Here is a 138205-nt window from a genome sequence, read left to right on the forward strand (position 1 = left end):
CCTCCATGTGCTCACCAGAGGTAGCCTGACTGCCATTAGGTACCGAGATGAGATCCTCCGACCCCTTGTGAGACCATATGCTGGTGCGGTTGGCCCTGGGTTCCTCCTAATGCACGACAATGCTAGACCTCATGTGGCTGAAGAAAGAAAAAGAAAGATAAATAGATAAATGGGGATGGTAGATACCAGAGAGAGACAGAGACCCAGGAATAACCACTAAGGATCAACCCTAACCAAGACCCCTCAAATACAAAGTTTGTGCTTTAGGAAGAAGGGAGTCGAACCTCCTTCCCTCCTTCTCCCCACCAGTTGATCTCAATCCTTTAATCCAGGGATCTCCAAACTAGGCAACCTAAAACCTGTGCATTTCCACTCCCATCTATGCTGGTTGGGGAATTTTGGGAGTTGAAGTCCACAAACCTTCAAGTTGGCAAGGTTGGACACACACACACACACACACACACACACACACTTATTTCATTGAATCAAGGGAGCTCCTCCCCCCGACTCACATTTATTTTACTGAATAAATGTGTGAGTTTTAAAAGGGCCTCGGATTCCTGGTGGCTTTTTGCCACCATAATAAATTAACCCAGTTTTCCTACCACACGGTTTTATTCAGGGTCCCAGAAACATTTCCCTACGTTTCTTTTGAAAATACGAGCCATCTGACCAGCCAAGTTTCTTTCTTTATAAAATTATGAGCAGTTTGACACCCACCACGCAGGGACCCCGCTGGCATCCACAACTGGGCACAACTGCCAGAGGATGCAAAACTTTGCAACCAGATTATTTTCTTTCCTCTCCGTCTCTTTCCCCCCCCCAAAAAAAAAACAGACCATAGAGCTGCTGAGGTCATAAAAGTTCCCAATGGACTCGGTCTGCTCGTTTCAATTTCTATTCCTCCCTTTATTAGCTTTATAAACAAGTCAAGGTGGCAAACATAAGCAGCGCTTCTTCCTCCTCCTCTTTTCCCCACAACAACAACAACAACCCTGTGAGGTGGGCTGGGCTGAGAGAGAGAGAGAGGGAGACGGACTGGCCCAAAGTCACCCAGTGGGCTTTTTTTTGCTTAAGGTGCAACTAGAACTCAGCCTCTCCTGTTTCTCATAGCTAAGGAAGGACTAGAACCCTCAGCCTCCTGGTTTCTAGCCTTCATCACTAGGCCAAACTGGGTCTAATGTTGGGTTTGCCTGTGCAAAAAGCCCCTTCCCGTCTTCCGTTGCAAGGCTGGGAGGGGCCCTTGGTCCTGCAGTGGGTCCTCCCAGTCCCCATCAGCCCTGGGGACAGTGGGAGGGACTGGCAAGGGCCTCTCAAGCCCCCGGCCCCACCCTGTCAGAGGGGGGCTTCCCCCCCTGGGCTGAAGACAAGAAGGACCCTGGAGCTTCCCCTGAACTGCTCTGGGCCGGACCCAGAGGTGGGATTCAGCCGGTTCTGGAGAACCCATAGTGGAAATTTGGGGTAGTTCGGAGAACCGGCCAATCCCACCTCTGACTGCCCCCACCCCAATCTCTTCTCCGCCTCCCATCGAGTCCCAGCTGATCGTCTGGGTCTCCTTTGGCTGCCCTTCCCAGGAGAACGGAGCTGGAAAGCAGGTTAGTGGGGTGGGGAGGGGAGGGGGATTTGGCAGTAGATCCTTCCCCTGCCACGCCCACCAAGCCACGCCCACAGAACCGGTAGTCATTTTTTAAAAATCCCACCACTGGTCGGAACCCCTCCCCTTCATGCTGCATCCCCCCTGCTCTTCGTTAGCGTGGGAATCTGGGGGGGTCCCCAGCAGCCCCGAGAAAGGCCAGCACGGCTGGGAAGGAAGGTGGAGTCCCTCCGCTCTGCCTTTTTTTCGCCCTGGCCTTCCTGGGTTTTGTCCTTGAAAACGCTTCCCTTTCTGAAGAACGGAGGAAGCTTCTTGGCCGAGGAGGGAAAGGTCTTCAGGGAAAAGTCCAAGAAAGCCCCCCGGTTGCCTCTTCCCTCGCTCGGCAAAGACCCTCCCTCCGCTCAGGGGGGGGCAGCGGCTGCGGGAGGGGGAGCCCCCTTTGCCCCGCGATGGGCGAGCGGCAGCACCGGGGCCAAGGAGGCGGGCAGGCCCAGCGGGCGCTCCCAGGCAGCGCCGGGCCCCGTTTGGCTGCGGGAGGGGGAGGCCTCTGAGCGGCACTTTGCGGTGGAGAAATTCACCTGTTGCACCAGAAAAGGCAGCCGGGGAAGGGCCGGGCAGCAGGGCTGGGCTCCTCCCGGCAGGCATTTAATCACAATAATTACAAAGGCAAGAAAGTGTTTACTGAGAAAGCAACAAATTCCCGGCTCTTCGGATGTCGTCGCGCTGCTGGCCCAGACAGCCGCCCGCCCGCCCGCATGGGGGTCCTTTGAGGGCTTCAGCTCTAGGGCTCGGCTCTCTAGAGGGAGGGGGGTCTGCTTGCAACTCCCGTGCACTCAGAAGCCCCCTTCCCAGGAAGGGATGGAGGGAGGGGAGGGAGGGATGAGAGAAGGAAGGAAGGAAGGAAGAAGGAAGGAAAGGAAGAAGGGAAGAATGGTGGAAGGAAGGAAGGAGGGAGGCAGGGATGAGAAGGAAGGAAGGGAAAGGGGCAAAGAGGAGATGGATGGATGGATGGATGGATGGAAGGAAGGAAGGAAGGAAGGAAGGTAGAAAGGAATGAAGGAAGGAAAAAAGGAAGAATGGTGGAAGGAAGGAAGGAAGGAAGGAAAGAAAGAAGGAAGAATGGTGGAAGGAAGGAAGGATGGAGGGATGAGAAGGAAGGAAGGGAAAGGGGCAAAGAGGAGATGGATGGATGGAAGGAAGGAAGGAAGGAAGGAAGTAGAAAGGAATGAAGGAAAGAAAAAGGAAGAATGGTGGAAGGAAGGAAGGAGGGAGGCAGGGATGAGAAGGAAGGAAAGGAAAGGGGCAAAGAGGAGATGGATGGATGGATGGATGGATGGATGGAAGGAAGGAAGGAAGGAAGGAAGGAAGGAAGGAAGGAAGGAAGAAAGAATGGTGGAAGGAAGGAAGGAAGGAAGGAAAGAAAGAAGGAAGAATGGTGGAAGGAAGGAAGGATGGAGGGATGAGAAGGAAGGAAGGGAAAGGGGCAAAGAGGAGATGGATGGATGGAAAGAAGGAAGGAAGTAGAAAGGAATGAAGGAAAGAAAAGAAGAATGGTGGAAGGAAGGAAGGAGGGAGGGATGAGAAGGAAGGAAGGGAAAGGGGCAAAGAGATGGATGGATGGAAGGAAGGAAGGAAGGAAAGAAAGAAAAAGAAAGAAGGAAGAATGGTGGAAGGAAGGAAGGAAGGAGGGAGGGATGAGAAGGAAGGAAGGGAAAGGGGCAAAGAGGAGATGGATGGAAAGAAGGAAGGAGAAGGGGAAAAGAAGGGAGGGAAGGAGAGAAAGAGGAGAAGGGAGGGAGGACTCCCCCTGGGCCCTGATGCACAGGGCGAGGCTGAAAGGACCCGAGTGACTGGCTGACTCCGGAGTGCCCTGCCCTTGGTGCTTCCGGTCCGCCCTCCTTCTCCCCTCCCTCAGGCAAAGCCTCTGAAGGATTAATTTTCATTCATTAAGGAGAGCCGGATTTCTCAGGAGGGGGGGAGGGGGGGAGGGAGGAGGGGTGGGGTCGCCTCTCCTTTTCTTGGGCTGATTCCACCGGCAGAGCCGCCCACGGAAAACTCCCTCTGTGCAGCAGGCAGGATGGCGGTCGAGGAGGGGGCTCCCATTCAACCCAAAGGCCCCGGAGGAGGAGATGCCCTCGCCCGGGAAGGAAAGCCCCCTACTCTGCGGGTCCCATGTATTCATCACGGAGGGGGAGGTAGACTGCCCTGGCAGCTGGAGGTTCCACACCTCCCGTTCACCACTTAGAGCAGGGGTGTCCCACCTTGGCCCCTTGAAGACTGGTGGACTTCCAACTCCCAGAATTCCTCAGCCATTTTTGCTATCCGAGGAATTCTGGGAATTGAAGTCCACCAGTCTTAAGGGGGCCAAGGTGGGAGACCCCTGATTCTTAGAAGAAAGACATCAACCAAAGGGAGGCTCCCAACTTGTGGGAATGCGGCATCCAGAGTCTTTGCAGGGTCTGATGAGGGGCCACGGCTCGCCCCAGCTCCAAGCAGGCAAGCATCCTTGTCTGGCCCCACAAGCCAGCATTGTCCAGGATCAACAATCATAGTGTCAAGACAACTTTTCACGAACGACAACTGGCAGGCGAGGTAGAAGCAGAAATGATTTGGGGGGGGGCATGACTGCCCCGTGACCCTCCCCCCACCCTATTTGCCTCCACCCCAGGCATCTCCTTCAATGCTGGAAAGAAATGTGGGGGGGCATCCAGCTGGGGCACCCCTCCGTCCCTCCCCCCAGCTCCAACCACTTTGGGGGTCTTATTGTCAGCTGCAGCCTTTTCCGGCTCCACAGTCGCCTTCCTGAAAGGGAGCCATTGGGCTGCAGAAAGTGGAACTCACCGCCACAGGATCGAGCAATGCTGCTGCCTTTCCAGCTCATAAAGACTTCTGGAAGTGGCCTAAGAGGGCATCTAGTCCAGCCCTCTTCCTGGCCGATGCCAGTTGGGCAGCCTCTAGCAAAAGGCAGAAAATCTGCCCGTTGGTCACTCAGAGATGCCGAGGATCGAGCGGAAGGGAAGAGAATCCCACCCAAGACTGATGCACCAGTGAAAGGAGTTCACCAAGGAGAGTTCGCCCCGTCCCCTCTCTCCCCTGCACAAGAGAGGGGACCACAAGGGCATCAGGAGGGTCCTCCTGCCCAGCTAGACCCCTTCCTCTGGGGGGACCTTGGAAGCATTTGATCTCCGTGCCCCCCTCCCCAAATGTCAGGGTTCCCACCTGGGCAAGGACTGGCCAGATAGTCCTAGCCGATGGGGACTGCAGCCGAGGAATCAAAAGGCGCTGGCTCCTGGGGAGGAAAGCTATGGCAAAGCTAGGTAGCCTACTCAGAAGCAGAGACGTCCCCCTGCCAATCAAAGTGCGTAGAGCCAACTCTATGGTTTTCCCACTTGCAATGCATGGCCGTGAAAGTGGGACCCACAAGGAAGGCTGAGCACCAAAAAATGGAGGCCTTTGAACTCTGGGGCTGGAGGAGAATCGGCTCCTGCGCGTGTCCCTTGGCCTGCAAGGCCATCCAACCGGTCCGTCCTAGAGGAGATCCACCCTGACTGCCCCTTAGAAGGGCAGATCCTGAAGAGGACATTCAAAGACTTTGGCCACCTCATGAGAAGGAAGAAGGACTCGCTGGAGAAGAGCCGAATGCTGGGAACGATGGAGGGTGAGAAGAGAAGAAGAAGAAGGGGACGACGGCAGAGAAGGAGGCGGCTGGATGGAGTCCCTGAAGCAGCCGGCCTGAGCTTGAAGGGACTCCAGGGGACAGTAGAGGACAGGAAGGCCTGGAGGAACGTGGTCCATGGGGTCACGATGGGTCGGACACGACTTCACAATGAACAGCAACAAGGTGTCCTTAGTGGAGCATAATTTAAGTATAAGCCAGCCGTGTGGTACAGCAGCCAAGAAAGCCAACAGAATCCTAGGCTGCATAAACGGGGGGGACAGAATCAAGATCAGGTGAAGTCTTAAGACTGCTTTACAAGGCCTTGGTAAGGCCACACCTGGAATTTGGCATCCAGCTTTGGTTGCCATGTTGCAAAAAAGAGGTTGAGACTCTGGAAAGAAGGCAGAGAAGAGCAACCAAGAGGATTCTAGGAGACTGGAGGCCAAGACATACGAGGGACGGTTGCAGGAATCTCTAATTTATTAAAAAGAAGGGCCGGGGGTGACATGATGGCATCTTCCAGTATTTGAGGGGCTGCCCCAAAGAAGAGGGAGTCCAGCTATTCTCCAAAGCACCTGAAGGAAGAAGATGAAGTAACAGATGGAAACTAATCAAGGAGAGAAGCAACCAAGAACTAAGGAGAAGTTTACTGACAGCGAGAACAGTTAACCAGTGGAACGACTTGCCACCAGAAGTTGTGGGAGACTGGACAGCCAACTGTCTGGAATGGTGCAGTGTATCCTGCCTGAGCAGGTGGTTGGACTAGAAGACCTCCAAGGTCCCTCTGTGTCTCTGTTATTCTGAGCTGGGGGCCCCCTGAGAGGCCGGGTGCCCTGGGAACCACAACCACGGCTGCCTCTGGTGGCCCACCTGGCTTCAAAACACAGGCGGTGACCAGGCTATGCCCGAAAGTCAAAGGCACCAGCAGGTGGGAGTCTCTACGACCCCCCCCCCAGGGCCCCAGCCCCCCTTGAGGTCCATGGACTCTTACCTGGCACCAGTGACCCTTGTCCATGAGTAGTTCAGGTTGCTGTGTATAAATAACACGGAATAAACTTGTATAGGAGTTCCCTTCTTACAACAATTCATTCAGCACTGAACAAAAGGGACTTATGACCAGGTTTCACTCTTATGACCGTTGCAGCCGCCCTGTGATCAAATTCAGACGCTCGGCAACTGACTCGTACTTACGATGGCCACAGGGTCCTGCGGGGGGGGAGGGGTCATGCCATCCCCTTTTGCGATCTCCTGACAAGCAAAGTCAACGAGGAAGCCAGGTTCACTTAACAACCGTGTGACTCGCTTAGCAACTGCAGGGATTCACTTAACAACTGCAACAAAAAAGGATTGTAACCTGGGTGGGAAAATTCACTTAGCCACTATCTCGCTCAGCAATGGGAATTTTGGGCTCCGTTGTGGTCGTAAGTCAAGGATCAGCTGGGGTCCTCTTGAACTCTGCCCTGGCTCCTGATTTCTTGCATGTGACACGATAACAGATAACAGATAACAGATCATCAGAGTTGGAAGGGATCTTGTAGGTCATCTAGTCCAACCCCCATCCAAGCAGGAGATCCTACACCATTTCTGACCGATGGCAGTCCAGTCTCTTCTTGAAAGCCTCCAGGGATGAAGCTCCCACAACTTCCAAAGGCAACTTCTGTTCCGTTGGTTGTCCTCCCTGTCAGAAAATTCCTCCTTATTTCCAGGTTGAATCTCTCCCTGATCAGTTTCCATCCATTATTATTCCTTGTCTGGCCTTCGGGTGCCTTGGAGAATAGCTTGACCCCCCTCCTCCTCTCTATGGCAGCCCCTCAAATATTGGAAGGCTGCTCTCCTGCCTCCCCTGGTCCTTCTCTTCCCCAGACTAGCCAGGCCCAGTTCCTGCAACTGTTCTTCGTATGTTTTGGTCTCCAGCCCCCAAATCATCCTGGTTGCTCTTCCCTGTACTTTTTCTAAAGTCTCAACATCTTTTTTATAGTGTGGTGACCAAAACTGGATGCAGGACTCTAGGTGTGGCCTTACTCAGGCTTTATAGAGTGGTACCTCCCTTGATCTCGATTGTATCCCTCTGTTAATACAATTTAGGATTGCATTAGCTTTTTTGGCGGCGGCTGCACACGGCTGGCTCCTATTTCACTGGTTGTCCACTGAGACTCCAAGATCCCTCTCACAATTACTGCCCTGGTGATTTGTTTTCATCAAGATCAGACAGGTGTTCTCTTACTGTTTTTTCTTGCTTATTTTAACTTTTATTTCTGGTCTGTCTTTTACAGTTATGTTTTTGGTGGGTTGAGCTATAGTTTCTTTTTGCGTGAAGACGGATGCAAAGAATGAGTTATGCAGTTCTGCTTTCTCTCTGTTGCCTGTTGCTTCCCTGCCATCTTCTCTCTTTAGTGGACCAACTGTTTCCTTGATTTTTTTTCTTGTGATTTATATGTTGGAAGAAACTTTTTTTATTATCTTTGACTTTTGTTGCAAGTCTTTGTTCATTCTGAGCCTTTGCTATCCTGACTTTATCTTTGCAGATTCTGGCTACCTGCTGATATTCTGCCTTAGTTGTACGTCCTTCTTTCCATTTTTTGTACTTGTCCTTTTTTTCTTTCAATTTTCCAGAGAGATCTTTGTGCAGCCATGCTGGTTTCTTCTTGGATTTCTTTTTCTTTTTTAATTTTTATTGGTTTTTAAGACGAACATAGACAAACAAAACATAAAAACATCAAGCCATCTTCCATATATATACACATACAGTGTGCCAGTTGGTTTACAAATTGTTTTGTGCTTCCATTTCATAGTCTTCAATTACAATTACATTGTATATAATCTCGTATTTTCAATCATTAAATACATTAATGTCATTGTTAATCGATCATTTGACTATACTTTTATTCATTCATGTTTCACGAAATAATCATATTTTACTTAATTTGTTTTATGACAGTTCATATTATCATCTCAAATCTATCCTACAATCATTTTGTAGATATAATAAGAAAAGAATACATCTTTATATATTTATTATTTTCTAAGAATCTACATATTTCATTACCATGTTTTATTGTCTAACCATTGGTAGAATAGATCCCAAATTTTATAAAATTCTTTATCTGATTTCAAATGTCAATCTACTCATTTCAGCACATTCCAATATTTTCTTAATGATTTCCTCCTGTGATGGTATTTTCTCATTTTTCCAGTTTTTAGCAAATACAATCCTAGCCGCTGTTAATACATTTACAATCAGGTATTTCAAGTCTTTACTATATATTTCAGGTAAAATTCCCAATAAAAATATCTCTGGTTTCAAACCTATATGTTTTTTTGTCATTTTTTCCAACCATGTGTGGATTTTAGTCCAATATTTTTTAGCATCCACACATGTCCACCACATATGGTAATATGAGCCAGGTGTCTGATGACATTTCCAACATTTTTCAGATTTGTTCTTGAACATTCTTGCTATTCTTGTCGGGGGGGAAAATGCCACCTGTAAAACATCTTATACAAATTTTCTTTATATGCTGTTGACATTGTCATTTTATAATTTTGAGACCACAATTTTTGCCATTTCTCTAGATCAATCCCATATCCAAAATTCTTCCCCCAAGCGATCATAGTTTCTTTAACTTGTTCTTCTTCTAGTTTAATTTCTAATAAATATCCATACAATTTTTAAATCACCTTTTAATCAGTACCTGTCAAAATCTTATCTAAGTCAGTCAGTTTATCGTAGAAACCTTCTGTTTTAGAATCTTTATCATGCCTTGAATGTATTTGCGCATATGAAAACCAATTCATCTTTATACCTTGTTCCTTTAGTTTTTGTATAGATTTAAGTTCACCCTTTTCATTCAATATTTCACCATATCTAACTGTTTGTTCCTTTTTATATATTACAGGATAAGAAAATGCTTCAATAGTCGATAGCCAGACTGGAATTTTCAAATAACATTGTCTTTTAGTCTTCTCCCAATTCTCTCCTTGGATTTCTTGTTTTTCTTTCTCAGTGGTATTGTGCTGGTCTGGGCTTCTATGATCATACTTTTTAGAGTTTCCCAATATTCCCCTTTAGGATTTTCATCCATGGAATCTTCTTAAAAACCTCCATTGATATGAAGCATCCACAACTTCTGGTGGCAAGCTGTTCCATTGGTGAATTTTCCTCCCTGTTGGAAAATTTGTCCTTAGTTCCAGGTTGCTCCTCTCCTTGATGAGAGTTACTTCTTGTCCTGCCTTTGGGTGCTTTGGAGAAGAGGTGGACCCCCCCCTCCTCTTTGTGGCAGCCCCTCAAGTATTGGAAGGCTGCTATCCCATCACCTGGGTCCTTCTCTTTGTTAGACTAGGCAGGGCAGAGACGAGGCACAGGGGGCGGCTCCCCTGGAAGCAAACCCTTTTCCTGCCAATTCGGGCCGGTGCTCCAGCCCCATTTTCTGGGGTCTTTCGGCCATTTTTTTTCCTGACCTGCTTTTCTGCTTAACCAAGAACGTGGAGCCCCCCCCCCTCTCCCCCCAGACAGGGAAAGTCCTTGCCCCATAACAGGAAGGGATGGAATTTCTGATTCCCATTCCACTCAGGGCTGCGTCTACCTAAGCCGTCCTCCTGGCCCATCCCTGCCTCCCACCCTTCTTTCCGCCCTGAACGTTCTCCTCCGAGGCTCTTCACCGAAATAATCAGATCCAGTCTAACTTAGTAAGCTTGCGTTTATTTATTTTTTCTGCCAACTTGTGTCTTTCTTTTCGGCACTTAATTCCACCACAACTGCCTTTGTGTCTGTGCCAACAAGCTGGTATACTTGGTTTTCATCCTGTTAATTTCTACCTGGCCTCCTGGGTACCAACCAATCCCTCTGATGTGGAGACAGGGCAGGTAAATCAAGGAGCTGGGAGGGGGGAGGAGGAAGAGGAAGAGGCAGACAACCAGAGGCTGAGGGCAGCTCTGGGGCTCCGGTTGCCAATCCTGCCAGGAAGGTGCCAATGTTCAACCACACAGAAATTCCCATGGGGAAAGCCTTCTTGGCAGCTAGGCCAGCCCTGAATCTCCCCCATCAACCAGCTAAATAGGAGCCAGCCGTGTGCGGCAGCAGCCGCCAAAAAAGCCAATGCAATCCTAAACTGCATCAACAGAGGGATACAATCAAGATCAAGGGAGGGACTAATCCCACTCTATAAAGCTTTAGTAAAGCCACACCTAGAGAACTGCATCCAGTTTTGGTCACCACACTATAAAAAAAGATGTTGAGACTCTAGAAAAAGTACAGAGAAGAGCAACCAGGATGATGAGGGGACTGGAGACTAAAACATATGAAGAATGGTTGCAGGAACTGGGCTTGGCTAGTCTAGGGAAGAGAAGGACCAGGGGAGACAGGAGAGCATCTTCCAATATTTGAGGGAGGGGCTGCCCCAGAGAGGAGGAAGGGGGGTCAAGCTATTCTCCAAGGCCAGATAAGGAATAATGGGTGGAAACTGACCCAGGAGAGATTCAACCTGGAAATAAGGAGGAATTTCCTTGACAGTGAAAACGATCAACCGATGGAACCGAAGTTGCCTTTGGAAGTTGTGGGAGCTTCATCCCTGGAGGCTTCCAAGACTAAGACTGGACTGCCATCGGTCAGAAATGGTGTAGAAGGGTCTCCTGTTTGGGTGAGGAGTTGGACTAGATGACCTCCAAGGCCCCTTCCAACTCTGTGAATCTTATCTACCTGGACAAAGCACTGGGTTTGATCTGATCTCCTCCCTCTGCTCCTGTTCAGGGGCCCTTCATTTTCAAATGATTTTTTTTTCGAGTCACGTTCCTGCCCAGCCAGGCCTCCGAGGATCTTCTAATTGCAAAATGTCTTTTTTTTAATGTCTTAAATTATCAGTTGTAACAAACCTTGAGGACTAGAACCACGCTTTTGTAGAAGGTTAAAATTCCAAGCCCTGGAAGCATCAGCAGTGAGAAAACGCTGGCATCCTGGAGGGCCTGGCTGGGTTTAGCCTGAACCAGCAATTATGAACTTACACACACACACACAAAAAGACAGCAGCTCAGCTTTTTTGGGAAGCAGAAAATCACCTCCTGGTGCTTGCTTTTTTTCCTCCCTCCCAGACTGCCTTTCATCTTTCCTTACAATCCTGGGAGTTTCCGGAGGCCCCTTCCAAACCCCAAACTAGACTTTAGAGATGGGGTGAAAGTGGGGGTCCCCCTGCATGCAGAGAGGTGGGAGCCGCAGCCAGGAGACTTTTAGGCTAACGTATTTGGAAGGGACCCTGTAGGTCATCCAGTCCAACCCCCTGCCCAAGCAGGAGACCCTACACCATTGCTGACTTGGGGGGCCCTCCATGGCCAGGGCCCCACCTGACCCCTTTCCTGGCCAGGAGGCACCGAAGGTGGGAACCTACATCTTGGTCATCTTTTGGATGGTACTAATGACGGGGGTGGGGTGCTGCCCTTGGAGACTGTTTGGAAGCGGCAGCCTGCTTGTCCGCTGGTCGGGGTCTCTAACCTTGGCCGCTTTAAAACCGGTGGACTCCAACTCCCAGAGTTCCCCAGTCTTAAAGGGACCGAGGTGGGAGACCCCTGGTTGAGTGAAAGACCCCCTGCTCCGTGAAGCTGCCCAAGCTGCTGGTGGGCTTCAAGGACCCCCTGAGGGGTTGGGGAGGACCCCAAGGGCTTATCCTGCTAGGCCCCCTCCCCAGGTAGAATCTGCCTGTGAAGTTCAGCCCGGAAAAGATGCATGGGGGGGGTCCCAACCCAGGAGAGACCTGCACTTCAGCGATGACAGCTCAATGCCAGGCAGTTCCGCCTCCCCCGAAACAGGGGAGAAAGCCCCCCCCTCCCCTTCAAATTTTCGGAATTGGGGGCCATAGCCCTGTTTTGCAGGACTTTGGAGCCTTTGACTGGGGGGGGGGCGCAGGAGCCAAGGATCCCTCTGGGGGCTAGAATGCTCTTCTAAGCCCCCTCCAGCCTGGCAAGCCAGCGGGCACACAGGTTAGTCCTCGACTTATGACACTTCATTTAGCGACCATTCGAAGTTACAACAGCCCTGGATAAAAATGACTCAGGGCCGTTTTTCACACTTACGACCGTTGTCGCATCAGATGCTTGGCCACTGACTCACATTTATGACAGTCGCGTATGTCCTGGGGTCACGCGATTCCTCTTTGGCGACCTTCTGACAAGCCGAGTCAAGCCGGATTCACTTAAGAACCAGGCTGCTCATTCATCAACTGCAGCGATTCGCTTAAGAACGGTTGGAAGAAAGGTGATAGAATGCAGCGGAACTTGCTTACAGAGCTGTCAGTCTTGGAGAGCGGCCAAAATTTGGGGCTCAATTGTGGCCATAAGTTGAGGACTCCCTGTGCAAAGTGCTGAAAGAAATCAGGGGCTCCATCCAAGGCCGTTGGTCAGAAATGGTGTAGGGTCTACCACTTGGGGGGGGGAGTTGGACTAGATGACCTACAAGGTCCCTTCCAACTCTGATTATTTGTTAATCTCTTAATCTGTATTATTGAGGCCTGACCACCACCATCACCCCCTTTTTTTTTTTGGCTCCGACCAGGAAATCCAAATTCTGGCCAAATCCTCCCCGCCATCCCGGCGCCCCTCCGAGTTCCGCTGCTCCCAAGTCCCGGGGGTTGCGGCGACCGCTGCCGCTGCGCGCTGCCTCTTTCCCCTTCGCGGGCGCGGGATGGCCCGAGGCGCGGCGGAGCGGCGGAGCTCCTCATTAGGGCTGCCCTGCCCCGCCAGGTGCCTCCCCGCCTCCCGGAATGGGAAGCGCAGCCAGCGCCCGCACTGCGCCCGCACTGCGCGCCGCGCCGAGCCTCCGTCCGCTGCCCGGCCCCGCGCGGCCCCTCCGCACCGGGACCCCCGTCCTCCCGCGGCCACGGCAGGTAGGCGAGAAAGGGGCTCGCAGGGCAGGAGGAGGCGGGCGGCGGCGGGGGGGGGCAGCGCCTTTCCCCGACCGGGAGGCGGAGGGCGCAGCGCAGGAACTCCCGCGGGGAGCGGCCAGCCCTGAGCAGCAGCACCGCCGCTCTCCCGGGAAGGAACCGTCCCGCAGGCTGTGCGCGGTGCGTAGGCAGCCCGCAGGCAGGCAGGCAGGCAGAGGGCGGCGAGGTGGAAGCGGGAAGCGGAGTGCCCGGTTCCGCCAGCAGCGCAGGCGAAGGTCTTGCCGGCAGCGGGCTAAGGCGGGGGTCCGCCGGGAGCGGGGAAGCGGTTGCAGCCCCCGCCTTCCCTCCCTGGCCTTTGGCCCCCGACCGGCCCGAGGGAGCGGCGAGATGCGGGGCCACCTCTTGGGTTGCAGCGCGCCAGAAGCCCCCCCGTGCAGCCGCGGGAGTGGGGATCTTTCCGGAGGGGCCGCCCCGGAGACCCCTTCTCCTTTGAGCCGGCTTCGGCGGCGCTCGCGGCTGAAACGTCCCCGGCGGCAGCGCCTGGAGCGCGCCCGGGTTGGACTCTGCGCGCCGCGATTGGTCCGTTTCCGCGCTGCGCTGCCCGGCTTTCCGCGGAGATCTAGGCACGGGCTGGGCCGGGGGAGCCCCAAAGGGGTGTGTTGGGGTGTGTGTGTGTGTTGTGTCCGCAGCCTCCCCCTTTGCTGGGCTGCTTTGCTCGGAGTGGGGAGAGGGCAGACTTCCCCACTCGGAGCGCTGCGCGGCTCCTGTCCCAAACCAACGCAAAGCCGAGGAAATGGCCTGAACCAAGTTGGGCAGAAACGCTGATCGAGAAGGAAGCAAAAGCGGAAGGATTTGTGAAGCTGGCAGGCTGGACTGCAGTCGGTCAGAAATGGTGTAGTAGGTAGAATCTCCCGCTTGGGCAGAGGGTTGGACTAGATGACCTACAGGCTCCCTTCCCACTCTGTTCATCTGTTCAATCTGGTCAGGCCTGCAAGCCCCTTGTCCGGCCAGGCCAAACCGCCAGAGCTGGAGTCCTTAGGTGTGGCAGGGCCACACCTGTTTGGTCCTCTGGAGTGGGGGGGGGAGGGGAGCAGCCATGGGGTCAGCAGCAGAGAAGCCCACCTGTGCACAGTTCAGAGGGCCTGGGGGGGGGGCTGCATGCGTGCTTGGGTCTGGTCTACCTGGAGAAAGAGCAGCCAGTCCCTGGTCCCCCCAAGGGAACCCCGCCCCCCCTGCTTCCTCTCCCTGCTCCAAACTCTGGTCCGGTCAGTGAACGAAGGAGGGCCAGCAGTTTTATGGCGCTGTTTTGCTTCCAGGAGTCGTGGCTGCTCGAACACTGGAGGTCTCTAAGAAAGCGAGCAGACGGCCTTTTGTCTGGAGGGGTAGAGGGCGGTGCCCCCCTCCCCTCCCCCACCTTTTGGGCCCTGGGAGAAGGGCTTTCCCACCGACAGGAGGGCCCGTGGTTTTGCATGTTGCCTGCACCGCGTGGATGGGGCTTGTTTGCGTGGCCCGGTTGCCTGCTGGCATGCCGTGGACTACTAGGGGGTCCCCACCCCGGATGCAGGGTAAGCGTGCCCAACCTCGGGAACTGGAAGGCTGGTGGACTTCAACTCCCAGGAGTTGGAAGGAGGAACCTGTTCTCCCAGGAGCAGTGCCAGCCTTTCCTTCCAGGGCACAAGGCTCCCTTCGCTGCCCGTGAGAACCGGGGAGGTTCAGTTAGGCGGGCAGAGCTCGGCTGCCCCAGGAGATGCCAGGACTGGAGCTCCGGAGGCTGCCCACAGAGAACAGCCACCCCTGCCCCCCTCCCCACTTTAAAGCAGGGGCCTCCAACCTTAGCAACTTTAAGACTGGTGGACTTCAGGAGTTGAATTCCGAGAGTCTTAAAGTCTTAAAGGTTGGACACTGGGAGTCTCCTGCTCCAGCTGGGGACTGGACTAGAAGACCTTCCGAGGTCCCTTCCAACTCTGTTATTCTATTCTTTGGAACCCGGGCAGAGTCCATGTCAAGATATAAGAGGCTCCTTGGAGGGGAAAAGTTGAAAGTGGGTCACAACTTGTGAAAATGAAGTCAGCCGGAGCTGTAAACCAATCCCTTGCCTCAGGTCGCTGGCAAAATGCCCTGCCAGAATTCAAGGGCCGGAGCCTCCTTCGGAGGAGGGAAGCTGATAGGGGAGAAACCACGGCTGCACCCCTTCCTAGAGAGCCAGTCGCCTTCCTCCATGGGTTCCCCCCCCCGGGTTATTCCAGGTAGTCCTTGAATTGCACCCCAAATTCCTTTTCTTAAAAATAAATGTGATTAATTTTCTATTGATTACATTCCTTAGTGCTTCATAACCACTGTGTTGCCTGGATATTTGATTGGCTTAACCATAAAACTTCTGTTACTAAATGAGGCAGTTGTTAAGTGAGCTTTGCTCCATTTTATGACCTTTCTTGCCGCCATTGTTCAGTGAATCCCTGAACTTGTTCAGTTAGCCACACGGTTGCTAAGCGAATCCAACTCCCCCCTTGACTTGGTTCGTCCAAAGGTCGCAAAAGGGGACCAGGGGACCCCTGGGGTGCTGTGACCGTCATCAATCTGAGCAGGGGTGGGATTCAATCATTGGACCTCCGGTTCTCTGCCCTCCCGATTTCTCCCAACAGCAACCCCTTCACCAAACTCCTAAGAAGGCTAACAACCGGTTCTGGGGAACCGGTGAGAACCGGCTGGATCCCACCCCTGCATAGGAGTCGGTTGCCAAGGGAACTTTTGGATCACGGGGTTGCTGTCATGGTGGTTAGTGTGGGGGAAATGGTCACGTCCCTCTTTTCAGTGCCGCGGGGATTTGGAATCGTCCCTAAATGAACGGCTGTATGTCCAGGACCAACCTGTAGCGTGACAGCTTCCTCTGACCCATCCCACAGCTGCTGCCCTCTCAAAGGGTTCGATGGGCTGGGGAAGATGGGTGTGGAGGTCCTCCCACACCTGGAGGGGGGCAGGTCAGGAAAAGAAGACTCGAATGGGGAGGCGAGCGCCATCCTTTAGGCCAGGGGTCTCCAACCGGGGCCACTTGAAGACTTGGGGATTTAAAGCGGGCTGAGGAATTCTGGGAGTTGGAGTCCACCAGTCTTAAAGTGGCCACGTTGGAGACCCCTGCTTTAGAAAACTGGGTTTTCCTGCAGGGGGGACGGAATAGACACCCCCCACCAGGTCCAGGCTTCTGAAGTGGGGTGGGAGATGCCTCCCGGCTCTGCTGACCCATCCAGGCCAAGAGAGGAACTGCTCCGGTCCTCTCCTGTGGAAGGCTTCGTGGAGGGGAGCTGGGGGCCCAGGCCAGGGCTTGGGCCCTTCTCAGGTGGGGCAGCCAGAGCACAGGTGTGTCTCTGTGGCCTCAGCCCTCTTCTCTAGGCCGGTGCCTGCTGGGCATTGGGCGGAGGAGGGCCTGCCGGTGGGACCGGGGAGGGGCTGGGTCCAGGCAGCACTTGGGGGGCCCTTGTGCAAATCCAGCTCCCCCCCCACGCCAGACACGCAGAAGCCCAGGGGCAGCAGAGTCTGGGAGATGATGCGATAGCCGTGCCTCCCCGGAAGAGCTGCCCAGTTCCCGCTGCTTTCGGACTTCAGGTGGGATCTCTGCAGGCTTCGCCCTTCCGGGCCTGTTTGGACTGGACGGTGGCCTTCAGGGAGGAGTTTCCCGGGCGCTGGACTGGAACAGCAGCCCCCCCTACCCCCACCCCCCACAGCCCAGGATCCACTCCCGAGTAAGAGAAAAGGGGTGCAAAACCTCAGCAGAGCCACAGCCTCCAGTCCCTGTCATCTCCCTGCACCCATGACTCAGACGAACGGGGTGGGGGGAAGGAGGAAGAGGAGGAGGAGAGGAGGAGGAAGGAGGAGGAGGAGGAGCGAGGAGGAGGAGGAGGAGGAAGAGGAGAAGGAAGAGAGGGGAGAGAAGGAGAAGAGGAGGAGGAGGAGGACGACGACTGTGGGGTCCTCAGTGCTCTTTGATCTTGGTGGTTTTCTTGCAGACATTTCATGACCCAACTAGGGAACGCCATCCATGCTAGATGGGAGGGAGTTTTGCAGGGAGGACTGTGGGGTCCTTGGTGCTCTCAGCCTGGCTATTTTCTTGCAGACATTTCATGACCCAAACCAGGTAACCAGGTCATCAGTGTTAGAAAGGAGGGGGGTTTGTGGCGAGGAGGAGGAGGAGGAGGCCCTGCTGAGGCTGGCACGTCCTTCCTCGGGGAAGGAGAGGAAGGGCAGGAGGGGCCACAAGGTTCCCGTGTCCACAAAATCTGTGGCACAGACGAAAACCAGGTTGCTGGCTTTGCAATTCCTACCCCATCTTTCCCAGCCTCTCCTTACGATGCCCCAAAACAGACCTCGGTTTTCCCAGCTTCCACCAAGCCTTCCTGGGCCTTTCTGAGGGAGGGAGGGAGCCCTTCCGCTCCCGTGCCTCAACTTACCCAAAGGGATCCTGGTTGGAAACGAAGGGAAAGGGCTGGATAGAATGGTCCCCTCCTGGAAAATAGGTGGCGCCCTGAGACTTCTAGTCCGCTCCGCGGGGCCTTCCACCCTCTCTAAGCCCTTTGACAGCGTTAGAGCCTCTTGCCCCCAACTCTCTGGGCCCCCCTCCCCCCCTGGGCTCTAGGGCAGGCCTGGCTTTGCGGGGGCAAAGAGGGGGCTGGGGGGACCGTGCCCTCGGCCCTGCCCGGTTCTCTTGGCGTGCTGGTTTCTCTGGGTGCCACTCAGCCTGCTTGCTCGGAGGGTCTGCAGGGCAGCTCCTGCCCAGGCCTGGGAGGGAGGGCCAAGAGAAAGGCAGGTGCCCCACGGACAGAAAGGCTCAGGAAGCCCCACAGGGGGAGGCACGAATCCCACCCTCCCGTTGCCATTGCAGCTCTGTGGCGGTTCAGGCTTCCTGCCCTCCTGCTGCCAATCAGTGCCAGTCCCTCAGGCCTGCTGAGGCAGGCCCTGGCAGCAGCGCCCTCTGCCCTGCGTGAGGGGCAGGCAGGAGTTGGAAGGAGGAACCTGTTCTCCCAGGAGCAGTGCCAGCCTTTCCTTCCAGGGCACAAGGCTCCGTTGGCTGCCCGTGAGAACCGGGGAGGTTCAGTTAGGCGGGCAGAGCTCGGCTGCCCCAGGAGATGCCAGGACTGGAGCTCCGGATGCTGCACACAGAGAACAGCCCCCCCGCCCCCCATACTTGCTGGCTGGGGAATTCTGGGAGGTGAAGTCCGCAAGTCTGGCTGAAACTACTAGAAAGGTCCGATCAGCACAATTGTGACCGAAAGGTGGATTTGGCCAGAGTAAAAGCACCCTCCATCATTTCTGATGCTCCCAAACCCCAAACCTTGACTGAGGGTCAACTCCCCTGCAGCTTGGAGGGTCCACACAGGTGTCCCATGGCCAAGAAAACACCCTGGGCCAGGGCCAGCTCCCAGGTGAGGCTGATGACAGTGGCTGCGGCAGGTCTTCCCGTCGGTCAAAAGAGAAGAAAAGAAAGGTTTTGAAGCCAGCAGCCGGTCTCTGGAGGGAGGGAGGGAGGCGGCCTTGGCCTCCTCACCCCTCCAGGCTCCGGCCATCCCCCCCATTCATCCCCAGGAGAAACTGAGGCCGGGAAGGACCCTGACAGGCATAACAGGAGAATCCCTCCCCCCAGCGAGCTCTCCAGGGCAATTCCACTCTGGCCTCTCCTGGACAACAGTGTCCAGTGTCCTAAGCAGGACCCAAGAGAGCAGAACCGGCTCCGAGAAGGTCAACGAGGAGGATCATGGCAGACAAGAGTTCCAATATTTGAGAAGAGGAGGGGGGGGTCGAGCTCTTCTCCAAAGCCCCCGAAGAAGGCAGGACGAGAAGCAACGGATGGAAAGTGACCAAGGAGAGGAGCAACCTGGAACGAAGGAGGACAGGGAGGACAATTAAGCAGGGGAACTGCTGGCCACCAGAAGTCGTGGGGGCTCCAACCCTGGAAGTTTTAAGGAAGAGACCGGACAGCCGTTTGTCTGGAACAAACGGAGTTGGTGAAGGGGTCTCCAACCTTGAGAACTTTGAAGCCTTGTGGATTTTAGCCCCCAGAATTCCCCAGCTAGTCAGCCATGCTGGCTGGGGAATTCTGGGAATTGAAGTCCCCAAGTCTTCATGTCCCAAGGCTGGTCGCCTCTGGTGTGGAGTCTCCTGTTCAAGGGGGGGACTGGACAGGAAGACCCCCCCCCAAGGCCCCTTCCAACTCAGGGGTCCTGATTCTACGGCGCCTCTTTCTAGGCCGCTCCAAAGCAGAGGAGGGAGGCTCCATTCAGCCCCGAGGCAACTTGGCCCTGGACCACAGGGACCCCCACCCCGAGAGCCCCCTGCCCCAGGAGGGACCCCCAGCCCTGGGGACCCGACCGGGGAGGCTTCAGCTTCCGTGGGCCGAGCTCCCTTCCCTCCTGGAAAGGGGTTTCTCTGGGTCAGATGCTCTGTGGGGAGAGGTGAGATGCGGCCGGAGGGGAGCGGGCGCCATGCACCACTGAAAAGCACCACCGCCGGGGTCTGTTTTGTGCAACTGAACCGTTTGCATGACAAGCGCACGCTGGCCGTGACCCCGCTGGGACGGACCCCTTCCTCTGGCCGGCTGCCAACCTCCCTGTGGCCGGGTCTTGTTCCTTGCTAATGGTGCGTGCCGGACCGGCACTTTGCGCGTTTGTCTTCTTGCACCTGCGGAACCAGGTATGCAAGAGGAGAAGGGAGGGGCCCCTCCCAAGCAGGGTTTGTTTCAGGAGCTTTGGGGGATGCAAGGACATGTCTTGTCTTCCATGTCTTGTCCTCTGCCCTTGGGGTGTCCGGGAAGCCTCGGCCGCAATCGGAGGCCATGGCCACCATTGGACCAGCTTGTTCGGTCACTAAGTCATCTCCAAGTCCTGGTGACCCCCATGGACCTCCGGCCGGGCTCCCTTGGCCTCCCCTGTCGCCGGAAGTTTGCCCAAAGCCCTGGTTTCGTGACACTGTCCAGCCATGGATGGAAGCGCATCAAGGAGAGAAGGACCCGGGACTTTCCCTGACATGGAGGACTATTAACTAGTGGAACTGCTGGCCACTAGAAGTTGTGGGAGCTTCATCACTGGAGGCTTTTAAGTAGAGACTGGATGGCCATGTGTCTGAAATGGGATAAGGTCTCTTTGCTTGAGCAGGGGTTGGACTAGAGGACCTCTAAGGTCTTGTCTTCTCTTTCTCTTCTTTCTTTCCCTTCCCTTCTTTTCTTCTCCTCTCCTCTTATTGTTCTATTCTATTCTATTCTATTCTATTCTATTCTATTCTATTCTATTCTATTCTATTCTATTCTATTCTATTCTATTCCATTCCATTCCATTCCATTCCATTCCATTCCATTCCAATCTCATCCTCTGTCGTCGCCTTCTTATTTCGCCTTCCCTCTTTCCCAGCATCCGAGGAGCCCCCAACTCTTCTCAGTTGGTAGCCGAAGCGTTTCAGCTTCAGGATCTGTCCCTCCGAAGGGCAATCAGGGTTGGTTTCCTTTGGGATCAACTGGATCTCTTTGCAGTCCGAGGGATGCTGAAGAGTTCAAAAGCATCCATTCTTCAGCGCTCAGACTTCCCCTCTTCTGGTCCAATTCTGGTCCAATTATCACAGCTGCAGGTCCTTCCTGGCAAAACCGTATCTTTGACTCTATGAGCCCATTTTATCCCAGCCCGAAAGAGGGAAGAGGGTGGCTATAATTGGGCATCGGGGCTCGAATTCAGGAGGAAGGAGCCAGTTTGTACACTTAAGAAAACAGTGGCTGGCACCCCCAAGGACCCAGCTGCTTCCTCCCCATGGACACCCCCGGGCTACGGTTTGTCCCTGGCTGGCTGAGACCTCTCCTTCTCTCCCCCTCCTGGTCTGCTGCTGTGGCCCACCAGACCCCGGACTCTGGGCCCCTCCCTCGTTTTTCTGGCACCTCCAGGAAGGAGGGGGTCCCTGGGGTGGGTGCTGTGAGACAGAGATGGGGAGTAGAAGGGGGGCTCCAGGGCAGAGATGCTCCCGCGGCGGGGGGGGCGGCAGTCAGAAAGACCAACACAGGAGGGGCAAGACTTTGGGGCTTCCTCTTCCTCTGAAGCAGCCCCCAACCCACCCCCTGCTCCTGCCAGTCTCAGCAGCCTTTTTGCCCACGGCCAGGCCTGGTGACATGTGGGGAGGGGGTGAGAGTAGCCCTCCCCTCCCCACTGCAGATCTGGGAAGGCTTTTCGGTTCTCTTTGGCCAAACGGGGGTGGGGGGAGGGCTTCGGTCTCTGATCCGTGGGAGGATGGATCCAGAGAGGCTTTCAGCTTAGCCACTGCCCCCCACCCCACCCCACCCAGTCAGGGTCCTGTGGGGTGATTGGGGCACCATGAAGTAGTCACGTGGGGTCAGATAACAGATAATCACAGTTGCAAGGGACCTTGGAGGTCATCTAGTCCCCCCCACCCCCACCCAAGCAGGAGACCCTACACCAATTCTGACAGATGGCAGTCCAATCTCTTCTTGAAAGTCTCAAGTGATGGGTCCTTGGTCCTTGGACTAGCACTGATGACGTTCCCTAGTTGGGTCATGAAATGTCTGCAAGGAAACCACCAAATTCAGAGATCACCCAGGACCCCACAGTTGTTGTCGTTCTCCTCCCTCTCCTCCTCCCTCCTCCTCCCCCTCCTCCTCCTCTCTCCTCCTCCTCCTCCTCCTCCTCCTCCTCCTCCCTCCTAGCACTGATGACGTTACCTAGTTGGGTTATGAAATGTTTGCAAGGAAACGGCCAAGCTCAGATAGCACCAAGGATCCCTCATCTCAACCCTGAGCTGCAAATATTCTCCTTTATAAGTAAGTCGTATTTTTACTCAAACCCGGCTGGAAGGCCCAACTCATCCTTTCGTGGTACTGGGTGCTTTGGGTTACCTGGTTGGAGTGGGAGAGGGAGAGAAGTTTTCTGCACATGCTCAAAGGCTCCCCGTCCTCCCTACCCTCAAGCCTGGACATGGGGCTGCAAGGCTCAGCCTTCCTAGCTGGGCACCCCCCCCACACACACGCACTGCATGCCCCCCCCCCCCTGAATCAGCCATCCGGGTTTTCTACCTACTCAGCTCCTTTGCCCATAAAAGTTCCCAAATCCGCCCCACAGATCAAATGAAGGTAATTACAAAGCTCCTTGTGGGCGAATCCCAGTGGGAGGGAAGGAGTGGCCACGGGTGGGGCTCCCAGAGAAGGCAGCCGAGGCCCCACGCCCAACCCTGAAACAAGCCAGCAACAGAAACCATCTGGGCGGGTCAGCTACACACCTTCCCCCCTGCGCACGGAGGGACATGGCATCAGCGCAGCAGCAGCCACGGCAGCGCAGGAAAACAACGGCGGGCACGACACCCATGGCGGCCGCGGGGCAGAGGCCATCCTGGCTGGAGACCCCCTCGGGGTAGCCCTGGACCAGGCCTGGCAGGGGTCTCTCTCGGCCCTATTGACTGGGAGGCGGAAGGCGCTGGGCTTACGGTGGGCTCACCATAGATTGGTGAGTAGGAACAAACCTTTATCTCTCTCTCTCTGTATGGAACCCAAACCTGACCCACTGACCTCCCCCCACTCAGCCACACTCAAGAGCCCCCAGGAGCCCCTCCCCCTGCAAACAAGCAAGACCCAATCGCCCCTAACCCAATTGGGCAGAGGTCTCCAAACTTGGCCACTTTAAGACTTGTGGACCTCAACTCCCAGAATTCTCCAGCCAGCTCTGCTGGCTGGAGAATTCTGGGAGTTGAGGTCCACAAGTCTTAAAGTGGCCAAGTTTGGGGGGCCCTGCAATAGGGCAAGCTGAGACCCCCACTAGATCTGTGCGGGGCTGCCCCAAACACCTCCCTTGTCCGGAAGGTGCTTTTTCAAAAAAGAAGAAACTGGAGTTTCCTGGCATTTTTTTCTTCCTCCTTTGAAAACAGTTCACTTCTCAATCAATCAGGGTGGAGCTGGAAGGGACCTTGGAGGTCTTCTAGCCTGACCCCCCTGCTCAGGCATGAGAACCCATATCATTTCAGACAAATGGCCGTGCAACCTCTTCTTGAAATCCTCCAGTGTTGGAGCCTCCACAGCTTCTGGATGCAACTCCATTCCACTGGTTTGTCGTTCTCCCTGTCAGAAAATTCCTCCTTAGTTCTAGGTTGCTTCTCTCTTAACAGAGTTGGAAGGGACCTTGGAGGTCTTCTAGTCCAGCCCCCTTGTTCAAGCAGGAAACCTTAATATCCTTTCAGACAAATGGCTGTCCAGTCTCTTTCTTGAAAACCTCCACTGATGGAGCAACCACAACGTCTGGTAGCAAGTAGTTCCACTGGTTAATTGTCCTCACTTGTTAGGAAATTCCTTCTTAGTTCCAGGTTGCTCCACTCCTTGAGGAATTTCCACCCGCTGCTTCTTGTCCTGCCTTCTTCAGGGGCTTTGGAAAATAAGTTGACACCCCACTCTTCCTTGTGGCAGCCCCTCAAAAATCTGGAATACTTCTCATCCGCGAAGCTTCTTTGGTTCTTCTTGGGCAGAGCTCTCCAAACTTAGCAACTTTAAGACTCGTGGACTTCAACTGCTTGAACCCCTGTTCTTGGGTGAGAAACAAAAGAGTTTTAAGGAAAAACCAAGGAATCCAGTTGGCTTTGGGACAACCATGACCTGGATGGTTGAGCATCTGCCTAAACCTTCCCTTCCCTCCCACACCTGAAGGCCACTTCTGGGCCAGGGATGCTTTGGCAGAGGTGGGCACTTTGACAGTGGGTGCCGCATTACAGCCTCCCCCCCTTGTTTGCCCACCACAGTTAGGCGTTTCTTAGGATTACCCGCTGGGCGTTACAGGGTGGGGGAGATCCTCCTGTCCCGGTGGCTTTGCAAGGACCCTCCTTTGGTCCCACTGATCTCGGGGGGAAGGGGGGTTTGGGGGAGGGGTAACCAGAGAGGCAAAAGATGCACCTGGAAGGGTGGAGATCCAGGGTCTTCTGTTCGGTTATGACTAAAAAAACTGAGTTGATTCTGTCCTGATTCTCTGGTATTTGGGGGCTGTTTAAATGTAGAATGAAGCCTAATTAATCAGTGGAACGGCTTCCCTCTGGACATTGGGGGGGGGCCCTCATTGGAGGTTGGACAGGCCTTTGTCCAGAATGGGATAAGGATGTCCATCCAACCATGGGAATTTTAAGGCTTGGGGACTTCAACTCCCAGAATTCCCCAGCCGGCAGACAGGCGTCTCCCGCCTTGGCCACTTGGTCTGCTGGCTGGGGAATGGTGGGAATTGAAGTCCCCAAGTCTTAAGGTGGCCAAGACCCCTGGGATAGACTGAGTAAAGGTAACCTTAGGGAACTTTAACACTTCTGGACTTCAACTCCCAGAATTCCTCCTCCAGCAGCGTGTCTGGGCGTTGCAGTCGCTCTCGTTTGAAAGGCCCAAGGGTGAGCACCCCTGATAATAGGCTCTCCTGCTGGAGTGGGGGTCAGACTAGAAGACCTCCAAGGTCCCTTCCCACTCTGTTATTCTGTGTGATGCTCCCTGCCTGCCTCCTCCTTGCCCATATCCCCCTCCCCAAAATAAACCTGCTCAAAAGCTGGCCTGGCCATCTCCAGCTGGGCCCTCCAGATGTTGGCTCTTAGTGGGGGGAAGACGGGGGGGCAGGGAGAAGAGTTTGGGTGGTTTTTCTCCCAGGCCTGGCCAGCGTCCTCTGTGCTGCTCCCATGGCAGGGGAGGCGTGGGGGGGGGTCAGAGCAGCTGTCCGGCGGAGACCTCAGAGAAAGTGCAACAGCTGGGCAGAGGTTTTCCCTGAGGTAGGCAGATCTGGGGGCCAGATAGGGCCCAGGCGTGGCCCTGCCGTCCTGGGCAGCAGCGTCAACCCTCTTCTGCAGAAGACCAGGGCGTGGGCCAGGCCGCCTGCAGGACCCACCCTCCCTTGCAAAGCCCGTCCTTGGCTCGGGGCATCTCCCCAGGAAGAGTTGAAGGGTGAGCAGCCCCGGTTCCAGAGAACCATCCCAGGGGTGAATCAGAAGGCGAGGCCCACCCACTCACTGCCTGCGTTTTAGCAAAACAACACCTGGACAGAAATCTCTCCCCCACACACACACACAGTGCCCTCTTCAACTGTTGGAGGGGAAGTCCAAGATTGGACAGCCCTGGAGTAAGGTCTGCTGCTCGGGCAGGAGGTTGGGCTAGAAGACCTCTAGGGGTCCCTTCCAAATCTTGGGAGGGGGAGGGACCAAGGATAAAAGAGTGGCCGACGTGCCACAACGTTGGTGGTGAATGCTCCAACACTGGGAGGTTTTAAGAAAGAGGTTAATAACGATTAACAAAGTTGGAAGGGACCTTGGAGGTCATCTAGTTCAATCCCTCATTCCCCCCACACACACCATTTTTGACCGATTGGACACCCATTTGTCTGGAATGGGCTGGGGGTTGGACTAGAAGACCTCTAAGGTCCCAACTGTTACTCTGTTATATTCTGCCAGACACAGGAGCTCTGGGGGTAGAAGTGCCCACGTCTTAAAGGGGCCAAGGTTGGAGACCCCTGCTCTAGGGTGTCTATGGAAACGCTCGACCCTCCAGCTGATGGTTTGTCCCAAAGGTGCTTTTCATTTCTTTCCCCAAAAGGCAGCTGGACTTTCTTGTTTATTTTTTCCTCAAAAACGTTTCCCTTCTCGTCCAAGAAGCTTCTTCAGTTCTGACTGAATGGTGGGGAACAGAAGGATTTATATTTGTTTTGATAAGAAGTCAAATGTCTTCAGGGGAGTCCAGGTGTCTTTTGAAAAAGCATCTTTGGGGCTCCCCACGATGACCTTTACTGCCCTTCTCTGACATGGACCCGGGCAGAAGCCCCCCCCCCCACTTAAAAGGGTGGGTGGGTGAAGGCTAAAGAATGGCCAACCCCCAGGGCAAGGGTGGTCCCGGCCATTTTCCCTCCTGCACAACTGTTACTGCACTTTTGTGTGGACAGCTTGCCCTCAAGTTACAACCACACTTGAGTGCAAAATGTAGGTTGCTTAACTGAGAAATGTATTAAGTGAATGCAGCTTGCTCCACATTTACAGGGCACAGGGGCGTGTGAGTGCCACTAACAGGCACACGAGGGTCCCCTTTTACGTGCCCCCTCCTTTGCACCAGGCCCCGAAGCGAGCTCTGCGCAGCCTGCAATGAAGACCCGGGTCAGCAAACGGCCCCTCGGCCACATTCACACAACCTGCTATGCTTGACCAGCATCCGGGTCTTATTCCTTGGCCTTTCATGGCTTCAGGGGCTGCAGCTCCAGCACCCCAAATTTGTTTCAGAACTTAATTCAGGAGTTTGTTGGGTGATTGATGCCATTCTCTACCAGGGCTCATGATTACCACTACAGGAAGCAACCAGAATAACAGAATAACAGAGTTGGAAGGGAGCCTTTAGGTCATCTAGTCCCTCCCCCCAAGCGGGAGACCCTTCTACACCATTTCTGACCAATGGCAGTCCAGTCTCTTCTTGGAAGCCTCCAGGGATGAAGCTCCCACAACTTCCGAAGTGGGTTGATTGTTCTCACTGTCAGAAAGTTTCTCCTTATTTCCAGGTTGAATCTCTCCTTGGTCAGTTTCCACCCATTGTTCCTTGTCTGGCCTTCAGATGCTTTGGAAAATAGCTTGACCCCCCTTCCTCCTCTCTGGGGCAGCCCCTCCCTCCAATACTGGAAGGCTGCTCTCCTGTCTCCCCTGGTCCTTCTCTTCCCTAGACCAGCCAGGCCCAGTTCCTGCAACCGTCCATCGCATGTTTCAGCCTCCAGTCCCCTCATCCTCCTGGTTGCTCTTCTCTGCACTTTTTTTCTAGAGTCTCAACCTCTTTTTTATAGCGTGGTGACCAAAACTGGACTCAGGACTCTAGGTGTGGCCTTACTCAGGCTTTGTAGAGTACCTAACCTGCCCAGCTGGCACCCTTCAATCTGGAGGGCATCAGCGACAGTCACGACCCAACCCCCTTTTCCCTCCTTGGCAGTTCCCAGCTGCTGCAGAGCCTTGGGTGGGTGGGTGGGTGGGTGGGTGGGTGGGTGGTCCATGTATGATCGCCCTTTTCTTCTGTGACAAGCTGGGCCTTCCGTGGGGCCATCCTCGCCCTCAGGGGACCTGGGCCCGTAGACCCTGCTGGCATTTCTCTCCAGGCGGCCCCTCGTGGTGGGGAAGGCAGGAAAGAGGCCCCCTCCTCAGCCAGGCCAGCAAAGGGCTCCTGGGTGGGATTCAAATGTTTGGACTACCGGTTCTGTGGGCCTGGCTTGGGGAGCGATACTGTCAAGGGTCCGGTCAGAGGTGGGATTTGCTGTTCTCCAAATGACTCCAATGTTCCGCTACCGGTTCTCCAGAACTGGTTAGAACCTGCTGAATCCCCCCCCCCTCTGCTAGGGGTCCTGGGTGGACATTTGCAGCCCCAGATAGGAAGCCCACAAGACCCCCACCATCTGGGTTGGGCTAAAGAGATTCAGGGGGTCAGGCAAAGGGATTGTCGTATTGTAGGAGGGTTGTGTTAGCCTGTGGTAGCCAAAGATCCAAAGGCAGCCCCTTCATAAAAGAGAGACCCCCCCCCTTTTGTGAGTGTGGCTGCAAAGGGGCTACACAACTTCTGATTTTGCAGCCACAGTCACAATAAGGCCACAACCTCGGGGTCTGTTTAGGGGATCCCCCCCTCCTTCTGTCCCCTCTCTGAGCCACGGGTGGGAGACGGGATGGTTTCCTGGGTGGGGAGGGGCTGGAAGGGGGAAGCGCGGGCCAAGCGGGGCCCCGCCGTTCTCCGGAGCGCACAGCGCAGGGAGCCCGGACGGCTCGGGAGGCTGCAGGGCACCGCCCGCCCTTGCCAGGGAGGGCAGCCCCGAGGCAGGCAGCGAGAATGGCGCGCTCCTGCAGCCCCGAAGGCCGGGCGAGCGAGCGAGCGAGCGAGCAACCCGGGCGGCGGGTTCTTTGCGGTCGAGGCCAGGCGCCAGAAAAGGCCGGTCCCCGCCCGCCAAGCCACGCTGAGCCCGGGAGAAGGGCGGCAGACCTCGCCTGCCGGGGCCGCCATGGTCGCGCTCCAGGGGCCCCTGGGAGCCCAACGCCCGGGAAGCCGCCCCTCCTCCGGGCTGGGAAGGGGAAGGGGAAGCGGGGTCCCCTCTGAACCCTCGGACGAGGCTCGCCTAAGCCAGCCCGGCGCCCTTTCCCAGGTGCTGCGGAGGGGGGCAAGGGCATCTAGACAGGGTCTCCCACCCTTGGCCACTTGAAGCCTGTCGGAGCAACTGGGGTTGAAGTCCACCAGGCTTCAAGCTGCAAAGTTGGAGACCCCTGGTCAGGTCTCTGGGGGAGGGGGCCAGACCCGGCCCGGCTCGGCGCAAGGAGCCGCATTGAAGCCCCGGGAAGCGGAGGGGCGACTTTGCTCCAGCCCGCCGCCAGCAGCGCCGGGGGTCTCCACCTGCCTGGCCAGCGGCCGGCCCGTCCCCCCGCCCTCTCCGATCCCGCCTGCCTCCGGCCACCGCAGATCAAAGGAAGGGCTGGACTTCGGCGCGGGACCCGCTCAGCTTTTGAAATGTCATTTTATTTATGACCTAATTGCGCCGCCGAATCTGAACTGTCAAGCGAGACCCGCCGGCGCCTCCCTTTCTAGGGCTTGGGGCTCCCGCTCCCCCCACCCACCCACCCCCGGCCCCTCCCCGATGCCCAGAGCAGGACCCCATTCGGGAAGGGCGGGGGGTCTCCTCTGACTGCAACGCGGTTTCTGCAGGTGCGCTCGCGTCTTATCTCCTTCCCCGACAGGTAGAGGGGAAGCCCCAGAAATCAACCGATCGCCCGCTCTCTTTGATCGCTTCCCTCCCCCCCCCCCGCCCCCTTTCGCAGACAGGTGTCCCTTGGCCGGGTTCCTGGGGCTGGATGAGGCCCGATCTCCTCTTTCTTCCGCCCAGCTGGTCTACCAGGTGAGCTCGGCTCCCTGCAACTGCCTGCCTTGAGAAAACGGGGGGCGGGGGCGGGCGGGGGGCGCTTGTCATCCCCGCCAGCCTTGTCGGCAGGCCCTGGATCCAGAGGCTGCTCCCTGCCGCCCCCCCCCCCCCCGCCGACAAGTGGAAGCGTGTGCGCACCGCCGGCAGGTCCAGCAGGCAGCTGCGCGCAGCCCTCGCCGGCTTGGAATGCGCCCCCTCCCCCCCGGCTCGCTTTCGGGGGCTTCGCGCGGGATTTCCTCCCTTTTAAACTCCAAAGGCGGCGGCGGGGGGGGGCATTTGGCCCCAATTTCACTCGGGGAACCAGGGGAGCCGCAGCGAGGAGGGAGCGTCAGGAGTGTTCCGCGTCTCCTCCGCGCTGCCCCTCGGACACTAGATAGATTCAGATTCACAGAGTTGGAAGGGACCTTGTAGGTCATCTAGTCCACACCCCCCCCTTGCGGAGGGCTCGCGCTGCCCCCTCGGAACACACCCTCTCCAAGAGAACACCTGTCTCCGCGCTTCTCTTCCCGGCCCCCATTTCTCCAGGTGTTTCAGGAGGGGCAGGTGGGGGGAATCCCGGCCCAGGTGAAGGCTGGAATGCCCCCTTGGGGGTGGGGGGTGGGAGGTGGGGCTTCCATAGGGGGCTTCTTTCACCTTTCTGCCCTAGAGCCGTTTCTCAACCGTGGCAACTTATAAGATGTGTGATGGACTTCAACTCCCAGAATCCCCCAGCCAGCAAGCCCTGCCTAGGGCAGAATTAGAACTCAGAGTCTCTCCGTTGTTGCCTTCTGACCCCCTCCCTGGGACACCCCCATCGCTGCCTGTCCTCTCCAGACCCCCTTTCCCCCTGCTGCCCTCTGGGGCACTCAGCCCTGTCCACGAGGGGGGGTGAATTGAGGGAGGGGGCGTCTCTTTGATTTTATTGATGTACATGTCATGTTTCTAGAGCAGGGGGTCTCCAACCTCCACTTTACGATTTGGGGACTCCAACTCCCAGAATCCCTCAGCTTGGAAGTTAGAGTCCCCAAATCTTACAGTGGCGAAGGTTGGAGACCCCCAGTCTGCTGGCTGGGGAATTCTGGGAGTTGAAGTCCCCAAGTCTGAAAGGGGCCCAGGTGGGAGTCCCCTGCTCTAGCCCCTCCCTCATCCCCCTCAAGGAGGGGCTCTGGGCTGTGGCTTTGCCAGAGATGGCAGAGATTGCGCCCAGCCGGCGGAGCTGAGCCTAGTGGTCAGAGCCTTGCTCGGAATCCAGGGGTGGCCTCTTCCAAAGCCCCTTTTTCCCTCTTTGCCGCCCAGATCCGACCTCCTCCCTCCATGCCATTCTGGGTTTTTCTCCTGCCACAGATCCCCAGCTGAGTTCGGCCATGGTTTCCTTGTTCCAGGATCAAGCCAGGATCACGTTTCCTTCTCTGGATCCCCTGGAGAGCAACCCAGGTGGTGACCGAATGCAGGCCTGTGAAGAGTCAGCCTCTCCTGCCCGGCAGGTAAGGGTCGCTCCTTGGCCACCTTTCCAGGGAGCCCAGGGGAACCCCCTCCCCAAGAAGCTGACCCCCCCCCCCGTCCTTCACCTGAGCTGGGGAAGGGGAGGGGGCTGCTATGGTTGGGGAGGGGTTTGGGCAGTATCTTCCCCTGGCTAAGTTGAAATACCTCCCTCCCCCCCCGCAAGGTTCCCCCCAGCTGCCCCCCCCACCAAGACTGGGAAACTAGGAGGGGGTCTCTCTTGTGCCCTCCTCTTCTGCAGCCCCATGGCGGAAGGGAGACTCCCAGGCAACGGGGTCAGCAGAGGTGGGGACAGCTGGATTGTGTCTTGGTCAACAAGCAGAAGCCCCCCGTTTCTAAAGAGAACTGGCCGCCTGAGGAGGAGCAATGGAGGTGGGCTCCTGCTCAGCTGGGGGTCTCTCAGGAGCTCCCTGCCTGCCTGCAAGTCCCACAAATTCACCTGGGACCCTTCGGAAGGGGGGGGGTTTCCACCAAAGGACAGCCTGCTTCTCCTTGGGGTTATGTTAAAAATAGAATAGAATAGAATAGAATAGAATAGAATAGAACAGAAAATAGAAAATAGAAAATAGAAAATAGAAAATAGAAAATAGAATAGAATAGTGAATAGAATAGAATAGAAAATAGAATAGAATAGAATAGAATAGAATAGAATAGAATAGAATAGAATAGAATAGAATAGAATAGAATAGAATAGAAGAATAGAATAGAATACAGAAGGAATAGAATAGAATAGAATAGAATAGAATAGAATAGAATAGAATAGAATAGAATAGAATAGAATAGAATAGAATAGAATAGAATAGAATAGAATAGAAAATGAATTGAATAGAATAGAACAGAACAGAACAGAACAGAATAGAAAATTCTTTCTTGGCCAAGTGTTATTTTACACACAAGGAATTTGTCTTTGGTGCAAAGGCTCTCAATGTGAATAAAAGAAAAGAGAAAAACATGTTTTTAAGAAGAGATTGACAGCCATTAGTCTGAAATGGCACAAAGTCACCTGCTTGAGCCGGGGGTTGGACTAGAAGACCTCCAAGGTCCCTTCCCTCTCTATTCTATTCTATTCTGTCCTATCCGATCCTATTCCGGAGATCTCCAAACTTGGCACTTTAAGACTTCAACTCCCAAGTCCACAAGTGTCAAAGTTGCCAAGTCTGGGGACCCCTCATCTCTTCTTCTCTTCTTCCATTCTATTCCATATTTCCTCTTCTCTTCTCTTCTCTTCTCTTCTCTTCTCTTCTCTTCTCTTCTCTTCATTTTCTCTCCCATCGTACTCCTCCTCCATTCTGTCTCCTCTCCTCTTCCTCCCCACAGGAGCACCCAGCCTTCCACCGCCAGCGCCCCGAGGGACACGGCCGGCCGGACAGAAACCCCCCGGGATCCCCGCCCAGCTCCGACGCCTCTCTGCCCTGCCCCGAGCGGCTCTTCGCCCGCTTCCCAGCCGAGAAATTCCGGCGCTCGGCCTACGAGGAGGGCGGCCCCCGCGGCGGCCCCCGCTTCGCCAAGGGCGCCCTGCGGACCCCCTTCCACCCGTACCAGCGGCAGGGGCCGGAGGAGCCCTTCCCCGCCGCTGCCCAGGAGGGCTTGGAGGAGACCAGGCAGGCGGCCCAGGGCTTCCCCCCACCGCTGCCCCACCTGGGCCCCGAACCGGCCTGGAGCAGCAACGGCATGCAGTACGGCCGCCTGGGGCAGGAGCCCCACATCCCGCGGGCCCTGGTGAGTCCTCTGCAGCTCCAGCTGAAAGACAGCGCTGGGGATTTACACCTAGTCAGAGGGGGGAAGGGGCCTTGGAGGTCATCTAGTCCAACCCTCCCCCAACAGGAGACCCTACACCATTTCTGACAGGGTGGGCTTGGTTCTGAGCAGCCTCGCCAGCCTGCAGCTCAACCTCCGGCTCCCCCAGCCAGGGTCTGTCTCCACACCCACCTCCACCCTCCAGAGTAGGTGGCTCCCACCTTGGCCACTTTAAGACCGGTGGACTTCAACTCCCAGAATGCCTCAGCCAGCTTTACTTGTGGACTTCAACTCCCAGAATGCCTCAGGCAGCTGGCCAAGGAATTCTGGGAGTTGTAGTCCACCGGTCTTAAGGTGGCCAAGGTGGGAGACCCCTGCTCCAGAAGACCTCTGCCCCCTCCCCCCAATTGCTGAACCTGAGAGGCTGCAGACATTTCGGACGGAGACGTTTTCGATTCTCTCTAGGAAGTTCCTTCCATGAACTCAAGAATCCCAGGGTTGGGAGGGGCCTCAGAGGCCTTCTAGTCTGACCCCCCCGCCCCCCCCGCCCAAGGCAGGCGTCCTCGTTCCCTCGAAGTTTTGTTCCCATTCCTGGAGCGTTAACATGACATTTCCTCAATGTTTTATTCTCACTCCCATTTTTAGGTTTCCTAGCCAGGCAGGGGGTTGGACTAGATGGCCTCCAAGGCGCCTCCCAACTCTGTTCTCCTATTATCCTCTACACATCCTCGACTTACAGCCGTTCATTTTCGAAGTTGCAGCGGCATTGAAAGAAATTTGACGTGTGGCCCGTTTTTCACACTTACGGCCGTGGCAGCAGCATCCCCCAAGCTCAGGGGGGATCAACGTTCAGACGCTTGACCGCTGACTCGTACTTATGACAGGCGCAGTGTCCCTTTTGCGACCTCCTGACGAGCAAAAGTCAAGGGTGGGGGGGGACACCAGATTCACTTAATGACCGTGTTACTAACTGAGGAACTGCAGCGAGAAAGGTTGTAGAACAGAGCAGCGCTCACTTAACAACTGTCTCATTTAGCGATGGAAAGTTGAAAGGGGATCACATGACCCCGGGACATTGCAACGGTCATAAATACGAGCTGGTTGCCAAGAGTCCTCATTTTTTATCCAGTGGCCGTGGGGGCGGGAATACTCTGCAACGGTCATAAGTGTGGAAAACGGTCCTGAGTCCCTTTTTTTCAGTGCCGTTGTAACTTCGAATGGACACTCAATGAATGGTTGTAAGTCGAGGACTTCTAGTAAGATTATGCTCAGGGTGTCAGGCAGCCCTCCAAGGAAGGGTGGGTGGGCACCGATCCCTCCATGCCCCCCTTCTGGGTTGAAGGACCCTTGGAGCCAGACGGAACAGATGGGCTGGCAGCGGTGGAGGATGGAGGATGGAGTCTAAAACATGTTCCATAGCCCAGAGGTCTGGGCTGGGCATCCATTCCCTCAGCTCTCTGACCAATGTAGGTGCATCCGAATATTCTCTGCGCATTGGTCAGAAATGGTGTAAGGTCTCCTGCTTGGGCCGAGGGACGGGGGGCTGGACTAGATGACCTCCAAGGTCCCTTCCAACCCTGTTCATCTGTCAAATCTGGGCTAAAACTTTGAAGAAAGGGACCAGAGTGACATCTGTCAGAAATTGTGTACGGTCTCCTGGGGGGGAGGGGGCGTGTTGGACTAGATGACCTCCAAGGTCCCTTCCAATTAACCACTGTGATTTCTGTCCTTCCCCCAGGAAGCGGATGCCAGGCTGAAGACGGGCCCCCTGGAGGAGCAGCCCTTCTGCTGCCAGCCTCACGGGCTGCCGGAGTTCTGTCCCTCTCACCCCTTCCACCAGGTAAGGGCCCACTTGGGGGTCCAGGAAAAGCCTTGGGGGTGTCCCCCCCCATGCCCAGTGCCTCCCCAGCCAACTCAGAGAGGCCTGGTCATGGTGGGAATTCAGGTGAGAGAGAATCACCCAGCTGGAAGGGAGCACGGAGGTCTTCTAGTCCAACCCTGCTCAGACAGGTGAGCGTCTATCTGAATGCCCAACCTCGGCCCCTTTAAGACTGGTGGACTTCAACTCCCAGAATTCCCCAGCCAGCAGACCAGGGGTCTCCCACCTTGGGAATTTTTTTTGCTGGCTGGGGAATTCTGGGAGTTGAAGTCCACCAGTCTTAACGTTACCAAGGTTGGACACCCCTGGTCTAGGGTCTCCTGACTAGGCAGGGGGTTGGACTAGAAGACCTCCAAGGTCCCTTCCAACTCTGTGATTCTTTCATTTATGCCCTTCTGCCTCCTCTAATGACCAAAATGCTCCCACCTGGCCCTTTAGAAAGACAGGGAGGGAAGGCCTCGCCGGCTGTGGATTCTGGGAACCGCAGCACCAACCGGCCCAGAGGGCTGCTAAGGGACAGCCACGGGTCCCCTTTGACTTAAAACCCCTCAGTAAGCAAACTGTTGTAAGTGACAGAAGCACAGTCCTCACACTTACGACCACCTCAGCATTTCCTCCATGTCACGTGACCCAAATCCAGGCCTTTGCCCACAAGCCCCTATTTAGGACCGTTGCAAGTCACGCGGTCACCTGTTTCGGGACCTTCCCGGCCGGCTTCCAACAAGCAGTGGGGGGAGCTGGATCCACTTAATGATCCCATGACGCGCTTAACGACTGGGGCAATTTGCTTAATAGCTGTCGTCCCCCCCCAAAAAAGGTTGTAAAATGAGGAGCAAGTCCCTTAGCAACCGTCTCACTTTAGCACCTGTCTCGCTTAGCGATGGAAATTCCCCTCCCAATGGTGGTCACAAGCTGAGGACCCACCTGCATAGGAGACCAGGAGGCTGCGGGGCGAACACCCTGAAGGGAAACGGGGGTCCTTGGCAGAGTTGGAGAACCCAAGGTGGGCTTCCCACAGCTAAATCTTTGGGTTCCTTACCCCTAAAAAGGCTGGTGACTGTTTGGCCGTAAAAATCAGACCGAGAAAGCAAGCCCAGCTGCATTTCTCCTTTTCTTCTTCTCCTTCTTCCAGTATCTCGCCAGCGGTGCCCTTCCGCTCCCCTTCCTCTCGGCCCCCCACCACCCGTACCAGAGGATGGGGCCCCCAGGCCCCCAGCAGCCGCCCCCACTGCCCCTCTTTCCAAAGCCCATCTACTCTTACAGGTAAGTCCTCCCCAGCATTCGCACCCGCCTCCTCTCGGCCGCTCCAGGGAATTTGGCTCCCAACTGGGCGGAGCCTCTTTAGGGAGGTCTCTTCCGTTCCCACGATAGGATGGGGTAAAAGGGCGGGGCCAAATTGGAGGCATGTCTGCCACGGGCGACAACGGGGATGTACACCCACTGACACCTGAGAGGAAGAAAGAGGACGGCCCACCACCGAGGCTGAAGGACGGGCCGTGGCTCTCCGGGGCAGAGGCCCACCCGATCGGGGCTGCAGTTTTGGTTGGAAAGGGGGAGGGGGAGGTGCACGAGGATCCGGTTTTGCCAAGAAAAAAAAAAACCTCTTTATCAGCAGCCGGTAGGTTTGGGGGAGAGAGGCGGCTGAGTCTGCAGGCAGGAAGGTGGGCTTGCATGGCATTACCAGCTTGGTCTGTCTAGTGCAGGGGTGTCCAACCTTGGCCACTTTAAGACTTGTGGACTTCAACTCCCAGAATTCCTCAGCCAGCGAAGCTGGCTGAGAATTCTGGGAGTTGAAGTCCACAAGTCTTAAAGTGGCCAAGGTTGGACACCCCTGGTCTAGTGGTTCGGGCACCATACCGGCTGGGTGACTCCACTCCTCCTGCCTCAGCGCTCTGACCTTCTACCGCTGCACCAGAGAGAGTATCTTAACTTCCTGCACACCTGTGTAGGGTTTGCCTGTTGCACAGGGACAGACAGGATGTCACTCCAGAGGGTTAAGGTCATTGCCCCTCAGAGGATCCTGGGTTGCCCTCTCCCCTCTTTGGAAGAGCTTCATAGCTCCCGCTGCCTTAAGAAAGTTCAAAACATCCTCAAAGATCCATCTCATCCTGGGAATCCTTTTTTTTGAACTATGACCATCCGGCAGATGGTACAGGAGAATAATCAAAACAAGGACAAGCAGGCTGAAAAACAGCTTCCATCCCAGGGCAGGAGCTCTGTTGGATTCTACCCTAGAGGTCAATATAATGGCAACATCAGGAGTTTTCAATTCAATTGTACAGAATGCGAAGGAGGCGTGTTTGTGTTTATTTTCATGGTCATAAATTGTACATGGAAGATGGGGTTTGATTTCGTTGTATGAAGTGCAAGGACAATCAAGTAAGCTAAACTGGGGGGGGGGAGCTGCTTCCCAGTGAGGCCCCCCTCCCCGGTGCCCAGGGCACGGAGGCCGGCTCTGCCCAGGGTCCCCTCCCTCCCCACCTGGCTTGGCCATGCTTTTCCGGATGGCCACGGGGTCCTTCCGCTTCCACTTCTGCAGCTCCTCCTGCATCTTGTCCACCTTGGCTGGGTTGAGGGCCCACAGGCAGCCCTTCCGGGAGGAGCTGCCCGCCTTGTTCTCCACTTTCTCGAAGCATTTGTTCAGAGACAGGTTGTGCCGGACCGAGTTCTTCCAGCCGTCGGGAGCCGTCTAAGAGCCATGACGGTGAACCTATGGCCCATGTGCCAGAGGTGGCACCCAGAGCCCTCCCTGTGGGCATGTGTGCCATTGCCAGCTGCTCTTTGGGTTTCCAGCACACGGATGTGAACCGGCTAGCTGGTCATTGTGCATACCAGAGCTCCAGGAACCCGAAAACCAGTTGGCTGATGCGCACATGAGCACCGGCCAGCTGGTCTTTGGATTTCCGGCACTCCGGTGCATGTGCACACATTCCAGTTTGGGCACTTGGTGCTGAAAAGGTTCGCCATCACTGGTCTAGTGCAGAAGTCTTCAGCCTTGGCAAGTTTAAGACTTGTGGGCTTCAACTCCCAGAATTCCTGAGCTGACATGACTGGAGGAGGAATTCTGGGAGTTGAAGTCCACAAGTCTTAAAGCCATCAAGTTTGAAGATGCCTGGAATAGATAGAGAAAGAGAGGTAGAATAGATAGATAGAAAGAGAGAGAGAGATATAGAATAGATAGATGGATGGATGGATGGATGGATGGATGGATGGATGGATGGATGGATGGATAGATAGATAGATAGATGATAGATAGATAGATAGATAGATAGATAGATAGATAGATAGATGATAGATAGATAGATAGATAGATAGATAGATAGATAGATAGAATAGGTGATGGATGGATAGGTAGGTAAGTCGGTAGGTAGGTAGATAGGGAGAGAGAGAGAGAGAGAGATAGAGAAAGAGAGAGGATAGATAGATAGATTAGGTAGATAGATAGATAGATAGATAGATAGATAGATAGATAGATAGATAGATGATAGATAGATAGATAGATAGATAGATAGATAGATAGATAGATAGATAGATAGATGATAGATAGATAGATAGATAGATAGATAGATAGATAGATAGATAGATAATATAGATGATGGATGGATAGCTAGGTAAGTCAGTAGGTAGGTAGATAGGGAGAGAGAGAGAGAGAGAGACAGAGAGAGAATAGATAGAGAAAGAGAGAGATAGGATAGATAGATAGATAGATAGATAGATAGATAGATAGATAGATAGATAGATAGATGATAGGTAGGTAGGTAGATAGATAGATAGATAGATAGATAGATAGATAGATAGATGATAGATAGATAGATAGATAGATATAGATAGATAGATAGATAGATAGATAGATAGATAGATAGATAGATAATATAGATGATGGATGGATAGCTAGGTAAGTCAGTAGGTAGGTAGATAGGGAGAGAGAGAGAGAGAGAGAGAGAGAGATAGATAGATAGAAGAGAGAGATAGGATAGATAGATAGATAGATAGATAGATAGATAGATAGATAGATAGATAGATAGATGATAGATAGATAGGTAGGTAGATAGATAGATAGATAGATAGATAGATAGATAGATATAGATAGATAGATAGATAGATAGATAGATAGATAGATAGATTAGATCGAGGTCTTTAAGACTTGTGGACTTCAACTCCCAGAATTGACATGACTGGAGGAAGAATTCTGGGAGTTGAAGTCCACAAGTCTTCAAGCTGCCAAGGTTGAAGACCCCTGGGTTAAGTAGTGAAGGCACCAGGCTGGGAATCAGGTGGCTGTGAGTTCTAGTCCTGCCTTAGGTGTGAAAGCCAGCTAATTGGGAGTGCAGAGGTGTGCAAAATCAGTAAATAAAGCCAGCAGCCAGTGTGTCGTTCTGCAAGATGACTGGCTTTGCCTACCTCTGCGATCCCATGGGAACCTCTCTTTGACTGGGACTTTTCGTAAGGAAGAAGCTGGCTGAGGAAACGTTGCAAAGTCCCTCAAAGGAGTTGGGGCTGTGGCCTCCCAAGAAACCCTGGTCAGAAGAAGAATTTGGGGTTCCAACTCGAGTCGGGGTTGCACAAGAACAAGTCAAAATGGAATCCAGACAGCTGTGAGGAAAAGATATTTATTTCTTTATTCCACAAAGGAAAGAGGTTTGCAGCTGAGGGTAGCTAGTCAGACAAGGGGCCAGAAAGGGCTGCTTTATAGGGGGGCTTGTCCTTGGTGGGGGTCTTGAGGGGTGCAGATGTGTGTGCGAGCTGGTTCCAGAGTGATGCTTGAGGGACAAAGGTGTATGTAGATGTTGACTCCCAAGAAAGGGTGGATTAAATCGAGAGATGTAGATTGAGTCTCTACATCTGAACGGTGGTCATAATTAATATTTACATTGTGTTAATTGAGTTATGTGTGCTTGCTTGTGTGTGTTTACAATCTTCTATATATATATAAAAGTGGAATATCACTCACGCATCATCACAAAATCTCCAGCACTGTAAAGCCTACAAACTTGAAATTTGGCCCGTAGGTTCCTTTTGGCTTCTAGGGGCTCCCTAAGAAAGGATTTTTCCAAAGGACCCTCAGAGCGTTTAGAGTATTTCCTATATTATTATTATTATGATTAACACGCTCTGATGCTAAGGAGTTCTACTCCCCCTCCCCACCTGGAAAGAAATCTCTTCCAAATGCAAAACACAAGCAGAGGAAAGGACTGTCAGTTTCAGAGCAGCTTTAGTGTACTAAACAGTACACTAAACAGTTGAGCTAAGCCACGCCCAGGTTCCTTGCTGTCTCCTCCTTGCTCACACAGCAAATACTGTTTCAGTTTCCAAACAGCCCCCAACTCACACACTGGCAGGATGCTAGCCAGAGGAATACCGATGGATGCTGGTAGGCAAAAGCAGAATTTCCACACACCCCTTATTTTCCTCCCCCAAAACTAAGCCCGGCCACATAGTTTCGTAGCAAAGCACAGGGACAGGGCGTGTTTGGAATAAGCGTGTAACCAGTTTTTATGTTTGGTGCCCAACAGGTCTTCTCCGCCATGCTAGAGTCCCTCACCTCCCTGGTCCTTTCCCCTATCGTTCTCTCCCCCCCACCCCACCACAATCCATGTAGCAAAGCAAGGGAGACGCCCCACGCTAACCATGGCTTGTTCGCTCTCCTCCAACAGCATCCTCATATTTATGGCTCTCAAGAACAGCAAAACCGGAAGTCTGCCTGTCAGCGAGATTTACAACTTCATGACCGAACACTTCCCTTATTTCAAGGTGAGTCACGGTCACCTTGTCCCGGGCTTGGGAACAGCGGGCAATTCAGTGGTGAGAAAAAGCCAAATGCACAGGTGGTCCGGGTAAGGTGAGAGCCCTGGCTGGATCCCTTCAATCCCTTCAAGGAAGCCGACGCAACCCTAGGCTGCATCAAGAGCAGGACTGGATGGAGATCACGCTGGAGTCTTAAGGCCACTTTGCAAAAGGCCAATCCTTGGAATATTACATCCATCAGTATTTCTGTTGCTGGCTGGGGGATTTTGGGAGTTGAAGTCCACAAGCCTTCAAGGGGCCGAGTTTGGAGGCCTCTGCCCCAGACAGACAGCTTAGCAAACAGCTAAACTGACCCCTTTTCCACCCTCCTCCCTTCACCCAGCCCAGCCCCAGCACTGGGGAAGGACGGGGAGCCCCCAGTGGGAGGGGAAGCAAAGTGAAGGGAACCCCCTCCCCCCAATGCCCTCCCTCCCCCCCCTCATTAAACTCCCAAAGACTGCAGGGAGGGAAAACAGCAATTGTGAGTTTGGGACCAGGTGTGTTTTTCGGCTGCCAGGTGCCCCTCTGGCACTCTTCCTGCACGACACACACGCGTGTTTTAAGCGTGTCTCCAGGGCGCAGAGGCCGCCTCGAGCTGGCCTGCTGTTTCCCCTTCCAAAATCGCAGCCAGGCTAGCAGGGCCGCGAGTGGCTCCCCGAGAGCAGCGCCGAGGGGTGGAGGCGCAATTAATTCTTTGGCGCGAGATGCAAAGACGCCCCGCCGGGAGGGAAACACCCCAATGACACAACACACTCCTCCCGGGCTGCCTGGCCTCCCTCGCAAGGGGGGCGGTGACACAAGAGGCTGCTTGGCTCACTCCTACGTCCGTCCGGCAACCTCTTTGAAGAGCCCAGCCCTGTTTTCCAGAATGGGGGTGCGGAGGGGCCTTGCGCAAGGCGGGAGGCGGCCCAAAGGTTTCGCCGTTGCTCAGAGGGCGGAGGGAGCGATGGGAAGGCACAGCCGTTGTCAGCCTTAAGATGCATGGACTTCAACTCCCAGAATGCCCCAGACAACGTACTGGCTGGGGGATTCTGGGAGCGGAAGCCCTCTCCTCTTAAAGAAGGCTGGCTGGGGGATTCTGGGAGTGGAAGCCCTCCCCTCTTAAAGCAGGCTGCCTGGGGATTCTGGGAGTGGAAGTCCTCCCTCTTAAAGCAGGCTGGCTGGGGGATTCTGGGAGTGGAAGCCCTCCTCTTAAAGCAGGCTGCCTGGGGGATTCTGGGAGTGGAAGTCCTCCCCTTTTAAAGCAGGCTGGCTGGGGGATTCTGGGAGTGGAAGCCCTCCCTCTTAAAGCAGGCTGGCTGGGGGATTCTGGGAGTGGAAGCCCTCCCTCTTAAAGCAGGCTGGTTGGGGGATTCTGGGAGCGGAAGTCCTCCCTCTTAAAGCAGGCTGGCTGGGGATTCTGGGAGCGGAAGCCCTCCCTCTTAAAGCAGGCTGGTTGGGGGATTCTGGGAGCGGAAGTCCCCCCTCTTAAAGCAGGCTGGCTAGGGGATTCTGGGAGTGGAAGCCCTCCTCTTAAAGCATGCTGGCTGGGGGATTCTGGGAGTGGAAGCCCTCCCTCTTAAAGCAGGCTGCCTGGGGATTCTGGGAGTGGAAGTCCTCCCCTTTTAAAGCAGGCTGGCTGGGGGATTCTGGGAGTGGAAGCCCTCCCCTCTTAAAGCAGGCTGGCTGGGGGATTCTGGGAGTGGAAGCCCTCCCCTCTTAAAGCAGGCTGGTTGGGGGATTCTGGGAGTGGAAGTCCACCCCTCTTAAAGCAGGCTGCCTGGGGGATTCTGGGAGCGGAAGTCCTCCCCTCTTAAAGCAGGCTGGCTGGGGGATTCTGGGAGCGGAAGCCCTCCCCTCTTAAAGCAGGCTGGTTGGGGGATTCTGGGAGCGGAAGTCCTCCCCTCTTAAAGCAGGCTGGCTAGGGGATTCTGGGAGTGGAAGCCCTCCCTCTTAAAGCATGCTGGCTGGGGATTCTGGGAGTGGAAGCCCTCCCTCTTAAAGCAGGCTGCCTGGGGGATTCTGGGAGCGGAAGTCCTCCCTCTTAAAGCAGGCTGCCTGGGGGATTCTGGGAGCGGAAGTCCATCCCTCTTAAAGCAGGCTGCCTGGGGGATTCTGGGAGCGGAAGTCCTCCTCTTAAAGCAGGCTGCCTGGGGGATTCTGGGAGCGGAAGTCCTCCCTCTTAAAGCAGGCTGCCTGGGGGATTCTGGGAGCGGAAGTCCTCCCTCTTAAAGCAGGCTGGCTGAGGGATTCTGGGAGTGGAAGCCCTCCTCTCTTAAAGCAGGCTGGTTGGGGGATTCTGGGAGTGGAAGTCCACCCCTCTTAAAGCAGGCTGGTTGGGGATTCTGGGGAGGAAGTCCACCCCTCTTAAAGCAGGCTGGCTGAGGGATTCTGGGAGTGGAAGTCCTCCCTTTTAAAGCAGGCTGGCTGGGGATTCTGGGAGTGGAAGCCCTCCTCTTAAAGCAGGCTGGTTGGGGATTCTGGGAGTGGAAGTCCACCCCTCTTAAAGCAGGCTGGCTGAGGGATTCTGGGAGTGGAAGCCCTCCCCTCTTAAAGCAGGCTGCCTGGGGGATTCTGGGAGTGGAAGCCCACCCTCTTAAAGCAGGCTGGCTAGGGGATTCTGGGAGAGGAAGCCCACCCCTCTTCAAGCAGGCTGGCTGGGGGATTCTGGGAGTGGAAGCCCTCCCTCTTAAAGCAGGCTGGCTGGGGATTCTGGGAGTGGAAGTCCACCCCTCTTAAAGCAGGCTGGCTGGGGATTCTGGGAGCGGAAGTCCACCCCTCTTAAAGCAGGCTGCCTGGGGGATTCCGGGAGTGGAAGCCCTCCTCTTAAAGCAGGCTGGCTGGGGATTCTGGGAGTGGAAGCCCTTCCCTCTTAAAGCAGGCTGGCTGGGGGATTCTGGGAGTGGAAGTCCTCCCCTCTTAAAGCAGGCTGGCTGGGGATTCTGGGAGTGGAAGTCCTCCCCTCTTAAAGCAGGCTGGCTGGGGATTCTGGGAGTGGAAGTCCATCCCTCTTAAAGTAGGCTGGCTGGGGATTCTGGGAGTGGAAGTCCATCCCTCTTAAATCATGGGTCAACGGGAGGGTCTTTCTCCCTTCGGAGGACGGGCAGAAGGAATCTCTACCCCCAACGTGAATCTCACCCAGGCTCCGCTCTCCTTCCACCCAGAAAAGGAGGAAGGGGCTGCAGGCAGACTCAAGCCCCCTCCCCCAGTGGAGGGATTCAACACTTTTTATTACAGGGTCTGTGGGTGTGGCTTGGTGGGCGTGGCAGGGGAAGGATATACTGCCAAATCCCCCTTCCCTCCCCACCCCACTAACCTGCTTTCCAGCTCCGTTCTCCTGGGCAGGGCAACCCAAGGAGACCCAGCCGATCAGCTGGGACTCGATGGGAGGCGGAGAAGAGATTGGGGTTTGTGGGCCCGGTCAGAGGTGAAATTGGCCGGTTCTCCGAACTACTCAAAATGTCCGCTCCTGGATCTCCAGAACCGGTCAGAACCTGCTGAATACCACGTCTGACCCCTGACCTCCCCTCCCCATGACGGGATACGTCCCTGGATTTTCCTCAGCTGTGCTGGAGGAGGAGGAGGAGGCTTCGAATCCTAGAAGGCAACCCCCCCATTCCCAGCCCATTTTCCTGCTCCTAGGGTTTCCTGGTGGTCTCCCGTCCCATTGCCAGCAGCTCAGGCCCTGCTAAGCCTTCCGGAGGGACCTGCTCCGCTCTTACCCCTCCGGGGCCTTAAGGGAGGACCGTTCGGGCAGGCTGCCTCTCTGAACGCGGGCCAGGGGCCCCACCCTGCGTGGAAAAAATCCCCAAATCCCCTGGGAACCTCTGAAGGGCCCCGTGGCGGCCCCTCCCTTCCCAAGGAAGAGACTCCCCATTATCCGGCTGAGCCGTAATCCGGCCCTGGAATAGAGAGACGGCTCCTCGACTGGCACCGGAAGGGGGCAGGAAGGGGGCTGGCTCCCCCTGGCACAGGGGTTGGGGCCCTCTAGCAGAAAGAGCCTGGGCCCCTTTAAGACTTCAACTCCCAGAATTCCCCAGCCAGCAAGGTAACACGGTCGTTAAGTGAATCTAGCATTCCCCCCCCCTTTACTGGTTTTCACACTTAACGGCTGTTGTAGCATCTCCACTGACACGTGATGAGACGCTGGGCAACCGACTCACATTTACGACGGTCGTAGTGTCCCAGGGTCACCTCGTGATCCCCTTTTGCGATCTGCCTGATGAGCAAAGTCAATGGGGAAGCCAGATTCGCTTAAGGACCGCGGTACCCATTTAACAACTGCAATGATTCATTTAACAACTGTGGCAAGGAAGGTCGCAAAGCGGGGCAAAGTTGACTGAACAAATGTCTCGCTTAGCAACAGATATCGGGGGCTCGATTGTGGTTGTAAGCCGGGGACTACAGTACAATGCAACACAACAAACACAACACAATAACCCAATATACTACAATACAGTGGAATTATGAGATAATTATTATGATTAACGTATAGTATAATAAAAAAAGCCAATCCCAAATTTGGGGAAAACTCCTCAGTGGGGCCAAAGTCTCCCCGGGTCACATGACCCCTGTTTCACTTAACGACTTGCAGCAATTCACTTTTTTTCTTTTGTAAATTTTTTATTTTATTTTTTTACCAACAGTCCATCTCCCATTTAAGTCTCCAAACCTGCCCACTTTAAGACTGGAGGAATTCAACTCCCAGACCTCTCTAGCCAGCAGAGCATAGGGACCTTGGAGGTCAACTAGTCCAACCCACTGCTTAAGCAGGAGATCCTGTGCCAGGAGGGTCCAACTTTGGGACTTGAAGACTGGTGGACTTCCACTCCCAGAATCCCCCAGGCAGCAGAGCCAAAGTTGCAAGCCAGACCTCTTCCTGCTTGTCCTCCTGAGTCCATCCATCCGGATGACCAGGGTCCTGGGGCCGGCGGGGGCCGGGCTCCTGCCTGCTTCCTCTTCCTAGCATCCCCTCTCTCTCTCTCTTTTTTTTTTTTGGCTTGCAGACCAGGTTGTCTGTCGGGTGACTCACTCGCAGCCTGTGGGGTGGTGCTTCCTCGCCAGCTGGCCGGAGGGGAGGGAAGGCAGGGCCTTTGCGACTCCCATGCAGCGGGAAGAAAGCGCATTTTCAGAGGGCGCGGCCATTGTTGTGCAGGAAAGGTGTAATTAGCACACCTTTCCCAGCAAGAAAAGGAAAACACACACACACACTCACTCACCGCCTCCTGTTTGGGCCCTGGAGGCAGAAGGCGCTTGATCCCATCTTTCTGGAGCTGTTGGCAGGCGGAAGGCAAAGAGCTTGGAAAATCGGTTTCCTTACCTGTCCAACCGTCAGGAGGCAGCGGGAGAAGCAGGGCAGCTCCCTGTCCCCAGGGGAGGCCCCAGCATCGCCCCTGGAAAGTGGGTCCTGGGTGATCACAGATCATCAGAGTTGGAAGGGACCTTGGAGGTCATCTAGTCCAAGCGGAAGACCCGACACCATTTCTGACCAATAGGCAGTCCAGTCTCTTTTGGAAAGAAGGTGAAAGGAGGTGTCGGTCTGTGCTCCATTCAAAATCCAAGAAAGAAATACTTAGACTCCATAGATTAGAGGAAAGATATCTTTTACTGAAATTTGAAGTGGAAGCTACAGGTTGAATTCTGAATCTAAGGAATTAGGCGCACAGATCACATATGCAAAGGGATGGAATTGTTCCCACCCCCCCCAAAGTTCAAAAGATTCTTCCAATCAAAAGTTCTGAATATGATCATGTGGGCATCTTCAGGTGGTGATGAGGCCTCTGTCCATTGACCTTGACATAGTTTGATAAAGATTCGCAGTTGCGCAAAAGAAAGAAAGCTAAGCAAGGAAATAGAAACTTAAGAGCAGGAATTTATACTCCCCCCCTCAACTCCTCATTTTTTCAACACAAGAATGTAACACCTCCTGCTCTCTTCCCAGACACACACACACACACACCTCCCCCCACCCCCCCCCCCCTTACTCATGGCAGCCGAAAGATGCAAAGCAATAGAAAAGATCTTGGAGGCTGACAGGAGGCCCCGGAGCTGCGTCAGGACCTGGACACCGGCATCCCCACCCTGGCTGGGTCTGGAAGGCCTGCCGCTGCCCCAGGGAGCCTGGCCCCCAACCCTCAGGGCCACGAGGCCGAGAGACCCCCGTCCACTTCTCCAGCCCTGACGGGAGAGACGATTGGTAGCTCAGGGTTGAAATGAGGGGAGCTGGGTGGTTTGTTTCCAGGCGTTGAATGGCCTAACGAGGTAGCATTATCAGGGCTAGAAGGGAGTGGGGTTTGCAGAAGGGAAGGAGGGAGGGAGGAGGAGGAGGAGAAGGAGGCGGAGAGGGACTGTGGGGTCCTTGGTGCTCTCTGAGCCTGGTGATTTTCTTGCAGACGTTTCAGGACCCAACTAGGGAACATCACCAGTGCCAGAGGCAGAAGGGGGTTTGCTCTCTGTTTACCTGCAAGCGATTTGCCCCACTGGTGGGCGTATTGTCGGTGGTTCCTTGAGGAGGCTGTTGTTTATGGTTAACCTGTTTGTCTGAATCGGCAGTTCCTTGTTTGGGACTTTTGTTTACTTCTGGAGGGTTGGTCTACCTCAGGCAAATCTCGGTTTTCATCTCTGTTTATCTGGGAGCCGATCGCAGGTGAGGAGGTGTTCTGGTCCTTTCGGTTTCCTCTCGGTTTCCTCGGAACGGCGTGCAAATGCCGTTTATCTCCATCTGTGCCTGTGGATGGCTGGTTTTGTCTGAGGTCCAGGCTTCCAGGAATTCTCCTGCCGACTCGGCTCGACCCGAGGCAGTCGCTATTTCCCAGTTGAAACTGTGGTGAAATCTGTCCGTGTGTTGTGAAATGAAGGAATTCTCATCGTGTCTTCAGACTCGTCGTTGGTGCGCAGGAGCGTGGTTTATAACAGACTAACAAGAGAGTGGGAAGGGGCCTTGGAGGTCCTCTAGTCCAACCCTTTGCTCAAGCAGGAGACTCAAAGGCCTGTCCAACCTCCAATGCTTTACGCCGGATGTTGTAGAGGCCTCCTATTTTTTCCCTCCTGGAAGTTCCTTTTGGTTTAGGTAGGACAGAGGCCTCCAAACTTGGCCCCTTTAAGGCCTGTGGACTTCAACTCCCAGAATTCCTCAGCCAGCTCTGCTGAGTCTACCAGTCTGAAAGTGGCCGAGTTTGGGGACCCCTGAGGATGTTCTGGGGGGCTTTTGTTGCGGTGTCGTCGGTCTGTTGGTTCTGGCGCAGCTCCTCTTGTGGAGCACCTTTCTCAACACAACTTGCTGTCTGTTGTGGCCTTTGCTCTCTTCTTGATCTCCCTGGGAATCCTCCACTTTTTCACAGAATCGTAGAGGTGGAGCAGATCCTAGAGGTCATCTAGTCCAGCCCCCTCCCCCCCCCCTCAGATAGGACCCACCTTTTCGTACGCTGTCACCGTGTCTGCCCATGAGTGGCCGCTAGTTGGGTTTTTCAGAGCCGGGGTTTCGGCCTCTGTGGCTTTTAAGGCTCCCTTGTCCTCTGACTCACTAGCAGGTCCTGTCCTGCAACTTTCTATCTTGCCATCTGATGACTTTCCATCTCAGAATTCCGCAATTCTGCTTTATTCCTTGTTATGGTGAGATAAGAAAAAAAACCCCACAGGGACAATCTGTGTCAGCAACAATGACAGCCTCAGCATCGTTGGTTCTACCTGGGCAAGGATTTCCGTGCCCCAAACGATGCGGGCAGGTGTATCTTTGGGAGTAGCAGAAGGTGAGGTGCACCTGTTGTTTTTGGGAGCCTCCTGGAAGGGAGTCAAGAACAGGAGGGGGAGGGGGAGGGGGAGGAAGGCCGTGGGGGGGTCCTTGGTGGTCTCCGAGTTTGGTAGCTTTCTTGCAAACATCTCACGACCCAACTGGGAACATCTGCGCAATATTGAGTAATGAAAAGCCTGCAAGAAAGAAGCACCTAGGACTCCACAGTCCCCCCCCTCCCCCCCTTCCTCTTCTCCCCTCTCCTCCTCCTCCTCTCTGAACGCCCCCCTTCCAGCACTGATGATGTTCCCTAGCTGGGTCACGAAACGTCTGCAACAAAACCACCCAGCTCAGAGAGCATCAAGGCCTCCATAGTCCCTTTCCTCCTCCTCCTCCTCCTCCTCCTCCTCCTCCTCCTCCTCCTCCTCCTCAACCACCCTCCCTTCCAGCACTGATGATGTTCCCTAGCTGGGTCACGAAACGCTCCGCATAACAAAACCATGTTCCCTAGCTGGGTCACAGCCCCACAAAACCCCAGCAGAGTCCCACCCCCACAGATATCCTCTTCCATTGGAATTCCCCTCTAGCTGTGGGGAAGCCTTGTGTGGCTCTTCCTCCCGAGGGCCCCTCCAAGCAGGACCCACAACAGTGGAAGAACTGGGAGCGCTTGTGTGTGAAAACGGAGCAGCAGCACACGGGGAAAGGGCATCTCAGCTCCGACAATCGCACGACACAGACCTCTCTGGCCGGCTGCCTTCTCTGCCCCCATCGCCCTTTCTCCTGCCCCGTTTCCCCCCCCCCACGACTGAGGGGATTTTAAGAGACCCCACCACCACCCCGCCACCAGAGTAGGCTCTGCACACCTCGGCCCCTTCCTGTGTGGGGCGCTGCGTGGTCACCTGATGGGGGGCTGGCTTTATTTGTCCAGTTTATTTGGCTTTTATAGGAACTTTGCTATTCTACACCTTGACAGAGTGAGAATCTCAGAGACACAAAGACAGACAAATTCCCACAACAAAAGTTTGGATGGTAAAAGAGAGTGAGCAGACATAACAGATCATCAGAGTTGGAAGGGACCTTGTAGGTCATCTAGTCCAACCCCCTGCCCAAGCAGGAGACCCTAAACCAGGGATCCCCAACCTTTCGACGCCGCGGCCCGGTTCCGGCGTCAGCTGGGCATGCGGTTCCGGCGTCAGCTGGGTGCCGCCATCTTTTTTGCGAAAAATCACTTCGGTGGCGTCACGGAAGTGATTTTTCATCAAAAATGGCGGCGCAGCGCCCGGTGAGCTTTTCGGGTAGAAATGGCTTTCTACCCGAAAAGCTCACGAGCGCTGGCGCCGCCATCTTTTTGACGAAAAATTGCTTTTTACCAAAAAGATGGCGGCGCCAGCAACCAGCGGCCCGGTAAGGCTTGTTCCGGCCCGGTACCGGTCCGCGGACCGCGGTTGGGGACCCCTGCCCTAAACCATTTCTGACAGACGGCAGTCCAGTCTCTTCTTGAAAGCCTCCAGGGATGAAGCTCCCACAACTTCCGAAGTCTCCATGGGTTGACTGCTCTCACTGTCAGAACATTCCTCCCTATTTCCAGGTTGAATCTCTCCTTGTTCAGTTTCCATCCATTGTTCCTTCTCTGGCCTTCGGGTGCTTTGATGGTGATATTGACTGTTTTAATTAAAGAACATAATTTATCTAGGTTTGTTTTTGCTTGCAAACGAATTCTGGACTTTTGCTCGAAAATTGAAAACAAGGAAAAGGAGAGTGTAACAAGCCCAAAGTCACCCAGCTGGATTTCATACCTAATTTGGAACTAGAACTCACCGTCTCCTGGTGACTGGCCCAAAGCCACCCAGTGGGCTTTCACACCCAAGGCTGGACTAGAACTCGCAGCCACCTGACACCCAGCCTGGGGCCTTCACTACTTAACGGCTGGACCGTTTTTTCCTCCAGTTGCCGCTGTCTGAATGGTGTGGTTCTGCTTTCTTGCTCTTAGACGGCTCCCGACGGGTGGAAGAACTCGGTCCGGCACAACCTGTCTCTGAACAAATGCTTCGAGAAAGTGGAGAACAAGGCGGGCAGCTCCTCCCGGAAGGGCTGCCTGTGGGCCCTCAACCCAGCCAAGGTGGACAAGATGCAGGAGGAGCTGCAGAAGTGGAAGCGGAAGGACCCCGTGGCCATCCGGAAAAGCATGGCCAAGCCAGGTGGGGAGGGAGGGGACCCTGGGCAGAGCCGGGCACCGGGGGGGCTCGCTGGGAAGCAGCTCCCCCCCCCCAGAGCGTCAAGGCAGGAGGGGTTGGGGGGACTTAGGCTCCGCCCTTTAGCAGCCCTGGTTTGGCAGGAGGGGGGGGTGTCTCCCTTTTGGATGAGGTTGGGAAGGCAAAAGAAACAGGTTTTCCCCCCATTAATTTTTATGACTTCATTTGCCCAGAATGGCTGGACCAATTTTCATTCCCAGGGCACAAGATTTATAGTTGTATAACAATGGTCCAAGCTAAATGGGAAGCAGGGGGTGCAGCCAGGTGGAACCCCAAAATAATCCCAATTTTCCGAGAATGCCTCCTGCATAGTCAATCCGGAGTTAATTTGGGAGAGGTCGCATGACAATAGCCAAAGAGGGAATTAAATTGGCAAAGCCAATCAGGGAGCTAATTTGGCAATGTAACTAAACCTAGGAATTAGTCAACGCAACAAAGCAGAAAGAGAATTCAACCAACAGGTAACCCAATATTCTCTATGGCAGGGACTCCAACTTTGGCCACTTTAAGACTTGTGGACTTCAACTCCCAGAATTCATCAGCCAGCTCCACAAGTCTTAAAGTGGCCAAGGTTGAAGACCCTTGCTCTATGGAGATTCTGGTTCTCCCCAAAAGGCAGTTGGACTTCTTGAAGACTTTCTTTTTACCTTGAAGTCATTTTGCTTCTCACCAAAAGAAGCTTCTTCAGTTCTTCTTCGGTTCATTCTCCACCCTTCACTCAGAACCGAGGAAGCCTTCTTGGATGAGAAGCGAAACCTCTTCAAGGGGAAAAAAACCTCAAGAAAATCCAAACTGCCCTTTGTAAAAACCACCTTTGAGCAAGCCAACATTGTTTGAATTGTCAGTTAAGATTCAAGAGCTGGAGGTGTTGCGCTGCGGAAGTATAGATGGCAGTTCTAGGGCCCATCTGCAAAACGCAGCCTGGGTGGGGCCAAGTCAGTCCTTGGGCTGTGTACTTTTTAAAACCCTTGGAAGAAAACCCCTTAGGGTGACCAGAAGCCTTTTAGCATCAAAGAAAGACCAGTGGAGAAAAGTAGATGGTGCGGGAGGCTGAATGACCCCAATTCCAGACAGGGTCACGCAGAGCTTCACCCCCTCCCCAGGTGTGTCATGCCCCCTCCCCTTGGAGTCTGAATCTGAGGGGGGAGACGAACAGCTGACAGGGAGTGGGAGAGTGGGAGAGAAGGGCAAAGTCCAGCTGGGCAGAGTAGGGGATGGAGTTTAAAGAAGAGGCAGTTATGAGGGACGTTTGCCAGGAACAAACGCTGAATTCACCAAGCGTTGTGAGTTTTAGCCTGCATTCCTGACCTTCCTCCTGTCTGTGTGAATTATCGCCGTGCTTCTCTGTGCTTCTCTTGCCCGGCTGGGATGATTGGACTCATTCTCTTGCCCTGCTGGACTGCTTGATTGCAGCCATTCTGCTTACAGCGTTTGGACTGCAGTCAGAGGCTGTTGCAGGTTCGTGGGAGAGTTTTTCTCCAGGCCGGAGAGTAACCGGGACGTTGGGGGGCAAAATTGGAGCAAATAAAGGGACTCATGCCTATTTTCTGGCTGTGTTGCCTTCTTGATGCATCCCATGTCACCACAGGGCACTTCTGAGGGGTCTCGGGCACAGGAGCAGGAGGCTTTGAGGGGGCAGAAGGGGGGGAAATCCACCCTGAAAAGTCTTCTTTGGTGCTGACGCTTCCTTTTCATTTTTTTTTAGAAGAACTGGAGATTCTGATCGGGGACAAGTCAGAGAAGCGCCTGTCCTGCAGTCCAGCTGGCGTCGGGGGTCCCTCCGACTCCGGACAGATGCCGCTCCAGCCACTGCCTCTCTGTGAGCCTCCATCCCCTTGCTGCCCCCTCCCCACCACAGGGAGCGGGTGGGGGGGGAGCACCCCAACCTTCCTCCAAGTGAATGGGGAGCGAAGGAGCGGCCCCATCCATCCTTTGGGGCAGGGAGGGGTGGGGAGCAGAGGAGCCGGCCCAGCCACCGTCTGGGGAAGTGGGAGAGCAGGGAGCAAAGGTGTGGGGGGAGTCAGGGAGGGCCCCCCATCTTCTTCCCTCCCACCCCTCCTGCCTCACCCAACGCTGGACACTCACCACGTTCTCCCCACTCCCTGCAGATGCCCAGAATGGGCAGGGGCTCTGCCCTCCCCTCTGCCGGCCCAGAGCCCCCGGGATGTGGGGTGAAGATGCTGGCAGCCTCCAGGCCTGACCTGCTGCTTCTGGATGGCGACCTCAGCATGGATGTAGACGCCTTGAACCCCTCCATCACCGGGTTCGACCTCCAAGGTACCCCTTCCTCTGGATCAGGGTCCCCAAACCTGGCCAACTTTAAGATTGGTGGACTTCAATTCCCAGAATTCTCCAGCCAACTGGCTGGAGAATTCTGGGAGTTGAAGTCCAACAGTCTTAAAGTGGCCAAGGTGGGAGACCCCCGGTCTGCTGGCTGGAGAATTCTGGGAGTTGAAGTCCAACAGTCTTAAAGTGGCCAAGGTGGGAGACCCCGGTCTGCTGGCTGGAGAATTCTGGGAGTTGAAGTCCACCAGTCTTAAAGTGGCCAAGGTGGGAGACCCCCAGTCTGCTGGCTGGAGAATTCTGGGAGTTGAAGTCCACCAGTCTTAAAGTGTCCAAGGTGGGAGACCCCCGGTCTGCTGGCTGGAGAATTCTGGGAGTTGAAGTCCACCAGTCTTAAAGTGGCCAAGGTGGGAGACCCCCGGTCTGCTGGCTGAGGAATTCTGGGAGTTGAAGTCCACCAGTCTTAAAGTGCCCAAGGTTGGAGACCCCCGGTCTGCTGGCTGAGGAATTCTGGGAGTTGAAGTCCACCAGTCTTGAAGTGGACAAGTTTGGAGCCACCTGCTCTGGTTGGACCCCTTTTGGGGGAGCAGCTGAAAAAAGGGGCAAGCAGAGACAGCCTTTCTCTCAGCCGCTCCCCCAAAATGGCTTTTGGAAGGAGGTGGGGTCATGTGCCATCCGGTCAGCCCTGGCAAGGGCAGCCACGGGGACGGTGGCTCTTTTGATGGCTGGCACAGATGCAGGTGGGCCCAGGCACGGTTTAGCTCTCTTGGGGGTGGGGTGGGGGTGTTCGCAAATGCCCTTCAAGCCGAGGGCACTGCCAACTCTCCCCTTTCTCTCCATACAGGCAGTCCTCGACTTACGACCACAATTCAGGCCCGAAATGCGTGGTTAAGAGGATATTATTGCCCCGTTTGGTCCCCGTTCCTGGCAGGGGCTCTTAAACGAATCCCTGCCATCGTTCAGTTAGTCCCATGGCCGTTAAGTGAATCTGGCTTCCCCCCACCCCTTGACTTTGCTGGTCAAACAGTCGCAAAGGGGGTTAACGTGACACCCCCCCCAGGACACTGCGACATAAATACGAGTCAGTGGCCGAGCAGCGGCCGTAAGTTGTAATCTTGAACGGTCACTAAATCATCCCCACCCTCTTTTAACGACCCCATAATCCCCTGCGGGGTGGAGTCTGGGCAAATGAATGGAGCAGAGTGTTTGAATGGCCGGATGCCCTTCCTGTCCCCAGGGCGGAGGTTTTTTTTCTCAGCAGATAATATTCCCCTTGTGCCCAGAGAGAGAAATAGCTGCTTCTACCCAGGATCGAACTCACAGCCTCCTGATTGGGAGGGGAGAGCTCCACCTCTAGGCCATCGCACACTTCTGTGAATGGTCACTAAATGAATGGTTATAAGTCGAGGATTACCTGTGCTGTATGCTCCTCCCCCACCGCCCACTGACCCCTTTCTGGCTTTCCTTTGGGGGGGGAGAGGAAAATGGTCCCCCACCCCTTGCGCGCCCCCCGCCCCACCTGGTCTCTTGTCAACCTCCCCGCAGGGACCCTCTGGGAGGCGCTGAAGGATGACAGCCTGGCGACGGAGCCCCTGGGCCTCATCTCGGCCTCCCCGACCGCTGCCCAGCCGGACTTCCTGGCCCCCTGCCCAGCGGATGCCAACCACGGCGGGGAGAAGCTCCCCCAGCACCACAACTTACCGGATGTTCAACTGACCACGCTCTACTCCGCCTTCCTGGAACTGGACACAGGACCGGCCCCCACCTACCTGAACCCTTCGGGCTCCAAGCCCATCGCTCTGGTTTAGACCCCAAGCCAGACCGGGGGAGGGGCTGTGGCAGAGCTTGGCTTGAAATCCCTTGGGCAAATTCCCTGGCTTCCCAGCCCCACAGGGAGCCCCCACCCCCCACCCCCGAGATCCTCCAACTGTACCTAAGTGCCTCTTGAAATGCCATCCTGTACCTGCTCAGGATGCCAGGGGCCAAGGGATGGCTTGCCACAAGCCAGGATGGTCAGAAAGCACGTTGGCCGAGACTCCAGACGAAACCTGGGCATTTTACAGCTCTCCGGCCCTTTGGCTCTGCCTGTCCGGCCACTGGGATTGCTTTCATTTTGAAGACACATGCTATTTCCCCCCACCCCCACCCACCCCATTTATGTATGTGCAGGTATAGATGCCTACACAGCCTTCAGCCTCCCCAGAGTCCCAGGTTCTCATGTGGCACCCTGGGCAAATGAATTGGCACCCCATCTTCCAGACAAAGGATTGAGGCCACCAGGGGCGCCGTTTGCGAAACGATGTTCAAATTATGCTCCGAATGGCTTTCTGGACACATGCTCCAAACAGCCCAGGCAAGGGAGGAAGGAGAGGCTGCCTTACCCAGGTGGTGCCAGGGCTGAAGAAGACCCAACACAACTCACTTGGCCAAGCCTAACGCCGTAGCCGCACAAAAGTGGCCCCCAAAGGCAGACCCCTCCCAGGAGAAGATTCTGTGTGTTTGTCGAAAGCAATGTTGTAAAATCTTCTTAACTGTACGGATAAGGAATGTAGCACTTTGGACCAAAGTCTTCCCCCTCTGGGCCATTTTAATCTTGCAAAGACAAAAGTAGGTTTGATTTGAAGGGGGCGAAGAAAGGGGCAAAATCTTTGGGAAAACCTTCGGATGAATTTTATTCATGCAAGTTGCATCTCCAAGGTGTGTTTACACCAGAGGTGGCCAACTTGGGCCTCTTGAAGACCTGTGGACTTCAACTCCCAGAATTCCCCAGCCAGCGCATGCTGGCTGAGGGATTCTGGGAGTTGAAGTCCACAAGCCTTCCAAGTGTCCCAGGTTGGACACACTCACCCCCATCCGCTCCACACCTGAGTGATGCTTGATTGATGTACAGCAATTTCAGTTTTCCACCTTTAATGAAACCCTGCAAAGGTTTCACTCACCTCACGGCTTTTTCCCCCACTTCCCAGCACTCTGGATTTTTGTCGAAAACTCCGCACAATAAATTCTCTTATTTGCACCGTTCATTTGAAAGGGAAGGCTGCCCTCTAGTGGAGCTGCTGACTGGTGAGGCTGGGAATGTCAGTGTGGTTGTTCCTTTGGCGCCATCTAGTGGCCTCTGGGTAAATGAGGCAGAGTTAGACTCTAGAATAATAGAGTTGGAAGGTACCTTAGAGGTCTTCTAGTCCAACCCCCTGGTCAAGCGGGAGACCCTACACACCATTCCAGACGAATGGCTGCTCCATCTCTTCTAAAAAGCCTCCGGGGATGGGGCCCCCCCCCCCCACAACTTCTGGAGGGAAGAGGAGGAAGAGGGAAGAAAATGAAAAAAGGAAGGAAAGAGAGAGAGAAAGAAAGAAACTGGAAGTTAGGAAGGAAGAAAAAGAGATGGCAAAGAAAGAAAGAGAAAGAAAGAAACAGAAAGACAAGAAGGAAGGAGAAAGGAATGAAAGGAAGGAAGTGGAAGGGAGTTAGGAAGAAAGGAAGAAAAAGACAAAAGAAAAAGAAAAGAAAAAGTGGAAGGAAGTTAGGAAGAAAGGAAGAAAAAGACAAAAGAAAGAAAAAGAAAAGAAAAAGTGGAAGTTAGGAAGAAAAAGACAAAAGAAAGAAAAAGAAAAGAAAAAGTGGAAGTTAGGAAGAAAAAGAGAACAAAGAAAAAGAAGGAAGGAAGGAAGGAAGGAAAAGACAGAAAAGAAAGAAAAGGAAAAAAGAAAGTGGAAGGAAGTTAGGAAGGAAGGAAGAAAAAAAAGAGAGAGAAATGCTATTCGCTCTGAAATTCTTTCTGGGTGCATCCAGGGGGGCCTCATGGCCCAAGCAAAGGTGCCCCACTCCAGACCCATAAGCCACAGCCAAGACAGAGGTGGTGGTCAGTGGCAGAGAACAGCTGATGGGGTGACACTCTGGGGGGGCACCCACCCATTTCCTTCTATAAAACCAACTCCAAGCACAGGGTACCTGCTTGACATGCTCCTTTTTATTACAGCTTTAAATATATATATATTTTCATCTTTTCTGTAAGAAAATGGTCCTCGCCCAAGGAAAACACGTCTCTTTTTTCGTTCCTGAGAGAGGAAATAGGATCCGTGTATTATCCCCGCTTGTGCTTTTAAATAACTAGTCAAGAGGGGCAGGCTTTGAATCGCCATCAGGGGTTTTTTTGGGGGGGGGAGGGGGGCGTCCCAGGCTGGGGAAGGGGCTCAAACTCCCATACAGATGGCAACCTACAATGGCTTTTAAACGTTTTTTCAGGTCGTGGAAGCCCTGATCAAGAGGCAAAAAAACATCCCAGGAAGTTGTAGTTTTGAGAAAGAAAATCTTTTTAAAAATTATTAAATAATGGTAAAGTAATTTTTATTTTAATTTAGGATCATCTGCTAAAGTTCCAAGGGTCTTCCATCTTGACTTGTTTTAAGACTTGTGGACTTCAACTCCCAGAATTCCTGAGGTAACATGACTGGAGGAGGAGGAGGAGGAATTCTGGGAGTTGAAGTCCGCAAGTCTTCAAGCGGTCAAGTTTGGAGACCCCTGTGCTAAACGATGCGTTGCGGGGAGATTTGGTGGGTGCTTGTGCTGGAAATGCACAGCGACATGCTTTAAATACAGGGGTCTTCAAACTTGGCAGCTTTAAGACTTGTGGACTTCAACTCCCAGAATTCCTCCACCAGTCACGTCAGCTCAGGAATTCTGGGAGTTGAAGTCCACAAGTCTTAAAGTTGCCAAGTTTGAAGTCCCTTGCTTTAAAAGTAGTGCTTTTAAACCGTGGGAACTTGAAGAGGTGTGGACTGCAACTCCCAGAATTCCTGAGGTAACATGACCGGAGGAGGAGGAATTCTGGGAGTTGAAGTCCACAAGTCTTAAAACAGTCAAGTTTGGAGCCCCTTGTGCTAAACGATGCGTTGCGGGGAGATTTGGTGGGTGCTTGTGCTGGAAATGCACAGCGACGTGCTTTAAAACAGGGGTCTTCAAACTTGGCAGCTTTAAGACTTGTGGACTTCAACTCCCAGAATTCCTCCACCAGTCACGTCAGCTCAGGAATTCTGGGAGTTGAAGTCCACAAGTCTTAAAGTTGCCAAGTTTGAAGACCCTTGCTTTAAAAGTAGTGCTTTTAAACCGTGGGAACTTGAAGAGGTGTGGACTGTAACTCCCAGAATTCCTGAGGTAACATGACTGGAGGAGGAGGAATTCTGGGAGTTGAAGTCCACAAGTCTTAAAACAGTCAAGTTTGGAGCCCCTTGTGCTAAACGATGCGTTGCGGGGAGATTTGGTGGGTGCTTGTGCTGGAAATGCACAGCGACGTGCTTTAAAACAGGGGTCTTCAAACTTGGCAGCTTTAAGACTTGTGGACTTCAACTCCCAGAATTCCTCCACCAGTCACGTCAGCTCAGGAATTCTGGGAGTTGAAGTCCACAAGTCTTAAAGTTGCCAAGTTTGAAGACCCTTGCTTTAAAAGTAGTGCTTTTAAACCGTGGGAACTTGAAGAGGTGTGGACTGTAACTCCCAGAATTCCCCAGCCAGCTATGCTGGCTGGGGAATTCTGGGAGTTACAGTCCACACCTCTTCAAGTTCCCACGGTTTAAAAGCACTACACTCTCTTTTTAGCCTGTTTCCTCCATGGTCTCTAGCCTCTGTCCTTGGGGCCAGCCCCCCTTGGCAGATGCCACCCCCCCCAATCACCCACCCCCTGGGACCCCCGCCGGCACATCCGCTGTTTCTCACAGAGCTGCATTTGCTGACTCCCAAGACAAGATCCGACGTTTTCAGTTCCCGTTTCCAAGTCAAGAGGCCCCAATTCGGCTAGCCAACACAACCAGGAGCAAAAAGGCCCAGCATCCACAGCCGGATAATGGGGAGTTTTGTTCCCTGGCGGGCGGACAGCAAAATAAAACAGGGACAGTCTAGCAGGCCATAAAGGAGAATATTTATATCGCTCAGGTGAATTGAGGGGCCCTTGGTGCTCTCCCGTCTCTCGCAGGCGTTTCATGACCCAACTAGGTCACATCATCAGTGCAAGTGGGACAAATGTGTGCCGCGGAGGGTTAAAAACAGACTGGAGGGCTGCTTTTCTTATTTTGTCTGTTCGAACTTGCAAGGCGATGCTTTGTTCATGCAGGTAGAAAGCTTTCCCCATTTACTCAGGAGTGGGAGGGCAGCCAAGGTCGCCATGCCCGCCTGGTCTTGGTGTATTTTTGGCTCTCCCGTCTTGCACACACACACACACACACCCCATAAGGAAGGTGGCTGCCCATCAACTTTAATCCTGATTTAATTATCCTCCCTGGCTGGATTATCTGGGCATCCAGCTGGCGAAGGCGGCTGCCTGCTTTGGGGGTGGCCCAAATGGAGCTGCCCGGTGTCCCAGAAGCCCGCGGTGGCCCCCTGACCAGCAGGGCCGAGAGTGGGAGGGGGACATGGGTCCTCCTAAATCAGCAGTGCCCCTCTGTTTGGGGGGGGGGCTCCTCAGCTTCCCAGTGGAGGGTCCAGAGCTCTGCAACCAACACATAGCAATGCCCATCAAGTGCGTGTGGGCGCACCCAAATCTAAGAAGAGATTGGACAGCCATTCTGAGCAGGGGGCTGGACTAGAAGACCTCCGAGATCCCTAGCCACTCTTATTATTCTATATAGCTTTGCTGGCTGAGGAATTCTGGGAGTTGGTCCACCAGTCTTAAAGTGGCCGGGAGGGGGGGGAGGCCTCTGGGATAAGGTGAGGTCTTCCGTCTCTCTCTCTCTCCCCGAAGGTTATTTTTAGGAAGCTGGCAAGCGAGGCTCTCGGGCCGGCTAGCTGGGAGCAGTGAGGCTGGGCCTGGCACCTGCCTGGGCGACCCACAACCGCAGGCAGCCCGAGGCGGCTATTTTTAGTCCCTGCCAGAGCCTCTTAGCTGCCCGAGGGAAGGGAACGAAATGTGCCGGCCATAAATTCCTCCCAGCTCAGCCTGGGATAAAGAATTGCGCTACCTGCTCCGCCATCTCTGCAGGTGCAAACGTTGCAGAAATAAACTGGGAGGTTTTTTTCTTCTTTTGCAAGCCTTCTTTCTTTCCTTCCCTCCTTCCCTTTCCTTCTTTCCTTCCTTCCTTTCCTTCTTTCCTTCCTTCCTTCCTTCCCATCCTTCCTTTCCTTCTTTCTTTCCTTCCTTCCTTCCCATCCTTCCTTCCTTTCCTTCCTTCCCTTCCTTCTTTCCTTCCCTTTCCTTCCTTCTTTCCTTCCTTCCCTTTCCTTCTTCTTTCCTTCCCTCCTTCCCATCCTTCCTTCCTTCTTTCCTTCCTTCCCTCCTTCCCATCCTTCCCTTCCTTCCTATCCTTCCTTTCCTTCTTTCTTTCCTTCCTTCCTTCCCTTTCCTTCCTTCTTCCTTCCTTCCCTTTCCTTCTTCTTTCCTTCCTTCCTTCCCATCCTTCCTTCCTTCCCTCCTTCCCATCCTTCCCTTTCCTTCCTATCCTTCCTTTCCTTCTTTCCTTCCTTCCCATCCTTCCTTTTCTTCCTTCCCTTCCTTCCCTTCTTCTTTCCTTTCCTCCTTCCCATCCTTCCTTTTCTTTCCTTCCTTCCTTCCCATCCTTCCTTCCTTCCCATCGTTCCTTCCTTCCTTCCCTTCTTCTTTCCTTCCCCATCCTTCCTTCCCTTCCTTCCTTTTCCTTCTTTCCTTCCTTCCCTCCTTCCTTCCTTCCTAGAACTGATAGTGTTGCCCAGTTGGGTAATGAAACATCTGCAAAAAAGCAGCCAAGCTCAGAGAGCAGGACCCCAGACTCTTCCTCCTCCTCCCACTAATTTTTTCCTCTCCCCCCCTCAACCATTTCTGCCCATTTGCCTTGCCTGGCGGGGGGGGGCAGAACGAGGCCTCCCCAGGACCCCAGAGTGGCTGGCGGTGCAGCAACTGATCCTGGAACTGGGCAGAATCAGAGACCTGGGCCTTAGCAACAGCCAGGGAGGAAGGGTTTTTTGGGGGGTTGGTGTTGATCTGCATCTACTAGGACCACCTGCAAAGGTGTTTTCCCTGATGGGGGAGGGGCTGTGGGGGGCGTCAGTGAGCAGTCAAAGGGCAGAATGAGCTGCAAGGAAAGGATTCCTCGTGCGTCAGTTTGCACACTGCGGGGTGTTTTTTTTTTGCGGGGGGAGGCACTCCAGATTTAATCCTATTCAGAATAAAACATGGACATTTACAATTAAAGTCTTGATTTGATAAAGTTGGCCGAACTTTCAGAGCGAGGCCCGACCAATAAAGCCCCCTTATATCCTTATCTTTCCAGCCTCTGCTTTTGGGGCCAAAGCGCATCAGGTCCCTCCCAGGCGGGGTGGGGGAACATGCCAGCTTTCAGAACTCAGTGGCACCATTTTCTCCCCCCCCTTTTTTTTATTCCCACGCCCTGCAGCACCCACGGCTGCTGCCCAGTGAAGAGGGACGCTGACCCCACCTCCAAAGGCACCTGAAGGTCAAACCTTCTGCAGAAACGCACCTGAAGGCTGCAACTGGCCTGGTTTTTAGTTTCAGAGACCTGCACCTCCCAGGTGACCCTGAGGACGCAGACAAAAAGACCTCCAGGCGGCCTCAAGGACCCTCTCAAAGGATGCAAATGACCAGCGGCCTGCAAGGAATAGAAATCCTTCCCTTCCCCACCATTCGGTCAGAGCTGAAGAAGCTCCTTGGAGGAGAAGTGAAACGTCTTCAAGGAAAAGAATAGAAAGTCTTGGGGGAAAAAGCCCCCTTGGGATGGTTTCAGAGATGTTTTGCTGCCCATGCGGGCAGCTTGGTGGGTAGCCACATCGTTGTTAAGGGTGGACCAACTCCTGCCACGCCAACCTCTGGGGGGTCCTTCCCCCCAAACGCTTTGCAAGATGCGCACGAAGGCCCCCAACCACCCAGGCAAAGACCTCAGAAGGTTGTCCGGAGGTCTACATCAGGGGTGTCAACCTTGGTAACGTTAAGCCTGGAGGACTTCAACTCCCAGAATTCCCCAGCCAGCTTTGCTGGCTGGGGAATTCTGGGAGTTGAAGTCCTCCAGGCTTAACGTTACCAAGGTTGACACCCCTGGTCGAAAGGTTAGTTGAGTTGCAGCTATTCAATCTACAGGCCACCTTTAGACATTTTCATGTGATTTTGATTCAGAATCAGAATAGAGCTGGAAAGGAGCTCAGAGGCCATCTAGTCCAGCCCCTGACCAGACAGGAGAACCTATAAGCACTTCAGACAAGGGACTGTCCAGTTTCTTCTTAAAAGCCTCCAGTGATGGAGCCCCCACAATTTCTGAAGGCAAAAGCCCACTGGGAGTTGCTCTCAGGGTCCGAAAGTTTCTCCTGAATTCCAGGTTGCTTCTCAACTTGATTAGTTTCCATCCATTAGTTTCCATCTATTGCCCTTCCTTCCTTCCTTCCTTCCTTCCTTCCTTCCTTCCTTCCTTTTCCTTCCTTCCTTCCTTCCTTCCTTCCTTCCTTCCTTCCTTCCTTCCTTCCTTCCTTCATCATAGAATCCCGGGTTGCCCCTTAGAGATCTTCTAGTCCAACCCCTACTCCAAGCAGGAGACTCTAAACCAGGGGTTGCCAACCAGTTGCCTGGAGAGCCCTGGTGGTCCGTGAGAAAATTTTGCTGGTCCGCAGAGAAATGTCCCCCCCAAAGCAATTGATCCAGGCTGCGCAGGAACACAAGGCTTGGATCGCTTGCGTTGCGGGCAACATGAGGTAGTGAGGGGAGGAGGGAAGGGCAGAGGGGGAGAACTTGCCCCACTCTCCCCCCCGCACCTGGCCTGGTCAGCAGCTGCTTCTTTCCGCTTCTTTTTTCGTCTGCTTTTGGCTGCACGAAGGAAAGCAGCCAAAGTCTTTCTTTCTCTCCCCCAAACTCTGCCAGAAATGAGTCTTTGGGACCCTGCAAGGCCTCCTGCTCCAAGAGGCTGTGCCGGCAAAGACTCATTTCTGGCGGAGTTTGGGGAGAGAAAGAAAGACTTCTGCGGCTTCTGCTGCTTTCCTTGCATGAAGCCAAAAGTCTCTCTCTCTCTTCCTCTCCCCTAAGAATGGAGCTGGAGACGGTATCCTGCAATCCCAAATAAAGAAGCATCGATTGGTAGGGATTTCCCTGCAGACTTTTGGGGGGATTTTCCCAGGGTCTCTGGTCCATGGGGTTTAACATTTATGAGTTTCGTGGTTCCTGAGGTCCAAAAGGTTCTGGAGACCCCTGCTCTAAACTGGCCATGCCTAATTCCTGCAACCAATTCTTCGTAGGTTTTGGTCATGGCCATTTCCAAACGGGACTTAAGAATTCCAGGTGACCCACAACCAGCTGTAACTTTAAGTCGGACTCAGCATTCCCCCAAATATTGACACACACACAGACACCCCCGCAAGAGGCTACCTGCATCCCACAGCCCTGATCTTTGGGGTGGGCTCCCTTTGCCCAACTGAGGGTTTCTTAGTGCCCGCCCGCCCCAAGAAAGTGGCAGCTTCTCAGCTTGCGCCACACATGCCCCAAGGAGCCCATCCCCCTCTCGCCCCCCCTCCCCCTTCCCCCCCCTGCCTAAGAAGGAGGCTCAGCTTTGACGGGTGATGCAACACAACCACACGGCGGGTCTGCAGGGGACGGAGAGAAAGTCACCCCCTTGGATGGCACCCATCGAAGCTGGGCGTGGTTTCCACGCCTGTTGTGTTCGATCGCATGGCGGGGGGGACTGGGGGTGTGCGGACTTTTCAAATCACACCTGGGAAACTTTTCCAGAAGAGATTGGGCTGTCATCTGTCAGAAATGGAGTAGGGTCTCCTCCTTGGGCGGGGGGTTGGACTAGATGACCTCCAAGGTCCCTTCCAACTCTTGATTATCAAAATCAAATCAAACACATCGAACACAACCCACTCCCCAAAGGAACGCAGGGGGGCACAAACGGAAGCCCCCCCAAAGCTGCCCTGGCAAAGCAGTCCTTTCAGTAACCCCTCCCCTGCCCACTTTGGAAGACCCTTCCCCAAATGCGAGAGAAGAGAAGAGGGGCTTAGGGAAAAGACCCCCCCAGCCCTCCCCAGGAATTAGGGGAAGCAGAGCCTGCTCTTTCCGAAGAGGGTTGCCCACCGAGCAATTTTGGGGGTCCCTAGAGGTTTGGAGGGGGGGAGGAAAAGTCCAATGACAATTGTTGGAGAAAGCAGGTTTTCTATTCACTCCCCCCTTCACATCAAACCTGGTTCCAGAGCCCTTTTGCAACAGCGGGATCCCCCTCCCCTTGTCCCACCGAGACGGCAAAGGGGAGGGTCCCACCAGGAGAGACCCTCCCGACAGAGTCTTTGGCAGCCCTCCCCCTCCCTCGGTCACCCCTGGGAGAAGGACCGAGCCCCAAACGGCGAGCCAAAGAAATGGGTCTGGGGTCTTGGCCCAAGGATGTTGGGATCTGGGAATGAGGGGGGGACCTGGGGGTCGGAGTTCCCACAATTCCTGCTGATCTTCAGCACCCCATTCTTGAGTGGGGGGAGGGGAGTAGAGTTCCCACCCAAACGAGCCCCCCAAGCAAGAGGGGGACTTCCTCGAACAATAGGGAGGGGGAGACCCTCAACTGCCCGGCAGCTGCGGAGGGAGGGGCGCTGCCTCCAGAGTCCGGGGGGGGGGACATCCTAGGGGGGAGTCGAGGGGAAAAAGCTTCAGCTAGTCGGTCCCAGAGGCCGGTTCTGCCGAGTCCAGTCTGGCTGCCACCTGGCAAGTCGAGGCTCCCGGACCCCCATCGGGAGGGGGAGTGGGGGGGGGGCTGCGCCACATCAGGCCCCCCCGCTGTAGGAGTAGTCGGCCTTGTTGTGCATCACCAGCTTGTTGTCCACAAAGTAGAAACTGTCCGACTGCGTCTCGTAGGGGTGCCGGACCATCTCCTGGACTGGGGGAGAGAAGCGGGCGGGGGGTCAGCTTGACCGGAGGCAGCCCGAACCCAAAGCACGCCAGGACCTGGCCCCCCTCCCTCCCCTGCCCCTCCCCCGCTCACTGAGGTCCTCGGAGAGCTGGGGGAACTCGTAGATGTGCTCGCAGGTGTTCTTGGAGGAGGGGATGCAGAAGCCGAACTGGAAGTCGAAGCTTTTGAGCAGCTGGTCCCGGAAGTAGTGCCTCTCGATCATGCGGAAGTGGCTGATGGGCTTCTCCCCCACGGTGAACTCCACCCTGCGGAGGGAGGGAAGGAAGGAAGGAGAGGAAGGAGGGAGCGTGGGTGTGAGGAAAAGAGGGGGAGTGGAGGGGAAGCAAAGAGGGAGGAAAAGAGGGAGGAGGGAGGGAAGAAAAGAGAGGGAGGGGAAGCAGGAGGAGGAAAAGAGGGAGGGAGGGAAGGGAGGAAGGAAGGAGAGGGAGCGTGGGTGTGAGGAAAAGAGGGGGAGTGGAGGGGAAGCAGGGAGGAGGAAAAGAGGAGGAGGGAGGGAGGGAAGAAAAGAGAGGGAGGGGAAGCAGGGAGGGAGGGAGGGAGGGAGGGAGGGGGGAGGGGAGAAGAATAGAGAGAGGGAGAAAAGAAGAGACGGGCTCTCATTCCCAGCACCAACCAAGCCGGGATTAACTCCCACCGTTGCCCCTAGTTTGCACATCCCCTCCAGATCCTACAGTTTGCAATCCCTGGCAGGGATTGGCTCCACGGCAGCACTCGCATTCAGAGCCGGGGTTGGGCCCTGCCTGGAATGGGGGCTGGGGGCAGGTCTACAGAGGGAAATTCTCATCCGTCCTTCCGAAACGTTGCCAGGCAGCCCAACCCCTCCCCCGGCCCAGAATCCCCCTGAGCGCGAAAGAGGGCCAACCCATGGCGAGTGCACAGATCCCACCTGGGAATGATGGGAACTGTAGTCCAGGACTCCTGGAAGGCACCGTGGCCCAGAAAGTGGGGGGTTGCCCCACCCCTGGAGGTTTTTCAGGGAGAGACTGGAGGCAGCCATTCGTCTGGACCGGTCTGGGGTTGGGCTAGATGACCTCGGAGGGCTCCTTCCAAGGGTGCAGGGGCAGGTGGGATAAAGCCAAACCCTCCCTTTCCACCCAGCACTTACGTGGCTCCCACTTGCCGCAACCGCAGGAACGCCGGGGTGAACTGGTAGCGCACGAAGCGCCCGGCGTTGGGGTCGCCCTCCTTCTTCCCGCCACGCTCCCGTTCTGGCAGGAGGCAAGAAGAGACGAAGGCCGGTTGCCCCGTGGCTGGAGGGGGCCCCCACCCTGCGCGCCCCCCTTTTGGAAGGCCATCCTGGCACGGGCCTCGCCCAGCCGATCTGCACCCACCCAACACACACACACACACACCGCCTGCAAAGGGATGCCCTGGCATGGCGGGACTGGCACGGCTTCTTGGTGGCACCGGAGACGGAGCCCAGCAGGGTGGAATGAGGGTCTAAGCCAGGGCAGTGCGACCATGGGCACTGGGCAACTCCTCCCATTCTCCCTCCTTTCTCTCTTTCCTTCCTCTCTCTCTCTCCCTCCCTCCTTTCCTCTCTCCCTCCCCTTCTTTCCTTCTTTCTTTTTGTCCTCTTGCCCCCTCCTTCCTTCCCACCCTCCCCCCTTCTTCCTTCCTTCCCTTCCTCCATTCCCCTCCACTCCTCCCTCTCTCCCATCTTCTTTCCTCCCTCCCTCTCCTTCTTTCCTCCCATCCACCTCTTATCCTTCCTCTCTTCCTCACCTTCCTGCCCTCCTCTCCTTCCTTCCTTCTTTCCTTCCTTCCTCCCTCCCTCCCTGCCCTGGCCTAAGAGACCCACAGCCCCGATGGGGCATGGAAGAGCCCCCCATTAACCAGGATCAGCCGCTCTGGCTACCAATGTTGGGGTCCCAGGGGCAAAACTTTTTTCCCATCTGTCCTATTTGACCCACTCAACATTTATTGCTTGAAGGAAAAACCAGCAAGGAAAAATAACCCTCCTTTTCCCACCCAAAATACATCCAAGGCCACTGTCTCTGCCACAATCCTCCCCATGTGGCCAGCACAGGTCATCCTCCACTTGCAACCATTCGCTTAGTGGCTGTTTGAGACCGTTTTTCACACTGAATGACCATCGCAGCCTCCCCAGGGATTGAAATTCGGACTTACGACGGTGGCCAGGTCACAGGGTCCGTCTTTTGGCGACTTTCTCACAAGCCAAATCAACGGGAGAAGCCAGACTCACTTAACAACCCTGTTAACCAATTGGTTCGCTTAACAACGCTGGCAAGAAATGGTGCAGCCATGGGGCAAAACTCATTTAACAACCGCCTCGCACAGCAATGGAAACTGCGAGCTCCGTGGTGGTCGTAAGTCGAGGACTCCCTGTAATCCCTCTCACTCCGGGGTCTCCCACCTCGGTCCCTTGAAGACTTGGGGACCTGAACTCCCAGAATTCCCCAGCCAGCAGACCAGAAATAACAGGCCTGGCGGAGGGAGGAAAAGGGCCACCTCCCAAAGTGGGTGAAGGGAGGGGCGCAGGAAGGGGAGGGGGCCTTCCTGCCCGCTGCCGTCTCACCTGAAGCCGGGGGCTTGGTGATCTCAAAAAGCACCGTGCCGGATTCCATATCCCGGATCTTAAACCGGGTGAAATCGATCTTGAAGACGTTCTCCTCCGGGGTGCACAGGTAATCTGTAGGAGGGGGGAAAAGCGCCAGTCAGAATGACAACGGCACGGAAAAGGAATGACTTACGACCGGGTCCTCGTACTTAGGACGGTTACAGCATCCTCGCAGCAAAATCCGGGCGCTTGGCAACCAGCAGGCATTGACAAGGATGGTCGCCTTTTACACCTGGGCAGGAGAAGCCAAAGGGAGAAGCCCAGGTGAGGCGAGACCCGGCTCAAAAACAGGGACTGGGACCTCGGAGTCCTAGTGGACGATCCGTTGAACATAAGCCAGCGATACGCAGCCACCGCCAAAAAAAGCTAATAAAATCCTGGGTTGTATAAACAGAGGCAGAGGATCAAGATCCCATGAAGTGTTAGGACCTCTTTAGAAAGCCTTAGGAAGGCCACACCTGGAATCCTGCAAGCAATTTTGGCCACCTCCTTACAAAAAAAGATGTTGAGACTTTGGAAAAAGCGCAGAGAAGAGCAACAACTAAGAGGATCGAAGGCCTGGAGACTAAAACGTATGAAGGACGGTTGCAGGATTTGGGCTTGGCCAGTCTAGAGAAAAGGAAGACTGGGGGGAACGTGACATGATAGCAGCCTTCCAGTATTGGAGGGGCTGCCCCAAAGAAGATTTGGGGGTCAAATTATTCTCCAAAGCACCTGAGGGTAAGACAAGAAGCAACGGATGGAAACTCATTAAGGGGAGAAGCAACCTGGAATTTAGGAGGAATTTCCTGAATGTAAGGACAATCAACCAGGGGAACTACTTGCCACCAGAAGTCGTGGGTGCTCCATCACTGGAGATTTTAAAGAAGAGACTGGACCATCACTCACTTGAAATAGCATAGGTTCTCCTGCTTGAGCAGGGGGCTGGACTAGAAGACCTCCAAGGCCCCTTCCAGCTTTAGGATACTATGTGCCATGAGATTAGCTTCCCCTGGGCTAAAAGAGATTCTCTGGCCATAAAGTCCGCCCTGCTGCTCCTCTTACTAGCCAAGATCAGTTCAGAAAACCAGAGTGAATCCAGCTCAACTTGGGCTGCTTGGAGGGAGAGCCAAGCTGGGCCCAGACGGAGCTGAACTCTCGGGGTTTGCAATCCGATTCCCACAAGACTGTCCCAGGGGGGCTTGGGGGGCTCCCTGAGAGCCCCCCCCAAGCGAGGGGAGTCGGACGGACCAACTTCGGGCCAGAGGAAGCCAGACGATCGATCGGTCCATGGGGGCAAAGCGGCAGGAAGGCATATGCCAACACCCTGAGTGCCCGTGTCTGCGGGGGGATGTCAGAAGAGGGGCTGGTGCTGCCTCCCCCGGCTGCCCACTCTGGAGGGGCTGGGACACGACAACCCCCAAATCCCCGCCCGGTTGACACACACACCGAGCCCACCTGGTTATGGCTCCCTCTGGCTGGGCCTGCCTGCCAACTGGCTGCCGATGCCCACCCACTGCCATGGCAACCATCTTCCCCTCCCTTGGCCGCAGGGTTGCCATAGCAACCCTGGGGAGCAATGCCCAGAGGTGCCAGAGAGCTGGTGAGGGGCCCGAGCAGCCCCCCACGAAGAGCTTAGCCTCTTCCTGGCACCCCAGGAAATCCTGCGCTCTCCCCCAGGAGCCCCCAGCGGCCCTGCCACGCGTGAGCCCCCCGCTCTTCCAGCTGAGGCTGAACCCAGGGAAGGAGCCGCGCGGGCTGTTGAGGGAGGGGCTTCCACGGGGCAGCTGTGGCTCCTCCCCGAAGCCCCCAGGGGCAGATTCCCCAATGGGAGTTCCATGGTGCACAGCTGGAGGAGGAGGAGGAGGAGCGCCTCCAGACCGCAGACCTGGCAGGCACAGGGGTCGCCCAGGCTGGGCAGGCTCTCCATGGAAGTCAGGTGGGAAGAAAGAGGGAAGGGCCTCAGCAGGAAAGGGGGGGCTGAGCTTTTGGGGGCTGGGAGGGAGGGAGGGAGGGAGGACAAGATGGGGAGGCTCTCGCTCCGGCTGGGCAACAGATCGCCAGGGAGGCTCTCATCGTCTCCCCGACCTGATGGAAGGAGATAATTGATCGAAAATCCCCCATCGACAGATCATCCCCGAACAAAACCACCTTGTCAAGCCGCCTCCAGAGATCGCCCGATCCCGAGACGGAGGGCCAGATCCCGGAGCGCTGGAGCTCCTAATTCCCCTACAAGCGCTGGCTTCCCGTGAGCAGCCCAGAGCCCATCGGAGCGCCTAAGCCCCGATCCCCAATCCAATGGCAGAGCGCCTTCCCCGGAGCCCGACTGGGGTGGCATTCAACTGTGGTAACAACTGGTTCTGTGGGCGTGGCTAGGTGGGCGTGGTCATGTGACTGGGTGGGTGTGGCTTTTTACAACCCCCCCACGTTTTTGGGCCTCCTGGGGGAAGCAGTAAGACAGCGAGGATCGCGGCACAGCTGATTGTTGGAACAGCTGATCATCCTCTCCTTCCTCCTCTCCTTCCTTCCTTCCTTCCTTCCTCCCTCCTCTCCTTCCTCCCTCCTCCTCTCCTTCCTTCCTTCCTTCCTCCTGGGCAAACAGTAAGAGAGCGAGGGATCCCGGCACAGCTGATTGTTGGAACAGCTGATCATCCCTCCTTCCTTCCTTCCTTCTCTCCTTCCTTCCTTCCTTCCTTCCTTCCTTCCTTCCTTCCTTCCTTCCTTCCTCCCTCCCTCCCTTCTCTCCTTCCTCCCTCCTCCTCTCCTTCCTTCCTTCCTTCCTCCTGGGCGAAACAGTAAGAGAGCAAGGGATCCCGGCACACTGATTGTTGGAACAGCTGATCATCCTCTCCTTCCTTCCTTCCTTTCTCCTTCCTTCCTTCCTTCCTTCCTTCCTTCCTTCCTTCCTTCCTTCCTTCCTCCCTCCCTCCCTTCTCTCCTTCCTCCCCTCCTCCTCTCCTTCCTTCCTTCCTTCCTCCTGGGCGAAACAGTAGAGAGCAAGGGATCCCGGCACAGCTGATTGTTGGAACAGCTGATCATCCTCTCCTTCCTCCTCTCCTTCCTTCCTTCCTTCCTTCTCTCCTTCCTTCCTCTTCCTCTCCTTCCTTCCTTCCTTCCTCCTCTCCTTCCTTCTTTCCTTCTCTCCTTCCTTCCTCTTCCTCTCCTTCCTTCCTTCCTTCCTCCTCTCCTTCCTTCCTCCTCTCCCTCCTTCCTCCTCCTCTCCTTCCTTCCTCTTCCTTTCCTTCCTTCCTTCCTTCCTTCCTTCCTCCTGGGCGAAGCAGTAAGAGAGCAAGGGATCCTGGCACAGCTGATCGTTGGAACAGCTGATCATTGGGAGGGAGAGAAAAAGAAATACCTTAAGGACGGACTGGGGAGGAGGGGCGGGGTGGGCGGAGACCTGTATCATGAATTAGATAATGGTTTATCAATTAACTGATTGGTGTAACAATTAATTAGTTAATTAACTACTGATTACTGATGTATTGATTAGTATAATTCATTGGTGGTTATTTATACTGTATCATTGATTGCCTAGTTGATTTATGTTGATTGTCTCGTACATCTATAGATTAGTTTAATTGATCAGAGTGACCTTAATTACTGATTTGTTCACTGATTAATTAGCAACATTATTATTAATTAATTGATTGCCTATCTTATTGAATAATTGTTATTGATTAGTGTAGCATTGATTACCAACAAATAAGAGAGTGATGAATCCATACCAGCAAATAACAGATTAATTCAACATTGAACACCAACAAATAAGAAGAACTCAACTACACATCTCCTAAACAAATCCACCAGGCCAGCCAAAGACCCCAAACCCTCCACTACCAAACACCAACAAAAGAAAGACATCGCTACCAATGGCTACCCAAACGACCCCTGCATGTGCTTTAAATGTTCTGAAACCATCACTGAAAAGGAGGATATCATTAAATGCTGCCACCTGTGTGACAACTACGCCCACCTCACCTGCTTAAAATTAATCTAACGCACAGCCCATCTCCATCAGCTACCTATGAGGAGGGGAGGGAGGAAGGAAAGGGGGGAGGGGAGGGGAGGGAAGAGGGGAGAGGAGAGAGGAAGGAACATGAGGAGGGGAGGGGAGGGAGGAGGGAAAGGAGGAAGAGGGCAGGGGAGGGAGGAAGGGAAGAAGATCAGGTGGGAGGAAGGAAGGAGGGGGAGGGGAGGGATGAAGAGGGGAGGGGAGGAAAGAAGGAAGAAAGGAGGGGAGGGAGGAAGAAGGGAAGGGGAGGGAGGAAGGAAGTATGGGAGGGAGGCAGGATGGGAGGAATGGAGAAGAGGGAGGGTTAGGACCCTCCCATCTCCCCCCAGGCTTCCAATGCCCCCAGTGTAGACCCCTGGGGTTGCTTCCTTACAAACCAAGGATCCGCCTGGATCCCCAGCCTGGATCCCTTGGTGCCCCCCAGCCCCCTCCTCCCTACCAGCCCAACCTCCTGCGAGGGGCTGCAGGAACAAAGGCTGCCAGGGGGCCATGAGTGACTCCCACCCCTCTGCTAAGGGGCAGGGTTTGGCTGAGCCCCTTTTGATCCAGACACTTGCTGGGGGGCCAGCCCAGGTGCCTCCCCCCCCAATAATTCTGAAGACCATTTGAGGATCTAAGGGACCCATGAGGTCACTTAGTCCACCTTCAAGTTTAAGCAGCTTAGGGGTTTGCCACCGTGGCCCCTTTAAGACTTGTGGACTTCAACTCCTGGGGAATTCTGGGAGTTAAAGTCCACAAGTCTTCAAGAAGCCAAGGATGGGGAATCCTGGCTTAGGGGAATTTGGACACACGCATCCAGCCAAGGGGAGCCCGCCTGCCCTCAAGATCTGATGTCCTGCCTGTGTGGACGCAGAGAGAGTCAGAGCCACCCCGATCTCCTTTGGTGTGAGACCCTCTGAGCTCTTCAGAGGGCGTCCATCTCGTCTTGGTACCCTTTCCCCACGCTCCCCTCTCTCTTTTCCGCACTGTGTCCCTGATTATCCTGGATCCGTCCACCCTTCTCCTCCGGGCATAGGATTTGGGGAGGGGGTCTATCCAAAGAAAAACGGAGTAGAGGCACAACTTTGGTCTGCGGACATTGGACACCCGTGGGGGGTCTCCAAACGTGGCCCCTTTAAGACTTGGGGACTTCAACTCCCACAATTCCCTAGGGCCAATGCCACAGCTCTGAAACGCTTCCTTCAGGACCTTACAGTCTTTTATTTTTATTTATTTAGTTGCATTCCATCTCTATTATTTCAATAATCATTTATAAAAGGTGGCAAAAACACACATAATACTCCTTCTTCCTCCTATTTTCCCACGACAACAACCCTGTGAGGTAGGTTGGGCTGAAAGTGAGGGATTGGCCCAAAGTCACCCAGCCGGCTTTTGTGGCTGAGGCGGGACTAGAACTCCCAGCCTCCTGGTGATTGGCCCAAAGTCACCCAGCCGGCTTTCGTGGCTGAGGCGGGACTAGAACTCCCAGCCTCCTGGTGATTGGCCCAAAGTCACCCAGCCGGCTTTCGTGGCTGAGGCGGGACTAGAACTCCCAGCCTCCTGGTGATTGGCCCAAAGTCACCCAGCCGGCTTTCGTGGCTGAGGCGGGACTAGAACTCCCAGCCTCCTGGTGATTGGCCCAAAGTCACCCAGCCGGCTTTCGTGGCTGAGGCGGGACTAGAACTCCCAGCCTCCTGGTGATTGGCCCAAAGTCACCCAGCCGGCTTTCGTGGCTGAGGCGGGACTAGAACTCAGGGTCTCTTACTTTCTAGCCTTAATCACTACTAGATGAAACTCTCTTTATCGTTACGGTCCTTCCAAGAGCCTCCCAATAGCCAAAGCACCAAAAAAGAACGTTGGCCGGAACTGGGAATGTCTCGTCGGATGGAAAGAAGGACCAGGGGAGACAGGAGAGCATCTTCCAGCATCTGAGGGGCTGCCCCAGAGGAGAGGCAGTCAAGCTCTTCTCCAAGGCACCTGAAGGCAGGACAAGAAGCAACAGATGGAAACTGACCAAGGAGAGAAGCAACCTGGAATTGAGGAGAAACTTCCAAACAGGGAGGACAATTAACCAGTGGAACTGCTGGCCACCAGAAATCGTGGGGGCTCCATCACTGGAGGCTTTTAAGAAGGGACTGGACAGCCACTTGTCTGGAATGGTATCGGTTCTCCTGCTTGAGCAGGGGGGGCTGGACTAGAAGACCTCCAGGGTCCCTTCCAAGCCAGTTATTCTTAACAGAAGCTCCCTTGCCCAGGCAGAGGGTGTGTGCCTGGTGCCAATTTGCACAGCCTGCCTCCCCCTTCGTCGTCTCCCTGACACCTGCCAATCACCGGCTGGGTTACAAGCACGAGAGGCAGGGACACCTCCAGCCCGGCTGGTTGCGAAATCTCCTCCCAGCAGCCTCCCACCAACCGCCTCCCTATGCTGCAGCTGCGATTCATTTCCTTTTGCCGAAGCCACAACCTCTCGTGGCCAAACGAAATCTCAATGCCATTCGGAACACAGACAGAGTCGGAAGGGACCTTGGAGGTCTTCTAGACCAGCCCCTTGGTTCAAGCCATAGTCCTAATAGAAGGGGTGTCCAACTTTGGAACTCTAAGCCTTGTGGACTTGTGAACTCCCAGAAATGTCTGTCTAGGCTCTTAAAAACCTCCAGTGACGGAGCACTGGATATTCTCTGACAGAATATAGAATAACTGAGTTGGGAGGAACCTTATAGGTCATCTAGTCCAGGGGTCGTCAACCTTTTGGACCTCAGGGACTGCCAAACTCATCATTTTATATCCTGCAGACCACTAATATGAATTTTGACTGATGGGGGCTGCAAGAAAATAGTCTGCAGGAAAATCCCCCACCCCGTTTTTCTACCGATCGATCGTTCTTTATTTGGGATCGCAGGATACCGTCTCCAGCTCCGTTCTCGGAGAGAGAAAGAGAGAAAGAGAGAGAGAGAGACTTTTAGCTTCGTGCAAGGAAAGCAGCAGAAGCCGCAGAAGTCTTTCTTTCTCTCCCCCAAACTCCGCCAGGAATGAGCCTTTGCCGGCACAGCTTCTTGGAGCAGGAGGCCTTGCAGGGTCCCAAAGACTCATTTCTAACAGAGTTTGGGGGAGAGAAAGGAAGACTTTCGCTGCTTTCCTTGCGTGCAGCCAAAAGCAGACGAAGAAAGAAGCGGAAAGAAGCAGCCCGGTGGCCAGGCCAGGCACGGTGGGGCAAGTTCTCCCCCTCCGCCCTTTCCCCCTCCCCTCACTCCCTCGTGTTGTTCGCAATGTAAGCGACGCAAGCCTTGTGTTCCCGTGGGCCATGTGGGCAGCACAGCCTGGATTAATTGCTTTGGGGGGGGGGACATTTCTCTGCAGACCCCCCAAATTTTCTTGTGGGCCACAGTGGTCCCCAGCCCACCGGTTGGCAACCACTGTTCTAATCTAACCCACTGCTGGAGCTGGAGAGCCTCTACCAGACGTGTCCAATTCTGGGAACTTTTAAGACTTGTGGACTTCAACTCCCAGAATTCCCCATCCAGCACAGTACAGCTGCCTGGGGAATTCTGGGAGTTGAAGTCCACAAGTCTTAAAGTTCCAAAGTTGGACATCCTTACTCTTATTCCAGTCCGAAAAGTTCCAAATTCAGTTGTATGAATAGGATCGCCATTGCGAGGGGCAACTCTGCGCCCCAGGCCAAAATGGTAATATTTTTTAAAAAAATTAATTTTAATTCAGTCACAATTTCAGCCATTTGCCCGCCTTCGGCTCTTTCCTCTGTTCCAACCAGCAGCCGAGAAGTTGTGCAAAACCAGGAAATGTCTCACAGCTATTTCTGCTTCCGAGGGTGACGTCATTTCCAGACAGAACCAGACCGAAAGGGGCTTTGTTCTGAACAAATACATTTCATAGTTTAAAGAAATTAAATAGAGTAACAAGTGGAAAGTCCTTAAAGAGAGGCCCAACCTGGAATTAAGGAGAAACTTCCAGACAGTGAGAACAATTAACCAGTGGAACTACTTGCCTCCAGAAGTTGTGGATGCTCTAACACTGGAGGTTCTTAAGAAGAGACTGGCGTGGACAATCACCCGTCTGAATAGGGCTGGCATAGGGTCTCCTGCTTCAGCAGTGGGGTTGGACTAGAGGACCTCCAAGGTCCCTTGCACCAATGTTCTATTATTAATGTGCACAACAGAATAATCTCGAAACCACCGCAAAGGCAGGCAAGTTGTGCCCCACCGAAAACTGGCAGGAAAAAGAGCATACAATAAGGAGACAGACCAGCTTAGAACCGAGTTTTACAGATTAACAGAGTGGGAAGGGACCTGGTAGGTCATCTAGCCCAACCCACCGCCACCCAAGCAGGAGACTCTACACCATTTCTAACCGATGGCCGTCAAGTCTCTTCTGGAAAGCCTCCAGGGATGAAGCTCCCACAACTTCTCTTCCGTGGGTTGATTGCTCAGAAAATTCCTCCTTATTTCCAGGTTGAATCTCTCCTTGTTCAGTTTCCATCCATTCTTCCTTGTCTGGCCTCCGGGTGCCTTGGAAAATAGCTTGACCCCGCCCCCCTCCTCGCTCCTCCACTGGCACCTCTTGGCAGCTGCCGGCTCCAGAAGATGCCCCCCCTCCCCAGGCCCTGCTCAGTGACCCCCCACCTCCACCTCAGGAAGACAGGATTACGTCCCACCTCCAAGGGATTTGGGCAAGATAAGTTCATTAGCCAAGGACAAGAGAGCTCCAAATAGACAGCTGATCTGTCAAGGAAAAACGGCCGGGCGGGGTGACCGGAGCCGCCTCAGGGCCCCCAGCCCTTCCAGAAAGTCAGGGGGCAGCCACTGTGGTTGCCCACCTACCGACCCAGGAAACCAGGCCACGCACTAGCTAAGTTCAGCCATGCCCGAAAATATGCACCACCAACAAACAATATTTGCAATTCACACATTCCGGCTGGCTTCCAAAGCAGACCTGGGCATTTTTTTAATGCCCCATGGGCCATATCAGGCCCATCTGTGCAGGTAATCCTCGACTTACAACAGTTCATTTAGTGACCGCACTGAAAAAGAGGACTTATGCCCGTTTTTTCACACTTACGACTACTGCAGCATCCCCATGCTGGTCAGGCAATCGAATTTGGACACTTGGCCACTGACTCATACTTATAACGGTCGCAGCGTTCCCCAGGGTTCACGGGGACCCCTTTTGTGACCTTCTGAGAAGCAAAGTCAATGGGGAAAGCCGGATTCGCTTAATGACTGTGTGACTCATTTAACAACTGCAAGGGTTCACTTAACGACCGTTGTCAGGGTTCCAGAACAACCCAATTCCAATTAAAAACTCTGAGACCAGCATTTTCTCAAAGTTTCCTTTTTATTAGAGCAATAATGGCTTCCAAATGGCAGGAAAAGTCAAAAGTGGGACAAAACAAATGTTTCACTTAGCAACATAAATTGTGGGCTCCGTCGTGGTCGTAAGTCAAGGACTATCTGCATTGCTTTTATTTTGAAGGTCGGCTGCTAATCCCCCACCCCCATGGACGTAGGTGTGATTGTGCGTGCCTTACACACCTTCCCAGCCCTCCACAACAATCCCAATTTCTCAAGTGGCCCTGTGGGGAAATTCATGGCCCATCCGCTGTTCCAGGATGGCGCAGCTGGGCAACAGGACACTCAGCCACGGACACCCAACAGGTGCCACCAGCATGGTGACCTCCAGTAAATGACACGAATTGTCACTGGTGTCAGAGCGGAACAAGTGAGGTCATTTCCTCCCCCCCCCAGGGGAGAGGAAACCAAGGGGGAGAGAGAGAGCTGCTTGCACAGAATGAAACAAGAAAAAGAAAGAAATATTCTGATTTTAGGTGGCAGGTGAGAATTTGTTGTCAGGGTGCATCAAGCACACTTCCGGCTTTTTTCGGACAGAGCGTGTGACTTTCTCCCCAACAGTTATTGTGCAGTAATGTTTCCCAACCTTGGCAGCTTTCAGAGGGGTGGACTTCAACTCCCAGAATCCTCCAGCCAGTATGATTTAAGGCCGGGGTCTCCAACCTTGGCCACTTCAACTCCCAGAATCCTCCAGCCAGCATGCCGAGTTGAAGTCCATTCATCTTAAATCAGGGTCTCCAACCTTGGAGTTGGAGTTCTGGGAGTTGAAGTCCTCCAGGCTTAAAGTGGCCACGGTTGGAGACCCCCGATTTAAGGATGAATGGACTTCAACTCCGCATGCCGGCTGGGGAATTCTGGGAGTTGAAGTCCACCCTTTGAAAAGCGGTTCAAGTTAAAAAAACACCCTTGTGGAGTAAACTAAACTGCCAAACACCCAGGGACCCTCATGAGGTCTCCAAGCCCACTTGTGAACTGGCTTAATGTTGGGATGCAAGTGGATGCCACCCGGTGCCCGCTGGGTGTCCTTTGGCAGTCTAGGATCTTCCGGAAGGCCATTGGCAGAACCGGGCGGGATTAAGGATTTGCTGAGATCTGTTAGGATGATTTGAAAGACAAAATAAGATGCTAAATAAGATGCTCCTTTGCTTCCCGTCACGCTCCTTCTCATCCACTCCCCACCCTCCCTAATGCCCAGTAATCTTGGACTGACCTCAAGGCACAGGAGAGATGCACCTGCTGCTTGGGGGGGGGGGGTTAAGCCAGGGCCATGCCAGGCCTTGGAGGGCAGAGCTGCCAGGTCTCAGGAAAGGGGAGGTCTCGAAACCAGGGGCAGCAACAGCTTGGCAGCCCCCTCTGCTCCCTTAAAGCTCATCTGGGGGGGCTGGAGACCCCCAGCCTCCCATTTGCGGCAGCCTTTCCCCAGGGAGAACCCAGGGTGTGTGTGTGTGATGGGGGAGATGCTCCTCACCTGTGGATTCTCCCTTTGGGAAACTGGGTCAATCTTTGCACTGGAGGGGTGTGTGTGTCTGTGTGTCCCATGGGCTGCCTTGACCCAACCCCAAGAGTTCTTCCTCCGGGTTCACACAACCGCAGCTTAACCCTGCTTAAGACTCAGGGGCTTAGCCAAGGGTCAGGGCAGGCCAAGAGCCCTTGGGAAGAGGAGGGCCGGGAGGGGGCGCGGGGGGGCAGCTTCGGGGCCAGGCTCTGCCGGGGCTCGGAAGAGGAAGCGGGCCGGCCCCTCCAAAGAACCTGGGAGACGCCCAACGCGCCCCGCTTCCCCTCGGCCGCTTCTCCGCCCGGAGGAGCTTCTTCCGCGGGGCCCGGCTGGCAAGGGCCCCCCTCGCCCTCCCGGGGCCGGCCAAGAGGCTGCAGCCCCGCTTCCCCGGCCACGCTCCCCGGGAGCAACTTCGTGCTCCGGCCAAGCCCTCCCGGACGCCCCCTCATGCCGGCGGGGCTCGGAGCCAGCGGGGCGCGGGGCAAAGCAGCCCCGCCGGATGAGGGGGACCCCTCGAAGGACCGGGGCCCCCGAGGCTCCGCGCGCCCTGCGTCAGAAGCGCCCGAGGCGGCGCAGCGCAGCCCGGCTGGCTCCTCGCTCCCTCCCGCGGGGGTCCCGAGCCTGCCCGCCCCCGCCTCACCTGAAGTGATCTTGCCCAGCCCCAGCACGTCCTCGGGGCTGATGGCCGCCTTGCGCAGCAGCTCCTCCTCGGTGCACAGGCCGGCGGTGGCGGCGGCTGCGCCCGCTCCGGCTGCTCCGTTGGCCGCGGCGCCGCTGCTGCCCTTCTTCACCTTCATGGTGCCGCCGCCGCCGCCGCCGGTGCGGATGCTGCTGCAGCCGCCGAGACTGGAGCCACTGGAGCTGCGCGCACCCCGCCGCCGCCGCTCCTCCTCCTCCCTGTCCGCCCGGCCAGGCCCGGCCGCGCGCCCTAAGCCCTGGGCGGCTGCAAATCCTCCCCTCCGGCCCCGGCTCCGCCCCGGAGGGAGGACCAGGGCGCCCCGGAGCACGTGCAGAGCGCCGCCCACCGGCTCGCCAGCTGAGAGAGAGAGGGGAGGGGGACACACGCCCCTGGTCGTCCAGGGATGGCGGGGCAAAGCGGCCCCTGGGCATGTGCAGAGGGACCAGCTTGTGGGTGGGCTGGGCAAGGGGGCGAAAGCCGTCCTCGCCACTCGCAGGGAAACTTGCCCCGCGGCCGCTGGAGGCTTTCAAGAAGAGATTGGTCGGAAATGGTGGTGTAGGATCTCCTGCTTGGGGGTGGGTGGGTTTGGACTAGATGACCTCCGAGGTCCCTCCCAACTCTGTTCATCTGTAATATCTGCATGCGGGAGGCAGCATGAGCACCTGCCTGGGATGCTTCTCTCTTTGCTAAGTCGGCTTGCCTTTCCAAAACCCTCAGGCATCTTCGGAGCCAGTCCCAGGTTTGTTGAATCCTGGTTTGTTGAATCAAGCACATTGACTTCAAACAAGCTAGACCGGAGATGTCCACCCTTGAAGTCCACAAGCCTTTACGTGGCCAAGGTTGGATTCCCAATCTAGACTGTAAATCTGTTTGCAAATCCTCACTTTTGGATCCGTGCGGCACGGGGTGCAGCTCTTTGTGGCAACACCACCGCAGCTCCACAGATACGGCCAGGAGGGTCTGCCCTGCACCCCTTCCATCGAGCAATGCCACTAAGTGGGACCCTGCAGTGGTGTCCTCTCTCTGTGGTAGCCCCTGCCCTCTGCAACCCCAAGAGATGCAGGTGCCCCCAATCGGTTGGCATCAAAGTCATGGGCTGTTCCCCAGGGATCTGGGTGCGAGGTCAGGCTGCAATGCCGTTTTATGAATGTGGTGTGTATCATTTCTCCACGGTTGGGGCCCAGAATCGCTGCTACGGTGCCTCTGACTTGGTTGGATCCATTGATCCTCCATTGATCCATTGACAAGGTAACTTGTCAGACAGCCAGTTTGGTCTAGTGGTGAAGGCCGCAGAGTGGAAAATGGGAGTTCTAGTCCCGCCTTAGGCAGGAAAGCCAGCTGGGTGACTTTGGGCCAATCACCAGGAGGCAGTGAGTTCTAATCCTGATTTAGGCCCAAAACTCAGCTGGGTGACTTTTAGCTGGTTGTTGTGGTGCAGAAAAGAGGAAGAGGAAGGAATACTGGATATGTTTGTCGCCTTGAGTTTCTTGTAAAAAGAATAAATGCAAGAGACAAATAAATAAAATTGCCCACAGGCCGCAAGCTTGGACACCCCCAGAATCTCCTTGGCTGCTTAAAACCCAGCATTTTTTTTCCACTTTTTATATTATAAGCTGTCCTCTGTATCAGTGAGCTGGGCGGCATAAGAAATTTAATCAATCAACCAACCAACCTGCTGAATAGAATATAAATAGAATAACAGAGTTGGAAGGGACCTTGGAGGTCTTCTAGTCCAGCCCCCCTGTTCAACCGTTCCAGACAAGCAGCTGTCCGATCTCTTCTTAAAAGCCTCCAGTGATAAGAGCATTCATAACTTCTGGTGGCAGGCTGTTCCACTGGTTAACTGTCCTCCCTGGTAGGAAGTTTCTCCTTCGTTCCAGTTGCTTCTCTCTCCTTGGTCAGTTTCCATCCGTTGCTTCTCGTCCTGCCCTTCGGGGGCTTTGGAGAATAGCTGGACTCCCTCTTCTTTGGGGGCAGCCCCTGAGATACTGGAAGACTCTGCTCTCCTGCCTCCCGATCCTTCTTGTCATGAAACGAGACCTATTTTAGCTTTCCTTATTTGCAAGCGGCCCGTCAACCCCCCTCCACACTGGCTGCTCCCCCTTCCCTGCTCCAAAAACACACAAGCGAACTGCAAAAGAGGCTCAGCGCTCCCACCGGTCAGCCAAGCCAACTTTAATGGGAGATCGGTCCGATGCTTGCTCGGGAGGCAAAGGGGGGGATCTCCCCCTTCCGCTCCCTTGTGCCCTCCAAGAGGCCTCGTGGGCATCAGCTGGGAAACGCCCAGCACCCCTGGCAGCTGAGCCTTGAGCCGGAGTCGCCTCTCCGTCCAGCCTGGCCAGCATTAAGGAGAGTTCCTGAAGTCCTTTGGGCTCGTTCGCAGCGAAAGGGACGCGCTCCCTTAAGAGGAGCAGCCCGTGGAAAGCTCCGCCCCGCCCTTCCTCCAACGGGGAGCTCCGCCATGCTGTCCGGGCCGACCACCATCAGGGCAGCCGCCCAGGCAAGAGTCTGCTCCGCTGCCCGGGCGTCCAGAGACCCCGTCCCCTCAGTCCATCTTGGTGGGCTCCTTCTGGCGCTGCTTCCTCTCCCAAACCATCTTGGCCAGCGAGAGAAGGATGGGGACGGCCATGGGCAGGAAGAGCGGGATGTAGATGGCGAACTTCTGGTCGTCGGGGAAGTAGAGCAGGTGCAGGAGGGAGGGGTCGAAGAAAGCCCGCTCGGACGAGGTGGCCGCAGCCTTGCTGGCCTGGAAGGCCGAGTCCAGGCGGCCCAAGCTCAGCTCTGTCATCGCCCGCCGGGCAGACTCTACCGCGTGGTAGACCTGCGGGGGAGGGCAAGAGCACCGATGTGGCATCCTGAGGACCCCTGAGAGCCCCCCTCCCGAGCCTCAAGCCCCCCCGTACCTCCGAGGCCACGGCATCCTTGATGACGATGTTGCCGATCTTGTCCAGCAGCTGAGCCAGCGAGGTCAGCGTGGTGGAGACGGTGGCCACATTCTCCACCGTCCGGCTCCACAGCAGGCGGTCCAGCTCCCAGTCCGCCAGGCCCTCGTTCCCAGGGCTCTCCAGCAAAGCCCCTTCGGGCAGGGGGCCGGAGGAGATGCCGAACAACAGCCTGGGGAAGGCAGGGAGGCAAAACGTCACCGGGGAGGGGGGGCAAAACCCCAGAGCATTTTTGGGGTGGGGGCGGAAAGGCCTGGCGGGCAGCGGCAGAGCCCTGCTGCTTTATGATTGTCTGGCTGGTCAACTTTCTGGCCAGCGGTCAGGCTGGCTAAAGAGGTGTAGACCCATAACAATAACCCTCAGGGAAGCCGCTAGAGCAGAGGTCTCAAAGGGCGCCTGTCAACTCATCAAACATTTTGTATACACGTTTTATAGTTGGCAACGGAAAGAACGTCTTCGGTCTGACTTAAGCATGGTATACAAAATCATACATTGCAATGTCCTACCTGTCAATGAATACTTCAGCTTCAACCATAACAAAACAAGAGCACACAATAGATACAAACTCAAAGTAAACCGCACCAAACTTGATTGCAGGAAATACGACTTCAGCCACAGAGTGGTCAATGTCTGGAATACTCTACCTGACTCTGTGGTTTCTTCCCCAAACCCCCAAAAACTTTAACCTTAGACTGTCTATTATTGACCTCACCCCTTTCCTAAGAGGTCTGTAGGGGCGTGCATAAGCGCACCAACGTGCCTACCGTCCCTGTCCTATTGTTTCTCTTATTCTTCTTTTATTTTTCTTATATGTACCCATTTCATGTATTCACAACTATGTATACACTTATACTTATTATCTTGTAAACAATTGGCAAATCAAATAAATAAATAAATAAATAAAATAAATAAGTGGGGGGGAGTTTCAAAGAGCAGGCGGCAGTGTGGAATCGAAAGGACATTCCATTCATATTTTCTTCAGAGACCGATTAGAGGATTGAAGCTTCGGCCGTGCAAAAATGTAATTGGAGAGCAGGATTGATGACTCTTGGCTGTGGACGTTTTTTGTTGGATGATACACCCAGAGGGGTGGGGGGTGGGAAGCAGGATCAAGGGTGACAGTGAATAAGGTATCTCAGAGTCGGCTATGCCCAGGTTATAATGCTGGAGGTAGAATGTTAACTTCAAATAAATCCTCTTTAGTTTTGGGAGTGTGACTCAAGGCTCATGATTTAATTGGAGTAACTGCCGGAATCCTGACAGTGCCCACTATCTCCTGCCTGAACGGAGAGTTCACCAAGACAGCCCCCACCCCAAAAACACCCCCAGGCAGTCCTCACCGCAGCTGGGCCAGGAAGACCTCCATCGTGCGCACCATGTCCACCTCCACCTTCCTGGGCAGGGAGGTCTTGTTGGCGCCTTCGGGCTCAAGGTTGTAGACCTGGCGAAAAGGGCAGCAGCAGCAGCAGCTCAGAATGGAAGCAGAGCCTGTGCCCCCCTCCAGATGCCCCCAAAGGACACCCCCCCGCTCTTTCTCCGCTGGCCTTTGCTGGGGCAGAAACCCGGTTCAACTCCCCCACCCTCCAAAGGAGACCAATTGTCTCTGACGGGGCCCACACGCCGTGCCCACCCTCACCATGATCCCGCCCCAGCGGGGGCTGTGGAAGGCGTTGCTGGGCACGGGGGCCCCGTCCTTCCCGCGAATGTAGAGGGGCGAATGCAGCCGCTCAGGGACGTAGAGCAGGAAGTTGAGGACGGGATACAGGGAAGCCGCGCTGGAACCTGCAAAGGAAGACCGAGAGGTTGGACTCACCTGTCCCAGGGGGAGGAAGGAGCCGCAGGTCAATTCCCTGGGATGCCCGAGGGAAGAATGGCCGGCGAGGGCAGAAGGACAGCTGGACTCAGAAGGAGGAAGCGCCCACCACCCCCGCCCCGCCCGTTGAGTTGCGGGAGTCCCCCCTCTGGGGGGCGTTTCAAGATCCAGGTGAGATAGACTACTCTCTGGCATGGCCTCAGGGAGCGTTCCTCAACCGTGGCAACTTTTAAGACCTGTGTCCCAAAGGTGTGTTTTTCCCCCAAAAGGCAACTAGACCTTGTTTTTCTTTGAAGACGTTTCGCTTCCCATCCAAGAAGCTTCTTCAGCTCTGACTGGAGGGTGAGGAATGGAAGGATTTCTACTCCTTGCAGACAAAGCTGGTCGTTTGCATCCTTTGAGAGCAGGGTTCTCCAAACTGGGCGACTTTAAGACTTGTGGACTTCAACTCCCAGAATTCCCCAGCCAGCTTTGCTGGCTGGGGAATTCTGGGAGTTGAAGTCCACAAGTCTTAAAGTCGCCAAGTTTGGAGAACCCTGTTTTAGAGGGCCGTTGAGGTTACCTGGAGGTCTATCTATATCCTCAGGGTCACTCGAGGAGTGCAAAATGTGTCTGCAGCCTTCTTTGCACTACTCAGGTGACCCTGGGGATACAGGTAGACCTCTAGGTGAGAAACACAGGTGTATGGAATCGACCCAGGTTTATGGGCTCTTACAACCCACTCAAAGAAGAAGAATGACTGGGCTGGGTTTGGAGCAAAAATCCTCTTTTTATTGTTTCTTTTTGTAGTTTTGGAATTGTAAGCCACCCCAAATCACTCGGCTGTGATGGGTGGCTGGCTATAAAAAGTGGATGGATGGATGGATGGATGGGAGGAGAGAAGGGAAGGGAAGGGAAGGGAAGGGAAGGGAAGGGAAGGGAAGGAAGGGAGGGAAGGGAAGGGAAGGGAAGGGAAGGGAAGGGAAGGAAGGGAAGGGAAGGGAAGGAAGGAAGGAAGGAAGGAAGGAAGGAAGGAAGGAAGGAAGGCCCATTTCTGAAGTCTTCTTGGCAACTGTGGATGGATGGATGGATGGATGGATGGATGGATGGATGGATGGATGGATGGAAGGATGGATGGATGGATGGATGGATGGATGGAAGGAAGGAAGGAAGGAAGGAAGGAAGGAAGGAAGGAAGGAAGGAAGGAAGGAAGGAAGGAAGGAAGGAAGGAGGGCCCATTTCTGTAGTCTTCTTGGCAACTGTGGATGGATGGATGGATGGATGGATGGATGGAAGGAAGGAAGGAAGGAAGGAAGGAAGGAAGGAAGGAAGGATGGAAGGAAGGAAGGAAGGAAGGAAGGAAGGAAGGAAGGATGGATGGAAGGAAGGAAGGAAGGAAGGAAGGAAGGAAGGAAGGAAGGAAGGAAGGAAGGAAGGAAGGAGGGCCCATTTCTGTAGTCTTCTTGGCAACTGTGGATGGATGGATGGATGGAAGGAAGGAAGGAAGGAAGGAAGGAAGGAAGGAAGGAAGGAAGGAAGGAAGGAAGGAGGGAGGGCCCATTTCTGTAGTCTTCTTGGCAACTGTGGATGGATGGATGGATGGATGGATGGATGGATGGAAGGAAGGAAGGAAGGAAGGAAGGAAGGAAGGAAGGAAGGAAGGAAGGAAGGAAGGAAGGAAGAAAGAAAGAAAGAAAGGAAGGAAGAAGGGCCCATTTCTGTAGTCTTCTTGGCAACTGTGGATGGATGGATGGATGGATGGATGGATGGATGGATGGATGGAAGGAAGGAAGGAAGGAAGGAAGGAAGGAAGGAAGGAAGGAAGGAAGGAAGGAAGAAGAGCCCATTTCTGAAGTCTTCTTGGCAACTGTTGGAAAGAGGCCTTTCCTTCCCAGCCCTAACCTCAGCCCCGGATCTCCTGGTGGCCTCCTTTCCATCTGATCCTGCTATTTTGAATTAAACTAGGACAAATATATTATTTTCCGATCCAGCCGTACAGCCACCAACCCATTGCCCCAGGCCGGCCCTCTGCCCAAGACCGGGGAGGCCCCATTGGGGAGTGGGGGGGCCCTTAGCAAGTTCCCAAACTGAGATGGCGTCCCCTTGGCTTACCCAGCCGGGCCTCCACGGGGTTAATGACGTGCGGGAGACTGTGCACGCTCAGGGTGTAGCTGGCGGAAGCAGAATCAAAGCGGGGCGTAACTCCCAGCGCTGCGTAGTAGAGGATCTGGGGTGGGGAGAGAAACAGGGCCCATCAGCCTGGGCCGGGCAGAGGGTCTGGCTGCCCCCCACGGCCTCTGGCCTCACCCACTTGAGAGTCCACCGAGAATTCGGCCAGCGGGCTCAGCTTCTCCAGGAGGGGCTTCACGAAGCGCTGGAGGGCCCCCTCGATGTCCCAGTGCACGTCGTGGGCCTTGGGGTCGGGGTTCAGCAAACTGAAGGTGATCTCATATCCTGCAGGGGAACCAGGAATCGGGGGGAGGGAGATGTCAGGAGCCTCCCCAGGCCCGTTAAAGAGAACAAGGTACCTTCTATCATATGTGGTGGTCATGCCCGGAAGCCCAAAAATATTGGTCTAAAATATGGCTACCAGAGGCAGCGGAAGAGCGAACAGAATTTAAACTGGAGTTGTTTTTGTAAGGGGAATTATAGGAAGATTAAATATAGGTTACTACATATTTTGACAGCATCAAGAATAGTTTACGCACCATGTTGGAAACCAAATGAAATGCCTTCTGAAGAATTAGTAATTCAAAAGATTCTAGATTGTGCCGAAATGGACAAATTGACATTAAAACTAACAGAGAAAGAAGAGTCGGAGTATTACAAAATCTGGGGGTAATTGGTATAAATGGTCGAACAATAGAAAGATAAAGGAAATAAGAAAATCACTTGAGACCTTCAAGAAGAGACTGGACTACCATTTGTCAGAAATGGTGTAGGGCCTCCCGCTTGGGTGCGGGGTTGGACTAGATGACCTACAAGGTCCCTTCCAACTCTGATTATGTTAGATATTTACATGAAATCGGTATGTATAATAACTTGTATAATGATGATGACACAGTACTGTTAAAGTCAAGATCAATATGTGTAAAAGGTGAAAAAGCAATAAAAATTAGGTTGGAGACCCCTAGTCCAACCCCCTGATCAGGCAGGAAGTCCTACACCCCGTTTAGACAAATGTCTGTCCAATCTCAGGTTACAAACCTCCAGGGTTTTCTTGGGGTGTGACTGGCTGGGAGGGCTGAAAACAGGCCCGTTGGGATGGGAAGGACATGTGAACTCACTCAACAACAACAGAAACTCTGGGCTCAATTATGGTGATAAATTGATGAGCCCCTGTATTTTTATTTTTATTTGTACATTGAACGCATGGCATGCGCAGAGGTTGGGAGCGGGGAGAGGTTAACCCTTTCGGAGAAGGACTGAGTAATCAGGAAAGTATTAGAGTATGTGCAGAGATGAATAGACTGGCAACCAAGGGGAAAGAGCAATCTTGAATATTATATGATGTGGAAAATATTTTATCAATGGTTATTGGAGAATAAAAAGGGAATTTTGGAAATGAAGAATCAAGGAGACTAGAAAATAAAGATATAGAAAAAAGACAACAATTGTTATTATATACTTATGACTGTAGGACTGTAACTTTGTCGCTTGTCTCTTTACGATTTATATTGACTGCTTCCTAGTATGATCTGATTGCTTATTGTACCCTGTGACTAACATTAAGTGTTGGACCTGATGATTCTTGACGAATGTATCTTTTCTTTTTATGTGCACTGAGAGCATTTGCACCAGACAAATTCCTTGTGTGTCTAATCACACTTGGCCAATAAAGAATTCTATTCTATTCTATTCTATTCTATTCTATTCTATTTATTCTATTCTATCCTATGACGATTATTAAGTGTTGGACCTGATGATTCTTGACTCTTGATGAATGTATCTTTTCTTTTATGTACACTGAGAGCATTTGCACCAAGACAAATTCCTTGTGGGTCCAGTCACACTTGGCCAATAAAGAATTTTATTCTATTCTATTCTGTTCTATTCTATCCCATCCCATTCTATTTAAATTCTATTCCTATATCCTTCTATTCTATTCTTATTGTACCCCATGACTATCACTAAGTGTTGTACCTGATGATTCTTGACTCTTGACGAATGTACCGTATTTGCCGGCGTATAAGACGACTGGGCGTATAAGACGACCCCCAACATTTCCACTCAAAATATAGAGTTTGTTATATACTCGCCGTATAAGACTACCCCTCTTCCACACACCTTCCACTTTTGCATTTTTTTTTTTTTACGCACTTTTCTGCTTTGGACAATTTTGAAATGAGCTAATCCAATTTTGAACCAAGAATATGCAAATAGCTATGGAGTTTAGAAATGAGTTTTAAAAATATTTTTCATTGCTTACCATTAAGCGTAAAATATGTTGTAAATAAAATGAGAACACAGGAAACGTTCTCTTCTCAATACAGCTGATCTCTCTCTCTCTCTCTCTCTCTCTCACACACACACACACCAAAAACCCGGACACTGAAAAGGCTGCCAAGGAACAGTATATTCAATGCCTTCTCTTTAATCAAGAAACAAGGAATTCCTTAGAATCTTTTTTTTTCCCCAAGTGGCCCTCTTTAAAAAAATATATGGAGGTAACACTTTCATTCAAAAAGTCTTCCAGTATCTGGAGTCGCTCAGACATATTGAAGGGAGGCAGGAGAGTAAGTGAAATTTGAAATGATCCAGCTACCGTTTTCTTCCCTCCCGCCCGAAGGCCATTATCTCCACGTCAAAACGAACGAGGGGAGGCAAAGAAGCCAAACACGCTAAAAAGGATCTCTTTATTTTCCTACACAAGGTCACACCTACTTTTCCGCATTCAAAGGACAACCTCTCTCTCACCACCACCACACACACACACACACACCCCAATACCCGCAAACAATGTTCTGGGCATTAATCACCATTGCTACATTAACCTGGTAAATTTATACCCTGCCTCCCCCAGTGTTGCTTTGACGGCAGGATTTCACACAGCGGGGCGCTCGCTCGCTCTCTTCTCCGCTCTCCCACCGTTCGCACATGTTGGAAGCACCGTAAAACCTGATAACCCACCCGGGGCTCCCCATCCTTAACCTACAGCTGCCCGCATGCAAAACCTGCGTGCAAAAAGAAAAAAAGAAAAAGTACGCCGCACGTGAGGATCTTCGAATCCTCTCCTCCCCACACCGCTAAGGAAGGAAAAGGGGGAAAGGTTGTGCAGCGCGTGGCGAGTGACACCCGCCACACACACACACACACACACACACACACACACACACACACACCGCTCCCCCAGCCTCCCTCCTGGCTGCAACTCAAGCTCGAAGTGGGAGTCGGAGTCCTCCCGGCGTATAAGACGACCCCCCACTTGGAGGCATGTTTTTCAGGGCAAAAAAGTCGTCTTATACGCCGGCAAATACGGTACCTTTTATGTACACTGAGTTTATGCACTAAAGACAAATTCCTTGTGTGTCCAATCACACTTGGCCAATAAAGTATTCTATCTATCTATATGTAGGATGAGAACAATAAGATATAATTTCTATATCATCATTAGAAGAGCTGTATAATGTTTAGCTGTGCGATGTTATCTTAATTCTAAGCTTAGAGAATATCAATGTGAACGTCAATGACCTTGTAAATCAGAGGTCTCCAAACTTGGCAATTTTAAGACTTGTGGACTTCAACTCCCAGAATTCTGGGAGTTGAAGTCCACAAGTCTTAAAGTTGCCAAGGTTGGGGACCCCTGTTGTAAATGGTGATGGAAATGGCAAAGGGGTGTTTAAGCCCAGACACAATGCTTGAGAAAAAAAAGAAAAATGAAACGTTTGTGTTTTTGAAACTGAAAGATAAAAAAATATTGTTAAAAAAAATGGAGAAGGACCTGATGCAGTGGGGTGGGGGCTGCCCCCCTCTCCTTCAAGCTTCCCCTCTCCCCCCCCCCATTCCCAGGGTCTGGCCATACCGAAACTGGACTTGAAGGGGCGCTTCCACTCGGCTCCCGGCTGGCCCAATGGGACTCGGTCGGCCAGGGCCTCCACGAGGGTCTCGGGGGCGAAGGACATGGCCTGGATCAGCTGCTGCAGCCGGTCGTTCAGGGCCCCCAGCAGGTCCTTTGCCCCCGGGGGGCACCTGAGGATGGCGCTCCGGTGCTTCCCAATGTACATCTCTGAGCCCTGCCGGAAGGAGACCAAGAGCTATCGAGATCCAGGGAGGCACTAATCCCACCCTGTAAAGCCTGAGTAAGGGCCACACCTAGAGTCCTGCATGCAGTTTTGGTCACCACAGTACAAAAACAGATGATGAGACTCTGGAAAAAGTGCAGAGAAGAGCAAGAAAGAGGATGAGGGGACTGGAGGCTGAAACATACGATGAACAGTTGCAGGAACTGGGCCTGGCTAGTCTGGTGAAGAGAAGGACCAGGGGAGACAGGAGAGCAGCCTTCTAGTATTTGAGGGGCTGCCACAGAGAGGAGGAAGGGGTCAAGCTATTCTCCAAAGCCCCCGAAGGCCAGACAAGGAAGAATGGATAGAAACTGATCAAGGAGAGATTCAACCTGGAACTAAGGAGGAATTTTCTGACAGTGAGAACAATCAACCCGTGGAGCAGAAGTTGCCTTTGGAAGTTGTGGGAGCTTCATCCCTGGAGGCTCTCAAGAGGAGACTGGACTCCCACCTGTGAGAAATGGTGTGGGGTCTCCTGCTTGGGCAAGGGGTTGGACTAGATGACCTACAAGGTCCCTTCCAACTCTGTTTATCTGTTATCTGTTAAGACAGACTTGCCAGCGGCCTTTGGCCCTCGGCCAGCTGGATGGGGCCAAATGACTGACCGCCCCTCCGAGGGGAATTTGCACAGGCCCGGCACGGAGCGCTGTTTCTAAATGCTCCGTTGCAAAACGAGGACGGTTCCATCTTCCGCAAGGTTGGGGATTTTCTGCCAAACTCTTGTTCTCAGGAAACAACTATTGGATGGGAAACTGCTGGTGACCTTCTACCGCTGCACGAGAGAGAGTATCTTAGCTTACTGCACCTCTGTGTGGTTTGCCAATTGCACAGGGGCAGGTAGGAAAGCACTCCAGAGGGTTAATGTCATTGCCCAGAGGATCCTGGGTTGCCCTCTCCCCTCTTTGGAAGAGCTTCATAGCTCCCGCTGTCTTAAGAAAGTTCAAAACATCCTCAAAGATCCATCTCATCCTGGGAATCCTTTTTTTGAACTATGACCATCTGGCAGACGGTACAGGATAATAATAAAAACAAGGACAAGCAGGCTGAAAAACAGCTTCCATCCCAGGGCAGGAGCTCTGTTGGATTCTACCCTAGAGGTCAATATAATGGCAACATCAGGAGTTTTCAATTCAATTGTACAAAATGCGAAGGAGGCGTGTTTGTGTTTATTTCCATGGCCATAAATTGTACATGGAAGATGGGGTTTGATTTCGTTGTACGGGGTGCAAGGACAATAAAGGAAACTAAGGAAGGAAGGAAGGGCGCCGGACAGCCTACCTGGGGCAGGAGCAGAGAGCCGTGGGGGATCACGTAGATGGTGAGGGAGCCCACAGGCAGCCCTTCCGCCGGCTGCAGCCCCTTGTCCGCCTCTGGAAGAGGAGGGGCGACACTCAGCTACCCAGGGGGACCCAGCCCTGAGGGGCCCCTTTCCTGGCACACACTCAGAGCTCTGGGGAAGCAGGTCCGATGGCCAAGAGGCTGCTCCGGTCCCTGGATGTGGCCAGGCAGGACCTGGACAGCCCCCTCCTCCCCCCACAGTCCGAATCAGAGCCGTAACTGGACTCTGTCCCATCACCCTCGGCCGTTACCTTGGACCGAGGCCTGCAACAGCAACGCCTGCTCCTGGGAAGTGGCGAGGCGAAAGGAACGGTCGTAGTGAGCAACCACACCGGTCTTGGCTGAAACAAAAGGGGGGAGAGGACTAAACACCTGGCGGAGGAAAAGGACAGGTGCCGCGTCCAAGTGGGAGGAGGCTGCTCCGTGTAAAAGGCAGGCAGGCAGGCATCCTGTCCAAGGACCCCCATGCCTCTCTGGGCGAGAGGAGGGCAACGGACTGCAGAGGCCGGGGGGGGGGAGGCTTCTCTGGGGTGCAACTGTTTAATTCATTTATATGCCGTCCGTTTCATGGACATGAAAATTATATTTTGCCTGCACCTCTGGCATGCTCTGTGCCCACGCTGACTGGTGCCACCCTTCCTGTTGGCAGGGAAAGCTGCAGGCGCCACAGGTGAGATGGAAGCAGGGAATTTATTCTGGACCTTCTCTCTTTCTCTTTTTTTATCTGATCTCTTTTTCCTTCTCTTTTTTCTTTTTGTCTTTCCTTCTCTTTCTCTTCCTTTTTGTTTTTCCTCCCCTTTTTCTCTTTATCTGATTTCTTTTTCTTTTTCTCTTCTTTCTCTTTCTCTCTTTCCCTCTTTTTCTCTCTGTTTCTCTACCTTTCCTTCTCTTTCTTTCTTCTTTTCTTCTTTCCCTTTCTCTCCTTTACTCTTTCTTTCTCTCTTCTCTTTCTCTCTATCTCTTTTTCTCTACCTTTCCTTCTCTTTCTTTCTTTTCCTTTTCCTTTCTTTCCCTCTTTCTCTCCTTTCCTCTTTCTCCCTCTCTTTTTGTCTTTCTTTCTTCTCTCTCTCTCTCTGGGATGGCTGACCCCAAATCCAAAGCCCATGTGGCCCAGCCACTTTGAGCACCAGACCAGGGGAGCCTGGCCTCACACCACAGCTCAGGTCTGCAGCGCTGGCTGAAAGGCCAGCTGTCAAGGCTTGTGTGCCACGCCAGCCCCAGCCCAGAAGTACCAGCCCCCCCGCCCACCTAGAACCCCTTACCATTCAAGGGGATCTCCATCTCCTGCACCTGCTGGAAGGGGACTTTGTGCTCCTGGTCTTTCGGGAGGACCCCCTGGGCAAACACCACCGAGACGGGCACCGTCAGCTGGAACTGAATCAGAGCGCGCCCCGTGAGCCAAAAAGAGGCACAACGACAGCGGAAGGCCCCCGGGTCCCTGCCCTTAAACCAGCCAGGAATCCTCAAAGCTGCTGTCCAAGGCGTGTAAGAGGGCTTCCGGGTTGAGGAAATTAGGTTTAAACAAGGAGTGTGGCTTCACACACCCACGAGGGGAATTATCTTCTGTCTAGGATGGCCGGTCTTGCTCATCTCTGCACCTTTTCTAGAGTCTCAACATCTTTTTTTTACATTATAAAAAAGGATGTTGAGACTCTAGAAAAAGTGCAGAGAAGAGCAACCAGGAGGATGAGGGGACTGGAGGCTAAAACATGCTATGAACGGTTGCAGGAACTGGGCCTGGCTGGTCTAAGGAAGAGAAGGACCAGGGGAGACAGGAGAGCATCTTCCAATATTGGAGGGAGAGGGGTTGGACTAGATGACCTACAAGGTCCCTTCCAATTCTGTTAATCTGACTTTAATCTGATTTTAATGAGCAAAAGGACCAGGGGAGACAGGAGAGCATCTTCCAATATTTGAGGGGCTGCCCCAGAGAGGAGGAGGGGGTGAAGCTATTTTCTAAAGCAGCGGTCGCCAACCGGTGGGCTGTAGCCCACTGGTAGGCCGTGAGAAAATTTTGGTGTGCCTCAGAGAAATCTCACCCCAGGAGCACCCCCCAAAAGCAATTAATCCAGACTGCGCAGAAACACAAGGCTGCTCAGCCCACATGGCCTGCAGAAACCCTCCCCGTTCACTCACTCCTTACTCGGCAAACTTGCCTGCTAAATTGCTTTTTTTTCCTTTTTCCAACCATCCTCTGTTCTGCTGTGCCGGGAGATTTAGATTAGCTAGGAAGCAGGAAATGGTTGGATTTCTTGCTTTCTAGCTAAGCACAGCCGAACCTCCCTTAGGACTGAAGCAAATTCAGTGCAGACTCACGGCAAGCAAATTTGAGAGACTGAGCTAGCCGATGGCAGATAGATAGATCACTGAATGATTCTGTGATTCTGTGAGCAACTCAATCTGCCTGCTTTGCCAAATTTGGATAAAAGTTGCTTTTTTAATAAAAAAAATTCAATATTTACATACATGGTGTGTTGTGAGTTAATTTTGTGAGTTTGCTTGCAAGCAAATTTTATGTGACAGACTGAGCTAGCCAATGGCAGATAGATAGATTTCTGAATGAATCTGTGATTCTGTGAGCAACTCAATCTGCCTGCCTGCTTTGCCTGATTTTGGGTAAAAGTTGCTCTGTTTTAATAAAAAATTCAATATTTATATAAATATAATATTTACATACAAGCCATGCCCAGCCAGTCACAAGACCACCAAGCCACACCCACAAATTAGGCCACACCCACAGAACCAGTTAGTGGTCCCTGGGATTTAAAATTATGAGTTTGGTGGTCCCTGAGGTCCAAAAGGTTGGCGACCCCTGTTCTAAAGCACCTGAAGGCCAGACAAGGAAGAATGGATGGAAACTGACCAAGGAGACTCAACCTGGAAATAAGGAGAAACTTTCTGACAGTGAGAACAATCCACCCATGGAACAGAAGTTGCCTTCAGAAGTTGTGGGAGCGCCATCAATAGAGGCTTCCAAGAAGAGATTGGACTGCCATTTGTCAGAAATGGTGTAGGGTCTCCCGCCTGGGCAGGGGGTTGGACTAGATGACCTCCAAAATCCCTTCCAACTCTGTTAATCTGTAATCTGAGTCTGTGGCTTGTTTCGGGGAGCGTGTCCGTCCAAATTTCTCAATCTAAGCCACAGCCAGAAGGGGTGAGTCCAGGGTCCCTGGTCAGTCCTTCGGGGTCAAAGGGCAGGCTGGGCAGGGAGCGGTGTTCGAAAGCTGCCCGCCTCCAGCGCAGCAGCCAGCCCCAGGGGTCCTGGACTACAACTCCCATCGCCCACAGCCACCGAAAGGCTGGGGCTGATGGGGCCGGGAGTCCTTTCTCACCAGAAGCGCGTCCAGCGCGGCGATCTCGGAGTCCGGCAGCGCCGCCCGGTAGGTCTCGGTCGTCTTCCACCAGAGGGGCAGCCCCACCAGGACGGCCATGGCGGCGAAGGAGAGGGCGGCCTGCTTGCCCCGCGCCTTCTCTGCAGGGCGGAAAAGGGAAGCCCCCGTTCATTCCCGCCTCGCCCGTGGCGGGGAGTTCCGCAGGACCCACCCCAGTGGGCAAGGGGGGAGCCCCCGCCCCCGCCAAGGGGACCCGGCGCGGGGAGGGTCACAGTAGCACCCCCTGCCGACTACCACCCCCACCCGCCCCCAGCTCCGCACCTGCCGCATCCCGGGCCGCCGCGCTCTCGCCTCGGCCGCCATCGCTCCGCGCGGAAGCCGCCTTCGAGCCCGGCCGGCGCGGGGGCGGAGTTACGACGCTTGGAACGAAAGCCAGCCAATGGAAAGGAGCCTCGCCCGATCGGCAAGCGGGAGCGTCCAATCAAAGGCTCGAAAGGACACACGCCGCGTGAAGGAGCGTTTGCCCATCTTAAGGAAGGGCAGGGAGGGAAAGCGGGCGGGGCTGGACGGAGCTCGGAGGAACTTATTAGGCTCCCTCCAGAGCCGCAACTAGCAAAGAGAGGCCCCGCCTTCCGTACGGCAACCGAAAAAGGATAAATCAAGCAGCCTCCCTTGAGCGCTTTTTTGTTTAACCCTCTCCTGCCCGAGAGCGAGCGAGCCAGCGAATGGAGGCAAGGGAGGGAATTGACGAGTTGACAGCTGGAAGGGACCTTGGAGGTCTTCTAGTCCAACCCCCTGCTCAGGTTTACTGAGCCGGCCTGGACTTGCGTGACAGCAAAATAGTGTCCAGCTTTTCCAGTTTGAAAAAAGTACGGGTAGTCCTCGACTTATGACCACAACTGTGCCTGAGAATTTTGTTGCTAAACGAGGCAGTTGTTAAGTGAATTTGGCCCCATTTTGCCACCTTTCCTGCCACGGTCGTGAAGTGAGTCTGGCTTCCCTCATTGATTCTGCTTTTTTCCGACTGTCACAAAAGGGAATTGCCTGACCCTGGGACACAGCGACCGTCGTAATTGTGAGCCAATTCACCAAGTGTCTTATAATCATGTGACTCTGGGGATGCTGCAACAGTCGTAAGTTGGAAATACAGTCATAAGTCTGAGGAACAGTCACTAAATGAGGAATGCCTGTAAATATCTGGGCCATCCCTGCCTGGAGGGGAGGGGGGACCTGAGGGGGAGGAAGGGGCTTCTCCCCCCCTTCACCTGCAGCCTCTTCATCCCTCTGAGCGAAGTCCTTCCTTTGAGGTCACTAAACAAATGGTTATAACTCGAGCTCCTTCCCGGCAAGCTGAGTTCCTGGAGAGGACACAGAATCACAGTTTGAGGGCTTCCCAGAGGTCATCTGATCGAGCCCCTGGGTGCCCACCAGAGCAGGGTTTCTCAACCTTGAATCCTGGGAATTGAAGTCCATTTTCAAGGGGCTGTTCAGAAGCACTGGAGCCTCTTAGAAGAGAATGAGCTGGAAGGGACCTTGGAGGTCTTCTAGTCCAGCCCCCTGCTGTCTAGGCTCTTAAAAACCTCCAGTGACGGAGCACTGGATATGCTCTGACAGAATATAGAATAACTGGATTGGAAGGGAGCTTGGGGGTCTTCTAGTCTAACCCACTGCTGGAGCTGGAGAGCCTCTACCAGGGCGGTCCAACCTTGGGAACTTTAAGGCTTGCGGACTTCAACTCCCAGAATTCCCCATCCAGCACAGTACAGCTGCCTGGGGAATTCTGGGACTTGAAGTCCACAAGCCTTAAAGTTCCCACACTAGACGCTAGACCAGGGTGTCCAACCTTGGCAAGTTTAAGACTTGTGGACTTCAACTCCCAGAGTTCCTCAGCCAGCTTTGCTGGCTGAGGAACTCTGGGAGTTGAAGTCCACAAGTCTTAAACTTGCCAAGGTTGGACACCCCTGCGCTAGACCATTTCAGACAAATGGCTGCTGGCCAGTCTCTTCTTGAAAACCTCCAGCAATGGAGCATGCAGAGCTTCTGAAAGTAAGCCATTCCACCGATGATAGGTGTCTTTGTCAGAGTCTATTCATGAACCGGAATAGAGTTTGGTAACCAGGTCAGCCAATGAATAGGCATAGCAACTAAGTCAGCCAATGAGGACTGTTTGGAAACTGAAACTAGAAGTAGCCCGGGGTGGCTCTATATTAAGCGCTGCAGCTTTGTTGAGCTCTGAGTCTGCCTATTGAAAATGAAACTGCTTCTCTCCTCTGCTGTGTATAATTCTTGCCTGCTGAACTAAAGTGAAACTGAGGTCTGGTTTTGAGCTGCTGAGTTGCTGGCGAAGTTCCGAACTTGTAACATGTCTACTTCTGTCCGAGTTTGCTCCGTGTGGGAGAAATCTACAACTGGTTTGTAAAATCTTACTTATTATGTTTATAAAGACGTTAAATGAAGCATCCGCCATCTGTGTTTATTTTTGTGGTGCTGAATTAACACTGCAAAAACTCTGAACAGCCTCTTTGAAGCTGTCTAGTGAGGGTTTCTTCCCCTCACCCCCCACCCCCCCCCCTCCTCACCCCGGTCGGACCGGTCTCTTGGGGCAACCTGGTCCACGCAAATATGGGGTGGATGGAGCACCCTGCTTCCGCCTTTCAGCCCCAATCCAGGACCCTCCGTAGGCAGCGGCTTTCGCGACAAAGCTATTTTTGGGTTGAATTTATATTTACAGACAAATAACTTTATATTTACCGACCCTTACTTACTTCTTTGTCGGTAAATACAACATTCAACTCTCTAAACTTCCTTTCATGGTGTTGGAAGAATTATCCTTCTGGGTCCTGTTCCAAGTGGGGGAAAAGAGACTGGAAACATGGAGGCTGTTTGGAAAGGTGGTTTAATGGTGGACAGCAGGACCCCCATGGCTTGGAGCTCCAAAGAAGGAAGAACGATGATCACTCGCTTCCAGGTGAAAAGAGAAAAAGACCCCCCCTCCCCAGATGCTGAGAGACCCTTATATACAGCCTCTGTTGGGCCCCACCTTAGCGTTTCCTGTTCCTGTGCCAGAAATGTATCCCATTGGCTGCCAGACTCCCAGGGGTGGGTGGGGGTCTTAGCTAACCTTGTAGGCTTTACCTGGACCCCATGGCTTCACCTGAGTTCCAGCCTTGGTTGAGCCTTGCTGGATGATGATGTCATGAAAGGACTTTAGGCAATTCCTATAGCTCTACCTGGAGATCTTTGTTATGTAAAATATTCTGGCCCAGGCCTTTAATGGCCCACCCATGAACAAAGGTGGGGGGGGGGTGAGCTTCTGCTTCTGAGTTTCTACTCTTTTTAGGGGAAATATTCTGCCTTTTAAATATTTTTAAGAAGAAGAAGAACTTTATTGTCATTGTACAACGAAACTAGGGATGCACCCCAGCAACTGTTCGCAATATAATAAAAACAGAGCACTTCAAAATGAAGATAGAAAAATAAAAGTGCCCACGTTTCCTAGGATATTTCATTTTCCTTGGAGGTGGGCGGGTGCTCACTTCCTGCAATGGGGAAGCTCGTTCCTCCAGCCAGCAGATCCCAAGTTAGAACATTCTTGCTAATGTCCGGCCTAAACCGCCTGCCTTTGCTTCATCTCCCCCCCCCCCCGCCCAGCCCTCCCCCCCACCCCAGGGTCTGCTCCCACCTTCTGGGGCCACAGGAGAAGACATCCCTCCATCTTCGGTCCGATAGCAGCTATTCTATCTCCCTTGTTGGGGGCCTAGGACAGTGATGGCTAACCTTTTCAGCTTGGTGTGTCGAAAATCGGGGAAAAGTGTAGCCTTCCTCGGGTCGCGTGTCACTTCAAGAAATATCAATAATTTGGTTTATGACGGACTGGGCTGGGGGTGATCACACAGGGCTGTGAAACTCGTCTCCCTGGTCTCAGGGCTGCAGGTGCAGGATGTGGGGCTCGGAAGGCCACCTGACAGGGCTGTGAACCTCATGGATCTCCTTTCCTCCTGTAGCGTTCCTGAGGTAATGAAACTGACAAACCTCAGTTTATGGCGGTTAAAACTGGTTCTCTGCTGCAAAGATCTCGCGGCAGCATTGGTGACACCACGCCTCCACGCCACAAGCAGGGAGCAGGGATTGGAGCGGAGCACAGGCAGCCTCTAAATGTGCAGGTTTTCCCCACACCAACAGGCGTGTCAGTCAAAGTGCCTCGGCGTGTCACGAGTGACACGCGTGTCATAGGTTAGCCATCACTGGCCTAGGAAGTATCTCATAACACTGTTTAGAAAATATAGACCTGGAAAATCAGATTTCAAGGCATTCTCCCTAAAGAGACAATGGCTTGGACGCTATATAGTTTGGGACTGTGGTTGGTTCGTTCATTCGTTCGTTCGTTCATTGTCCCAAAGGTGTTTTTTTTTTTCCCCCCCCACAGGAGGCAAATGGACTTTCTACTTTTTCTTTGGAGACATTTCACCTCTCCTCCCAGAAGCTTCTTCAGCTCGGACTGGATGGTGGAGAAGGGAAGGATTCATCCTCTTGGCAGACAGCTGGTCATTTGCATCCTTTTTTAGAGGGTCCTCGAGGCCACCTGGAGGTTTCAGCTGTGTCCTAAGAGTCACCTGAGTGGAGCAAATGGGCGTGGGGCCTTCTTGGAAGGGCTGAAACTTTTTGAAACTATTGTCAAAAGATCCAAGGAGGCTCCAATTGCAACCCTATTTTTTTTTTCCTGTTTTAGGGATGTTATCATCGTAAAAGTTATCTAATCCAGGGCTCTCCCACCTTGGCACCTTTAAGACTTGTGGACTTCAACTCCCAGAGTTCCTCAGCCAGCAAAGCTGGCTGAGGAACTCTGGGAGTTGAAGTCCACAAGTCTTAAAGGTGCCAAGGTGGGAGACCCCTGCTCTAATCAATCCATAAGTTTTCCTACATTCCAGTCTGATGGCTTTATAATCTGATGGCTTGCCACCATTTTCAAAGAGGGAAAAGTGGGTCAAATCAAAGTACAAAGTCAAAATTCAACAGAACTCAGCTTGCGAACGAATGACCAAAGCCCATGCCTTGTCTCTCACCAGCTATGCCATTCCTGGGCAGAAGAGGTGATCTGTCCGGCCAGGAGAAAGAAAACACGGACACAAAAACTGTGATGGTATCTCTACGGTTTATTAGTTACGAGGCTACTGGTATGTCGGGGGGGGCACACGCACGCCCCCTCCCCTCCCGCTGGCCAGGCTGCTGCGGGGAAGGGGCACAAAGGCCGCACCACAAAGCCACAATTCACAGTGCACAGCCAAACAGGTTATTGGTCCTCAAAGAAATGAAAGGCAGGTGGGCAGAGGGGTAGAGACGACCACACAGCAATGACCCCCCCAAATCTCCTGGGGCCCCCCTTCCCTCTGCGGAGGAGACCCCTGCAACGGATTCACCCCCATTGTGTCTTCCTGGGTGCTGACCCAAAACCTTTCCAGGGATCTCAACCTGGAAAACTTTCAAGATTCGTGGACTTCGACTCCCAGAATTCCCTAGAAGTCCACAAGTCTTAATGGAACATTATGGAATGCTGGGAGTTGAAGTCCACAAACCTTTGACTGTGGAATGCTGGGAGTTGGAGTCCCCAAAGTCTTAAAGCGGCCAAATTTCTAATTCTAGAGGCCTCGTTCAGCTTTGGATCCTTGCTGGGGCTTTCGTGCACACAACAGCCCTGCGAGGGAGGCCTGGGCTCTCCTCCCCTCCTCTCCACTGGCAGGACTCGATTCCCCTGTCGTCATCCCCCTCCCCCCAGCATTGGACACTCATCTGCCTAATTTGCTGCTTGTCACGGCTACTCTAGAGAAAGCTTGGAGTGACGGGTGGAGCGGGATGGAAAGCAGCGGAGGAGCCAGGGGCCCGATCCTCAGGGCCCGAGACCTTTGCCCCGGGGGGCTAGTAGGCATGGTTGGCCACGTAGAGAGACTGTCCGGCCGCCCCTGAGCCGTTGCTGCTGGCTTCGTAGTGGCCGAGAGCTGCTTGACCGTTGACCTGCAAAGACACGGAGGGATGCTGGCGGCCACACCTTCCCTTTGGGGCCCACCCCAGAAGAGAGAGAGGGACCCCGATTAGGAGGGGCTCCCTTCCTGGGCAGTGGGGTGCACCCCCCTCCATCCCCCCCAGGCCACCCACCTGGGCTCGCTTGAGGAACTCCTCGGTGGCCAGCTCCTCGTTCTCCCGCTGGCCCCGCCAGGTGTTGAGAGCCGAGGCTTGTAGGGCCCGGCCGTACGAGAAGGTCAGGGCCCACGGCCGGGGCAGCGGGCAGTTGTTGATGGCATTGAGGTTGAGGGAGGCCTCCTCCTCGCTCTGGCCGCCCGACAGGAAGGTGATTCCTGCAGGGGCAGAAGGGAAGAGCTGCAGCCCCGGAGCCCTGCATGGGACGCCAACCTGGGCCCCTGGAAGGCTTGGGGACTTCAACTCCCAGAATTCCCCAGCCAGCTATGCTTGACCCCTTCCTCTCTCTGGGGCAGCCCCTCAAATATTGGAAGATGCTCTCCTGTCTCCCCTGGTCCTTCTCTTCCCTAGACTGGCCAGGCCAGTTTCCTGCATCCGTTCATCCTATGTTTTAGCTTCCAGTCCCCTCATCCTCCTGGTTGCTCTTCTCTGCACTTTTTCCAGAGTCTCAACCTCTTTTTTATAGTGTGGTGACCAAAACTGGATGCAGGACTTCTAGGTGTGGCCTTACTAAGGCTTTACAGAGTGGGATTAATACCTGTCTTGATTTTGATTGTATCCCTCTGTTAATGCAATTTATCCCTCTGTTAATGCATTTGGCTGCTGCTGCTGCACACGGCTGGCTCTTATATAGCTAAGACTCCAAGATCCCTCTACCAGTTACTGCTATATGCAACAAGACAAGTTCCTGGTATGTCCAATCATATTTGGCCAAGAAAGAATTCATTTCAATTCAATTGTTTTATTCCTATTCTATTCCATTCTATGATTGCTTTATAATTATTCTATTCTATTTCTATTCCATTCCATTCATTATTGTATTCCATGTTCTAGTCTATTATATTCCTATTTTCTGTTCTTATTCTATTCTGTTCTGAATTCCTTTCCATTCCATTCCACGAAGCCCGGTTTCACCCAGTCTATGTGTGTCCTTTGGGTTTTCCTTGCCTAAGTGTGTGAGCTTCCCTGGAGGTGACCATACCTGGCACGGCAGGGGGCACAGTCCGGCGCAGGGCAGTGACGGTGGCCATGGCGATCTCTTCCGGGCTGTACTTGGTTGGGCAGGCATGGCCGGGGGTCACCATGTTGGGTTTCAGCAGAGTCCCTTCCAGGTAGATGTGGTGGTCGCTCAGGGCCTTGTAGACGGCAGCCAGGACCTGGGAAGACGGTCAGAGCCAGGCCGATCAGGGTCCACGGACAACCGCCAGGGAAGCAAAAGGAATCACAGAAAGGGAAGAAACACACACACACACACACAATATTTCCACTTAAGCATATCTTTTGCTCCAGCGTTTGTGCAATAATTGACTGAGGGGTTCAGCCTTGTTGGCATTTTACTCTCTGGCTTTAGAGCAGGAGTCCCCCACCTTGGCCATTTTAAGACTTGTGGACTTCAATTCCCCGGTCTTAAAGTTGCCCAATTTGGAGACTCCCATTCTAGAGCAGGGGTCTCCAACCTTAGCAACGTTAAGACTTGTGGGCTTCAACTCCCAGAATTTAAGGAATTCTGGGAGTTGAAGCCCCCGAGTCTTTATGTGGCCAAGATTGGAGACCCCTGGTCTGCTGCCTGAGGAATTCTGGGAGTTGAAGTCCACCAGTCTTAAAGGGGCCAGGGTGGGAGACCCCTGGTCTGCTGCCTGAGGAATTCTGGGAGTTGAAGTCCACCAGTCTTGAAGTGGACAAGGTGAGAGACCCCTGGTCTGCTGCCTGAGGAATTCTGGGAGTTGAAGTCCACCAGTCTTAAAGGGGCCAAGGTGGGAGACCCCTGCTTTAGAGTACTGCATTCTGGGTAATTGCACCTTCTAAGATCCCCCAGCGGCATCCTAGAGGGCCTCTCCCTTCCGCGTATCCCCCCCCCAACCCCTCCGCTGCCAACGGTTGGGCCAGAGAGCAACTGGCTCTGCGTCGTCTCTTGAGGTGCCGGGGATTGGGCCCCGATCACCGTGCGCTGCAAGAGGAGCTCCAGCCTGGCTCTTGACTGGAGAGAGCCACGGGGTGCCCTGCTCTCCTTTGTGCCCTCGTCCTGCCCGTTCTACACCGACCCCCATAATCCACCAGCCGAGGCAGCCCTACCTTCTCAGTCACATACTGGCAGCGCTTCAGGTCGTGTTCTCCGTCCGGCAGGATCTCCGGCTCCACGATGGGCACGATGCCATTCTGCAGGGAGGGAAAGCCGAGCCCTGAGACCCCCGTGGAGGCCAGAGCAGCCCGGAAACCCAGCGCGAAGGGGGGGGGCAGCGGCCTCACCTGCTGGCAGATGCTGGCATAGCGGGCAAGCACATTGGCATTCTCCAGGATGGCCAGGGCCGAGGGGGTGTTCTCGCTGATCTTCAGCACGCAGCGCCACTTGGCAAAGTCTGCGCCGTCCCTCTTGTACTGGGCACAGCGCTCTGCCAGTCCATCCAGCCCTGGTGGGAGGAAGGAAGGAAATGAAGGGAGGGAGGAAGAGAAAGAGATAAATGAGGAAGGATAGAAGGGAAAAGGGAGGGAAGAGCGTGGGGGGGAAGAAGGAAGGGAGGGAGGAAGAAGTGGAAAGGAAGAAAAGATGGAGGAAGAAGGGAGGGAGGAAAGGGGGAGGGAGAGAGGAAAGAAAGGAAGAAGGGGGCAGGAAGGAAAGAAGAAGCAAAGAAGAAAGGGAAGAGGGAGGGAGGAAAGGAAGGAGGGAGGGAGAAAAGGAGGGAGGGGGAGAGAGGGGAGGAAAGAAAAAGGAGAGAGAAAAGGAAGGAAAGGAGGGAGGGAGGTGGGGAGGGAAGAAAGAAGAAAGGAGGGAGAGAGAGGGTTGGAGGAAGAAGGGAAAAGGAAGAAGGGATGGAAGGAGGAAGAAAAGAATGAAAGAAAGGAGAGTATGTGAGGAGGGAGGGAGGGAGGAACAAAGAAAGGAAGAAGGGAAGAGGAAAAAAGGAGGAAAAGGAGGGAAGGGAAGAGGGAGGGAGGGACGAAAAGAAGAGGTGGAGGGAGGGAGAAAGGAGGGACAGAAAGAAAAAGGAAGGAGGGAGGGAAGAAGAAGAGGAGGGGGAGGGAGGGAGGAAGAAGGAAGGCAGGAAAGAAGAAAGGAGGGAGGGAGGTTGGAGGAAGGAGGGAGGAAAGAAGGGAGGAAGGGAGGGAAAGAAGGAGGGCAGAAAGAGGAAGGGATGGAGGGAGGGAGGAAGAGGTCAAAAAGCGATGGCAACCTTGCAACCTGCCCTGGACCTTTTGCCCCACCAAGGCCTGATTGGACCACAGAGCGAATCCAAGCGAGGGGCTCACGCTCACCCCCCAGCCCCAAGTGACCCCCTGCCTCTGCCCCTCCCTACCTTGGGTGGTGGTCTCTCCATCCGTGCCAGCCAGGGGCACCACCCCTTTATCCACCTGGGAAGGAAGCAGAGAGCTGGTTAGGGCTGCAGCCTCCCCAGGACCCCCTCCCCTCCCCCCAATTTTTTTTGCCAGATCCCAGGATCATTCAGGAAAGCAGGAGGGGGGTTCTTTCTCTGTTCCCCCATCCCACCCCAGACAGTTCCCCCTAAACGAGAGCCAGCTCTTCTCTAATGGAGGAGAATCTCTGGGGCTCAGGCGTGAGAGGAGGGGTCCCTGGTGCTCTCTGAGCTGGGCGGGGGGCTTCCTTGCAGATGTTTCCTGACCCAACTAGGGAACTGCTTCAGTGCCAGGCGGGGTGAGCTTCGCTCCCTGTTTATGCAGGGCAAACGGCTAGTATATATAAACAAGGGAGCAAACCCTCCACTCCATTCCAGCACTGATGAGGTTCCCTAGTTGGGTCACTTTGGCTCATGAAATGTCTGCAAGGAAAAGCCAAGCTCAGAGAGCACCAAGGACCCCAAAGTCCTCCTCTTCCTTCTCCTCCTCCTCCTCCTGCACTGATGAGGTTCCCTAGTTGGGTCAGGAAACGTCTGCAAGGAAGCCCCCAGGACCCTTCAGCTCTTCCCATCCTGGACCAGTGGGCTTTCTGTCCGATGGGGCCAGCCGGGTGGGCTTCACCCCCTCCCCTCCTGGGCCGCGGAGCAGCAGGTGGACCCCAAAGAGCTCAGGCAGGCGGCTGATTCCCTGTAGGAATCAGATGGACTAGAAGACCTCCAGGGTCCCCCTCCAACTCTGTTCTTCTACTCTTCCTTCAACAGCTCCGTTTCAGGGGGAGGGGGCAGATGGAAGCTGCTTCCCAGCCATCATCCCTCGCTTGGCACCGCTGCCCCCCCACTCTGGGCAGAGGAAGCCGAGCCCGTGCAGAGTGGGACACCCCCCCCGCCCGTCTTTTCAGGAGCTGGGAGGGGAGGGGGCCAAAATGGCAGGGCGGAGGTCCCGACCAGCACCTTAATGCCGACCACGATGCCCTTGTCCTTGATCAGGTCCACGAAGGGCGTGCCGTCGTCCGCCTTTTGGTACAAGGTCTCGTGGAAGAAGATGACCCCTCCAATGCATTTCTTGACCCGGCTGTCGGCGCTGAAGAGGATCTGGCGGTAGAGACGCCGGTTCTCCTCGGTGTTCTCCACCCCGATCTGGTTCAGCCGCTTGGCCATGCTGCCTGCACGAGACGGGAAGAAGCCGACGGGAGTTTGTCCCGCCTCCACGCTGTCCCTCCCTCCATCCTTGGCTCTTCCCAACCACCGGCAGGCCTGACGTAGAGAGTGAAGTAATTGGGGGGATATTTAAAAAGGGAGGTAGAAACCAGCCCCGTTTCCCTGCCCCAAGCAGAAACGGAGGAGGCCAGCTTTCCGAAAGACGGATTTGGGGATCCTTTCTGGGTCAGACAGAAACTCCAGATAAGCCACAAACCCGAGGGGGATAAGATTAGCCCAGACAAACCCCTAGGATTTGCATTTCCCATTGCCTATAGAGCCAACTGTGACCTCTACATGACCCCATAGGAATCCCGAAGGCATCAAACCCCACCCACTCTGGAGCCCGTTGTGTCAGCTGCCCCAGAACTGCACGCTGCGGTTCTGTTCATCAATAAACAAGAAACTTTCTTTCCAATCAGCCTCTAGAGGTTTTTTTCCGGCGTTTTCTGCCCAGCTTGGAACTGAACCAGATGGATTTTTCCTTCCAACCCTGACCACGATTTCTGATGCTAAGTGAAACATTTCTGAAGTGAATCTTGCACCATTTTATGACCTGTCTTGTCACCGCTGCTAAGCGAAACACCGCAGTGGTTAACTTAGTAACCCGGTCGTTAAGTGAATCTGCCTTCCTCCTATTGACTTTGCTTGTCAGAAGGTTACAGAAGGGGATCATGTGACGGGTGTCGTAAGTGTTACTCTCAGCCACTGAAGGCTTAATCCTTCCCCACCATCCAGTTCAGAGTGGAAGAAGCTTCTTGGATGAGAAGCGAAACGTCTTCAAAGGAAAAAAAAAGCCAGACAGTCCAGTGGACTCTTGAAAAAGAAAAAAGCACCTTTGGGACAAAATCTCCACAGAGGAAGTCTTAATTCCTTTGTTCAGTGCCGTTGTACATTAAATGGTCACTAAGTGAACTGTTGTAAGTCGAGGGCTGCCTGTATCCCAGGGGCATCTCAGGGTCAGGGCTCCGGTAGTTGCCCCCATTTAAATCATGGATCTCTAGCCGGATTTTCAAAGCTTAAAGATGATTTATTGGGAGTTGACACGTCGGCACAGTTTGAGTGCAGTCGACTCTGAGACACATAATTCATTGTCACCCTTGACCCTGGTTTTCACCTCCCCGCCAACCCCTGGGTGTTATCATAATTCATATTCTCCAATGGGACACGTCCATAGCCCAGAGCAATCAATCAGGATCTCCAGTTTGAATTTTGCAGGGCAGAAACTTCAAATCACCTAGTTACTATCTTTGAAAAAACATTGATGGAATGCACTTTTGGTTTGCAAGCGGCCATACTGCTCCCGCCTCCCTTTCTGTTGGCCAGGGAAATATTTGATGAGTTGACACAGAGATTTTGAAGGCGCAGATCGCCAACCATGAAGACTGAAAATGGGGCCTTGGTGAGAAATCGTGGTTACAGGGGCTTCTTCTGCCCCGGGGTCCACCCAGCAGCCCTCGCTCTTCCATTAAGAGTCAGGGGTCCTTCATGTCCCTCGGGAGGGAATCCAAAGAGTCCTGCCCTCTTGGAAAACTGGGGGGTATCTGGAGACTGCAGGAGAAAAGTGGGTTCAACCAGGACGCCCCCTTCCCTTCCCCACTGGGAAGGCAATCCCACCTGGAGGAGGGGCCTCCAGACCCACCCACCCCTCCCCCGCAACATACACTGCCTGCAATCCAGACCCACCTACGGATTCATCCGCCGCCAGGATGCCCTTGCCCGGGGCCACGATCTGCTGGGCGATGTCCGAGAGCACCTTCTTCTGCTCGGCAGTGAGCGCGGGGTACTGGTGGGTCATCTTGGTGGGCGTTCCCTGGAAGGGCATCCAAACGTGTCACTCAACAAAGGCTATCGTGTCGTTTATCGTCTAAGATCAGGGGTGGCCCCTTTACGGCCGGTGGACTTCAACTCCCAGAATTCCTGAGCCAGCCATACACGGGAAGGAGGAGAAGGCGGAGCCACGTCGCTGCGATACAGCTGCAATCTCGGGGCTTCGAGATCACAGCTGATATCTTCGCCCCTGGTCGGTCCCAACGGACCTAAACCGTCCCGTAGAGACGGTGATAATAAGGGGCGCGTCCTGTCGATCCCAGGGACATCGCAAAGTCCCTGGTCGATTCAGGAGAAGCCCTTCTACCATCGGCGGAGAGGCAGCCATTAAGCTGCTGAAGCTGGGACAGCTCTGGAAGGAAGAGACTGAAAGAGAAAGTGTATCGGTTTGGTGAGGACTTTTTTTAAATTAATATTTGGGACTTAAGGACACCCTAAGAATGAGAAGAAATCTGTAAGATTTTCGACAAAACTGACTTAGTGGCGATTTTTTAAAGAGAAATGTCAAAGTGAGGCTTGGCTTTTTACTTTTACTTTTTTTTACTGAACTTCTACCATGATTTAGCAATTGATAACTGGACCGATTTTTTCTCTTATATTTACCTATTCTTTTTCTCCTTTTTGACTGTTTATATTTTTTAGAATAGAGGCTCCCTTTAGTAATTTTATCTATCTATCTATCTATCTATCTATCTATCTATCTATCTATCTATCTATCTATCTATCTATATAGATAGGGTATTTGTATTTGTATGTAACCAAAGATCCATATATTTTCTGAGGTTCTCGCGGGTATTTGTATTTGTATGTAACCAAAGTCTCATTCATCATCTTCAGGCTTCTGTCTTCAGCTCTGTGCTTCTCAGAGTGACTCAGAGTGACAGAGTGATGATGGCAGATGAGATTCTGCCGAAACGTTGCTACAACTTTAAAAGCACAACTACAATGACGTGGGAAATCTGCCATCATCACTCTGTCACTCTGAGTCACTCTGAGAAGCACAGAGCCGAAGACAGAAGCCTGAAGATGATGAATGAGACTTCATCGAAACGTTGCCTAGATACTTCCAATCTTACGCGGGAGAAAACCCGAATAACCAAAGATCCAACCCTGAGAACCTCAGAAAATTTATATATATATATAATATATAATATATATATATATATATATATATATATATATATATATATAAAATATATATATATATATATATATATATATATATATATATATATATATATATATATATATATATATATATATATATATATATATATATATATATATATATATACATACACACACACACACACACACACACACACACACACATACATACATACATATCTTCTTTTTCTATTATGGTTTTTCTGGGAAAGAAGGGGGAGTGGATTAAAGAAACTTTGTAACACTGCCAACTAGAGGCTTGAAAAATACTTTATCTGAAGTTGAGAGAACTGTGAAAAACTCTCTCAAGGACACTGGAACTTGATAAGATAGAGGGAAGAACGCTGGAGAATGTTTTTACAGGTGTTCTTTGGGATTTCTATCAACAATTGAATATTTGAAGCTTGGCTTTGAAATTTGTGGAGAAGCCATAATAAGAGCCTTGGATAATTAAATAAAATGCAGTGTGCTCTTTTTCTATCTCTTCTTAGCTGTTTTATCCCTCCTCTTCAATCCCATAGTATTTTGTAATAATTGTATATCTATTTTTTATTTTTATTTTCCTTTTTAAAGGGAAAGCCTCAGAATATCTTTTTCTTTTTCTTATTGGGACTTTTGCCTTTTCCATTTCCATTTTCGATTCATTTTTATGGCTATTTTTTATTTTTGAGATCTTTCAATTGGATTAAGGTGTGAAGAACCTGAAGAATTCTTTTTTTTTTCCTTACTACTTTTTAATACTATTGGGCTTTATTCTTTTTCTCTTTATTTTTAATTTTTATTTTGAATCATAATCGATTATTCCACAATAGGATTACGGTCTAGAAGAACCTTTTCTTTTTTCTTTTTAATTTTGGGCTTTTTAATCTTTATTGTCTTTTTCTTATTCTTTTTTTCTTATTCTTTCCTAATTGGATTATAATTGGCCACTCTACTAATTGGATTAAAAGAGCTTGAAGACCCTGAGTTACCTAAATGAGCAAGAAATTCATATCTTCTGGCATTTCACCTTCTGCTCCTGCCTCCCCAACAGCTGGAGGACGACGTTTAACCCAGATAATGTCGATAATGAAGATAATGCTTCTTGTCCTGCCTTCAGGGGCTTTGGAAAATAAGTTGACCCCCTCCTTCTTTGTTGCGTGTTGTGCAATAAGGTCACACAGTGCAGTAAGATTGGGACCCGGTTAGGGACCTGTCCTCACTGTGAGTTGTAGCGGGGGGAGGGGCGGTGTGTACGAAGGGAGGCTCAGCCAATCTCATTATATCCATGTTGTCCTCTGACAATGAAAGTAAGAATAATAATAGTGGCAGCCCCTCAAATATTATAATTCTGCTATCGTATCATCCCTAATTCTTCTTTTCTCTAGACTAGCCAAACCCAAATCCTCAAACTTTCATAGGTTTTAGTCTCCAGGCCTTTGATCCTCTTAGCTGCTCTTCTCTGCACTTTTTTTTTCAAAGTCTCAACATGTTTTTTTTTAATATCGTGCCAGCCCAAACTGACCGTAATACCCCTAGTATGGCCTCACTGGGGCCTTATAAAGCGGCATTAACACTTGGCGTGATCTTGATTCTCCATCCCTCCATTAATACAGAGGAAGGTCAAGTAAATAAACAGCGCTCTGCACGTGCTCAGAGTCACCGTGGCTGCATCTCCCCCTCCCCGGCAGGCCATTGGAGAAAACAAAACAAAACAAATCACCATTCTGCAGCATCCTTAGGAACGGTCCCCGTTGTCATGGCCACGGTCATCGGCCTCTTTGCCCTCCTGCCAACCCGGCCTTTGTGGAACATCCATTGCGTAAACGGAGCGGAGTGGCCTATTTCGGGCAGCCGACATGCGCCCGGCCTCGTGGCCCAGCCAGGCAGATGGGAGCCCTGCCGCTGACCCCTCCCCCTTCCCCCTTAAGGCCGGCTACTGTTGACTCCGATGCAGCAGGATTAGCTCCATCCCTCGCCTGCCCCAAGCGGCTCCCTGGGCGGGGCAAAGCTGCCCACCAAGGATGGTCACACACAAAACGCCATTTCAATGCTTGCCAGGCTGCTGAGTCAGGTTTGCGGCCTTTGATGCTCGCTCGTCATTCTTCTCTGCTGCCACGGCGGTTTTCTTTGGCCCTTTTTCAAACCCGCCAGGAGGTTTTTGAAAGGTTTCACCCCCCTCAAATTCAGGGCTCTCCAGACTGGGAGACCTGAAGATTTGTGGACGTCAGCACCCAGATTCTGAGACCTGACACCCCCAAGACTTCCAGTTGCCCAGATGGGAGACCCCTCCCCTAATGGAGGGGCTTTGAGGGGCTGCCCCAAAGAAGGAGGGGGTCAACTTATTTTCCAAAGCCCCTGAAGGCAGGACAAGAAGCAACGGATGGAAACTAACCGAGGAGGGAAGCAACCTGGAATTGAGGAGAAACTTTCCAACAGAACCACAATTAACCAGTGGAACAGCCTGCCACTAGAAGTTGCGGGTGCTCCAACACTGGAGGCGTTTTAAGGAAAGACTGGACAGCCATTTGTCTGGGATGGTATATAGGCTCTTCTGCTTGATTAGGGGGCTGGACTAGAAGACCTCCAAGGACCCTTCCAGCTCTGTTCCGATTGATCGGTTGATTCCTGCTTTCCTATCCTTGCATTTTGACCGGGAAAAGAGAGAGTAGTGTGACCTAGCAGAGGAAGAAGAGGGAAGACTAGGGCAAGCCAGGAATTCTCCAAATTGGTGGGACTGTCACTCGTGTGCCACAGCTGGGGGGGGGGTCGAAGGGAGATGCATTCCAGCTCAGTCACCCTCTTTGAACATCTGGACACAGCCGGCTGGGCACGGAAAGCCAGCAGCCCCCTCCCCCCATGTCTGCCTCACTTTGGAGAGATCGTGCCCAGATGTTCTTAAGGCCAAGAGACCCTCCCTGCTTAGCCAAGGCGGCAGCCAAGATCCTCCCACCACCGCCAAGGGGAGGGGCCAGCAGGATGGATGGAGACAGCCCCCCCCATGCCATCAGAGGCCCCTGCAACCCTCCCGACCCTGGAGAGCCCTTAAGACCCCTTAATCTCCCAACAAAAAGGAGAATCGGGGTTGAAAGGGGAGTGGGTTTTGTCCGTCTTGAGCTCCCTGGTTTTCTGGCAGGCGTTTCGTTTCATGACCCAACTTTGATGATGTAGCAAGTTTTGGATCTTTGAAATCATCTGCAAGGAAACCACCCAACTCGGAGAGCACCATGGGCCACACAGTCCCCCCACTTCCTTCCCCCTCTCTGCACCCCTCCCCTTCTACAGTCATGACTTCCCTAGTTGGGTCCAGGAAAGGTCTGCCAAAAAAAACACCCACCCACTCAAGATAACAGATCACCAAAATTGGAAGGGACCTTGTAGGCCAGGGGCCTCCAACCTTGGCAACTTTAAGCCTGGAGGACTTCAACTCCCAGAATTCCCCAGCCAGCTGGCTGGGGAATTCTGGGAGTTGAAGTCCTCCAGGCTTAAAGTTGCCAAGGTTGGAGGCCCCTGTTGTGGGCCATCTAGTCCAATCCCCCGCCCAAGTGGGAGACCCTACACCATTTCTGACCAATGGGCAGTCCAGTCTCTTCTTGGAAGCCTCAATCAGGATTCAATCCTGGTTAATAATTCCACCCATTAACAAATGGTAAGCCATGTTCGGGTCTCCAACAAGAATTCTTAAATAATAATAGTGATCATGTCACTGTAATGTAATAATAATAGTGTCTATTAAAGAAAAATGTATAATAAAATGTTGTTTTTTTTAAATAATAAAACTGCCCAGCTCAGAGGCCACCAATCAGGGAGCCCCCCCCCCACCTCCAACGCCTTAATTTCCCAAATTAAGCCCGGCCGGGTCTGCCTTCGCCCCGTCTGGGAGCTGCGATGCGCAGTTGCACCAGAGCCAGCCGGTTTCCAAGTCATACATTTGGGGGAAGCAGCAGGAGCGCCTTTAAGGATACTTGACCCCCGCACCCCCAGCCCACCGGCGGCAGGAGGAAGGGGCTGCCCAGACGGAGCTTTCGGGGTTCCCGGGACCGGCGGGGCGGGCAGGAGCGAAGCCCCTGCGGGAGGGAGACCCTCCCCGCGCCCCTCCCTGCAAAGGGCCCGTTGGCGGGGCGGGGAGGGCAACGCAAAGCGCAGCAGCCGCGCCCGGTCCGCAGCTCCCGGGGACGCGACGGTGCCGGAGTCCGAGGGCAAGACGGACCCTCGGAGGAGCGGCGGCGGGGAGGGTCTCAAGGAAGGCCCGGCGCTCGTGGGACCCCTCCAGCGCTCCGGGGAGGGCTCGCCAACCGGGTCGCCGTCTTACCGGTCGAGGCTGCTTTCTCCGTCCGTCGTCGGGGCTGCCTCGGCGGCTTGTGCGGCGCCGGTTCTCGCGCGGGGCTGTAAAGGCGCTGCCGGTGCCGCAGAGCTACGTGACGGAGGGGGGGGGGAAGGGAGGGGCCAGACGGCGGCCAGACCTCCCCCCCCCCCGCTAGGAAGGCAGCGGCCGCTCCGGGGCTGGAAGCCCCCGCGAGGACCCCTCCTCGCCTTTCCCGGCTCCCAGGCCCGTCCGACGCCGCAGGGGCGCAGCCACCTCCACCCCCAAGAGCGCCCCTGGACGGGCTCCGAGGGGAGGGCGCCTCTGAGCGCGTGCAGAGGGCCTCCCCGCCCAAGGGCTCGCCCCTTCCACACTTGGGCTGAACGAGGCCGCCGCCGCCCTGCCTGGCGTCGAGCCCCTCCGCCCCTCTTCTGAGTGGGGGAGTCCCGGGGTCGCCCCGAGACCTGTAGCCCGGGGGCTGCCCTGGAGAGACGGGGGCCGGCGATGGGAGCGCATCCCCCTGCACGGGGAGGGTTAAAAGGGGCTGGAACGGACGCCATCCGGTGGGGAAGCCAGGGATGCATTCCTGCCCTGGCTAGTGGGGTGGGCTAGATTCTCTCTAAAGTCCCCTTCCTTCCGCCGGGCTCCTTTGCGCTGGACCCCAAAGGCGCCCAACCCGTGGTTGGCGGGAGGGGGTGGTGAGGCTCAGCGCCGAGGCTGGGGCTGCAAGTCCGAAGCCCCCTTGCGCTCCCTCCTGGTCAGGCAGCCGAGGGAAGGGGGGACAGGGCGGGGGGGCTTGTGCTAGGATGGAACTGCGGCTCCCGGTCCAACTGGCGCCTTTGCAGCTTTTGTGTGTCTCTTTGTGCTCTGCTGGCCATCAAAAGGCAGGAAGGGAACTTGCCCTGCGGCTGTGGCACCAGCGAGGCCATCAACAACAGCAGGAGGGGGGGGGACACGTGATGCCCATAAGCCCCCCCCTCCACCGGGAGTGCCCAGACCAGGGCATAAGCAGAGGCTTTGCCCCGTGCACCGGCTGCCACCCTTCCTGCAGAAGCTGCCCCTGGCCAGGGCGCCCCTTGCCCTTCTCAACACCTGCCCAGGTGAGCGGGCGCCCAGCACCAGCAGTTAGTGCCATGCTGCAGTTGTGGCTGATGCCCAGGTCCCCCACCTCTGCGGCGGGCACTGCCCAGTTGCTCCTGGGCATCATTCAGACTGCTGGTGGGGGCACCCGTCTAATGCAGGGTCACCTGTCTGAGAAGGGGGCCCATCAGGTGTATTTGCCTGGTTGGGCCAATCCTTAAACCTCTCTCCAAGAGATGGGGGGGGCTTTTCCCCCTACACCAAAGATGCCAGTCTAATTTGCTTCCAAGTTCCCCCGAAGGCCTTGAAAACAGAACTCTGCCCAAGGGGGGGTTGAGGGCTGGCCTCCCTTCCTGCAGAATTACGTCCCCTGGAGATTTTTTATTGATAAAACATTGATTTAGTTTTAGGGGTGTGTCTGACTGCAATGTGCCTCGACTGAATGACCTCAGCGGAGCCCAAAACGTCCGTTGCTTTGCAAGACAGTTAAGTAAGTTTTGCCCTATTTTACAACCTGATGTCTACTTGTAAAACATTCCTATGCTTGTTTCCAAGTTGGCATAAGAAAGAGGAGGGAGGGGAGGGACTGGAGAAGCACACGGCCAATTAATTCCAACTTTAACTTGAAAAAGATTGCAACGGAAGCTTTTGCCCTGAAAAAACTTTTCATTGGAGAACGTGATAGATGACACCTAGCCCGTGTGTTTAATTGGAGAAGTTGATTTATGGCACACACCCAGGGGGAGGGGGAAGCCAGGTCACAGGTGAGTGTCATTACCTGTGCCAGAACCGGCTTCACGCAGGCCAGGCCAGCATGTCGCTCCTAATGAATCCTTTGAAGTTTTTTGAAGTTTGGCTCATGATTTAATTAAGGCAAACCCTGGAATCCTGGCACCTGTCTTGCCACAGCCGTTAAGTGAATCATGCGGTTGTTCAGTGAACCTGGCTTCCCCATTGCTGGGCAGAGGGTCACAAAAGAGGATCAGGTGACCTCAGGACACGGCAACCGTCACATGGGCACTCCAGGTGCCGAGGGGCTGAATTTTGATCAGGTGTGTGTGTGTTGCTGCAACAGTTGTATGAAAACCAGCCCAAAATCAGTTTTTTTTCAGTGCCGTTGTAACTTCCACTAAACAAATGGTTATAAGTTGAGGACTACCTGTATAACCTGCCACAAGTCTTGGGGAATTCAGCAGACACACGTAGTGTGTCAACTCATAAAATATTTCTCTGGCCTTTTTAGAGTGGCCATAACAGAAAGGGGGAGCAGTGGGGCAGCTTGCAAACTGAAAGCGCATTCCATCCATGTTTTTTCAAAGATAGTAACTAACTAGGCAAAATTCTAATTGGAGAGCATGATGGATGACTCTGGGCTGTGGATGATTGGAGAATATGAATTATGACACACCCAGGGGGTGGGGGGAAAACCACGGTCAAGGGTGACAATGAATGATGCGTCTCAGAATCGGCTGCACCCAGGCAGGGCCGGACAGTTTAACTCCCCATAAATCCTTTTGAAGTTTTGGAAGTTTGGCTTGAGACTCGTGATTTAAATGGGGCCCAGACAGGTAGTCCTCGACTTCCAACTGTGATTCTGCCCAAAATTTATGCCGAGAACTTAGTTAAATGAGTTTTGACCCATTTTACGACGTAACCTGCCACAGTTGTTAAGCGAATCACTGAACATAGGTCAGTGGTTAAGTCAGGGAACACGGTTATTAAGCCGATCTGGTCTCCCCATTGACGCTGCAACCGTCATAAATGAGAGTCCGTTGTCAAGCACCTGAATATAAATCACGCGATGGTGGACGGATGCTGCAACGGTCATAAGGGCGATGAACGGTCATAAGTCATTTTTTTTCAGGGCCATTGTAACTTTGGTCACTAAGTTAACCCGCTTAAAGTCGAGGACCGCCTGCATTTGGCTCCAAACCGCAGAAGCAGCTCTTCGTGCATTAAACCTGGGATCAAACTTTGCACTTGGATCCCTGTCCCAAGAAGCCTGATTGGAGTAGGGCAGGGGTCTCCCACCTTGGCCCCCTTTAAGACTTGTGGACTTCAACTCCCAGAATTCTCCAGCCAGCTTTGCTTAAAGGGGCCAAGGTTGGAGATGACTGCGGAATTCTGGGAGGGGAAGTCCACCAGTCCAAAAAGGGCCAGCGTTGGCCACCTGTTTTAGGCAAACCCCTGGGCACCTCTGCTCAGTGTTTACAAGCAGTTGTATGCCAACCCAGAGTAGGGAAACAGCCAATGCAGGAGGGGCCTGGAGGTGGCAGGAAAGGGGGGTCTCCTCACATGGGCTTGGATGCGGCCTACAATTGGCCCAAATTGTTGGAGAGAGGAAGGAGGGGGCGGGGGGGGGAAAGGAGAGAATAAATCTGATTTTTACTAAGGTTGGGTGGGAAATAAAAGCTTCTATCACTCGTGCCAGTTGCGAAGTCCGGCCCAGCCAAAGCAGCAGGGGGCTGGCCTCGTGCCCAGGAGGAGGGGAGGGGGCTCCTCTGGCCAGCAGACCCCCTCAAGGCAGCTGCCAAAGCCCCTGTCCCCCCCTCTGGGGAGGGGGCCCAGACCCCACCACTCAGGGGCAGAAAGCGGCAGAAAGCGGCAGCCGGAAGGGGTCCCAAGTAAAGCCAGGCCACTCGGCCTCCCACCCACCCAGCGGAGAGAAGTGGGGGGGGGCATCAGAGCATGCCAAGGGAGAGATGGAGGCCAAGGGAAAAAGTCGGGGAGGGGGACAGGCAGCTGGGTTTGTAAACCCCACCCCCTTTGAAAGAAGGAAACTGGTCGATGCCCTAAGGGAGAGACCCCTCACCCACCCCACTTAAAGTGCCAGCCAATGAAAGGGCATCCGGGGGCTTCTTAGGCTGCGGACAGCAGGGGGGGGCTGTGCTATTTCCCCAAATAGCAAATAGCTGTGATTCCACCCCCACCGGCCCCAGAAACCCCTCTGCAGCCCCCACCCACAAGCTGCCTTCCCTTTTCCCAGGTGTGGGAAGTGTATCTATTTTGTGACTCAAAACTCAAGATGAAAAAGGGAGGTTTTCCTTTTGAAGTGAGAAAAGGCAGTACCAAGCACTGATGAGAACTGATCTTGGAATGCTTTTGAAGTGCTGGGAACTATCACACATTTTGGAATGCTTTTGAAATGCCAGATACCGGATAAAGAAGTGGCTGTTACGAGCTAGGTACCATGAAAGATAATAAAATGTAACTTGTATCCTGAAAGATAGATTGTAAATCAAGCCATTTGTATACTGGGGGGTAGTAGGGGGTAGTTTTGGGTATAAGAGTAGAGCCTTTAAGCTTTGCCTTTCGTTCCTCCCACCTGCCAGGGCAGGAACCCGTTTCTGCAGAAATGCTACAATAAAGCCTTTTTCCTTGGATCAACTTTGAATCCTGGTGGTTTTTCTTAGCCACAATCTCACACAGGCAAGACTCTGGGCTGTGGCCCCTCGCCTCCCCCGCTTCCCCAATCTCTTTCTTAGAACATCCTGGTTGCAAGGAAGGCTGGGTTAGTCTGACCAGGGGGGAGGAGGGGAAGGGGGTCTTTTAGCCCCGACTAAACGGGGCCCCTAAAATCAGGGGTCTCCAAACGTGGTCGGTGTGTGTGTGTGTGTACTTCAACTCCCAGACTCCTTCAGCCAGCTATGCTCGATGTGGCCCCCCTTGGAGACCCCTGCCCCAAAGGGAGCGTCCAAAGGGAGCGTCCAAAGGGAGCCAAACCAGAGCATTTCTCATTTTCTCCCCTGTGATGCTGTTAAAGGCTCCAGAGATGGGATGCGTGGGGTGGGCAGCCTCTGGCCCCCAAAGGGGCGGGGTAGGGTGGATAGGATGGGGTGGACACACATCGTTTCCCACGGCCCTAACGGTCTCTGGAGCTTCTCTGGCCAAGCAGGGAGCCAGGACTGAGCAAAACAGGGGGTGAATTCTAGCAAATAAGCTTCTAAGGTCCCCAACCTTGGCCCCACTTTAAGACCGGTGGACTTCAACTCCCAGAATTCCCCAGTCAGCATAGCATAGGGACCTTGGAGGTCCATTAGTCCAGCCCCCTCCTCAAGCAGGAGATCCTGTGCGTAGCTGGCTGGGGAATTCTGGGAGTTGAAATCCACCGGTCTTAAAGTGGGGCCAAGGTTGGGGACCCCTGGTTTAGCCGAGGACGTCACCGCTGGAAGCAGAGAGACAAACTGCCCAAGCCTTACAAACAAAGCAGTATTTACAACAAAGGTGAACAAACTCTCGCTCTTCAGTCAAGCAAATCACAAAGGCGCTGGATCTCAGCGAGGCTGGACACTTCAGCCGGCAACGTGGAGAGGGCCTGGAGAGGAAACAGGAGAGCTACATTCAGGCCACTGGGCTCCGGCCTGCAACAACCATGTGAGAAACAGAAGAGGGGGAGGGAGTGGGGTGTGGGGGAACACCCTTCTCTCCGGGGGTCTTGAACCCAGGGCTGACAGCAGGACGGTTTCTGGTCAGGCTGGCCGGCCAGGCGTTTTGGGCTCGGAAAGCTGCCAGTTTGGCTGAAGGTCGTGGCAGCCGTTCCCTTAGCCAGCAGGTGGAAGAGAGCGTATGAATCTCAGAAAGTAAGAATTGGAAGGGACTGTGGAGGTCATCTAGACCAGAGGTTGCCAACAGCGGTCCGTGGCCCACTGGTGGGCCGTGAGAAAATTTTGGTGGGCCGCAGAGAAATCTCACCCCCAGAGTACCCTCCCCCCAAAGCAATTAATCCAGGCTGCGCAGAAACACAAGGCTGCACTGCCCACATGGCCCGCGGGAACCCTCCCCGCCCACTCACTCCTTACCCTGCAAACTTGCCTGCTAACTTGCTATTTTTCCTCCCCCCCTTCGACCATCAGCTGTTCTGCTGTGCCAGATTTAGCTTAGCTAGGAAGCAGGAAATGGTGGGATTTCTTGCTTTCCAGCTAGTCTTTAGATCTTCAGCTCTGCTTTTAAGCACAGCCGAATCTCCCTTAGGACTGAAGGTTCTGTTATTCAGTGCAGACTCACGGCAAGCAAATCTTATGTGACAGACTCAGGTAGCCAATGGAAGATAGATAGATCTCTGAATGAATCTGTGATTCTGGGAGCAACTCAGCCTGCCTGCCTGCTTGGCCTGATTTTGGGTAAAAGCTGCTCTTTTTTAAATAAAAAATTCAATATTTATATAAATATTTATAATATTTACATACAAGCCATGCCCAGCCAGTCACATGACCACCAAGCCACACCCACAAATTAGGCCAAACCCACAGAACCAGCTAGCAGTCCCTGGGATTTAAAATTATTTGGAGTTTGGGCGTCCCTGAGGTCCAAAAGGTTGGCAACCCCTGGTCTAGACCTCCTGTTCCTATCCCCAAATGGTGGCCATCCAGCTGCTGTTTAAATCTTGCCCCCCCACAACAGTCACTATGATTCTGGGCAGAATCGTCTATTTGAGGGGTCTCCAAGCTTGGAGATATTTGAGGGATATCCAACCGTGGCCACTTTTGAGACTTGTGGACTTCAACTCCCAGAATTCCCCAGCCAGCTATGAAGCAGGGAGGACTGTGGGGTCCCTGATGCTCTCTGAGCTGGGTGGTTTCTTCAAACATTTCGTGGTAACATCATCAGTGCTAGAAAGTGGCGTTTGCAGGAGGAGGTGGAGGAGAGCTGCGTGGTTTCCTTGCAGTTTCATGACCCAACTAGGGAACATCATCAGTTGTAGAAGGGAGTGGGGTTTGCAGAGAGGAGAGGAGGAGGAGGAAGAGAAGAGGAGGAGAAAGAAGAAAGAGGAGAAGAGAAGAAAGAAAGAGAAGAGAAGAAGAAGAAGAAGAAGAAGAGGAGGAGGAGGAGGAGGAGGAGGAGGAGGAGGAGGAAGGGAAGGAAGGAGGAAGGAGGAAGGAGAAGAGGAAGAAGAAGAAAGAAGAAGAAAGAAGAAAGAAGAAGAAAGAAGAAGAAGAAAGAAAGAAGAGAAGAAGAAGAAGAAGAAGAAGAAAGAAGAAGAAGAAGAAGAAGAAGAAGAAGAAGAAGAAGAAGAAGAAGAAGAGAGAAAGGACTGTGGGTCCTTGGGGCTCTCTGAGCTTTGGTCGTTTACTTGCAGACGTTTCATGACCCAACTAGGGAACATCATCAGTGCTAGAAGAGAGTGGCGTTTGCAGAGTGAGAGGCCTTAAAGCATGCTGGCTGGGGAATTCTGGGAGTTGAAGTCCACAACTCTCAAAAGTGGCCACGGTTGGATATCCCTGCCCTACATGGAGCTTTTAATTTACTGGGTAGGTGCCAACTCCGCTCAAAACAAGAGGACTAGCCCCTTAGGCGTCCCAATGGATTGGAACCCGGGCTAGAGACCTCAACATTTGTCCCCAAACCAATTGCTCCTTCCGGCCCTTCTCGGAATAAAACCAGGGTCAGGCTGCTGCTCGGCTGGATGTCCGCCTGCCCCCAGGACACTCACCTGCTTCAGGTCCGCCTCCACCTTTTGCTGGCGCTGCAGCCGGTGCTGGGCCTGGCACAGCCGCTCCTCCAGGCCCCTCACCTGTGGGCACAACCCCCAGAGGGGGCAGTCAGGGCGGGAGCCGAAGGTTGGCCCAGAGGTGGGGGGGGGGGACCCCAGGCCACACTTACCTGCTTCACGTGGCCGGTCAGGACCTTTGTGTGCTCGTTGTCTTTCTGCAGAAGCAGCTCCCTTAATTTCCCAACCTGTGGGGGGGGGGAGGGGTGAGAAGCGGCCGTGAGCCTGGAGAGAGGGGGCACCTGGGCATGCGCAGAGTGCCCGCTCTGCTCCGCGAGCCTGGAAGGACTTGTGGTTGGTACTGACCGCGATTTAGCAGGCGGTCAAGCTGTTTGCACAGGAAAGAGATTCCACGTTGGCAGAATTTATAGCATTTGTTCAATGACCGTCTGAAGCAGCGGCCTCCAAACTTGGCCCCTTTAAGACGGGTGGACTTCAGCTCTGCTGGCTGGAGAATTCTGGGAGTTGAAGTCCACCCGTCTTAAAAGGGGCCAAGTTTGGGGACCCCTGAAGTTACAATGGCACCAAAGAAACTTACGACCCGTTTTCACACATACGGCCTTTGTCGCACCCCGTGGACATGAGGTCAAAATTCGAATGCTGGGCACCTGGCCTGAATTGATGACGCTTGCGGTGTCCCAGGGCAGGGTGTCAACACAAATGGAAGCCCCAAATTTCGGTTCCTAAGCGAGGCGGTTGTTTCGCTGTCACGACCTTTCTTGCCACCGTTGCTCAGTGAATCCCCTAACTTAGTCACAGGGTCGTTCAGTGAATCTGGCTTTTGTATTCATTTTATCTGCTTGTCAGAAGGTCGCTAAACGTGACTCCGGGACACTGCAACCGTCGTAAATGTGAGTTACTTGCCAAGTGTCCGAATGCTTCAACGTGCAAAACGGTCGTCAGTCACTTTTTTTCAGTGCTGCAAGTCGAGACAATCTGTAGTAGTTCAAGCATCTCGTTCTAGTGTTGTGGTTCGCCGGCAGCAGGTGAGGACGGCTGAGGTCTCAGAGGGCGAGGACTCAGGTGAGGGGCCTGCGTGTGAGGCAGGGATGGGGCCAGGACCCTCAGGGGGTGGAGTGCTGCCTTCGGAGGTTGTGGAGGCTGGCAGCAGTGAGGAAGAGGACCATGAGGAGCCTGTGCGCATGCACACAGGGCTGCTCGAAGGAAAGAGAAGCTGCAGCAGCACGGGCAACTCGGGAGTAAGGCTGCAAGGTGATGGCCCCTCCCTTAAGAGATAAAAGCCAGCTGAGAATCGGGAGTTCTGTGCAGGAAGCAAAGAAGTTTTTGCACTCAAGTCTTGTGGACGTTCGGACTCTCTTAGTTTGCCTTTGGAAACTCTTTGAAATGCCTCTTGGCAACTTTATCTCATGTTCTTGGCAGCCTTGCACCCCCTTGGCAAGGCTCGTTCTCATCAGAGACAATGAGTTTGAAACAGCCTTTGAACCAGGAAGGAACGGAATTCGTAAAGAATCCTTAGAAGGTTTTGCTGTTACCTCTGTTTCGTGTTTGTTTCCTTGGAACCAGGTTCGGGTCAGAACATCTAGATAAGAGATTCCAGGCCAGAGGTGGGCAGGTATGTCCCCCTTAGGACCTGTGGACTTCAACTCCCAGAAGGCTGGCTGAGGAATTCTGGGAGTTGAAGTCCACAGCCATAGGGTAGGAGATGACCAGGCTGAGCCCAATGGAGGGGGGGTCATAATTTCTAAGGTATTAAGATTTAGAAACTGACCAGCAGTGAGTAGCTGCACGATGCTGTGAAGCTGATGTAAGTCTGGCTGATGTAACAAGAGTGATCCAGCAGAGTATATGGGTATTTCCCTTTAAGGCTGGAGAGTAAAGATCCCCTTTAAGAGGTGGTGCATAGATAAAAGGCAGCCATTAGAGGGTGGGGTTCTCTTTCCTTGGGGCCAGTGCTCAGGGCAGAAGTTCTCTGTGTGTTAGGAAGAAGAAAAGTTCACTTGTAAAGGTATTTTGCCTACCACGTGTACATTGTCTGTATATACCTGTCATATATTAAGCCACTGTTAATGTCTAAGTCTCCGTGTGCTGTGTGTTGCTCCTGGGTTGTCTCCTAGAGCAGGGGTCCCCAACCACCGGGCATAGACGGGCCGGTCCCAGTCCGTGGATCACTGTACCGGGCCGCAAAAGAAAATAAAATTTTAAAAAATGGCGGCTTTCTTCGCCTTCGGTGAATGCTGCTGGGATCAGGGATCAAGGACACAAATGAGAAAGGGGAGGGAGGAAGCAACCAAAGCCTGTCCTGCTCTCCGGCTCAGTGGCTTCGGTTTCCTCCGCCTCGTTCCTCTCTCAGTCGCTCTCTCGCTCCTCCACCAGCCCAGGAAGAAACTGCTTCAAAAGCCGGCAGGGTGGCTTTTCCTGTCGGCGCAGCTCCTCCAGCGCCCGTTCACCCCCACCCCCCGCCGGCGCGTTCAGTCCAGTGCTCCGTTCTGCCTGCCTGCCTCCCGCCGTTTCTGGTTGTTTGGGAGCAGCTTTGGCTGAGAATAATAACTATTCGCCTCTTTTTATCAGCGAAGCTGCTCCCAAACAACCAGAAGCGAGGCACAGGCAGGCAGGCAGGCAAGCAAAACTGAAAGCACTGGATTGAACCTGCGCCAGCGGCAAATGGGGTGAGCGGCGCTTGGGAGCTGCGGCGACAGGAAAAGCCACCCTGCCGGCTTCTTTGCTTCCTGGGCTGGTGGAGGAGAAAGCGACTGAGAGAGAAGGCGAACACCTGAGGAGGAGGGAGACACCTGAGGGATGGGGCTGAGAGAAGGCAGGGCCGAGGCCGTGGGCCGCCGCCACCCAGCGCTCAGTTTTGGCGCTCCTCAGCCCGGCGCAGTTCCTGAATCTGCAGCTGAAACCCTCCGTTTTAAATGTCCCAATAGAAGAGAATATCTGTCGCTCAGGGTTGCAATGAGGAGGCCTTGGCGCTCCTGAACTTGGTGGTTTGCTGGCAGGCGTTTTATTACCCGACTAGGTAACAACATCAGATGTAACCTGGTCAGGTAATGGCGTCTGCCAGCAAACTCCTGGCTCGAGACTCCCCGCCCCGGTCCTTGAAAAAGTGTTTCTGCTTGAAACTGGTCCCTGGTACAAAAAGGTTGGGGACCACTGTCCTAGAGGTAGTCACGCCGCCAAATAATTCTCGAGTCCCTCCGTGCCCGCAAGAGATCTAAGTCCAGCCCAACTTGAATGCCTTTCTTATCTTCCGCTCACTTGCCTCGACTGTTAGTTGGCCAGATTCTTGTAGGGAGCTTAAGCGGGCGATCCGTTTTGATAAGCATCTGATACTGCCTGGACCTCTTGATTCGCCTGGCACCCACCTGTGTTCCAGACAGGAGGGCACCCCGAGAACCTAAGCCCCAGAGCAAGGGTCCCCAGAGCCAGGACCGGTGCAACCCGCCCCCCCTCCCCCAACCCTTAGCACCTCCTGCCGCAGCCAGATCTTCTCCTGGGCGTCGGGGCGTTGGCTCCCACTCATTTCCTCCCAGAGAGTGGTGGCGGCCGTCTCGGACTTCTGGAGCTCCAGCTTCAGCTGGGCCACCTCCTCCCGCAGGGTCTGGGGGAGAGGGGAGAAAGGCCGGTTGGTCGCTGGCGTGGCAGGGCAGGGAGCCCGATAACCCAAGCTGCCCCCCCCCCCCAGTCACGTACCGCCAGTTCCCTCTTCTGATCGCTCAGCTGGCACTGCTCCCCCTCCTGTTGGCGCAGCAGCTCCTGCAGCTCCCTCTCGCTCTGGGGGTGGGGAGAAAGGGGTGGGGGGTCTTTGGGGCAGCCGAAGCCTGCCCAACCTTTGTGTGGCTGGGGGGCCACGACAAGCAGGCCCCAACTGCCCCCCTTCCAAGGGCTGAAGACGGAGTGCGCCAGGATGCAGGTGGCCTGGCTAGATGACCTCTGGAGGCCTCTCTGAGAATCCCAGCTGGGAAGGGCCCTGCTAAACCCCCCCCCCCAAGACTGCATTCTATTGAAATACTTTTTAATCACAACATCAAAATACAAACTTCAAAGGAAAAAGAAAACATACCAGAACAAACTCTGCTGACTGGAGGATTCTGGGAGTTGGAGTCCCCAGTCTTAAAACAGGGGTTCTTCAAACTCATTGACAGCGTCAATAAGACTTGTGGACTCCAACTCCCAGAATCCCTCCTCCAGTCCTGTGAGCTCAGGAATTCTGGGAGTTGAGGTCCACCAGTCTTATTGACGCTGTCAACGAGTTTGAAGGCCCCTGTTTTAAAAGGTTGCCCACTTTGGACAGCAGAGGGCTAGAGTGTCCCAGGCCACGCGGCCCCCTCCCCGGCGCACCTGGATTTTCATGTGCAGCACCTTCCTGAGCTTCATTTGGGCGGCTTGGGCGGCGTCCATCTCTGCCTGGTGCTGCGTTTGCGAGGTCTGCAGCTGTTGCTCCAGCTGCAAACTGTCGGGAGAAAAGGAGCTCAGGGCAGGGCAGCTCCCGCCCCGGAGGAGGGCTAGTGAGACCCTCCCTGCAGCCCCTCCCTCCAGCCAGCGCCCCTGCCAATGCTCACCTCTGCTCCCGCAGCTCTCCTAGGTGTTCTCGGCAACCCTTGGCGAGGAGGTGGAGCTGCTCCACGGCCAGGCGCAGGTCCTGGGTGTGAGCGGCCAGCGAGTCTTTAATCTCTGCAGAGAGAGAGAGTCCGGTCAGGGAAGGAGGTTAGGAAAAGGGGTTGCCCCCCCCAGCAAGGAGTCAGAATAACTAGAATCAGAGAGTTGGGAGGGACCCTGGAGGTCTTCTAGCCCAGCCCCCTTGCTCTTCTTAAAAATCCCCAGCGATGGCGCACCCACAACGCCCACAGATTAATTCATTAACTAGCAGAATCACAAGAGTTGGGAGGGACCTTGTAGGTCATCTACTCCAACCCCCTGCCTAAGCGGCAGACCCTACAACATTTCTGACAGATGGCCGCCCAGTCTCTTCTTGAAAGCCTCCAGGGATGAAGCTCCCACAACTTCTCTTCCATGGGTTGATTGTTCTCACTGTCAGAAAGTTTCTCCTTATTTCCAGGTTGAATCTCTCCTTGGTCAGTTTCCATCCATTATTCCTTGTCTGGCCTACGGGTGCTTTAGAAAATAGCTTGACCCCCCTTCCTCCTCTCTGGGGCAGCCCCTCCCTCAAATATTGGAAGACCGCTATCCTGTCTCCCCTGGTCCTTCTCTTCCCTAGACTAGCCAGGCCCAGTTCCTGCAACCGTCCATCGTATGTTTGAGACTCCAGTCCCCTCATCCTCCTGGTTGCTCTTCTCTGCCCTCTTTCCAGAGCCTCAACCTTTTTTTTATAGTGTGGTGACCAAAACTCGATAGGTGTGGCCTTACTCAGGCTTTAGAGAGTGCTATTAGTACCTTCCTTGATCTGGATTGTATCCCTCTGTTAATGCACTTTAGGATTGCATTGGCTTTTTTGGCTGCTGCTGCACAACATTGGCTCCTATTTAGCTGCTTGTCCACTAAGACTCCAATATCTCCCTCCCGGTTCCTGTTATTGAGCCCAGTTGCACCCAGTCTATATGTGTGTCCTTTGGGTTTTTCTGGCCTAAGTGGAGGACTTTCCTTTTCTCTACAGTGAATTGCATTTTGTTAGATAGGGCCCAGGGTTCGAGTCTGTCAAGATCCATCTGGATCTTGAGCCTGTCTTCTTGGGTGTTGGCTATTCCTGCCAGCTTAGCCTCATCTGCAAATTTGGGAAGTTCCCCTTCTATTCTACTCTTCTAGTCCAGCCCCCTGCTCAAGAAGGAGACCCACCCCCCCAGACCAGGGGTCTCCCACCGTGGCCCCTTTAAGACTTCCACTCCCAGAATCCCCCAGCCAGCAAAGTCCCCAAGTCTTAAAGGGGCCACGGTGGGAGACCCCTGCCCTGTTCCAGTCAGGACAAGGGGCTGTCCAGTCTCTTCTTAAAAACCTCCATCTTTGGAGCCCCCACAACTCCCAGTGGCGAGCCGTTCCACTGGCCAACCGTTCCTACCTGAGAGCTGGGGAGGGGGCGCCGGAGCTGCGCGCATAAAGGCCGTGGTCTCGCTCCAGAGGCCGGGGGTCTTTAGGGCTGAAAGAGAGCGAGGTTTCCTTCTTGGAGAAAATGCCCCAAATAGCGGACCTTGCATTGAACCCGTGCTCAACTTACCACCAGCAACCCTTCGAAGTTGCGTCGTTGGAAAGAGGGATGACTCATGGCCGTTTTTCACACTTACGACCACTGCAGCCTCCCCCCCCCCAGGGTCACATGACCAAAACCCAGACTCTGGGCAACTGACTCGTATTTATGACAGGCGCAGTGTTCCTGGGGTGGGGTGGGGTGATGGGAATCCCCTTTGCGACCTTCTGAGCAAGTCAAGGGGGAGGAGCTGCATTCGCTTAATGACTGTATAACTAACTTAAGAGCTGCAGCGATCCACTTAATAACGGTGGGAAGAAATGTCACAAAATGGGGCAAAAACTCACTGAACCAGGGAAATTTGGGGCTCAGTAAGTCAAGGACTATCTGTGCAAAGGCAAATATCCGGAGGAGGTTGCCAGGATTACGGCACTTAACCCCATTTCAATTCTGAGTCTCGAGCCAAACTTCCAAAGGATTTATTGGGAGTTAAAAGGTCCGGCACTGCCTGGGTGCATCCTAATTCCTATCCTCCAATGGGACACATCCATAGCCCAGAGTCCTCCATCACTTAGATATTTCTGCGGCAGAAACTTCAGTCACCTAGTTACTATCTTTAAAAAAAAAACATTTATGGAATGCGCTTTCAGTTTGCAAACGGCCGCACTGCTCCCCCTTTCCGTGGGCAACTCCAAAAAGGACCCTAGCAATATTTTATGAGTTGAAATATTTTTTGAGAAATATTTCCTGAGTTGGCAGAGGCCTCCTTCCAGGATCGCTCACCTCTCTGGGACGCAGCTCGAAGGACGCTCTCCACCAAGGAGACCCCCGGGCGGTACGGGGTGTGCCGGGCCGGGGTGCGTGTGCTGCTGTGGGGGGCCACTTCGGCTGCCTGGGAAACAAGCCGGAATTGAGACACACACACACCCCCTGCACACACACACACACAATGCATGAGAAAACCGGGTTGCCACCCCCAAAGGCCAGAAAAAGGGGGGCCCCCTCCTACCTCGCCTGGCCTGGCCGTCTGCAGAATGTCGGCGGCCTCCAGGAACTGGGTGTGGAGACCCCCCAACTCCCCCACGGCCCGGGAAAGCCCCTCCAGTCCCGCTTGGGTGTCCTGCAGCTCGGCCCTGGCGCTGCCCAGCTCTGCGCGGAGGGACTCCTGCTCCTGCCTGGGGAGGGGGGGGAAAAAGAAGAGGTCAGAGGTCGGGCTCGGCTGCCCACCCCAAGGGGCTCTGAGAGGCAGGGGTGGGGGGGTGGGAGCCCGGCCCTTACTGGAGCTTCTGGCGGGCGTCCTTGAGGTCCTCCAGCTGGCCGCTTCGTTCCCGCAGAGCGGCGAGGCTGGCCTTCAGCTCTTCTTCTGTCTCGCTCAGCTGGCGGCGGGCAACCTCGTTCTCCTCTTCAAGAAACTGCAAGGGGGAAGAGGGGTAGAAGGGCACCCCAAAATAAGGCCCATGGCAGCCCAGGTCTCCCCCTCCCCTCCCAGCTCCCCCGCCAACCTACCTCCCGGCAATCGGAGGCCTCCCGGGCGTCGCGCTGGGCGTTGTCCCTCTCCTGCTGCGCCCGCTCCTTCTCCCGTGCCAGCCTGTGGAAGAGCAGCCCCCACCCCAAGCCAAAGTTAGGGGAGGGGGCTCCCTGCCAGAGCCCCCCCCCTTCCCCCTGCAAAGCTGCCCCGTCGTTGGATGAATCCGGCCGGCTGAGTTTATGCAACACTGGAGTAGGCCAAAACCGGTGGAAAAGCCGGGACGGGTCCTCGACTTACGACCAGAATCCAGAGCCCAGAGCTTCGGTTGCTAAGCGAGACCGTTCTCTAAGCGGATTTCTGCCCCGTTCCATGACCTTTCTTGGCACAGCGGTCGTTCAGTGAATCTGGCCTGTCAGAAGGCCGCCAAAGGGGATCACGTCGCCCGGGACACTGCGACCGTCATAAACATGAGCCGGTTGCCTAATTTCGATCAGGGGGAGGCCACAACGGTCGCAAGTGTGGAAAAACCCCTTTTTTTTCAGTGAAGTTGTAACTGGATGGTCACTAAGTGAACCGTCGTTAAGTCGGGGACTACCTCTGTCCAACGGGCGAACCCACCAAGGGTGAAATGGAAAATGTGTTCAGGGTTTCACTGCCCCCCACCCAAAACGACCAGGGTCTTCACAGCTGCTTCCTCCCCAAAAGCCCCTAAGTCTCCCCATACTTTCTGGGGGGGAGGGGCTGCCTCTGCCCCCCTCGACTCCTGGGGGGCTCAAGTCCACCCCCAGGGAAGGAACTAAGGGGGGCAACCCTTGTGAGAAGGGGCCATTTAGGGTGGGGGTCTCTTTAGCCAAGATTGGGGAAATCCAACCGTGGCCCCTTTAAGATCGGTGGACTTCAACTCCCAGGACTTGATTAGTATATTTTTAATGAATTAAATGTTTCCTTTTTTTTTTGTAAAAAGTTTTTTATTTTTATCTTTTACAAACATCTCTTTTGGTGAACAATGTGGCTTCAGGTTTTTACATTTCCATGCAAACATGACCGTAATTACATATTTATCTTTCCTATTCAGTTTCTTATCGTTACATTTTCCATTTTCTGTGAATTTTCACAAATATTCTTATATTTTCACACTTATTTTATCCATTTTCAATGAATTAAACATTCTATTATCCACTTGTATAAGACAATGAGGAAGTTTGATAATTTTGGCTAAAAGAAAATAAGACGAAAAATGTATTTGTATAAAAATGAGAAGTTAAGGGGAAGGAAGGACACTGAAAACAGAAACATATGTAACGGAGGCAAATATAATAATGGAAAGAGGAACTATTAAGGGATAACCACAAATTAAGATGAAATTTTGAATGATTAATGAAATGATATGAATAGACTAAAGTGTAAACAAGTAGAATATATGATTAAGGAAGATAGAGAATGAATAAAAATAAAGAGGCTGATACAAAGGAATTTATGAGAATATCAAGAAGAAAAAAATGATAAGATAATGAAGTGATGTTAGAAAGTAGTATTTGTGACTATAGATATGACTGATTTAAAATGTAAAGCCCCTGGAACCACACTGTTCTTGCAAAGATGTATTTAAATCATTAAAAAATAAAAAAACTTTTTGGCACACAAAAAAAAGCCCTGTGGACTTCAATTCCCAGAATTCTTGGGGGATTCTGGGAGTCGAAGTCCACAGGTCTTAAAGGGGTCACGGCTGATAAATAATTCCCAGGTGAAATTAAATGAGACCCCAGGTTGATGTCAGTCCATCCGGAGGTGGTGCAACAGCTGGAATGCTGGGTGAAAACATCTGGAGGGGGCGGGGGGAGGGGGAAAGCAGCCAAGCAGGTCCCCCATCTCACCATCCGGCCGCCTCAAGACTCACCTGGCGACCTCGTCCTGCAGCTTCTGGATGGCGTCCGCCTTCTCCTGCAGCCGCTGGGTGAGCGCCAGCTGTTCCTCCTCCTGCTGCTCCAGCTGCTCTTCCGAGGACGCCACTTTTTCCAGAGCGGCCTGGAGGTCTGTGGGCAGAGGGCAGAGGTCAAGCTCCCCCCCACCCTTGGTGGGAAGACACCCCCGCCCCTTTAGAAAGGGTCTTGCCCTGCCCTCCAACGAGGGTCGGCTTCGGCCTCCTACCACCTCTGGTCAAAAGCCCCAGGAGCAAAGCTTTTGCCGCTTCTCTGCTCCAGGCGCAGCCTTGCTGGGCCCGCGCCACAATTCCCGGCGCCTGCTTTGAACTGGGTGCAAGGCTGGTGCCCATCGCGGGGCGGCTCACCTCGGTCCAGCCGCGTGTTGGTCTCCACCAGCTCATTCACCCGGCCCAGTGCTACAACCAGCTCTACCGTCGTCTCCTCCAGCTTCCGGCACACCTGCAGACGTTCATGGGCTTTGTAGTCCCTGCCTGTCTGAGGCCGTCTGCCACGACCGCAGGACCCTCCAGGGGGTGAGCCCGGAGACGCCTGGATACGGGTCCTGCTCCATCCTGCCCTCCCCCTTTCCCAAGGGGCCGTTTTGCCAACGGGGGGGAGGGGGAGGTCCAGGGGACCCCTGCTAAAGGGGGAAAAGAGGGGGGCCCCCTGAATGCACCCCACCCCTTTCCTGCAGAGGGGGCACCTTCCAGAAGCTACACTGGTTATGCAGAATGATTGAAGGGGAAGCGTGAAAGCAGCTCAAAGGATACAACTAAGTCCTTGACTTCCGACCGCAATGGAGCCCAAAATTTGTGTTATGAAGTGAGACACCTGTCAGGTGAACTTTGCCGCATTCTAACGACCTTTCCTGGCCACAGTTGTTAAGTGGATCGTATCTGTTGTTAAGTGGGTGACATGGTTGTTAAGTGGATATGGCTTCCCACCATCGGCTTGCAAAAGGGGATATCCCGGGACCCCCCCTAGGAATACTGCGACCCTCATAAATACGAACAAGTTGCCTGATCATGTGACCACAGGGATGCATAGCGGTTGTAAGTGTGAAACATGGTCATAATAAGCCAATTTTTTCAGTGCTATAATTTCAAACAGTGAAAGTCAACAGAAGAAATGAGACTCACTTCACAAACCGCTTTGCTGACTTAACCCCTGCAGCAATTCACTTAGCAACCATGACAAGGAAGGCCGTAAAACGGCACAAAACTCACTTAGTGACTGTCTCGCTTGGCAACGGAAATTTCAGGCTCCATTTGTGGTCATAAGCTGAGGACTAGGTGGGTCAACCCAGGTGGGTCTCATAAGGGCGGAAGCAGCCCCCCCCCAGTCCGTTCTGCAGCCCCCCCCGACCCCTTTCCCCCCCAAAAAAGGGGCCCCTTGCCTCTTGGTGCCGGGCGCTTTCAGTCCGGGCAGCCTTCACCTCCTCCGCCATCTTCCGGTGGGCCAGCAGGCACTTGCCGACGATGCTGCGGTAGCCTTGGTACTGTGGGGGGAGGGTGGGGGAGACCGAGAAGCCCCCCTGTCAGCGCAGGGAGGGGTCAGGATTCCAGCAGTTCCCCCCATTGAAATCCTGAGTCTCGAGCCAAACTTCCAAAGGATTTATTGGGAGTTAACATGCCGGCACTGCCTGGGTGCAGCCGACTCTGAGGCACATCATTCACTGTCACCCTTGACCCTGGTTTTTGCCCCCCACCCTCATCCCTCTGGGTGTATCCTCATTCATATCCTCCAATGGGACACGTCCATAGCCCAGAGCCATCCATCAGGCCCTCCAGGTAGATATTTCTGCGGCAGAAACTTCGGTCACCTAGAAACTATCTTTGAAAAAACATTTATGGAATGCACTTTTGGTTTGCAAGCTGCTGCACTGCTCCCCCCTCCCTTTCTGTGATGGCCACTCCAAAAAGACCAGAGAAATATTTCATGAGTTGACAGGAGGCTCCAGGAGGGGGCTGGGGGGTGTCCAGCGAGTAGCACTCACGTCCAGCCGCATCCGCGCCCAGTCAGCCTGCAGGGCTGCTGCGAGGGTGTCCCCTTCGGCCACGTGGCGGCCCAATCCGGCCAAGAGATCCACCTGCAAAAAGTGGGGGGGGCAGAGGGTGCTGCAGACATTGGAGGGAGCAAGCCAGACCCCCCTGCCCACCCAGAGCCCCCCAAGCCTCCCCGTCCCCCACCTGGAGCCCCTTTGCCTCCTGCAGCTGGGACCACAGGCGCTGCCGGGACTCAGCACCCAGCTCCAGCGTCCGGATCTTGGCGGCAGCTTCGGCCTGCACTGATTCCCGGACCAGGTTGGCCTGCAAGGGAAAAGGGGGGGCCGAGTGAGAGGTCTCCGCCCGAGCCCCCCCAGGCCCACCGGACCTGACACAGGCGGTTCTTGACTGACGAGCGCAAGGCAGCCCTAAATTTCTGTCGCCAGGGGAGCTTTGCTGCACTTTACGAACTTTCTTGCCACCGTTGTTAAGCGCATCGGTGCAATAGTTCAGCCCGGGGGCTCCAAACTTGGCCCCTAGAAGCTATTGCGCCACCTCCGGACGGACTCACATCAACCTGGGGTCCCTCTTATTTAATTTCCCCTGGGTGGCCCCTTTAAGACCGGCGGACTTCGACTCCCAGAATTCCCCAGCCAGCTCTGCTAATGACCTGAACTCTGGATGCTGCGATAAAGAGGAGCCAGTTACATCACACCCACCCAAGGATGCCCGGACGGTCGTACGTGTGAAAAGGCCCCATGCCACTTTGGTCACTCAACGAAGTATTGTAGGTCCAAGGACTACCTGCGCAGGCCCACACCTGGGGCAGCAGATGGGCAGCCAAGGTTGAACCCCCTCCCAACAGCCCCTGCAATTCTGCCCCAGGCCCAGCGTTTCCCAGCCCCCCCCCCCCAACTCCGTGGAAGGGGTCCTTGCAGGGGAGGGCTGGAGGCCTCTGGCTGGCATCTTGCAGCTTCCAGCCAGGCTCAGCTTTGGGGGGGAGTGGGGGGGGGGGGAGAAGAAGGGCCCCATGCCCGCCTCTCCTACCGCGTCCTTCGCCTTCAGGGCCGCCTCCAGCTCCTGGGCCATCTCCTGCTGCTTCTGGCTCCAGTGCTGCACCAGGTCCCTGGCCCGAGCCAGCAGCCGCCCCATCTGCTTCTGCTACAGGAGGGGGACAGGGGGGCATTGAGCCAGGGAGGAGGGAGGAGAGGAGGGAGGAAAAGAGAGAGGGAGGGAGGGCAAAAAGAGAGGGAGGAAGAAGAGAAGGAGGGCAGAAGGGTGAAAGAAGAGGTAAAGGGAACGAAGGGAATAGGAAGGGAGGAATAAAAGGGTGAAAGGAGGGAGGGAAGGAAAAGGAGAGATGAGACAGACGGACGGACGGACGGACGGAAGGAAGGAAGGAAGGAAGGAAGGAAGGAAGGAAGGAAGGAAGGAAAGAAGGAAAGAAGGAAAGAAGGAAAGGGAAAGACAGCAGTGAGATTAGCACTCGCACAATGTTGGAAAGGAGATTCTATGCCGATAGTTTAATTATCCAAAAGATTTTTGATTGCGTGGAAATGGACAAACTTTCATTAGAATTAAAAGAGAAGGAAGAGTCAGATTATTATACAGTTTGGGAATGTTGGTATCATTGGATAAATAATAGAAACAAGCAATTAAGTAAATAAGGAATGTAAAATTTAGAAAGAAGTATATATAAAGAAGGTACTACACAGGCATCACATCAAGACTGCCTTCAAAACAGACGATAAAATAGCAGCCATCCTTAGAAACCCCAAAGATAAAATTGACCTGGAAAGCCAAGGCATATACGAAGTCCCCTGCGCATCATGCCCGGCCACATACATCGGACAGACCGATAGAAGAATAAGGACCCGCCTGGATGAACACAAAAATGCAGTCAAAAAGCTGGAACACACTTCCTCACTAGTCCAACACATCGAAGCCACAGGTCATAGCATCAACTTCAATGGCACCAAAACTCCAGCCACTATAGAAAACCCTAGCCACAGAATCATCAGAGAAGCCATAGAGATTGAAAAAAGACCAGAAAGCATGAATAGATGATTCCACCAGGCTGTCAATCATTTGGAAGCCTGCACTCACAAACAAAAAAAATCTCCACACCACTAGCCAGGCAAACACCTGGGCACAAACAGATCCCCCCTGATACCTCCAGCTCAAACACACCCCAACCAGGCGCCCAGATGAAACCCAGCTTCCTAACTAATGATAGCCGTCCATTTACTCGGAGCCAAGCTGCACTAAAAGCCTCCAATACAGGAACACAATGTTGCCAGCCAATTAAGACAAAAAAAAGCCACAAAACAGAAGATATTAGAAACACCAATCAAGCAGAATACAGCAAACTCCAAGACCAATAAACACAGACCAAGACTCCCAGCCAATCAGGATGAAGAAAAAACCATTCTGGCACAGCAATAGGCTAGCCCCAAATTTTAAACTGAAACAACTGTAAAAGTCTGACTCACAGACTAACACAATACAGAAGCCTGATGATGGCAGATGAGATTCTGCCGAAACGTTGCTACAACTTTAAAAGCACAACTACAATGATGTGGGAAAATACCCGAACAAAGCTGAATACCATTAGGAGTATAAAATAGGCACTGGAATAACAATTGAAATGTAAGCACTGTCAAAATGGATTGTAACATACACAATACTTTCATTTTAAACATTTGTATTGTTGTTTGTGTTTTAATGTTGTACATTTTCAATAAAGGTTATTAAAAAAAGGAAAGGGAGGGGAAAAGGAGATGGAGGGAAGGAAGAACAAGAGTGAAAGAGGAAGGAAAGGAAATGGAGGAAGAAAGCGTGAAAGAGGAAGAGAGGAAGGAAGGAAGGGCCACTCCCCACCCCCCACGGGTTGCTCACCTGCTGGCCTAGTGACCTCCGGTCCTCCTGGAGGTGCTGGAAGGAGCCGTCGACCATGGCCTGGATCTGCCTGGATTCGGACATCCAGGCCCTCTGCAGAGGGAGGAGAGGGGAGGTGTTGGGCTGGGCGGGGGAGGAGGAAGTGACCCACCGGATATTAATCCCCTAGGCCACCCAGCAGGGCACCCTCCATGGCTGGCATACTCCAGGAATAGTGGCCACAGTGACTGTGGCCTGGAAAGGGAGGCTGCAGCAGGAAACAAGGGGCCCCTGGATATTCGGACCCCTGACCCCCCCCCCCCGCCCCCACGCCCAACTAAAAAACAAACAAACTCCTTTGGTGTCAACCTTCAACCTCTTCCTCCTTTCCTTTGCTTCTTTCTGGCTGCCATGAGTAACGGGGGTGGTGGTGGAAAGTGTTGAAAGAGTTAATAACTGATATTGTATAACCTGGGGAGGGTTTCTCATTCCTGCTTAGCTTTCTCTGCGCAACTGCAACCCTTTATCTGAGTAAGCCAAGGTCAACTAATCATCACCACCTGGACTGCAACCCTTTATCTGAGTAAGCCAAGGTCAACTAATCATCACCACCTGGACTGCAACCCTATCTAGTGCGTCAACTAATCATCATCACCACCTGGAACCCTTTATCTGTAAGCCAAGGTCAACTAATCATCACCACCTGGACTGCAACCCTTTATCTGAGTAAGCCAAGGTCAACTAATCATCATCACCACCTGGACTGCAACCCTTTATCTGAGTAAGCCAAGGTCAACTAATCATCATCACCACCTGGACTGCAACCCTTTATCTGAGTAAGCCAAGGTCAACTAATCATCATCACCACCTGGAGATGTCCGCATGATGAAGTTCACAACTTTTAATTGGAAGGACCGTCTGAACTATTTGGGGGGGACGGGGGGACATTTCACTCCCTTGATATATGTGATGTGCGTGCCTAATTACCCAGATTCAGAATTTTCTTGTTGCTACCAGTAACTTCCAGTAAAAGACATCTTTTCTCTAATTCAGGGGTGTCCAACCTTGGAAAGCTGGCTGAGGAATTCTGGGAGTTGAAGTCCACAAGTCTTAAAGTTGCCAAGGTTGGACACCCCTGCTCTAATTACAAGAGTCTTAAGTATTTCTTTCCTGGATGTAGAACGGAGCAGCAGCTGACATTTGGTCTTTTTAGTTGCCAGCAGAAAGGGAGGGGGGAAAGTAGTGCATTCCTTAAATGCCTCATTGTGCGCGCGCTCGCGTGCCACACCCAGAAGGCAATGGGCACGCCCCCCTCCCCCACCGCTTCCTTACCTGCACTGCGCCTCACAGCTGATTTTCGGCCCGCTTGAGGCCTTTTTCGGCCTCCCAGAGGCTTGAGGAAAGGTTCTGCAGGCCGAAAAATGGGCCCATTTGGTCACTTCCGGTATTTCCGGAAATACAGGAAGTGACGAAACAGGCCTATTTTTGGGCCTGCAAAGGCTTTCCTCAAGCCCCTGGGAGGCCGAAAATCAGCCGTGAGGCGCGTGCATGCGCAGTGAGGTAATTTTGCCTGCATGCCGGCACAAATGGCTCTATGTGCCACACATGCCATAGGTTCACCATCACAGCCCCAGGGAGACAACCCCGTGACCAGTCGGTCACTAAGGAACTGGCCGTAACTCAAGGACCACCCGTAGAGGGTTTCTGTGCGCAGCTGAGACCCAACAGGGAAAGCGAGGGTCCTGCCCCCCTCCCCTAGCCCCTTCCCCAAGATTGAGCCGGGCCTGGGTACTTGCCATCTCCTCGTTGGCGCCCTCCAGCCACTGGGCAAGGCCCTGCAGGTTCTTCTGGCTATCCTGCAGGGAGCGGAAGCGCAGCCGCAGGTCCAGGTAGAGTTCGTGGTAGAGTCGCTCCTCCGCCTGCCAAAGGAGACAACCCCCAAAAAGACCCTCAGGCCAGCCGGAGGGAGACCCCAGATGCCGGGGGTGTGGGGTGTGTACAGGGGGGCTGCCAGGAGTGAACGGGGACTGTCAGGCCTGTCTCGGCCCTGAGCACCTGGGAAAGAGAGACCCTCGACTCCCCTTTGTGGCAGAAGGGACAGGCAGTCCTGGACTTACAATCACTTCGTTTAGTGGCCATTCGAGGTTACAACGGCACGGAAAAAAGTGAGTTACGACTGTTTTTCAGAACAGTGGCAGCATTCCCCATTTGGCTGCTTGGCAAATAAGGAATGTCAGTGTCTTAGTGGACCATTCAGCTTCAGAGTTGATTGTTTTTTTGCACTTACGGCTGTTGTTGCAGCATTCCCTGTGGTCGCCCAATCAAAAGCCAGACACTTGGAAACTGGCTCGTGTTTATGACGGTCGCAGCATCCTTCCCACTACCCCCAGGCCTTCCATGCCCGCCACGAACACACCTGGCCCTTGACTCACAACCACAACTGAGCCTGAAATTTCTGTCGCTAAGGGAGACACTTGTTAAAGTGAATTTTGTCTCATTTTGCGACCTATCTTGCCACTGTTAAGTGAATCACTGCAGTTGTTAAGTTAGTCAGACGGTTGTTAAGTGAATCTGGCTTCCCCAGTGACTGGGTTGCCGGGGCCGGTGGTGGTGGGGAAGGAAATTGTGTGTGTGTGTGTGTGTGATTTTGTTATATTGTACTATATTAATTTATTTAATTCTTTTTGTTAGTTTTTATTGTTTTAAAATGTGGTTTTATATTCCGTAAGCCGCCTTGAGTGAATAGGTGGCAATATAAATTCAACAAATACATAAACAAATAAAATAAATAGGAATCACGTGACCCCCCCAGGATGCTTGCGACTGTCATCAACACGAGTCGGTCTCCAAGGGGAGGAGTGGAGAAATCTCGGGGAGGAAGGGGCTTCTCCACCCTTCACCTGCAGCAGAGGTCTCCAACCTTGCCCACTTTAGGACTTGTGGACTTCAATTCCCGAAATGTTTACTACGTGAATGTTATATGTGGAAACTACATCTTGTAAGTTACACCTGAGAAAATGAAGAACAGAAGAGATTCCATGTTTATCCGATAGTTGACCTGTGCAAGGATTACTGGACAGTTATATAAGTGGATCTAATGGACACATGATGTTTGGTCACTTGTTCTGTTTTGAAAGTAAAATGTCAAGTTCTTGGCTGGAATAGGGGGTTTGTAATGTTGGCTTACAGATACAGGTGAGAGATGCTAGGTCACCCTGAGCCAGCGGAAACCTGTTAATGATCCATTGCGCTTGGATGGACGTAACAGGAAGACACGGCCGTGAGAACGAGGGTAGCTTCCAAGGACAAGGAAACAGGTGTTACGCTACAATAATAGGGGAGATATGTAGCTTGGGTAGAGTGTGGACCCAGGAAAGGGGCAGAGACTGTATATTTGAGCCTGTATATAAACCCCGGCCCTCCCGGGGAAAATGGTTTCTGTCCACGGGCAGAATTCCCTTTGGCAAAAGCTTCATAATGAAGCTTTTCCATATTGGCTGTTTTTTGTAATTATTATCACAGTGAACTCCCGGAATGCTGAAAACAACAGTCGTAAGTGCAAAAAAGTCTGAAGCTGGTCACTAAATGAACTGTCATAAATTGAGGAGTACCTGTACACTTCTGCAATCCCTTTCACTTCGTGGGTGGGGGGAGGGATCTTCCTCTCATTTCACCTGCAGCAGGTTTTTAACCTTGGCCACTTTAAGACTTGTGGACGTCAACTCCCAGAATTCCTCAGCCAGCTGTGCTGGCTGGGGAATTCTGGGAGTTGAAGTCCAGAGGCCTTAAATTGGCCAAGGTTGGAGACCCCTGACCTGCAGTCTCAGCTCTTCATCCCCCTGAGCTGTTGGGCTTTTGAGGGAGGGGCCAGGGCCCCAAATCATGGGTCCTTGAGCAGAGACGGACCGGGGAGACCCCCCCTCCCAGCCGCTCCCAGGCAGAAGGAACAACCTCCTAGTCCTCATGAAGGCCGAACAGCAGAGGAGCAAGGGGAGAACTGACGAGCCTGACCTGCCCATCAAGCCCACAGGTCACTCTCCTGCGTCCCCCCTCCTCCCCCCAAGCTCACCTGGCTGGACTCGGCGGTGGGGGTCTGGGTGGCCGCCTCCCTCTGGTCCGCTGGCCCCACGGGGCTGCCGATGGCCGGAAGCCTTGGGCAGCCCGGATCTGGTACGAGAGGGCCTCCATGATGATGAGGGTGCTCTCCAGGCGCCTCTCCAGCTCCGCCCGGGAGAGAAGGCCCAGCTGGTCCCGGGAGCAGCTGAGGAGACAGGAGCCCCCACCCCACTCAATCCGGGCCGGGGAAGGGGTGGCAGCCCCCAGGCCATGGGTGCGAAGGGGTGATGGCTCTGGAAGAGGAATGCCTCCGGGAGGCCTTGAATCTCCAACTGAACCCTGCACCCGTCCTGGAATTTCAGGGGACCCCCACCCACCTTCTCCCCCAAACGTAGCCCCTCTCTTGGCTCTCAGCAAGACGAAGGTGGACCCTTTTCTATAAGCCCTCCAACCAG

At 53.7% G+C, this 138205-nt stretch overlaps 5 protein-coding genes across 5 annotated transcripts in view; 1 reads left to right on the forward strand and 4 right to left on the reverse strand.

The window, feature by feature from the left end:
- The first annotated feature begins 12918 nt into the window (after window positions 1–12918).
- FOXN1 (forkhead box N1) lies at window positions 12919–53969 on the forward strand. Its single transcript, XM_087954571.1, is given in 12 exon segments — window positions 12919–13120; window positions 28913–28989; window positions 30375–30476; window positions 31810–32211; window positions 33968–34069; window positions 35241–35371; window positions 39763–39859; window positions 49591–49798; window positions 51558–51671; window positions 51961–51973; window positions 51975–52129; window positions 53681–53969. Coding segments are annotated over 12 exon segments (1866 nt in total). The 3' UTR covers window positions 53944–53969.
- A 9256-nt stretch (window positions 53970–63225) lies between these two features.
- Window positions 63226–78287, reverse strand: UNC119 (unc-119 lipid binding chaperone). Its single transcript, XM_087955649.1, has 5 exons — window positions 78037–78287; window positions 66527–66640; window positions 65093–65195; window positions 64060–64232; window positions 63226–63954 (listed from the first exon to the last, which is right to left on the reverse strand). The coding sequence occupies exons 1-5, from the start codon at window positions 78191–78193 to the stop codon at window positions 63842–63844; spliced, it is 660 nt and encodes a 219-aa protein (XP_087811775.1). The 5' UTR covers window positions 78194–78287; the 3' UTR covers window positions 63226–63841.
- A 1948-nt stretch (window positions 78288–80235) lies between these two features.
- On the reverse strand, window positions 80236–94382 carry PIGS (phosphatidylinositol glycan anchor biosynthesis class S). Its single transcript, XM_087955618.1, has 12 exons — window positions 94082–94382; window positions 93761–93900; window positions 91691–91802; window positions 90680–90769; window positions 90369–90460; window positions 88832–89042; window positions 85121–85263; window positions 84922–85036; window positions 82654–82799; window positions 82358–82458; window positions 80979–81189; window positions 80236–80896 (listed from the first exon to the last, which is right to left on the reverse strand). Exons 2-12 carry the CDS (start codon window positions 93857–93859, stop codon window positions 80621–80623), a joined length of 1596 nt encoding a protein of 531 aa, XP_087811744.1. The 5' UTR covers window positions 93860–93900; window positions 94082–94382; the 3' UTR covers window positions 80236–80620.
- A 4511-nt stretch (window positions 94383–98893) lies between these two features.
- ALDOC (aldolase, fructose-bisphosphate C) lies at window positions 98894–112010 on the reverse strand. Its single transcript, XM_087955636.1, has 9 exons — window positions 111788–112010; window positions 106186–106312; window positions 104254–104465; window positions 103246–103300; window positions 102200–102360; window positions 102026–102109; window positions 100935–101109; window positions 99911–100110; window positions 98894–99769 (listed from the first exon to the last, which is right to left on the reverse strand). The coding sequence occupies exons 2-9, from the start codon at window positions 106295–106297 to the stop codon at window positions 99674–99676; spliced, it is 1095 nt and encodes a 364-aa protein (XP_087811762.1). The 5' UTR covers window positions 106298–106312; window positions 111788–112010; the 3' UTR covers window positions 98894–99673.
- Window positions 112011–117064: 5054 nt separating this feature from the next.
- SPAG5 (sperm associated antigen 5) overlaps window positions 117065–138205 on the reverse strand; it is a 23122-nt gene continuing 1981 nt past the window's right edge. The window contains 23 exon segments of the mRNA XM_087952834.1: window positions 117065–117173; window positions 119289–119369; window positions 119459–119533; window positions 122773–122904; window positions 122997–123077; window positions 123645–123756; window positions 123866–123977; window positions 125317–125394; window positions 126226–126334; window positions 126452–126617; window positions 126721–126854; window positions 126949–127030; window positions 128808–128943; window positions 129198–129291; window positions 130229–130330; window positions 130829–130921; window positions 131022–131141; window positions 131865–131978; window positions 133716–133808; window positions 135491–135613; window positions 136624–136630; window positions 137774–137823; window positions 137826–137955. Coding sequence (XP_087808960.1) covers window positions 117102–117173; window positions 119289–119369; window positions 119459–119533; window positions 122773–122904; window positions 122997–123077; window positions 123645–123756; window positions 123866–123977; window positions 125317–125394; window positions 126226–126334; window positions 126452–126617; window positions 126721–126854; window positions 126949–127030; window positions 128808–128943; window positions 129198–129291; window positions 130229–130330; window positions 130829–130921; window positions 131022–131141; window positions 131865–131978; window positions 133716–133808; window positions 135491–135613; window positions 136624–136630; window positions 137774–137823; window positions 137826–137955 — 2296 coding nt within the window. The 3' untranslated portion in view covers window positions 117065–117101.

Source organism: Notechis scutatus, chromosome 1 (genome assembly GCF_049901735.1).
Source record: "Notechis scutatus isolate UNSWTSFEM ecotype Mainland chromosome 1, rNotScu1.2, whole genome shotgun sequence".
Taxonomy (NCBI): Eukaryota; Metazoa; Chordata; class Lepidosauria; order Squamata; family Elapidae; genus Notechis; species Notechis scutatus.

Excerpts from the sequence above, each read along its gene's own strand:
- PIGS (XM_087955618.1), bottom strand. The coding sequence starts at position 93,859 with ATGGCCGTCCTGGTGGGGCTGCCCCTCTGGTGGAAGACGACCGAGACC. Across the intron at positions 90,770-91,690 it reads GATGGAGATCCCCTTGAATG|CCAAGACCGGTGTGGTTGCT; the intron begins GTAAGGGGTTCT and ends CTTTTGTTTCAG. Across the intron at positions 81,190-82,357 it reads GTCTTCCTGGCCCAGCTGCG|GCTGTTGTTCGGCATCTCCT; the intron begins GTGAGGACTGCC and ends TGCCTTCCCCAG.
- ALDOC (XM_087955636.1), bottom strand. The coding sequence starts at position 106,297 with ATGACCCACCAGTACCCCGCGCTCACTGCCGAGCAGAAGAAGGTGCTC. Across the intron at positions 102,361-103,245 it reads TGGAGAGACCACCACCCAAG|GGCTGGATGGACTGGCAGAG; the intron begins GTAGGGAGGGGC and ends TCCTCCCACCAG. Across the intron at positions 99,770-99,910 it reads AGTTCCTCAAGCGAGCCCAG|GTCAACGGTCAAGCAGCTCT; the intron begins GTGGGTGGCCTG and ends GTGTCTTTGCAG.
- UNC119 (XM_087955649.1), bottom strand. The coding sequence starts at position 78,193 with ATGAAGGTGAAGAAGGGCAGCAGCGGCGCCGCGGCCAACGGAGCAGCC. Across the intron at positions 66,641-78,036 it reads GCTGGGCAAGATCACTTCAG|ATTACCTGTGCACCCCGGAG; the intron begins GTGAGGCGGGGG and ends CCCCTCCTACAG. Across the intron at positions 65,196-66,526 it reads CACCAAGCCCCCGGCTTCAG|AACGGGAGCGTGGCGGGAAG; the intron begins GTGAGACGGCAG and ends GCCTCCTGCCAG.